The following is a 139,660-nucleotide window of genomic DNA, read 5'->3' as shown; positions in this document are numbered from 1 at the left end:
ACCATCTCTTCTTGAAAGGTGGCTTAATTCCTGCTAAGAGTAGACAGCCTCTCAACAGGACAGTTGGCTTCTTGTGGCCAGACTCTAATTATAGCTTGGGGTGTTGGATGGTAGAGTCCTGCCAGCATCTCCATGCTAAGGAAGCTGTAGTGGCAGAGGGAAAGTCACACTGCCCTTCTCCTGCCCTTCCCCCTGTGTTAGTGTCCTTAAGAGGCACCTGAGCTACCAGTCTCCTCCAAGAGCATCACTGCTCCCAAGTGCTGTGTCCCTCGGCAGCACTGGCATCACACGTTGCTCTGTCACTGCTGGAGGGGAAGCAGGCAGCAACGATGCTGGGCAGAGTAAACTTGGCAGAGTACATCTCTCCCTGCCTGGCAGTGCCAGGCTGGCAGCTCTGGGAAGAGGATGGATTCAAGTGAGAAGATATTCTATGCTCTAGTCAAAACCAGTCCAAACAAGGCAGTATGATCCAAGGAGTGAGGGAAAGACCCTCTGTCTGGAGAGAACAACCTTTATTGGCATACAAAGGCCCTCTTCACTGACCTAGAAACAAGAGCAGTGTGTGCAGCAGGCATTGAAACTAGGACTGGGGACAATAGCACTGTGAGTCCTCCGCAGACAGAAAGGCCTTTGTGAATCAGCCACCACTGATCAGTTTCTCCACTCTCTGCAGTCTATGACTGCTACTATGCTGTCCCCTTGACACAGTGTGGCCCAAGCCATGAAGCTCAATTCCATTGGAGCCAGGTCATGTCAGACTCTGTCAACCAAGGTTTACCTGGAGGTTGCAATGTTTGATAGGTGCTGGGGGTACTGACTCACCTCCTGTGGGCCACTCAGCACTGTTTGGTCTTGCGGATGGCATCCTGAGGCTGAGGTGCCTGGACCGGGCTGCTTTTGAATCTTTTCTGTATCCCCAAATCTCTGTATCCCCAAATTTCTGTATCCCAAAAGCTCTGCTCCACCCCATCTCTCTATCCCTTGAAAATTTATGTCAATCACACCTCATTGCCACATAAACTGTACACTGGAAGAGCCTCCCCATCCCACAGCCAGCCTGACACCTCCAAGCAGTGTGTGATGGCTGGGAAAAGTAGCACCAATGGAGTCACACCAGCTGCGAGCAGCACATACCTCCCCACCCTGGCAGGCAGACTCAGGCCTGCTTGACTCCCTGAGGATTCAGATCCCCAGGCTGGGAGCACCTTTGGGTCTGATTAGCTCCTGAGAGATGGTGTGGGAGGTTCCTCCACTGTGCTACCCAGCAGTGTGCTGGGCCAGACATCACAGCTCCCATGCTAAAGGTTAGTGATGTGAGCTAGGCAAGCAGACTGCTTGTTGATCAACGTGCCACAGGAGGCTGCAGCTCACTCACCATGTTGATCCAAACTTTGCTCGCTGTACCCTGCAGTGCAGGAGAGCTAGTGCTGCAGCATTTCTTCAGGCAGATTTGCCAATATGGTCCTGTTATCTTGCCAATATGGTCCTGTTATGGATCTGTTATGGTCCAGCCAAACTGGCTCCTATCTGGTCTGGCAGCAGAAAAATCTGCTGAAGGGGATGGGAGGATCTGGAAAGCTTTCCACTCATGCAAACTCTGGTGCTCATGAGGACTCCCAAAGCTGTTGCCTCAGGAGTATTTGCACCCTGCCAGCATGCAGGGCCAGAATGGCTCTGGGATGGGAGCCCTGTACAGGATGGGTCCTGATCTATCACGTCTCCCTGTTACTTCTCTCTTTCCACCGTCTGAAAGGTGGGCTGCATTAACGGATTTTTTCCCAGCCCCAAAGATGCCCAAATGCCAAATCTCATGAGTTACAAGAGGAGGTCACCACTGAATCCCTGAACCCCAGTAGAGCATGGAACATGAAGGGCAGTACAGTGAAACTGAGGGTACTAGACCCAGGTCTCCCTCCCTGGGGAATTCAAGAGCAAAACACAAGCAGCTTTTCAGAGTGGGACAGAAAGCAGTTGCTGAGGGGATGCCAGCATGGACAGACATTCTGAATCATCAGCCACATGTCGCACATCCTGTGAATCCTGGGGACTAAGCTTGGTGCTCCTCTCTGCATCCATGCTGGGCATGCAAGCAGCAACTACCAGGCACTCAGGCAACAGCCTTGCTGGACACCATTGAACCCAGTAACTGGTATGTGCAATGCGAGCTCCTGGAGCAAGCCCTCACCTAAGTCCAAACCCTTCACAGAAGAGGGCTGCAGGCAGGCTGCCAGATACAGGGAGCAGGTAGGCAGCCCTGCCTCACTCTTCCCTGGGCCCAGAGCGTGCAGGCTGGAGGAAGTCATATTAGCATGTCAGTTAAGCTCCTGTTTGCAAACAGTACAGTATGTGCCTGGGGACATGCATAGCACTACAACTGAGCCAACACTGTCTGCATGCAAAGCCAGAGTCTCACCCCTCTGGGCAGACTGACGCCAGGCCAGGCAGGGCTGCTCATGCACAAACCATGGTGCAGGCGTCACCACCCAAGGAAAGAGGCTTTGAATGTGACTACAGAGGAACCAGACTGCCAGGTCCCCCCCTGGCCTGGTGGCTGGCAGGGTGGAGGGAGGCTGGAACACAGCATAGGCCTTTACCAATATGATACAAAGACTGCCTGCCAAGACAGAGCCAGAGAAAGCACCCTCATCACCACTCTGAGTCCCAGCTGGCTCCTTTTAACAGGAAAGTGAGCATCTGTGTATCTCTGTGGCTCCAGAGGGCCACCTTAGCCCAGTGATACTGCCAGACTGGCTTAGGAAACTGCCAGCATTGCAATCCCAAGAAAAACCTAGAGAACAGGCCCCAGCAAGATACTTGGAGGGCATTGAAATGGATTTGAACTGGCTCTGTTTGCCCTGAGCTGCACAAACTGAGCCAGACTGGTTAGCTCTCCATGCAGGAGTAAGTAGGGGTGGTGATTCACCCACCACCCTCCATAAATCCCCTCCGGACACAACCAAGTTTGGTTGGGAGAACTTACTGGCAGCCTCTGGTTAAAAGAGTTTGCTAGGGCTTAGGGAATGACCTAAGGGAGCACCACCAGGTGCATTTCCTAGGGCTGTTTTCTTGCCCTGGGCATAAACTCCTCAAGCTCCAGGGAGAGCAGGACTGCTTATGCAATCTTTCAGAGCCTCAGGAGTTTTGACTGGCAAGAAGTGGCTCACAGTGCCATACCAAAGCAATTCAGTGCAACCAAAGTAGGATTCCCCTGGCCTGCCCCTCACATCTCCCTGCCCAGATCCATGGGGCAACAACCTCTTTCTACTACTGCCAAGCTCCTACAAAAGCCTCTGAGATGCTCCAACTGCACTGCTCTATGGGATCTCCTGTACTGCTGGTGCCTTGCCTCAGCCCTGTCTCCTAGGAAGACTGAGGGGAGACAGAGATGTGGCTATTGCAGTCAAACCATTGGGATGCACAGAAAAAAATACCTGCCCTTGCCTCCAGCATTGTTGGAAACAAAGCTAGACTGGTGTCTCCTCCATCACTTTAATGACCTTGCTTCCACAGCTATGAAAGTCTGGCACTGCCTACCTTCCTGCCAGTCACTGAGGGCTTGGCACCTACTTCAGGAGCTCCTCATCCTGCTCAAATCTGTGCCCAGCAGCAGGAGCTAGCATTTACATGGGCTGAAGTGGCAGCAGAGCATGCCACTGTATTGCATAAACTCTGTGTGTATGCAGTCGCAGGGCCATGATCTCATTGCAGTCACAGAGACATGGTGGGATAGCTCGCATGACTGGAATGCGGTCATGGATGGCTATGTGCTTTTTAGGAAAGACAGGCCAGGAAGGCGAGGCGGTGGAGTTACTTTTTATGTGTGAGTGCAACTAGAATGCATCGAGCTCTTCCCAGGGGTGGAGGAGGAGCCAGTCGAGAGCTTATGGGTGAAGATCAAAGGGCAGGCTAACATGGGGGACACTGTTGTGGGTGTCTACTACAGACCAGCTGACCAGGAAGAGGAAGTCAACAAGGCCTTCTACAGACAGCTGGAAGTAGCTTCACGGTCACAGGCCCTGGTTCTCACGGGAGATTTCAACCACTCTGATATCCGCTGGAAGACAACACAGCAAGGCACAAACAGTCCAGAAGGTTCCTGTAGTGCATCGATGATAACTTGTTGTCACTGGTGGTGGAGGAGCCTACGAGAAAGGGTGTCCTGCTGGACCTTGTCCTAACCAACAAAGAAGGACTGGTTGGACATGTGAAGGTTGGGGGCAGCCTTGGCTGCAGTGACCATGAGATGGTGGAGTTCAGGTTGACGTTCACAAATCCATGGGCCCTGATGGTGTGCACCCATGGGTACTGAGGGAGCTGGCAGATGTTGTTACCCGGCCACATCTTCGAAAGGTCGTCTTTGAAAGGTCATGGAGAACTGGAGAGGTGCCTGAGGACTGGAAGAAAGCCAATGTCATTCCAGTCTTCAAAAAGGGCAAGAAAGAGGACCCAGGCAACTATAGGCCGGTCAGCCTCACCTCCATCCCTGGAAAGGTGATGGAACAGCTCGTTCTGGATGTCATCTCCAGACATGTGGAGGAAAAGAAGGTGATCAGGAGTAATCAGCATGGATTCACCAAGGGGAAATCCTGCTTAAACAATCTGATAGCCTTCTCTGATGGAATGACTGGCTGGGTAGATGAGGGGAGAGCAGTGGACGTTGTGTACCTTGACTTCAGCAAGGCTTTTGCAACTGTCTCCCGTAACATAATCCTAGATAAGCTCAGGAAGTGTGGGCTACATGAGTGGACAGTGAGGCTGATTGAGAACTGGCTGAATGGCAGAGCTGAGAGGGTTGTGATCAGTGGCGTGGAGTCTAGTTGGAGGCCTGTGGCTTGTGGAGTCTCCCAGGGCTCAGTACTGGGTCCCATCCTGTTCAACTGATTCATCAATGACCTGGATGAGGGGACAGAGTGCCTCCTCAGCAAGTCTGCTGATGATACGAAGCTGGGAGGAGTGGCTGACACACCTGAGGGCTGTGCTACCATTCAGAGAGACCTGGACAGGCTGGAGAGCTGGGCAGAGAGGAACCTCATGAGGTTCAACAAGGGCAAGTGCAGAGGTACCTGAAAAAGCCAAGCCTGGATGTTGGTCTGTGCTCCAGAGGCGTCGTAGGGTGGACATGCTCTCCAGCCAACAACCAGGGCCAAACACCTTGTTTTCAACTTTATGTAAGTAGGGAACCCAATCCTGCTCCAGGACATGGTGAAATTAGAGCCATACGGAAATAATTAGAAAGGAGAGGGATAGGGAGGAAGCTTTGTCTTCCTGGCACAATTCTCTGCCCAAGGAAGAAAACAGAGCCCACAAGCCAGTCCAGATATGTTTGTGCTGGGAGAAAATAACTAGTGAGTGAAAGAAAGACATGGAGCTGAGTCTCCTCCAGCCAAGGAGGTTAGATCTCCAAGGCAGCTCATCCCACACCCTGGCCTTCCTGGGAGTGCTTCACAATGGACTGCATGCATGGAGGAAAGGGGAGAGTGCAAGTACAGCAGGTTCTGTCACATCAGGTGGGGGGGCTTTCAAGGAGACAGCCTCTCCCCAAGGAAGCTTCTCTCACCAAATCAACAACAAATTGCCCTAAGCCAATGCCAGAACAGTCACACAATGACTGTACAACATCTGCTAGACCCCCTCCCCCCCCCCCTCCCGCAGGGACCACCCATAAGCCCTCACATAACCCCAAGCAACTGTCATTTAGCCTCCCAGGGAAGCAGTTCCCATTGCAAAATGCATCCAGGGTACCCAGGGAAGACCAATGTGGCACAGGGTTGACCAGCACTGAGAGCCCTGAGACCCAACCCAGTGCTCCAGAGCCAGTGCCACCCACACAGACAGGAGGAGGTCATCTCTTCCCTAGAGAAAGTGCTCTCTCAGTGGGACAGAGAAGAGGACAAATGCTTAACACATGGGATCTGTACCCCAATGCATTTCTGGATTATGTTAAATACCCCACCATGCATGGTCCTGGCTCACAATCGGCCTTGCAGCACAGTTTGGCATATGCCAAAGCAATAATCCCTCCAGTCTCCTTGCATAACCCAAGCCAAATGGGACTGCTGGAAAAAAACAGATTAGTGTGCCAGGCCTTCTCGTTTCTCCTTTTCCCTGCTCTTGTCAAGCCTCATCCCTACCAAAGAGTCAAGACAAGTGCTCTGGTCAGCATGGTGCTCTGTGGCTTGTGTGGCATCTTCTCACGCTGCAAGGAGATTTGTGTAACATTCAGGTCAGCACGTCATGTTGGGAGAAGGCTGGTGGGAGGGCACAGCTGGACCTCCAGGTCACAGGCATGCAAAGAGCCCAGCACAACGGTGCTCTCAGGTTGTCTGCACACCCGATGCACTCCTGGCCACTCAGCAAACCGCCAATAGTCTCTGCTTCACTTTAGGAGATGTTTTATAACTGCAGGGCCTGTCGATAGGGAAAGCTTGCCACCAGAGCTGCTTCAGAAGCACGCAGTCTGGACATGTCATGTTCAAAAAAAAAAAAAGTGATTCTATTCCCAAATCATGAGTCAGCTTACAAAGCAGAGTCTGGAAGAGTGTGTCCAGGGGTGATTTCAGGATTACAACACTGAAGTGGGAGAGTTTCACCCTCTGCTTTCATCCATGGTAGATAAACACTTGGTCAACAGCAAGAAGGTGCGAAAAGTATGTGGATAGGTGTCCACATGGGCATGTGTGCTAGTGCTCGTAATGCAAGGTGTTGCCTTTGCCTGCAAAACAGAACCTGTCAGACCCACAAGGACTTACTGGCTCCCTTGTTGGCTCCAGAGTCCTCTCCTCTTGCTCACCCCCTATCCTTCCAGCTGCATGTCCTGCATCAGAGCTAGGCCAAAACTCATCTGCACTCACTGATTCTCCAGGGTATGCAGATGTTGAAGAGGATGAGAGAAAATGATCTGGTCTTAAGGTGGCCTGTGCAGATGTCCCACATTCTCCAGCTCCCCTCCAGGTCTTCCCAAGTAGACTAGAGCCAGAGCAGCTCCCCCTGTCTCTTTTTGGAAAGGGAAGCAGATCCGTGACACAAATGAGAGCATTGTGGAGCATAGGGTGCTGGCCATGCCTTTCAGCATGGTGAAACCTGGAAGCCTGATATAAAGACACAGATAACTTGCTCTGCTGGCAACTTGGACTGTGTCTTTCATCAGCCAAATGCCTCTTTCAAGTCTGTGTTTTTCATCAGCAAAGTGCTTTGGAGTGGGAGTTCCACTGAGTAAATAACTGGAATGTGCTAAGGAACAGCTAATATTGGGTCTCTACTGAACCACTTTAGTCCTATTAACAAACACGTCATCTACCATTGTCATTTGATAGCTCTGTGAAACTGAGCACACAGTACTCAGGACTGTCAGTGCTGTCCCTGACTCAGAGTTGTTCTCAGCATGAACCAAGCAGGGTAGGAAGTGATATGGGGGTAGGGGGAGCTGAGACCTGCCAGACCTACTGAGCGCAGATGACACCTGTAAGAAGACAAAGAGATGGGTTTAGACTGAGCCCCATCAAATATGAATGGGCTTAAGCCAGCATGTGAGGTTGGGACCCAGTAGCCACAGGGCAAAGACTCAAATTCGAAGGTACCTAGAGCAGGCTCAAACTGTCCAAGGTGATGGCATGAAGTATGACCTGGTACCCAAATGAAGAGGTATGCCCATGCCTGATGTGGTTTTCCTCTATGTGGTCAGCAACTAGTGATGCTGGAGCCACAGACTGACTCTTCCTCACCTTGGGACTTCAAGCCCTGCACGTCTCAGCTCAGAACTCTTTATGACCTGGTTGCACACTAATGAACTATTCCAAAGTGCCCTAAAATACACTAACACATCTCCATGGCACCAGCATGCCAGCCCTTGGTTTTCATGGAGTGACTGGAGAGATCACCCATCCCAAGCCAGCAGCTCCAGTTGAGCAGCCAGGATCCAGAACACATGTGATCAATTCTGCTTTTTCAGGTGGTTGTTTTCATTTATTTCCTCTGAGTGTGGATTGTTTTTGGGTAGGAAATGATGGATCTCTTCTTTTCTTCCAAAGCTGAATATTGCTTTCTTATGTATGTCTTTTGTTTTTGGTTTTTGTTTTTCTGAGCATGGTAAATTCCCAGCGTTTGCCTGTCCTGGCATCTGGGTGGGGAAGTGAAAGTGAACACTGTGTTCAGCTGAAACCAAGGAGGCTGAAGGAGCTGGAAACTTTAAGCACAGACTAAAACCAAGCACTTTCCACATCCTGCAGCCAGCCTTTGGCTGAGCCTTCTGCAATGACCTGGTGTCTTTGTGCCATGTCTTAGTTCCTCATTCTCAGCTCACTATTTCCTATTAGCTCCAGAAATTTCAGCCCAGACTAGAGCTATCTCAGTCTAGTCTGGCCTTATATGACCTAAACGTGGTCCAGAGAGAGAGCAGAAAGCAACCCTGTGCTACCAACGGCATGCAGCTCTCATCCACACAGGCCCATGCACCTCTTACAGGTAGCTGGCCGGCCGTCTGCTCCTCAGTGGCGTACAAAGAAGTCCAGGGCTCCTTCTCCAGCTTACAGCTGCTGATGTCGATTCCCTCTCAGCCAATTTTTCTTGACACCTGGCCGGCAGCCAGCAGCAGGTGACAATCTTCAAACTCATGTTGGTCCTTCCCTCTCTGCATTGTCTTGCCACCAAACTAGCACTTCTGTAATACCAATCAAAGTACAGAAAGTACTTTGGAGTCACCCACTCTGAAATAACTGGGCACCATAGCCCAAGACGCCAAGATGCCCAAGGCAGAGGTGAGGTGCCAAAGCTGTCAGGCAGCTCACAAGCTGCGTGGGGGCTTGGTAGCTGCAGGGCTTGCTCACCAGTACTCAGCAAATGCTTCCACCTAGAGATGCTAAGCACCTTCACGGACATAGTGACTTTTAGGATGCATCCTGAAGTACCTTTGGCACAAAGTTTATGAAGGCCAAAATCCAGTAAATTCTCTAGTGTCTAATTTGTCCACTGAAACACACCAGGGTGTTGGATCCCCTTATTGCAATGGAGATAGTAACTGTCTTAAAATGACAAACTCTTGGAGGAATTTGGCCTTGTGCAGATGGCACGAGATGGAGCTGCCTAAGTATTTGGTCTATCTAGGGACAGTATAACCTGGCTCTGAATCAGAGAGTCCATCTGTAGCATCTGAGTAGGCAGGGTGTGTAGGCCCCACTGTCCCTGGGGAGTTCCTCCCATGAGGCTCTTTTTAACTAACCAGAAGTGATTTTCTGTTTTCACTCAAAATATCTAACAACTCTCTTTGTTGCACCCAAGGCCTGGAGGAGAATCACTTCTTTCTTCACTGTATTTCAGTGAAGAGAGGACATAGGATTTTTGGTGCTTCCCTCTCATTTCCCCAGCAGGCACCTGCCAGGAGCACTGGGGGTGAGGAACTTCCCTGGGAACAGGAATAGATGGATTCCCAGGAGAGATCAAAATGATAAAAATGCAAACAAAAAAGGAATGCAGAAGCAGGTGTCTTCTCCTCGTACCATCCTTTCACAAACGGTGACTATTTTGGAATGGGAAACAATGTTTAAGACCAGTCTTGGTCCAGTCAGGTGTTAACTGATAGGCCTGTGCCATCCAGTCCCATGAGGAATGAGTCTTCAGTTCTCTCTGTGGGGACAATTTCTTCTATGAAGTCTCTATTTCTTTTTTAGGGGGTCTCTCCATTGCCTGTTGCAGAGAGAGCATGTTGCGGGCCATATCTTCCTCCCCAGTAGAGAAGTACAGCCTGCCTGGGCCAATGGATGCCTGCTCCCTGGCTGGCCAGGATCTGGATGAGCTCTGAGCCGATCTGCCCCACAGCTTTGCCCATCGCAGCTGGGAGCTCAGGCAAGCTCTGCTGCTCACCATCTCCAGATAATTATAGCTCAGCTGTTTATATACCCTCAGCCCCAGGCGGCAGCAGGAAGGAAGGCTAGAGGATTCACTTTACGTAACAAGAGTTCTCCACCCCTTTCCCACTTCCCCCTCCCACCCTCAGCCCCCTCCCACCCCCGCATGTGAATTCTGCACTTGTGACAAGACACTGCAATACAACCTTGTTTTTCAGAGCCTGGGTACAAGCCACAGCTTCCCTTTTCTGCTGCCAACTGGGGCTGGGAGGGCTGTCCTGCTGAGATCATGCTCCAGGCTCTCCCCAGCCACCCAGGTCTGGGCACAGCTTCCACTTCTGCACCAGACTAGCCCCTTTGCAGTGTGGTATAGGTATACAAAACACACAAGATTGGCGGTCATTTCCTGCCCATCTCCTGGGCCAAATGCTTCAAGTCGGCAGCTCTTTGGCAGCATAGCTCATCTGTGCAACAGCCAGGCTCATCCCCCTCCCCCTGCACAGCTGAACCAAGCACGTCTTGCTCAGGCTGTGGGCTCCAGGCTGAGCTACATACACAGCCCTGCTCTGCCCCTGCATAAGGGGGAAGCACAGGCACCAGAGTTCAAGCACTAGAACCCTGCAGAGTCATGACCCTTGGAAAGCCCAAATATCTTCACAGGTAACATTCCAGGAGCTTCCAAGATCATCTCTCTGGTAACCAGCAAGCCCATGCTATGCCAATGGATGCCAGCTAGGATATGTCCCACTAACACAGGAGCTATGGCTGCAGATGCAATCAATTACCCAGCAGTGGTGGATCTGAGCTTTCCTCCTTTGCACAGTCTTCTGGTCACGGCATATGCACGCACCACGTATTGCACCCTGCTAGTTACTTTCTGATATGCAGGGATTAGCTTGGCAACCCAGAGGTATTCACCAGTAGCCAAGCTCATGTTGCAATCATGTTTGAGGGCAAGCCGATAAGGACCAAGTAGAGTACAGGGGAAACCCTCCCAAGCCATAGTGATTATTCCTGTCTGCAGGGATAGTGGAGTTTTTAAAGTGACCCCTAGTCATCACTGCGCAGCCACAGAGCCATCAGGACATCTGTTCCACCACAGAGAGGGGCTCCCCAGCCTCACAACAGGCTCCATGGACCTAGAGTTAATCTGAGAGAGCAGAATAGAACCAAAGAGAGTCTCAGCTTGGCAGGGATCAGGATCAGCTGGGGGTCTGCACTTTCCCTTCTTAGCCCCATATGCATTGCAACTGGGAGAAGGGCAGCGATTCAAAGGTTTCTTACAGAATCCTTGCTGTATGGATGGGATACAATGGGCAATGCTAGGTCTGGGTGGCAGGGGCTGCAGACTGGCAAGGAGCCTAGGAGGAGGTGGAGAGGGGAAATCCAGGAGCCTGTCTGTTGTGATGGCACTGTGCCAAGTGCAGTTTTCAATGGAGCTGGAGCTGGGGAATAGGGGAGCAAAGCCCTTCACTTACCCCATGGGACCTGCTGCAAGTGATGACCCTGCACTGCAAGCTCAGCACAGCTGCAGAAATGGGACAGGCTGTACCTGCCCTGCACTGGCTGGGCTGGGCCAGTCAGCTGCTGCCAAAGCAGTGTTTTCTGTGTTTGTTTGGGCTGTTAGATAACTTCAAAAGCAGAAGCTCAAAGGGCTGGCAGCCAAACAGTTTGTTCTTTCTGACTTTTGCATACTGCTGCTGCCTCAAACCACAATTCCTCACAGGGCTTGCTGGTGAAATGCTTAGAGCAGAGCCCAGCTGTGCCTGCTTGGAGAGCCTCCATACTGAGAGCCTCTCTGCATGTGCCCTGGGATCCCCTGTGTCTTCCTCCCACAGTGCACCACTGAAACCCTGTCCAGGGCATCTGCCCTGACCTGGCTTGCTCCATGACCCAGAGTGCCAGCTGCGCTATAGGGAGTTCTGCCTTCTTGTTCCTGTACCCTCCTTGCTGTCAGGGAAGGGGGAAGCAAGCGTTGAGCAGGGCAGAAAGGTAGGATTACTTGCTTGAGGGGATATCAGCCCTGTGCCTCAGCCCTTGAATCACAGTGAGGGGCTGCTGCCATCTCCTGGCCAGGCTCTCAGCCCTGCGGTAGACCCAGGAGGGCTTGCTGGGCATGCAGTGCCAAGGGCTGAAACAGGCAAGGGCTGCGCTGCTGTTGCTCAGACTAGGGCGCTGCTTCTGGGACACTCCATACATGGAGTGATGATAGCATCACTAGGGAAGAAGCAAGGCTTAAACATCAACTTTGTAGCATGTCCTCCTCCTGAGCAAGGTGTAGAGCCCTTATCTTCCCTACATGTGGCTGGCAATCTGGGGAAGAGAGCACTGGAGGGCAGCAAGGCCACAGGGTGAAGCTGAAGGCAAGGTGTGCCCTGGGGAACATACAGGCACTGTTTTGCCAAGGAGCAGGCGATGGGATGTGAGTCTGGGTTACCTTTAGGTGGTGCAGGCGTTACCCACAGAGAAAAAGCAGCCTAGTTTTCACAGCCAAAGAGATAGCTTTGGGATGTAGTGCTTCAGCTGTCACTGGCTCAGGGGACCAGGGGGGTCTGCACCATGCATGAGCCAGAAGAGCAATAGATTTCACTTCCCAGATCTGCATTGTGTTGGGCCTCTGTTTCCCAGCCATAAAAAGGTACAGATGCAAGGTGTGGAGAGCTCCCTGCAAATGAAGGGAAAATTAGCAATCCTGAGAGACCCTCAGCTGGGTAGCACTTCAAAAGTGCCATGCACATCTTGTCAGCAGTGTCCTTTCTCATCTCAGGCCTGAGTATGGGGAGGAATTTCTTCACTGTGAGAGTGACAGAGCACTGGAACAGATTGCCTAGAGAGATTGTGTGATCTCCTTCTCTGGAGATGTTCAAAACCCGCCTGGATGCAACTCTGTCTAACATGTTCTAGGTGACTCTGCTTGAGCGGGGAGGTTGGACTACATGATCTCCAGAGGTCCCACCCAACCTCAAACATTCTATGATCCTATAATTCGTCCTCCTCTGACTGGAGGAATAAGAATAGACAGTAAGACTGACCCCTGGGGCAGCCCTATAAACCGTACATCAGTGCCCCCAAGCTCTGGCCAGCACTGCTCCCTAGTCTCATTGCTGTGCTGTGCCAATGGAGGGCACTGACACCAGACAATCTCCATTGCTCTGCCCACACAGCTCCCTGACACCGAATTGAAGCCATTCTCCTAGAACCAGGCCAGCAGGGCTCCCAGGGAGGTTGAAAGCACAAGTAAGCCTTGCCACCCACCTGCGTCCCTCCTGGGATTAATTTGCTCTGGTCAAGCTGTGTGCCATAGTAGCCAGGGTGACATGAGAAAGTGCTGGGCATTGGGGCTGAAAAGCCACGTGAGATAGGGTGGCTGCCACAGCATGACCAGACATCATGCATTGACTCAGGCTGTGGTCACTGAGCATGAGGTAGGATGGGGAAGGGATAATAACCAAGGCAGGAGACACACAATGGCAGGCAGTGTGCTTGATCCAGATGCTCTGCGAGCGACATGGAGAGTTTACAGCCTAGCAAGAGGCAATCCAGTGGATCCCAGAAAAGTGATGTGCTTTGCAAGCTCTCCTCATTCCTCCAGCGCTCACCAACCTGTGAAATCACTGTCCTGAAAACTGCCCCCATTGCTGGCCCAAAGCCAGCTCTCAGCATCCAGCTAGTGAGCCACCATATTCTTCATATTCCAGCAATGGCCAGCATCTTCTGCATCCACCCTGCTGGCAACAAACCTCTCCCATTGACAAGGGCTGAGGAAACCCACTAAGGAAGACCAATGAGGTTGGATTGCTCAGGCAACATAAGGAATGGGGTGGGATGCATCCTAGCAGAGTTTTAAAGGTGAGGGATGGCTCCGAGGAAGCCAGTGTGGTTTGCCTTTATCTAGGATGAGGTGTCCTAGAAAACTGCCTAGGGTATGTCTAATATCTGGCACTACCTCAACAGTTCCATGTCAACTAAGACGAGGAACAGGCAAGATCAGAGACAGTAGAAAAGCTACAAACTTGTGCACTTTCATATGGTCTCAGAACAGGCATGTTTTCAATCTGCCTAAAATGTGGACAGGTTCATACATCAGCTCTGGGGCCAAACACAGGCTCCAACTCTGTTTTGCATTCTCCTGTGCCCAGAACACATCATCTGTTCTTGCATGCTCCTGACCCAGCATGGCAGAAACTGCATGATGCTATCTGCTTGCTTGTGACTTCCACTAGCTCCTCAGGAGTCTCTAGCAAGGGAATAAGAGAAAAGGACAAGAGGCTGAAGCAGTATCAGTCAGTGATGAAAACCCAGCCCATAGGATTTAAAGCCACTGAGCTTAGTCTCCTGTGAAGTCTATTTCTTCAGCCTGGAGTTCTCTTCACTGTTTTTGTTCCTAGCTGTAAGGTTCCATTGAAGAGTGACCACCTACAGTGGTGCCTGGGAAGCTGTTGGGTTCCAGGCTCATCTGAAGTGGACATGAACAGTGCTGCAGATGTTGTTGCTGTGGGAAAGGGAGAGTCACCCAGATTTCTGCCTGCAGGCTCAGAAAGAGCTGCTCATGTGAGCTATGAACTACTTGACTCAGTGTTGAAGTGAAGAAAAACACTGGAACTCAACACAACAAAGTTTTCCCCAGTTCTCTGCTCCCTTGGCCATGCCGTGGTGTTTTCTGCCTCTACTGCCCTGATGTAAAAATAGTTAAATCAGAATTACAGCCCTATCCTGCTGGATGCAATCACACTTGTGCCTGGGGGTTAAGGAACACAGACCTGAGGCCTGTGCAGCCAGCTGCTAACAGAGGGCAAGGTTTGTCCCGAGTCACACAGCCACATCCTGTGGTGTTGGCTGGCAGTGCTGATGTTAGTATGGCCCACAGGGCTCCCAGCATACCCAGGAGAGAATCTGAAGGTAGCACAGCAGTGAGGCAGGAATGAGGGTGTTTGAACCACGCTACTCTCTGCACAAGAGGCACAGAGGCATGGGCAGCTCTCCCCATAAGGATGGAAAGTGTCCGGCTGACACTTGGATGGGTCTCCCCATCACCATGTTGTCCCAGATGGGAGCTCAGCAGGGTTTATTATTCAGATATTGTGTAGGAGTGCAGTTCTCACGAGTGCGATCTCTCCACAGACGCATGCTGCCTGCAGAAGAGCTGGGAACTCAGTGGCCTGGGCTGGCTCCCTGAGAGCAGCTGTTATTTTTAACCAACAGTTCCCCTCTCATTTTTGTCAGACAGCAACTGGTTATGCTCTTTGCTGAGTGATAGAGTCACTTTTTTCCTCCGCTTTAGGCTATTTTTAGCCTATTCTAGGCAGATCTTTGCTGCAGACACTTTTAAAGGACTGGTGCAAGTAGTCTGCTCTGGGGTTCATGTGCCCAGATGAAGAGGAAGAATCAATCTATAGGGCTGGAAGTGCCAAGAACGAGAAGGGTGGATGTGAAGATGTCTGGATATCCAGCGGAGGGACTTCCTGAGCTAGACAGGAAAAGCACGTGCCTTTTAACACAGCTGCCCTGTACTGCATGCAAGAACAAGCCCTTCTTCTCGCATGCTCACCCTGGCTGTGGCCTTTGAGGGTGGACTACCTCCTGAAGCAGATGCAAGGCCCACAACCTCCCCACCATACTAACTACAGCATTTCAACCAGGGCCCAAGTAAAGAAACAGCCAGGACCCAAGCAAAGAAAAATGCTCCACAAAGCATGAGACAGGGTCTTATACCGGTCTGAGACAGCCTGGGCAAGCCAGGAATTCAGAGGCACAGACAGCAATGTTTGCTGTAGAGAAGCTGATGGGGCAGGACCCTGGGAGAGGAAGCTCAGCTCAACAAGCTCAGAAAGAGCCAGAACCTCCTGCAGGACATAAACTCACTTCAGAGGCCAGCTTAAATCTTCCAGGCTGTTGCACAGAGCTTAAGCCCAATTGCTGGAGCTCTGCAGGGACTTGGCTTGCACAAATATGAATCTTTTCCCTTGCCACATCACAAAACCCAAATAGTCCTCTGTCCAGAAGCTGGGGGGGTTTGTTATATCAGAATCTTGCTGAGATATGCTGTGTTCTTGGTGAGCGGGTCATGTTTGTGCAGTGGTTTGTAAACGTAAGTCATTATGTAAGCACTTGAGGTTATTCCAAAGTCTTGGTTGGCCATGCTTCACCAGTGTGTACATGTGCATGATGCTCTGCCTGTCTTTTTGTGAGACACTGTTGTTTGGATAACAAGCACCCAGATCTGTGTGTCCATGGGAGTGCTGTTATCTAGCTAGTTCTCTATGGAGGTACTCGTTGTATGCATGCATGTATGTGCACATGAACAATTGCAGCTGCATCTGTGTGGAGATAGCTGCTTGAAGGTGTGAAGGGCTACAGAGTCTGCCGTGTGACCAGGAGGATGTACATGGGGATGCCAGTACACTAGGCATGGGTTCCTGGGCAGTGCTTGCTTTACACCCTGCCATGTGTGTCCAGCAGCAATGTTTACTCCGTTCTTGCTCCTGATGAAGCGTTCTTCACGCTGTTGCCAAGAATACCTGAGCTTGCTCCAGTAACCCAGCTCCTGAAGGTCGCTGATGCTAGAGACCGGGCTTGCTTCCAGACTGCCTGTTTTTATTATTGATTATCCTTATCATTGCTTGAAAAGAACACCGTGTCCCAAGTATCAGGGGGCAGGACTAGGCCTGCTGCCTCTTACATTGCTTTCTGCCCATGCTCTGTCTATCTCCAGTGGAGAATCCACAGACACTGAGTACCTCCAGCCTGTTCCAGTTGCCTGCTCTTTTCTGTGCCTGCATACATGACGCACAGCATGCACTGATCCAGCACCCATCAGTTTACCAGGACTTGGGAAGGTCTCCACATTAGCCTCTGAAACAGTTTCCCAAGAGAACAGCCAGGAATCCTGTCACTTAGGTTCCTTCAAACCAAGCTGTCCAAAGCACTGGAAATATATTGCAGGAATGTTCCAAAGGCAGGCTTTGGGGACATGGGAAGGAGAACCCAGCACTGCTTTGGGGCTTGCTGTTATACTGGGCACAGGGCATCTCAGCTGTCTTGGGTTCATGTGTGTTCCACTATCAGTAACTTTCCATAAAGCCTTGTTTATCTCTGGCCAGAGGATGTGGGGAGAAAAGCTTTCTTTACAAAGGGATCAAGTTCTACCAGAGTTCAGCAGCTGCTAAATTAAAAATATTGCCCCAGATAATCCCATTTCTCTGCTGCCCAGTCAGTGGTGGATCCCATAATTGTTCATGGCTGTTGGCTGGGAAATGTAGGCCTTCCAACTGCTCTCTAAATTCAGCACGGTTCAGGCTTCACGGAGGCACTTTTTTGAAGGCCATGTGTGATGTCATGGTTCAAAACAAGTACCTTCTCTGCAGGTCCTGGGACCATGGGGTGGGCCAGCCCCAGGCCTGTTGTAGCCATGCATGCAAAGTGGCAGTGCACACTGCGTTGCAGTAGAGAAGGAGTGTTTTCTAGGGATATGTATTGCACCATGTCCTTGTGCACCAGATATATATACATCATGTGGCATGATCATCCCCTGCAATGGGCAGCCTTTCTCACTGTTCCCACAGACTAGGCATGGATCTCCTTTTGCAGCCAGTTTGCACAATTTGCACGATTAGTCTCATTTGTCTCACCACATGTCAGGGAAAGGAAAGGCAGACCAGAAAGCTGTGTCCAGCACTGGGGAAAGGACAAAGTCCTTAACTTCCCATCCCCAGCGCCAAACCAGCCCTGGAGAAAACTCAGTCATCATTTAACTAGAGCTTTATATCCAGTGCCCTGCTGGCACTCAGAGAAATAAACATCTGTTGAACACACTGGGATTGCAGGGCAGACAAGGAAAGCTACATCTCTGTAATGTTAGCTAGCCAAATTAAATTGGGATTTAGCATGTTAATTACCATAAATTAGCCAGCATGTGATGGAGCACACCCTCTTCATGCTACAAATGCCCCACAGTGCTCTGAATGGTGGTAACTCACTTCCTGAGACATCTTTCCTCCAAAGAAAAGCAAAGCTTAAACCAAGGCCAAGTCTAGACCTGTGAGAACTAAACTTTTCAAGCAGAGTCACAGGAGTTCAGAGGAAAAAGGCACCTGTCAGTCTTTCAGGTGTTTCCAACATGCCAGAGATCATGGCAGAAATGGGGAGGCAGAACTGACCCAGACAGCTTGGACGACCCTGGAGGAGTAACCTAGCACCTACCTGCTCCAGGATGCATAAGAATAGGAGCAACATCTGTTAAAAGGTACATTCTTGGGGCAGGGACTGGTCCAGTGCAGGTCTGGCCCTGATTTTGCCCATGTGTCTGGAAAGCAAAGGCTATGGGGCAGTTCACTGCCAGGACACAAATATGGCCCTTTTGGATAAGGCTGAATACGGGTGCAGCTATGCCCCAGGTGACCCAGCCACCCCTTGCTCTGACCCGTGCCCAGGGGCAGCCCTACACAGTCAAGATTTATAGCCCTAGGCAGTCCCAGACAGGGACAGTTGGGAACCTTGCAAATGAGTCTTTATTTTGGAGGAGAGCTGGGGAAGTCCTCCAGTTGGGTGAGACACACTTACAGGAGCAGAGTGGAAAATTCCTCTCATCAGGCCAGGTGCTCTCTCCAGCCTGAGTGCATCAGTTGTCATCTTGTGCGACTTGGCATGCCCTGCAGTATTTATCAACACTGTTTAGCAAGGGCCATAGTACACAACTTGGAGGGGGCACAAAAGCCACTTGGGTAAAACCAGCTCTGCCAAAAGCCAGTGCTCTTGGGAAACAGGCCTCCAGCCTTCCCTGTGCAATGAGTCATGATAAGGCAGCAAACTTACAGTGCCAGGCCATTGTCACCTGAATGGCCATCAGCATTGACTCATTTCTGGACTCCAGAATTCAAGACACTTCAAGACACAATTCAAGAGTTTGCCCATTTCAGTTCTTCCCCCACGCTGCAAGGCTGGCTAACCCAGCCCAGTCTATTGTAGGTACCTACCATCTGATTACCAGCCAGAAGACCAATAGCTTGGCACTAATCCCTCCAGTTTCTTCCAGCTTCCCTCCGTGTCCTCCCCTAGATGTGTTATTTGGGCTGTTTAACTCTGCACACTGGTATGCTTCATCTCATGCTACTCTCTCAGCACACCCTTGGCATGTACATTAATACTAGATAATGCCAGTTTCTAAGATGTTACTCAACTGTTGGGCCCATGGAGCAGTTCCAAGCTCCGGTATCCCTCCCCAAATCCTATCTGTGTCCAGAGCACCCCATAAGCCTCCAGACACCTTTTCTTGGGTTTGGTTTCAGGTGGCAGTGTGACAAATGAGCTCAATATGATGGTCCTCCTTCCCCAAGGCATGCTACTCCTTTCTCATAGGGGAAATGGCTTGGGGAGGAGTTACCTCACTCTCTCAGAGGGGCTAGCAAGAATGGCAGCATGAACACAATGCCTGGCACATCTGGCTGAGGATTGCTAGGCAGGCATGGACTGAGTGGCTACACACTGCTTAAAAGATGACACAGTCCAGTGGGACCAGCATGTCCTCGCTTAAATTCAAAAGAGCAAAACTGACACAAACAAACCCCTTCGTCAGGGAAGGAAATGGGCACATTCCAGGCAACACCAACTGGGATGCGAGACATGCCAGACAACATAGAGGTTGCGATGGAGAGCAGCAAATAAGCTAGCCCTAGAAAGTGGTGCTAGCCTTGACAATGCCCTGGGGGAGCTGTGCTCTGTGGCAAGCAGGGCTGTGAGTTCTGGAGCTGGCCCATCCCGCCCTACGGTGCTGCACATGGCTGCGATGAGCTGGTAATCCCCAGGAGGGGGTTTAGAAGGATCAGTGGCTGGAGCAGTGACCTGGGGTTCTTGAGAAACTCTAGAGTCCATGAAAGCGATTTCTGAGCTGTTTCTGAAGCATTGAGATCCATCCCAAATCCGTGCTTGGGAGGACAGTTAGGAAAAGGGTAGAAGGTTTGTGGGCTGGGTGTCAGCCCTTCTATGGCAAAAAAAGCAAACTGTGGCTCCCAGCATCCCCTCAAAGGGACCAGAAGCTCCCCTAGGCACTAAAGCTCTCCTGACCAGGGGTTACAGGGCAGCTGCCTCCCCAGGCAGCCATATTGACAGAGGGGGTTGAGTGGGGTACAAGGAGTGGGGAGGCAACCAGGCTCCTAAAATTAGCATTACACAGGCCCTTCCTGAGACCTCCTGCCAGCTGGAGCTCACACCCTGGTGCAGCTGGAACTGCTGAGAAGAGCAGGCTTTGTGCAAGCCGGCCAAGATGTTAGTTGGAGCAAAGGCATGCATAAACATTTTATTTAATAAAGGACTCTGGGTGAACACAGTGTACTCTGGCTCTATACAGCAGAAACAGCTGTGACCCTGTGAAACCAGGCCCAGGGACATCAACTTGTGGAAGCAGAGCGACCCCACGTGGCAGCCCAACAGCCCTGAGCTATCCACACTACTCATGGCCTTAGGCATTCTCCACCATCCCTCAGTAGGCAGCTGGCCAAAGGAGCATGAAAACATCTGCCCCGCCCCCCCCCCCCCAAGTTTCCAGCTCACTCTAGAGAGAGGCTGTTCTTCTGCTTCCAGCAGCTCCAGCCAGATCCTAGAGGGCAATTATGCAGGCGCCACAGCAAGTTAGCTGCATAGCACAAAACAACTCTGACTTTATTTAGACCAGACCTTTTGCAGTCATGCTGGGATGGAAGCTCAATCACAAAAGCTTTCAGGGTCATGGCCCTATCACACCCCAGGTGTGCTTGTGGAAGGCACAGAGTCTGCAAAAATCATAGTTGCTCTGGAATAATTTTGTGGGTCTGTGGTGGTGGTCCCATACTTGTGTTTTATCCAGGCCACTGCAGCACCAGATTACTCTTAGATGATCATCTGTACAAAGAAGACATACACAGCAGGCAGGGAATGACACTGCTGCCACTCTGCCCCATAGCAGCAGTTTGCCTCACAACAAGGCAGATCTGCACTCATTCAAGGCCTCAACCAAATGTTGACGAGGAGATGCTAGCTAGTCATGCCTGGCAAAGACTGCTGGAGCCAAATTGCACTAACCTTGTGGGTTGTTGAGGGGTTTCCCTGTAGGAACCACATCATCTGTGCACAGCTGGGAGACTTGCCGTGACATGTTGGAACAGCAAGCCAGGGAGCCTGGCAACTAGCCATCACCTCTGGCTGGGCTGCTGTGTGTCACAAGAAGCTGTATGAACACCACAGAAGACAGGGAGGAACTCCAGACTTCTACAGCTTAGCCTAACAATTCATTTAACACTGAGGTGCTCTGCAGCAGGACAACCTTCCTCCATAAAGAAAACCCCATGTCTGACTTTTCCTCAGGAATGGCCAGCTCTTCTGCTCTCCCAGCTTGACTGAGAGATGATGAGAGTTGTAAGTGAAGCGCATGCCTCCTGCATGTCATGCAACTGAGTTGCTTGCTCCTGCTTGGTCCTATGGGATCTCTCTGCATCTGTGCTCTCAGGGAGCATGCATCATCATTTGGACCAATGTAATACCTCGGCCATCCGGTCTGTTCTCCTACGCACAGGTTGAATCTCCTGAGAACCAGCTTGTCCACAGCATGGCATGAATGACTCCCATTTCTCAGCTTATGGCTGCTCTGAGCTGATGGAAGCTGATTTGTTATTAGTTATTCCATCCCTGTCTCTCCACCAGCAATACTTGTGGTACCCCAAATCGGTTATACCCTAAGGCAAGAGACAAAGCTGAGCTAACACCTCCCTGATGTAGCTAAGGAGGAAAAACAACCATTTTGAGGAAGAGTGAGGCCTGAGCATCAGGCAGGCAGGGAGCTAGGTTGCCAGGCTTTGGGTGCAGTGGGAACAAGATGATAGCTCACACTGCTTGGCGGAATCCCAGAGAAACAATCTGTCATAGGGAAAAAAAAGAGTTTTTCTAAAGTCTAGGTGCTTCCCAGGGACCCAGTAGTTTCTGAATGACTCTTCAGTGGGAAAAGGGACAAATCAGCCCAGCTCTGGGGCTTTGTTCTGGTAATGGGAAAGTATTTCAGAATCACTGCAAGGCACCGGGGGTTGGGGCGGAACAGGAATGGTGTGGGAAGAAGTATAGGAAGGTCCCCCACAAGATCCACAGGAAAGGTGTTGCCTGGCTGCTCTTTGCACAGCTGTGGGTCCCAGCTGTGCAGCAGGAGAGCAAATCCCCATGGAGCAGGGCAGAGCAGGATTGGGGTAGTCAGGGAACTGGAAACCTGCTGAGAAGGAATTAAAAGCACCTGCTGGGATGCTTTCTGTTCCCTGTATCCCTCACACACTGCTGGTGAGCCACAGTGCCTTGAGCTGCTGTGCCAAGCCCTGGCAGTGACTGTGTGTCCCTTGTCTTGTGTAGCCCTCTACAGTAGGTGTAATTGCTTGATAACAAGCCTAAAGGCTGCTGTGTCAGGGTGGCAAGTTACAGCTTACAGGGTCACAGTTGGAATAGAGCAGTGCAGAAATAGAGCTGCACTGCTCCTACCACCTGTCGCAGGCACTCAGTGATAAGCAGCGTTTCTATGCAGCCATGAGGTAGGAGCAGGACTTGAACTAGTCCAAGGGCCCTGGGGTGAGATGCCCAGCAAATTCTGCACCTGCGGACAAGCTGGGGAAGGCTGGAGGCATTTACTATTTTTTGGAGCTGACATCATCGCTGCAGAGAGCATGGTTGTCACGGAGGTGAGTGAAACAAGGATCTCTCGCAATGCTACAGCTGCAGGCTGCAGGCTGGTCAGATGGGGAAGGCTAAAATCAAACCTTGCATCGAGGAGTTCCTTGGGAAGGGAGCACACCTACGTATTTACATCAACAGTCATTTAACAGAAGAAAGCATCAGGCCTGTGGGCTATCCCCCTGTAGGCAGGTTGGACATGGGGCAAATGGTGTGGGAGCTAGGCCTTTATTTCCAAGCTGAGAGCATAGCCACAGATATGTAATCTCATTTGTTTGCAAACCCAGGTCATGCTGCTAGCCTGTGCTCCCTGCAGCACTGAGCTGGGTCAATTCTCTCCAGTGCCCCCTTAGGATATTGAATGGCCTTTACTCTGAGAGCATCCAGGCTCTTCACGGGAAGGAACAACTTAAACCTCCCTGTTTCTCAAGAGGCAGGGAAATATTACAACCCATCTGCATGGGTCTGCTTCCAGTCCCAACAGGAGCAAGAAACTCACCCTTGCCATTGGGAGTGCATTCTGGGGCTGCGTTTGGCAGATAGAGTAGAAGAGTTGCCAGTCATGTGTCAGCTGTACCAGAGTTGGCAGAAAACTCGAGTGTCTGCCCTCCTGCATCCAATCATGCAACAATCAGTTTTTTTCTGTGCTACTTCCTGCATCAGTGTGCTTTCTTTCCCCCTCCAGAACTTGCCCACCCAATGCAGTTGTCTGCTGGATCACAAATGAGGCCAGGCAGCCAACTACAGGGTTGCAGAACAGAGAAGGTGGACTGATGCACAGGCTCCTAGTAATGTCTGATCCAGAAGTCTGTGCAGCGGGAATTATCTGATGCCTCATTATCGTGGTCCTACTTCTTCTTCCTGCCCCAGCACATGCAGAAGACTGGGCAGCAGGTTTGAGCTCCATGCCAGCCAGCTGTGCTCAGGTAGCAAACACAACACACTAGCAGTTTGGAAACAAGCACAACAGTGCACTGGCAGAGAAAGACACATTACCAGCCTGATCACAGGCTGACCTTGGGGAGCATAATCTTCTGCAGCTGAACCCCACACCAGGGCACCACTCTCTTCAGCAGCATAGCCTGTTGCGAGCAAAACAATCTTGATGTGGGGAATGTCACTTAATTTAATTTTTGGCCAATTAACAGAAACTTTTAATTCTTGATTTGAGCATTGAGGACAAGAAAAGAAAAGTTCCCCTGAGGGTTCTCCCCTCAGAGACATATTTCCTCTGGCATGGAGCACCTCCTTGTGAGAGTGCATCTCCAGCCATGTCCCTAACACCGTCCCCTTCCCTGTGTCTCCTCTGCTTCCTTCTCCATTTTTTCCAAAATTATGCCTCTTCACACTCCTCCTCACTTGTCCTGTCTTGTGTGTCCTCCTGTATTTTCTCCTGCATCTCCTTTCTGTATCTTTCTTTGAGGAGATATGTGTCATGTATCTCCTCATCTATGTCCTTTTGTATCTGTTGCTCCTTGCAGCTACTGCAGTTTCTTAAATATGCCTGAGCAGGGGCCATGTGTGCCTCTGATCGCTTCAAGTTTTGGTGATCAATGGGATGTTGCCATCCATTTCATAGCTCACTGGATCTGGCTGTGACTGCAATAGAGTGGTCCATGACCTCCTCCCACACTGAGCACCCTGCACCCCCTGCTACCAAAGCCCTATCATTTATGCCCAATACATAGTCTGAACTTTACCTTTTTCTTCCAACCTGTGGCTGGCAAAGAGCAGGGAAGTATGAGAAAATCCTAAGCATCATCTGGGAAGCAAGCACAGAGCTCTTACTAGTGAGGACAAAGGAACTGTTTGCCCTGAAATAGTTCAAGACAGATCCCAGCAAGAAACAAGGAGGCAGTACTCCAAGAGATGGTCACCCTGAGGAAGCTCCAGCACCCAGATATGAGCACATGCCATGAGCCTTTCCTTAGCCCATAGGAGGAATATAAGTTGATCATGCAGGAGTACTGTGATGGGGAGGTCCCTGGACAAGTGCATCCAGGTGAGGAAGGACAGGCTATTTTCTGAGAGCACAGTCCAACTAACAAAGACCATTCATTAAATGATGCTGCAATGAGATATCAAAGCCTCCAACATATTCCACAGTAACTGAGGAATGCTCAGATCATGGTACTTTGGGATCTCAAAGTTAATGGCATGCACCGAAGAGATGGCCAGTGATTTGCTAGGCACACCCTTCTCTCCGAGCCCAGAGCTTCGTGAGGTCTGGCTGTACAACTCTCAGGCTGACACATGGCCCTGGCACGCATCCTCTGAGATCTCTGCGCTGAAGCCACTCTTTTATGGCATAAAACTCAATAGCTTGTTTTGTAAGATTGTCAGATGGTAGTATGGCAATGTGCCCGAGGGCTAATCCAAGACTCTCCATTCCTTGATCAGAGCTCTACTAGCAAAAAGCCCAGCAGACAAATGCAGCTTTAGCATCATCCTCAATTTCACATTTATCCAGTAAAATCTCAGCTCTTTCTGCCAAGCTACCAGGAAGACTGTTTTTTCCAGTAGCATGCAGAGATAGGAAAGCAAAGGACAGGCTCCACATCTTGGCCACCAGACTCAGAAACCAGAAACAGTCAGCCCCACAAGGGACAGAAGACTGCAGAGCTAAGAGTGCTCTAGTGGCACAAGCAGCCCTCAGCGCACAGAGCGTGGTGCCTGAAGCACTTGGAAAGCAGCAAATACTACGCCGATGCCTTTGAGAAGGACAGCTGTCACTTCCTGATGACAGCTGAGAAGAAGGGGAGCCATGTCCACCTCTGACCATGCAGCTACTGGGAGACACCACAGAGAAGGGCTGTGTCATGGGGTAGGGCAGATCTCTGGCTTCTGTTCCGCTCTGCTTCCAAGTTCTAGCCAAAGCTCAGCTGCAATATTCAGGAAATAACAGCACGTCCCCAGGAGCAGTGCGAGGCAGGAGCGGCATAACCCGAGGTACCCAAGAAGCCAGAAGCAAGGAGACAGGAGGGATACAGTCCTGCCGAGTCTCCCCATGACTGTCATGGTCCTTTGAGCATGCTGCATGGCAAATTGGGGAGATGCTTTATTGTTCAGCAAAAATCCAGGCCACAGCAGGCACAAATGTGTGCAGAAGACGCATTTGTACAGCTTTTTGTACGGCTGTGGCTCCCTTGCCCCTTCCCTCTGGGCCACCTTCCCTGGGGGAAACCCTTGAACAAGACCACGTGGAGTGACACAGGGGCCAGCAGCACCCCCAGTGAGGATCTGGGTCAAAGCCATAGCAGGAGAGCAGGAAGCTCCTCCTTTCCGGAGGAGCAGAGCTGGGAGGGGGAAGGCAGGGGTCAGGGCTCAGGGTGGGCCGGGGGCTGGTGTGTGAGGCACACCTGCCCTTGCCACCTCCAGAGCATGAGGCAACTGGGACTAAGTCCTGCCGGAGCTGGTGACAGAACACAGAAATATGTGTCATCAGGATACCCCAGGGACGCGAGGCTGCGGAAAGCGGGATGCTTTCCGTAGAGATGACAATCATGTCTGTGCCCGTTGGTCTTATCAGAAGTCTCTTGGCACAGGAAATCCCCCAAAGGGAAGGGAACAGCATCCGCCCCCGAGGCTGGGCAGTGAGTTCTGCGGTGGGAGACACGGCCCAGCCCACCGAGCGCGCTGAGGATGAACCAGCCGGAGGGGCCTGCCCAGGGACTGCGAGGGGCTTCGGAGGCAGGGAGGCAAGGAGAGGAGCCGCCGCCGCGAGGCACGGGGCAGCGCAGAGCTGGGGGCGCGAAGCCTCCTCCTGCTGCCCAGGCCCCAGCTCCCGGGGGGCTCGGGACGCGGAGCCACCCGCAGCGACGCAGCGGAGCCAGAGCTCGGCCTCGTCCCCCCGGAGGGACAGCCTGCCTCCACTCCCCCACCCAGAGAGCTCGCGGCACCCCGAGGACGGCAGCGCAAAGGTACGGAGCCGCCCAGACCCGCGGGCAGAGCCGCTTCCCCACTGCCCGGAGCTGCCGAGAAGCCGGCGGCAGGTGCCGGGAGGCGACAGCGGGTCCCTGTCCCCCGGCAGGCCGACCGCCGCCTCGGCGCGGCGCTGCCAGGGCTCGGCACTGGGCTCTCCGGGGGCACTGCCTTCGCCTCTCCCTTGCCCAGCAGCGACCAGCCCCCTCCCCAGGTGCCGGCTGGGAGCAGGGCGGCGGCCGCCCGCCCGCGGGGCTGAGCGCTGCCACTGGGGCTCCCAGCAGGGAGGTTTGCCAGCCGGGAAGCAGGGAGGGTGCGGGAGGACTCCCCACCCACGGTAACTGGGCCTTTCTCCTGGGCTTCTGTTGCAGACGGGCAGCGTGGAGCACGGGGAGGCTCTGCCCCGCAGCAGTTCCTCAGGAGCAGAGCTGCCACCTCTGCCATCCTTGCCGCCTCTCCCCGCCAAGGTGGCAACCCAGGCAGACGCGTCCCTGCGCATGGGCAGAGGTCAAACGGCAGCGTCTACAAGCCAAGTCAAGCTGCCCCCTCTGCCAGCGTCATCGGGATGCTCTGCCAGAGGCAGGCCCAAGGCACTGCAATGGCCTGCTGACAACTCTGCAGAAGATGACTCCAGGGAACACCTCCCACCCGGCAGTGGTGCTTCCCTTCCATTCCCCCAGCAGGATGCTTCTGCTCTCACTGGGGCAAGGGAAGAGGGTTTCCCTGCCATGCCAGAGGCCAGGCCTAGCACGAGTGCATCAGCCCTGGCAACACCAAGGCCATTGCAGAGCCATGGCAGCAGGATCATCCTTCCTCCAATCAGCCGCCAACCTTCAGGTTGCTTCTCTTTTCTCTGGGCAACCCAGAGCACTGCTGAAGGCACAAGCCAAGGTGGCCCAGCATCCATGGAGTGGGACAAGCCTTGGCCAAGCTCCCCCATGCTGCCAAGCCTGCCACAGGTCCCGAGCACAAGGGCGCACAGCCACGACGCAGTGCCAACTGAGTCCTCAGCATCACAAAGTGGAGAGAGCAGCAGCAGTGACATCACACCGGAGGCTGGATTCACCGGCAGCGAGAGCCCCAGCCCCTCTGCCACTGCAGTAGCCCACAGCTCTGCAGAAGACAGCGCTGCCAGGCCCCATGGGGAAATGGCCCAGGACGACTCCTCATCACCTTCCCTGCCTGATTTTGCTGGCTTTGGCGAGGTCCTTCAAGACATGGACGTCGCAGAGGGGGCTGAGGGCCCAGGTCCTGCCCCGCGCAGCCCCTCACCATCCGCCGCCTCCCTGGAGCATGCCGCCGACCTGCTCGTCTTGGCACCCTTGCAGCCGGCTGCGGACGTGAGCAGGAGAGCCCTCCAAAACAACCCCAGGCGGATGATGCTGCGGAGGAGCTCAGCGTGGCTGCGCCGCAGGGGCCGTTGGCACACGTGCTCAGTTCAACGCCCCTGCCAACCAGAGACCAGCAGCAAACGGCGCCACGTGCCGAAGGTGCAGCCGCGGCGCCTCAGCAAGGACCTGCTCCCCCTGCTCATGGCGGCGAGCGTGCCAGCTTTCCTGGGCAGGCACAGAAGGCCAGGGCTAGGACGGCCACCACAACAACAGTTCTTAAATGAGTGGGAGGAAGCAGCAGGGAGCAGGGCTGTGGCAGCACTGCAGGAAGCACAGGAGGAAGCAGGGCAGCAGGAGGTGGACAGAGACCTGCCAGAACAGCAGCAGCTGGAGGAATCTGCCTCTGTCCACATGATCTGGGTCCGGCCAAGCTTCCAGAGGCTCGTGCCACGGAGACACCTGCGCGACAGCGAGGCCACAGATGGTGACAGAGAGGCAGATGGTAACCTGCAGAGCGCGCCTCTCCCCCAGGCAGTGGCCGCAGGAGCCGAGGCAGAAGATCCACCCTTGGCCAGAGGCTCTCAGCAAGAGGGGACCAGCATGCTCCTCCTCATGTCAGGCTCCTCAGAAGGAGGACCAGCAGCTTCGCCCTCGCATGGAGGCTGTCCACACCAGGTGAGCAAGGAGCAGGTGGCTGGCACTGACCATCAAAGGGACTCAGGGCCATTTGCAGCATCCCCACACTGTGTACTATTTTCCCCTGTTGACACCTCATTAGGGGATGGCACTCACCTGTGGGATTTTGCTCTCCCCCTGCATGTTCCCTCTGAGCACAAAGACGAGGCAAATTCCTCCTCCTCCAGAGACTCCCCAGAGGGTGACCCAGGTACGTACGTGAGTCGAGAGCTGTTCTGGGGGCAGAAGACCCAGCCCGGCCCTGCAAGGGGCACTGAGGTCGGCAGCACTAAGCCATGACCTCTCGGGAAAGCCCTTGGTGGGGGGGGCAGCAGGTGCTCGCCCTGTGCTCGCGCAGCCCCTCACCCACAGCTCTCCTTCCCCCCACAGCCACCGCCGCCCTCCCACACCCACCGGCTCCCAGGCCCTCGCTCCTCCAGACGCTGCTTCGGGCTCTGCGCAGAGCCTTCACCTGCAGCTGTCTCACGGGGCAGCGAGAGCCACGGGGCCGGGAGGCGAGTGCCGGGCCACTCCGCTGACATCGCGGCTGGTCCTGTGGATATGGAGCATAAAGAGGGAGAGCAACGCAGACGCTCGCCACCGCGCCGGACGAGTTCCCCTCACCCCGCAGCGTGTGCCGCTTCCTGCTCTGCTCACGGCACAGAAGGAGGACCTGTCGGCCGAGACGGGCAGCCAGAGCCACGCTCTGTCCTGGAGGCGACGCAAACGCTGCCCCAGAGCATTGCTGCCATTCGGGAGACCCCATAATGCTGCCAGACACAGGGGTCTTCAAGGACAAAGTCCTACACACCTGCAACCCCCACGCTTGTCAGGCTACAGCCACTTCCTCCTTGCAATAAAGCTTGGGAGCTTGTTACTTGGTGTCAGTGACCTCTTCAGCGCCAGATGAATGCAGGCAATGCCCCTGAAGCCAGGCAGAGCTGGTGAGAAGCCCCTTTGCTGAGCGACAGAAACACAGAGCCGGGGGGGGGGGGGGGGGGACGACGACACACTTCTGGCCAGCTCTGCTCCGCGCTCCTGCTGCCAGGTCAGTTTTCCCTGGGCCTGGCGCCATCAAGGTGCGACTGTCCACAAGCCCTTATCACTCTGGGGCTGTGTTCCAGCGTTGCACCGTCCTTGTGCTGTGTAGTTTCTTCCCGCCTCTGATGGTAATTTCCACTGATGTAACTTGTGCTACTGCATCCTATCCTGTCCCCTGGAAGCCCTACCAGGGGTCTAGCTTCATCCTCTCTCCATCCTGCTCTTTGCCACTTGCAGGCAGCAGTAACATCCCCTGCAATTTCTTCTCCAAATTCCTAGCATGGCTCTTCCTACCACCTGTGCTCCAGCGCCCAGCTATATTGGAGGAGCCTCTGCTGGGCTCACTCCAGTATGTCCGTATCTGTCAGAGACAGCAGAGTGGTCTTTCCCATGCTGAGCCTAGGGGTGGAACCTAAGTAAATGATCTGGACAGTTTTGCATCCACCTCCTTGTCACCTATCCAGACCATCTCTCACCTCTTTGGGCTCTAAAGTGAAGGAGAATCCAGGAAACTGCAGGCCTGTCAGCCTCAGCTCAATCCTGGGGAAGGTTATGGAGCGAGAAAACCTGGCTACTGCTTCCAGGCACGTGAAGGACAGGAAGGTTTTGGGGCCTAATCAGCATGGATTCACCAAGGGGAAATCATGCTTAACCAATCTGATACCCTTCTACAATGAGATGAGTGGCTTGGTGGAAGAGGGGAGAGCAGTACATGCTGTTTATCTTGACTTTAGGAAGGCTGTTGACACAGTGTCCGATAACCTCCTCATAGCCAGCTGATGAAGTGCAGGCTAGGTAAGTGGTCAGTGAGGTGAATGAAAAACTAGCCGGACTGCTCTTCTCAGAGGGATGTGATAAACAACACACCCCGCTGGGGGCTAGCCTGTAATAGTCTCCCTCAGTGGTTGATACTTGGGCTAAAACTGTTTAACACCTTCATTAATGATCTGGATGATGGCACTTAATGTACTTCAGCAAGTTCGCTGATGACAGCACTGGCACCAGAGGGTTGTGCTGTTAGTCAGAGGGATTTCAACAGGCTGGAGAAACTAGTAGACAGGAACCTCATAAAGTTAAACAAAGGGAAGTGCAGAGTCCTGCACTTAAGGAGAAATAACCCCAGGCACCAGTACAGACCAGAGGCCAACAAGCTCAATAGTAGCTTGGTAGAGAAGGACTGGAGATACTGCTGGACAGGAAGCTTCCAAATGCAAGAAAGTTTTTGTTCTGAGGGTGATTGAACACTGGAACAGGTTGCCCAGAGATTTAGTGGAGACTCCATCCTTGGAGATATTCAGAACTCAACTGAACACAGTTCTGGGCAACCTGCTCTTGGTGACTCTGCTTAAGCAGGGGATTGGATCAGATGATCCCCAGGGGTCCCCTCCAACCACAACTCTTCTGTGATAAGGAGACTGCTCTGGAAAGCTTGCAAAAGATGAGATGTGAAACATCCACCACTTTCCTCTCACCCCCACAGCCCAGCTCGGTGATCAGAGAAGGCTTCAGGATCTGCCTGGTATCACTTGCTCTCAGTAAATCCCTGCTGGTTCTTTCCAAGCCTGTTCTTGGCCACCATTTCTCTGGAGACAGCTTCCAGGAGGATTTGCTCCATCACCTTCTCAGGAAGTGATGTCAGACTGAGCAGTATCTAGTTCCTCCATCTTCCTTCTTGCCCTTCTGGAAGATGTCTGTGACATTTGTCTCTCCCCAGTCCTGAAAAACCTCCTTGGATCATCAGGACCTTTCAGAGATCACACTTAAGCGACCTTGCAGTGACATTAGCCAGCTCCCCATGCATCTTCACCTGCATCCCACCTGATCTCATCCCACCTGCAACCTCCAGTTGCAATGCTTCTCACCTTGATCTTCCTTTACCAGGGCCAATGCCTCACTGCCTGCAGGCCTGAGGAAGAACATCTTGGAGATCACAGTCCTAGTCCCCTTCAGGGCCAAATTCTGCTTTCAGGCATCCAGGCCTGCAAGTCTGCACTCCACCTTGCTCCTCACTTCTCACAGGATTCCTCCCAGCACTTCTGGATTTCCATCTCTCCAGGTAAGCTGCAAGCTAAGAAATCCCCCAGCAAAGCTCAGGATCAGTCTAGTTCAATGTTCTTGACAGCCCACAGTAAGAAGGACTCCCCCTATCCCCAGCAACAATGGACAAAAATGCATCAAGTGCTTTGTCCCTTTGGGCTCACAATATGTGACACTCCCCTTTGTTCCCCTCTTCTGCTGCCTGCCATATGAGGTCTAAGACCCTTCCATAGCTTTAGCCCCTTGGTTCTGCCCACAGGCAGAGGCAGCAATGCAGCAGCAGGGCAAATAGGGTTTCTGCCACCACCTGAGCAGGGTGGGTTACACCTCCTGGTATTTTTTCCCCACTGGGGCCCAGGACTCATACAGAAGCAGACAGTCATTCCCAAATAAATCTTTTTTTTCTGGAAGGCACAGACTTTCTGCAGAAAATCATAGCACTGCCAACATGTCTTTCCAGGCAGCATCCATGTTTGGGACTGTAACTGATGGATCACAAGCCTCCAGAACTCAACAGGAGGGAAAGGGTCTGTCCCTGGAGGCCAGCAGCATAGTCAGCTCTCAGACCTAGACTGAACAAGACTCAGTGCAGAGGAAGGACAACAGCTACAAACTTCAGTTTGGTAAACAGTTTAATTGACAAACTGAAAGATCTGCTGCTCTGCCTAAGCTGGAGTTACCCACTGCTCTGTTTGGCTGCCAGTCTCTTGTCTCTCTCTTCCGCAATGGTCAGGCGTATCCCCTTTCCACGGGGCAGGGAGATCCATGGCTTGTTGCCCTGAAGCAAGGAAGAAGATAACACGTCACACCAAGAAATGCTGAGAAGAACCAGCCTGACCTCCTAGGGAGAAAAGGGAGCAAAATTCTGATCCTCCTGGAGCCTGGCCAGAAATAGCCACATCATTTGTCCAACAGAAGCCTACTGAGGAGCTGCCATGTAAACACCTACTGTTGCTTTATTTACATCTCTGAGGAAGACAATTTAGCTAAAACCGAAATAGCCCTTTCAGAGCCTGAACAAGAGAGGCCACAAAGGGAAACTACAGAAAAAGTCTTAGGAAAAGGTTTCTCAGGGCTCTCGGTCCAAGTCATTGCCAAGACTGTACCTGAAAGGCACACTTCCAAACTTTAATATGCTCTAAAAACCCACGTAGCTTTTTCTTGAAAATATTACTACCTCTTCTAAATTTACAGCAACTTCCCCTTCCCAGATCCAGCAGCCTGTAGAAGATAGAACCACAGAGCAACAGAGCCAGGACTGATGCCACAACTGGAGCTTCACTCCACAGGCATCAAGGGTGAAAAGGCATTTGCCTGCAGAAGACAGGAACAACTCCCATCTTCAGCCAGCAGCCCCCCAACAAGAGGAGGGGACCAATCCTCCTTTTGTTTGTGCACACTTACTTTGCCAATAACAAAGATGTTTGAGAGCCTGGTGGCAAAGCTATTGCCATTGGCGTCCTTCACATGAACCACATCAAATGAGCCAGGATGTCTCTCTCTGTTGGTGATCACACCAATACGGCCCAAGTTGGCACCACCAGTCACCATGCACAGGTTACCTAAGGCATAGAAAAGGCTGGTGAGACAGGAGTTTGCACAAGGTGCCGAGATGAACCACTTCCACGTGGGTCCTTCAGGAGCGTGGCCGCAGAAGAACAGTGTGGGGAGAGCAGCACCGCAAGAATACGTGGGCCCAACTTTTAATGTCTGCATCCTGTAGGAACTTTGGCACACCCCAAAGAAGCCCCAAGGCTTATAAAAAAAACCATTCCTATCACTTGGTCACTTGCATCAGCACCAAGGAAAGGCCTTTTTTACTACTGGGCAAGTAGCTTGACAGATCATCATTCCAACAGGAATCCAAAGTGCAGTTATAGCTGGAGACGCCTCACAAAAACAAAGCCATTCAGAAGGCTGCCACCATCCCCATCTCCGTTTCAAAGAGAAGATGCCCAGGAGCTGTAGTTAACATCTACACTGCTCTCCCACCAGTAACACCTCTGGAAAACAGAGTATCTTACAGACAGAGATGAGACCTACCTGTGTCAAACTTGATGAAGTCTGTGATTTTGCCTGTCTCCAGGTCAATCTGGATAGTATCATTCACCTTGATGAGGGGGTCTGGATAGCGGATGGTGCGAGCATCATGAGTGACCAGATGAGGGATTCCTTTGGTGCCCACAAAGATCTTCCTCACCTTGCACAACTTGTACTGCAAACAAAAGCCAACTGCACTCAGCTGAGGCAGAGCGCTGTACCACAGCCCAGGGCATTCTTGCACACATGCCCCTTCTTCAAAGGGCCCACCAGTCACTGCAGGCCTCAGTCCCCAAGCAAAACATTCAGACAGATTTGAGGATTTGGGAATCCCAGAGAAGACCAGTAGCAACTCACAGCTGTGTTTTGGGAACAGCTTTCCATAGGTACCCAGGAACTCGTACCAGTACCAGCACACAATCTGATATTGCAAACAAATGCTAAACCTTCTGATGCCTCCTGCTCAGGTCTCTCTTCAGATCCTGGATATATTTTCCTACAAAAGCATACGCAAAAGTAGAGTTTCCTCATTTTGCCTTGAAAGCCCTGCTGGTCACGCAGGGGAGGCAGAGGCTGCCTTTCCAGAGGGTCTACAAGAATCTGTACCCCTTCTCAAAGGCAGTCTGCTTTCCCTGCAGCCTTTAACCTGAACTTCTTCATATCCACACTAGAACTCATGCTGCAACACTGATCAGTAGCCAGAGAAAAGAAAGAGAAAAGAACAAATCGCAGGGCCACAAACACATGCCAGAGCCACCTCCAGCACAGCCAGAGAGAGCACAGCAACCCATCAGACAGCTCATTCCTCAGCATCACTGTGTGTCTGCACAGCCTTCCATCTGGGTCACACGAACCAGAAAGGCTTAGAAACAGCAATACACCTGGGCTGAGGTACAAAGAAGTCACTTGTAGACGCAAAGGGCTAGCAGGCAGTTTTGTAAATACCTTCCTGTGTCTGTTCTAGAAGAGTTCAAGAACAGTTCTCCATACCAAAGCCAGTCCAGAAGTTCACAAGCAAGCTTTGAAAAACACTGCCAAACCAAAGCCCTCACAACTAATACTGCTTCAACCTGTTCAACTTGAGGCCCTTTCTGCCGCTGAATGACCATAAAGGGGACAAAGTCTGTGTGTGCACACAGCCCCTCAGAGCTTCAACCAGAAAGCTAACTGCACAACACTTGTTGTTACTGCTTGATCAACAAGACTCCAGGCATCAAGCAACTGCCTCTGGAAACCAGCTCCAGTCTGGGGACAAGCTTGTTTCCAGAATTACCTTATTTCTGTCTCTGAGCAGCTGATGCCTATGGAGCCTTTTATGCTGGATACTCCACTTCCAGCTGCTCACAAGCAGGAGCTTTGCTTCTGTTGTATCAAAGTGGTCCTAGGATTCAAATGCTTTTGTCCAATGCAAGATCTAATCCTTTGCTTGCAAGGATACTAAAGCAGCAACATACGCGAAGGTGTGATAAAGAAAGGCCCCCACTGTGCAGCTGGAGGCAGAGCCAGGACAGCACTTCCACTATCACCAGACCCTCCCGGGGCTCACAAGGCAAAGCTTCAGTTATGAGGGTCTGGCTTTTGCACCATGGGCACTGCAGCAGCAACAAGATTTGTACAGCTGCTGATCAGTTAGCTTGTGCTGCTCTACATTAAGGTTTGTTAAACCACAGTAAAGCCCATCAACCTAAAAAGGGCTTACTGAAAGCTACCTGTAGAGAGACTCCAACCCATACCACAGCAGTCACTCAAAAACCAAACACCCCTACACAGAAAGCTGTAAGCTGCCCTCACATCACCTACAGACCTCCTCCCCTTGAAGACTCCATACCCTCACCGAGAAAAGAGATGTATTCAATCTCCTAAAAGATGTCAGACTGAGCTCTCAGGAAGAAAGAAAACAGATCCTATTCAGGAGATACCAGACATAAGACACTGCCCCAGCAAAACCCAGCTTGGTCCATGCTTACACCAAGATCAAGCCCCTCACCTTGGCCTCTTCAGCTGTGATGCGGTGAACAGCAAAACGGCCCTTGGTATCATACACCAAGCGGAAATGCTCGCCTGTCTTCTCAATGCTGATGACATCTGATTTCAGAGACAGAAATAAGTTAACACTTAAGTATTCATACATACACTTGATATTCATAGCAGAACGCAATTATAACTGAAATTTTAACTGCTTATGCACTTGCTTCTCAGCTGAGCTTAGAAAGCATCTTTCCTCCACATCTTGCCAGCCTCGCAAAATATTCCCCACAGTGTACAAGAACAGCCCTCTGAGATACCTGTAGTTTACCAACCTACTACAGTAAAGGAAAAACACAGCAATAAACAGGTCAAGAGAGAGAAGCTAACAGCCAAGTTACCTGTCATGCCACAAGAATCTGGAGCAGTAGCTTCATGCAATTTGTTTAAAAAGTTCTAAAACTAGGATGTATTTGTAGAAGCACTCTCCCCACTGGTGATCCAGTCAGAGAACTGGAAGTAAAACCGTTAATAGTCTCCTAAGGAGAGGTTGTGGCAGTCACACAACAGAGAATACATCAGTACTTCTTTTGCAGAGCAGATGCCTTCCACATGTCTCTGTGGGAAGAGCTTCTAAATATGAAAACAAATAAAAATGCTGAGTTGGGGACAAAAACTCAGCATTGTTTCCTCCACAGGTCGCAATCCCTTCAGGAGTGTAGCTGCTCCAGCATGGATCTTCCACAACTGCTCACCAAATTTAGTATCTGCCCCAACCCTCCTCACTAACCCATAAAGCCAGCAGGATAGGTGATGTCTGTGCGAACTTTGCCATCTATCTTGATGAACCTCTGCATGCAGATCTTCTTGACTTCATCTCCTGTCAAGGCATACTTCAGTCTGTTCCTTAGGAAGATGATGAGCGGGAGGCACTCCCTCAGCTTGTGAGGGCCTGTGGACGGACGGGGTGCCTGAAAACAAAAAAATCTTATTCTGGTTGCTCAAATACACCAGCAGCTATCAACTGTTGCTTTTCAAGGAAACAGAAACACTCCAACACCTCTCAGGACATCAGATGACTGCTACAGAGAGCTCAGGCCTTGCTACATGACTGCTTTACTCCTTATGAGAAAGGGGAAACAAAAAAGCTACTCACAGAGTATCTGATGGCAAATAACCTCTTCCCCATTTCACCGCCAAACTACCTCAGTTCACTACCACCACCCTAAATGCACATTCGAGCAAACACATGGGATCCCTCAGGCAAAGCAGGGCCCACCCATCCTTTGGGGCTGTAAAGTCGTGCAGGACAAAGCAGTGCAGAGCTACAAGACAACTGAGCAGAACTTCAGAAAGACAAATACCATCCGCCCTTCCCAGCGAATGCTTCAGATGGGGCTTCTCTCCGCTCACCTAGCAAGAAGCTCCTCTGCAGAAACCCACACGGAAAAGCAACAGGAAAGGAAAAACAAGCAGCACGGGGAGCGGGGGATGCAGCAGGGCTCAGCAGCGCGCACCCCCCCGCTCCCTCCTCAGGCCGCCGGGGGCTGCCTTCGAGTCCGCCTCAGCGTGGCGGCTGCCCGCCCGCTCCCAGCGGCGCTGCTCCACCGCAGCCCCCCGGCGCCCCCCGCACTTACGAAAACGCCCGTCAGCTTGTCCAGCATCCAGTGCTTCGGCGCCGCCACGCGCTTCAGGTGCTTCTTGGGGCCGCGGGCCTAGAGGAGGGCACACGTTACGGACCGCAGCGGCCCCGGCCCCCCGCCCCGGCCCCCGCCCCCCCCCGCCAGCGGGCTCCTGCCCTCCCGCTGCCTGCCGCGAGGCGCAGCCGCGGCGCCCGGCGGATGGCGGCGGATGGCGGCGCGGGAGCGGCGGCGCGGCGCCCTCACCATGGCTGCGCTCCCTCGGCGAAAGGGCCGCCGCTTCCGGCGCGCCGCGGATATCCGCGCGCGCCACGACGGCGGCCGCCCGGGGCCAAGCGCGGGCGGGCGGGCGGCGCCCCCTGCCGGCCGGCGGCCTGCAGCGCCGCCCGCAGCGCCGCTCCCCCCCCCGCCCCGGCAGCGCCGGGCCCCGCGGCAGCGCCCTGGCCCTGCCGCGGCGCAGCTCCAGCACCAAACACATGAGAACCTCCTCGACCACGACGGCAGGGCCGCGGGTGCCAACCGAGGGTGCCGGAGTCCCCGGGGCCAGGGGCTGAGCCCCGAAGGCCCAGGCGGGCCGCGAGCCGGGCTCGGCTGGGGGCCCCGCCGTGGCGTGGTGCTGCCCCCAGCTCGGGGCAGTTCCCAGGGCCGGACGGCCGGGCAGGGAGCCTGTCCCACCTGGGACGTGCCACAGACCGGTGCCTGTGACCACACCAACAGCTGCAGCTGGGAGCCCGCATCCACCACTCCCCCCACCCCTGGGTGGACAAGGGGGACGTGGGGACACGGTCGGGCAGGGCAAGGGGCTCTCCACGTCCACAGCGTGCAGACTTGATCCCTCCTGCCGCTCCGTGGCTGGGGGGCAGCCCCCATCCTCCACCTCGCTTTCAACCTCTGTGGTGCCTGTCATTTGGGAATGGGGTATCGGGGGGGTCAGACATCACCCCGATGGAGGTGCCAAAGGACTTGGAGACTTTGGCTTATCCTAAAGCCCTTCAGCCGTCTCACCAGTCTCAGCCTGGTGAGCCCGGTAGCCGCATGGGGCTCGCTCAGCAGGATGCTGCCCTGAGGGCTCACGCTGAGCGGCGTGGTCTCATCTGCGCCAGAACTGTCGGAGCCACGGCACTGTGCAGGACCTCTGCCCTCCCCGCTGCTGCCCGCCGTTAGACAGGGAGGCTTCCTCGCCTGCAGCATCGGCATCTGTCCGGGTGTTTCAGCTACAGCCACAGGATGGAGCTGAGATCCCGTTGGCCTCACTTGACTCCTCAAACCCGACTCAAACCTCACTCAGGGCCTGAGCATCAGCTCTGGGAAGCAGGTTGCAAAGCCAGCGGTCCCCCACAGCCCATCGGATCTCCCTGGGGAGGCCAGCATCCCCCTGCTCAGTGCAATGGGGCTCTTGGTACAGGCAGCAGCACTGTAGTGGTACCCTCGTTCCCAGGAAGAGAACTAAGCAGAGCAGCTCCTCTGTGGAGCAGGTTGGAGCCAGGCACCCTGTGACAGGAGGCTGCAGCCCCAGAGCGTGATGTTCCTGGCTGCAAGACCTTGGTGGGGCCCCACAGCATCTTCCTCATGCAGGGATGCAGCAGGACAAGATGGGGAAGCTGCCTCCTCCTTGCAGGCAGTGCAGGGTGGCGGGATGGGTACAGCAAGCATGGGTACAGTTTGGGAACTTTCCCAAACTAGCCACAGCCTGGCCCGTAAGAGCCCAGGGTGGGAAACAGGTGGGAAGAAGGCACAGGCTGTGCCTGCCAGCTCTCCTCCCACTCCTTGCTTGCTCCCAAAGGCCTGCCACCCCCCAGAACCTCCCTGGCAGGGAGGAGGATGGGGCTCCAGCACACACACACCCCCCTTGCAGAGAACAGGACAGGGACCTGCCACCCCCCAACACCCGGTGCTGAGCACAGCAGGGAGAGAGCACTGCCAGGCAGGACAAGTCCTTTAGGATTTTATTAAACAGCTGCTTGAGACCTCCACCAGTCTGGCCACAGCAAACCAGCCCCTCCACTGCTCAAACCATCATCCAGCCCTGAGGGCAGCCCCTTCCCAAGCTCCTCTTGCACCAGTCTGACTCTGTGCATGCACAGGGCTCCCTTCCTGCCTCTGGCCCCATCCCTTGTCCCTGCCCGCAGGCAGGGCAGCCCCAGCAGCTGGGCACATTAGCACACCCAGTACATCTCAGCAGCACAAAGCTGCCTGCAGGGACCCGGCCACTGCAGGGGTTGGGCGGCCAGCAAGCTGAGCACTCCCATGGCAACCAGCCCTGGCGTTCCCAGTCCAGGCGCCTCCCGACCTCAGTAGCCAGCTGGGAAGTCCGCAGTGAAGTCAAACTCATTCTGCCCGAGCCACAGCTCTGGCAGCTCGTTGGCCCTGTCGAGGCCCAGCTCCACCACCAAAGACATAAGAACTTCCTCGTCCACAGGGTCTGAGTCAATGATGCCAGGGCCGTGGGTGCCAGCTGAGGGTGCCAGAGCCCCCGGACCCAGGGGCTGAGCCCCGAAGCCCCAGGCGGGCCGCGAGCTGGGCTCAGCTGGGGGCCCTGGCCCCGCCATGGTGTGGTACTGGCTGTTGAGTTTCTGGAGGTGCATGCTGGCCAGGAGATGGGGGCCCGTCTGCAGGGTGAAGGAGGACGCCTTCACAGGTGCCGGGGCGGCCGAGGCTGGCACCGCCGCCACGCCAGCCAAGCGCGGCCCGCCGCTGGCCTTGCTGCCGTTCATGCCCACGCCGGGGTAATGCAGGATGGTCACAACCTTGTGGTCCTTCATAGCCAGCAGGGAGCTCATCTCCGGGGCCTGCGGGGGACACGGCAGGGCTCAGCGGGGCCCGGCAGCCTGCACAGCCCATGCGGGGCGCCAGCAGCCCCCCGTGCCCCGCTGCCGCGGCCGCGCTTACCTGGGCAGCGGCGGGGCCGCTCCGCTCTGCTCCTCTGCCGCCGCCGCTGCCGCCGCCGCCGCTGCCGCCCGGCTTTATAGCGGCCGCGGCGCGGCGGGGCCGCGGGGAAACGCGAAGCGGAGCGGGGCCGACGGACGGGACGGCACGGGACGGCGCGGGGAGGGCTGCCACGGACGGGACGGGACAGGACGGCCCCTGGGGCGGCGCCGGCAGCGCCTGTCTCCTCCGGCCCCCGAGCGGCCCCCGGCCGGGCTGAGGCCCTCCTTGTCCTCCTTGCCCTGCCTTAGCATCCCCACATGTCCCCGCCATCCAGACTGCGATACCCTTTGTCCCCTGCCTGCCTCGCAGCCCCCCTGTACCCTTAGTCCAGCCTGGGTCCCTCCTTGAGCCCTCTACCCATCTGGGAACCCCAGTGTTTCCTCCCTGCCCTGGGCTGAGCCCCCCCCCCCAATGCTCTCCCCATGCAGGCTGGGGGCAGAAGGGGGAGGGGGAAGTTGGTACCAGGGCTGGGGAGGGTGACATGGGCCTTGACCAGCCAGCTGGAGGGGGGACATCGGACTGGGGAGGTCAGTGGAGAGAACTGGGGTACCCACTCCCCAGTGGGTCTCACTCTGCGCTTCTCTCACTTCGCACCAAGCTGAGCCTGAACGCCCCTCAGCACCCAGGGACCTGGACACAAATAGCAGATGAGTCGCCTTCTCCAGCTGCCTCCAGGCAGGTGACCCTGTCATATTTGGGTACCGTATCTCTACACATGGCTCCATCCAGCCCTCTGAGTGCAGCTCTCTCTGCGATCCCTCACCTAATGCTATTTAAAGTCCTATCTGTTTGATGCTAGGGGGTTTCCTCTTTGTTTGTTTTTCCAGTTTTTGGTACATTTAAGTCTTGGCCCTTTTTTTTTCCAAGGAGGAGCTGGGAAAGGGGAGGCTGGACCAGAGCAAAAAGCACATGGGGCTTCCTGCAGGAGTGTGTGGGCTGCCTGGGACTGTGGGGCATGAGCATCTCATCCCTATGGCCAGTTTGCAGCACTGATACCCAGCTGTGCGCTGGTACAGGGATGGCAAGAGGAAACTGAGAGTGTGGTCTGGCTGGGGATGGGGAGCAGGATTTTCCCATGGAAAATGGCTATGGAGATAGCAAGATAGTGGCCAGGTTCAGCTCTGCTCCTGCTGTCCCTAACATGTACTTCCCATCTGGCTCTGGCCAGTGGACATGGGCATTCCTGGCTGCGGACTACACTGCTCCTGCCATGCTCTGAATCATAGAATCATAGAATCAGTAAGGTTGGAAGGGACCTCTGGAGATCATCTAGTCCAACCTCCCCACTCAGCAGGGTCACCTAGAGCATCTTAGACAGGGTTGCATCCAGGCGGGCCTTGAAGATCTCCAGAGAAGGAGACTCCACAACCTCTCTGGGCAACCTGTGCCAGTGCTCTGTCACTCTCACAGGGAAGAAATTCCTCCTCATGTTCAGGCAGAACTTCCCGTGGTTCAGTTTCTGCCCATTGCCTCTTGCCCTGTCACATGGGACAACTGAAAAGAGTTTGTCCCCATCCCCTTGACACCCTCCCTTCAGTTGCTTGTACACATTGATAAGATCCCCCCTCAGTCTTCTCTTCCCCAGGCTGAAGAGGCCCAGCTCTCGCAGCTGTTCCTCATAGGGCAGATGCTCCAGCCCTCTGATCACCTTCGTAGCCGTGCGCTGGACTTTCCCCAGTAGCTTCATGTCTCTCTTGTACTGGGGAGCCCGGAACTGGACACAGTACTCAAGATGAGGCCTCCCCAGGGCTGAGTAGAGGGGCAGGATCACCTCCCTCCACCTGCTGGCAATGCTCTTCCCAATGCACCCCAGGAGACCACTGGCATTCCTGGCCACAAGGGCACATTGCTGGCTTATGGTCAACTTGTCATCCACCAGCACTCCCAGGTCCTTCTCTGCAGAGCTGCTTTCCAGCAGGTCAGCCCCCAGTTTGTACTGGTGCCTAGGGTTATTTTTCCCTAGGTGCAGGACTCTGCACTTGCCCTGGTTGAACCTCGTGAGGTTCCTCTCCTTCCAGCTCTCCAGCCTGTCCAGGTCTCTCTGAATGGCAGCACAGCCCTCAGGTGTGTCAGCCACTCCTCCCAGCTTGGTATCATCTGCAAACTTGTGGAGGAGGCACTCTGTCCCCTCATCCAGGTTACTGATAAAGAAGCTGAACAGGATGGGACCCAATATTGAGCCCTGGGAGACTCCACTAGCCACAGGCCTCCAACTAGACTCTGTGCCACTGATCACAACCCTCTGGATGTGGCTCAGGGCATCCTTGGGAAAGGGGAATGCGTTTCTGCAGTCTTTCAGGACCAACCTGCCCGCTTCCCAGAAGCTGAGCACATACTGCAGCAGGCTGGCTGCTCCCACCAAGAGCTCACCTCCACCAGTCTCTTTCCTGGGGTTGGAGGTCCCAAAGCAGCTCCCACAGCTCTCAGAGTTATTTTGTGCAAGACCGCAGAGCAGAGCACACAGGGTTCAGAGACGAGTGCAGGAGGGGTGGCAGGACACCTTACCTGCTCTTTCATGTGCCACTTTCTTCTTGTCTAAATGACTCATGGGACTGACAGACAGCTGACAGCTCTGGGTGTGGAGATGCTTTGGCCAGGTGAGCTGCGCTGATGGCTATCTGAGCCTCCTGCCACCGACCTGTGCACATGATCCCATGTCCTGAGTGCCCAGTCTCCCCTTCAGCACTACTGCAGGCAGGGAAAGCTAGGCCTGGCTGAGCTTCTGAGTTTGGGGGCGGAGAGCAGAGGGAGAGGCAGCTCACCCTCCCTGAGTTGTCCTCCTGGATTGCCAGTGGACTCCGGCAGATAGCACAGTTGCTTCCCTTGGTTTGTCTGTGGGAAGGTTTTGGGCAAGACCTGCAGGGTCGGTGTGGGTCAGAGCCTCCCCTACCTGAAATCACAGGTGCCAAACACCACCATGCCTAGTGCCAGGCTGAAAAGCAGGAGGTGTCAGAGCAGCTGTGATCTCTGAGCATGGGGCAGAGGAGGGACAGCCCACGGAGCTCCTTCACCCACCCCCTGCTGTGCCACAACTGCAGACCTGCAAGGCTGGTGCCTAAGCTTGGGCCCTATTTGTCCCACCCAGGAAGGAACGGGGTGTGATGAGCTCTGTGATGAGAGCGCAGGACACAGCCAGAGTCTCTCCACCCTGCAGCCCCGCAGAAATCCAGCCACCCCGGGCGGTCACATCTAGGCCTTGCCAGGGCCTGTCTCCCAGCAAGAAGACCTCGGCGTGGCCCAGCCCTCCATCACTGCACTGATGTGCCTACACGGTCCTATGCACAGGGGCTTCCTGCAGCTACTGCCAGGCTCTGAGTAAAATCTGCCAAACCACAAGGGGGAAAATGGCCAAGCAAGGGCCCCGCTTTAAGCCAGATCCAATTTTTCTCTGTTAAAGGACCAAAGCTCCCAGAGGAGTGATGGGCCACCTCCAGCACCGAGAAGCCAGCTCGGCCCCAGAGTCAGCATCTTGCAGGGAGGCAGAAAGAGGCCGAGGGTCACCAGTCAGTCTGCAGGGACACATGCAGCTGAACTCCATCTATGCTGGATTTCCTGTTGTTTGCCTCAGAAACGAAAAACAAGAGATCAAAACAAAGCCAGGCCAGGCTGGGAGTCCCCTCGTCTTGCTATTTATTCCAGTACAATCTAATTAAAGCAACAGGAAATTTGCTTTCCCACATCAGCTAGACATCTTTAAAAAGAAAGGATACAAATAAAAGCCCTGCGGACCAGGTGAACGAGGGGACAAGGCCAGCAGAGGCTATAGTTCCTGGCCTGCCCCATTGGCAGGGTGCCGGGCCAGGTACCAGGAGGAATCTGCCCCAGTGCCAGCCTACTTGCCCCCTGCATGGAGGCTCTGAGTAACAGCCATCAAGGGGGGACCGGGGCATCCAGAGGGTCAAATGCTTCCCCTAAGCCTCTGTCACATGTGAGATCTCCCAGGACACCAACTGCCAAGCTGCTCTGCATCTCTTTCCCTGACACCCTAGACAACATCCTTCAGGCCTGGCCCCTCTGCATAGGATTTTGGGAGCCCACCTGTCACCATGAATGGTGGTCTGTGCTGCCTTACACTGGTGGAGCTGGAAGGGACAGTCACAAATCCAAAGGCAGCTCTCCCGATTTGAGGGTCTGCAGCCAGGGGTACCTTGCTGGGCTCATCACAGCAACCTCAGCCATGGGGGTGTGGAGTGTTGCCATCACCCCAAGATGAGCCTGGTTCCCAAGTGGCTTCAGCACTGGGGGCTTATATGCAACCAGGGGCTGCTGCAAGGACAGATGTTACTGGGGGACCCCTACTCCAGCTCTTGGTGATCACAAAGTAACTGTCCAGTGGAGAAGGGGAAGCAGGAGCAAGCTTTTATCTAATACCCCATAGGTACAGCTCCACGAGAGGCCTGCAACTGGTGTGAGGCTATGAGACAAGCTGGACCAGGCTGGGGGAGGAGGGGAGCTAGATCCTGGCCTTAATGGGCTGTGGGGAAGGACACAGTAGAAAGGGCTCCCCTCTTTGGGTTGACCTCGCATCTTCTCATTTCCGGAGAGACTGTGGGACCTTGACAGAATGCCCCATGGTAGGTGCTGTACAAGAGAGCACTGGCTCCCCAGAGACAGGGTGGACACGAGAAGAAAAGAAAGGGTAGCGGTATTTCAAGTACTTTATTTATAAAAACGCCCAACTGTATAAAACCCAATGGCTGTGATTTTCTGCAGGTAACAGGCACAGCCAGTGTCCTGGGTCCTGGCTGGCCTTCAGCACCTCTGCCTGGGTGGGCGTCTCAGAGGCTGCACATGAAGGCCATGGTCCTGCCAGGAAGGCAACATGGTAAAAGCTGGTGCTGGTGCCCAGTTGTGGAGGGGTTTGCAGCCCCTCTCTTAAAAACCATTAAAATCAGCCGAGAGAATAAACTCTGTGTTGTTAAAAAAGGAAAGAGAAGGGAGCAAGTGAGGCTCTGTTGGCACGGGAAGGCTGGAGCCACAAGGCCCACGTGCTCCTGCCCAGGGAGGGCCATGGTGTCCGTGATGCTCGACAACTTTTCTTTTTTAAAGAGAAACAAATCAATCAACCAACAAATCGAAAGGAATTTCTGTCGAACTTCCCCTGCAGCCACACTCTCCACCAGCCTGCTCACATAAACACGCTGTCTTCGACAAGGGAAACACTCCTGTAGACGCTTGACCTTTCCTTTGCTGCTAAACGACATGCTTCAGATTCCCTGCAGGCAAAAGAAGGCAGAAAAGATGTTTCCACTGAGACTAACTTTAACCATGATGGGTTAGCTCAACCTGGGCAGGTGAAGTTTTCGCTGGCTATACAGGCCTCTGCAGTGGGTTTTCTCTCCTAGCAACTCCCCCTCTCCCTCCTTGTGCGTACCCCAGGAGGGTGCGTATTCCTGCAGTGCTGAACGCTGCTACCTCTGCGAGGGGGACTCTGCCTCCTCCCTCTCCGCCAGCAGGCCTGAGAAATTGGGAAGCAATACAGGAAACCCGACCTCCACACAGACCCGGCTGGCCAGCCAACATCTTGTTCCCTTCACAGAGGCTTTCACCCTCTTTCAAATTATATTTGGGGATCTGCCAAAGGGAGACTCTGCCACTATTTCCATTAAGAGTTTTTCCTGTAGACTAGTTACTGGATTGGAAGTTTTTGGTCAGTAGCGGATGGGAACACTCATTTCCTGCTGCCCTGTCCACCTCCCCTGGGACAGATATGCTGCCAGCACTGTACAAACTAGATCCAACTCTTCCAGCTTAGAAATGATGCTGCAGCATGACATGGAGGATAAGTGAGTTATGCCCATGCATATCCTATCAATCCTCCCTGGGAATATCACCCCACTGTGAAGGATAGGGAAAGACCTTCAACTTGGAGGCACCCAAGGGACGGATCCGAGCCTTGCAACCAAAAAGCCAAACAGTGGCAGATCGCATCAACTCTAAATCACTAAGGTTGGTGCTGGAAGGCATGGATCTGAGGGGACACACAGAGCTGGCAGTGCTCAGACACCCTGCCCAGAACTGCACAGAGATGCTCTCAATGAGAGCAGCACATCTCTCTCTCCTCCCAGGAGAGCACCTTTGCACACAAGAGCAAGTTGAGCCCAAAGGTCTAACCCTTCTCTCCAAGGTTTCTGATGTTCTGCAGACCATCTGGACAGCTCTGCCCTTCCTCCTCTGCCGGACACAACAGAGCTGCCTATCAGCAGGGCAGACGTGTCCTCCCTGGGTCTGGCCTGTGGTTGAGAACAAAAGTTCCTGGGTACCCAGAGCCATGGCATCTCCCAATCCACCTCTTCTTACTCTAACACTGACACATCACAACATGCACCTAGAATGAAAAATCGCTGCAAAGCCCTGTGTTCCTGCCTCTGGCTCCTCCTGTGCAGGTTGATGGGACAGACAGAGACAGACAGGCAGAGACAGACAGGAACAGGCACCACACAAAGCTGCAAGGCTCAGACAGCTACCAGTCCTGGGCTCCAGAAGCTTTCAGGCTCACTGCTGCCAGCAGGGCTCGAGGACAGTCCCAACTCCTGACAACATCTAGGAAAAATTTTTTTTTTTTTTTTTTTTTTTTTTTTTTTTTTTTTTGTCTTTTAAGCCTTGTTTCCTCCAGCACACCTGATGCAGAGAATCCTGCTGAGGGGTGGACAGTGTCTCCCCTCTAGGAAGCACCAGGCCGCATGACTGCTGCAGTCCACAGCCTGCTAGTACTGCCTGGCTCACATTTAACAGTGACTTTCACGTAGCATGAGATACCCCTGTCCCCTCTTCTCACCCGGAGAGTGGCAGAGACAGCAGGGAGAGCAAAGCTGAGGAGAGCAAAGCATCTCTGGCTCTGCCCCAAGGGACAACACAAAGACACCAGTGCAGTGCGAGCTGGCCCCAGGGACATTATACATGTTTCTGCCAACTGCAGCCCAGGGCTTCTCTTTAAGCTCGAAACAAGAAAGAGTAGCTAGGACTTTGAAGGACCCGGGCAAAGCATCTGGCAGTCGACACTCAGTTACCTTCAACTATGTAATAGCTAAGCTCGCTAAAGAGAGCCTGCAGGCTTGGGCTGGCAGTCCCTGTCTCCCCCCTGACTGCCTCACAATTAACAATTTCCCTTTAGACATGCTGTTTCACATCCCAAGCAGATCATAAAGCCTTTTACTGCAGGCCATGGGACTGAATGCACCGCACTCATATTAACTGCTCTGCACAGCAGGTGGGGTGGTGACTGCTGGAGCAGCTTGGGATGGAAAGCCCAGCGCAGCCAAGCAGGCAGCAAAGTGATGCTGAGAATTAACAGCAGTGCAGTGCAGCTGCGCAGTGGCAAGGCCATTTTTGCAGGCAAGGGAGCTGAGGAAGAGAGCTTGGGGACAGAGGAGAGCTGTCTTGCCTGCCTCGACAGCAGCCCAGGCACCTGCTGACTGAAACACAACCAGCAGCATGGTAGGGCAACAGCATCCTCTAGAGCCTCTTCCCAGTGGCTGCGCAGTGAGGAAAGGGGTTTCTCTGTTCTCCTCACTGTGAGGAGCAAAATGCAAAATGTGCCACAACTGTGCCACAGTTGTACATTTTGCTTTCATCAGGTGGCACGACAGAGAGAATCCCCAATTCTACCACCCACAGCCTCCTGCTCTGTTTTACCCTTGTGCAACACCAGCTGGGAAGCCTTTCAGTCTTGACCAACAGCCCCAGATTATCCAAGAGATCTGGCTTTGCTAGGAAGGCTTCCTGCAGCCCAGCCACCACGGAGGAAAACACGGCAAGGCCTGGGGCACATGGTGCCTAAGAAGCAGGACTAGTCAAACACCAATGAGGGCCTCTCTTGGCCAACCTCTTGCGTGGACCAAGACTCAGCATCTCAGACCCCATCCCAAGCAGACAAACAGTTTGGCTCTGCTAAGCTTCCTTTGCCTCACTGTTGATTTCACTAGCTGATTTATATTCATTAAATAATTCAAACAAAAGCTATAATGAAAAGAGAGAGTAAAGAAAAACAAGCAAGGACTGGGGAGTGGGATACTTTGGTCTCTGTTACATCCCCATGTTTCCCCAGCTTAATGGTTTGGGGGCTAGGCCTCTGCTCCCACTTACTGTGTGCTTTTGGCAGTGTCAAGGAACTGTTTTATTTTCTATTCTTTGGGGAGCCTGTCAAGCTTGTCAAGCATTTTGGATCACTGCTGCTTGGCCCGGCATGTGTTTCAGCCAGCCAGCCTCTGAGCACCACGACCACGCTGGGCCAACCAGCAGGCATACAGCTCATTCCTGCACGGGGGCTGCAGGCTTTCAAAAGACTGGGCAGAAACTTCTTTTCCAGAGAGGACTCCTCTGAGGTCAGGCTGAATGGGAGTTGTGCAGAGGCCAAAGGCATGTCAAACCTCTTCAGGTTTTCTTGATCTCTGTTGACAGGAGAGGGTGTTAAAGATTGGGTGCCAGCCATGGCTGTCCACATCTAGCACAGGGTTGACACTTGTGGGGGAAGATCCCCGATACACACAACCAGCTCTGACCTGCTTTGCTGCAGTCCTCTGACTGTGTTTTGACCTGTGACACCAATGTTGACTATGAAAACAACAGTCTGTGAAGTGCCGGGTCTGCAGCCAGCCCTTTGAGCCATTCTGAAACACACAGCTCGCCCATAGACAAAAAGAACAGGGCGCGAGGGGAAAGTCCTCCTGAAAAGGATTTCAAAAGAACCAGGAACAGGGATCAGATCAGGCTAAAATCCCTGTGATTTTAGCATTGATGAGAGAGAAGGCAGCCTTTAGTCATGGGAGCCTTAAGCCACAGGGGACCTCCACAGACCCTCACACAGTCAGATGATGATGAGGCAGGAGAAGCCCTCACCAATAGGACAGACAGGATGGGGCCCAGAACACACTTGCTCCAGCTAAGGACACACTTGGCTCCTTAAAAAGGTGCAAGCAGGGAATACAGATGTCTGCCTCTCCTACAAATCCACAACCACTAAATCCATTTCCTTCTACAAACACCGAATCCTCCTTCAAAACACATATCCCATCAAATCAAGCACGTGCAGTGGCCGTGCTGCTGCAGCATTTTCAGAAATGCACTTGGTTCCCAGGGGAACCATCTGTGAGCTGTATTGGAAACGTTCACTGAGGATACAGAGAGGTACCATCCAGCACAGCGTACCCCCAAGGGCCCTGCTTCCCTTCCCTTCCCTGTTTCCAATGATCAGAGGCCCTGGTCCTCTTCTCAGATCTGATGCTGAAGAAGGGCCATTCAGGAGGGAGGGCATGATCTCCAAGAATCTTGGTTCTGGGCAGTTATATTCTTCATGTCTTCATGAGCCTCTACACCTTCCTGCTTCTGAGGCAGTCTGATAAGCAGCTTTTCTGAGACCAGAAGGGAGGGCTCCAGACCTGCAGTTCCCTTAACAGCCCACAGGCCAAGTGGTAGGGAACAGGATTTATAAACAAGCATCTCATGCTCCAAGTAGCAGTTTGGCAGATGACAGTAAGAAGGGAGGACTAATCTTTTGTGACAATACTAGGAGGAAGCAAAAATTATCATTTATAGGGAACAAAAGGATTGGGGGAACTGTAAATAACGGAGTGCAGTTTCTCCGTGCAGAGCAGCTGTGATCATGGGGTGGACTGGACAGGCCCAAAGAAACATTTTGGCAGATCCACATCAAAGTCACCTCCCTCCAAAGGATGAGTGCAAACCAGTCCTGAAGATCTGAGATTCTTCCCTAGGCAGTAGTGCCTCACAGAGGACAGTGCACAGCTGGCTGAACATGAACCAGGTGAGGTTGGTAGTGTTCCTTGTTTACAAGCCCACTTCAGCAAGCATGGAATCTAACACTCTGCCTTTTATTTTTCTGTCTGTAAGACACAAGACGACATGGCTGCTTTTTGACTTGCTTTGATCTAATTAAGAGCACCACTGCTCTCTGTGCATCAAAGGACGGGAACTTTGCTCTAGGGCAAAGCACTGCCTTGGAGAAAAGACCTGTGCTACAGCTGACAGTATGTGTCAGTGATGTTTTTGCTCTGCAGGGTTCACTGTGATGTGGACAGAAGTACTGTGTAACTGAGAAGCTCCAGTTGAACTTGGATGTAGGAGGAGCATGTGAGCTTATGGCATTAACATGCAGAATTTGGACTTTCTGATGAAAACAAGCGATGATTTAAACCAGGGAGGTAGAGGAAGGTAAAGCGTTCTATGTCAGGCTTGCAAAAGGTGAGGAACACGCACGTGGTTACTGCAGCTTAGTTGACAAATGAATACCACCAAGCCGTGGTAACGTTATTATCTGCAACTGGGAAGTGCATCTGGAAGGCAAAACTAGACTGGGGAACAGAGAAGAGGTTCTCTCAGAAAGCTAGACAGGGTGCAGCAGAGGAGCTAAATATGCTGAACTCTCTTCTCTCCTGAACTCAGACAGCTGTGGTACTAGAAGGAATGAAAAATATGCACAATAAGCAGCTGGAACACTTCCCTTCAAAGCATCTGCTTTTCATTTGGCACTGTGCAGCCTCAAGGTCCTTCTGCACCTAAACTTTAACTCTCAGCTCCAGGCAGTGCACTAAGAGATTTCTCTCTTCCTTACAGGGTAATTGGCACAGTAGCTGCCCTACAAACAGGCTGAAACTTGCTCTAGGTGCACACACATGGCTTTTTCTGTTTGGATGTGACTAGCTGCCCCACTCTATAGGAATTCCCTGTGCGGGCATGTATGTCTGAGTCTGATGATACATGCAATCATACTCAGCAAATAATTCATCTTGCATCACAGTTGTTTATTTGTAGTGATGCCACTTATTTACAAACCTCATTTTACTTAAAAAAAAAAAAAAATCTTCCTGACAAGCCAACAGAAACATAACCCAAGTCACTACCAGACACTGTGGGCAGCAGTCCCTATGCTGGGAAGATTTCAATAAAAACTGGCTTTAATTTAGGCTGTCTGTGAGCCCAGGTCTTAAAAGAGTTTGGGCATGTGGCTCCTATTAAACTGGTCCATTCCCAAGGACTCATCCTGTAAAGTACAAAGCATGGCATACAGGACAGTCTAGGCCTGCCAGAACAGTCCATTTGATCTGAGTCCACTCACTGCCCGTTGCTTTCTCAAGAGCCGCCCAGATGTGGCCAGGCAGAGTGAGGGCTTTCAGATATCTTTTTCTTCTTACCTGCCATCTTTTCTGTAACCTCCTGCCTTCCTCAACAGGCTTCATGAGCTGGTGCTGGCAGAGGAGATGAACAGAACTGCCAAAGTAGCTCCAAGTCCTCTTCTTTCCTCAGGGCTGTCCCCGAGGAGTTTTAATACCAAAGCACTGACCACAAGCCACAAATTGGGAGATCTCCGAACTCCAAGGCATTCCTAATCTTGAGGGCTGTGTAGTGACAGGATAGAGGGGATGATCATCTGCTCCTCAAGCTGGTGTCACAGTGAGCCTCTTAGTTCCTCTTCTTCCCCAACACAATGGATTTCTAGAGCAGCAGCTGTCCCCAGGACAGTGATCTGCTGAGCTGACTTTTCAGAGGCCTCTTTCTCATGAAATGCTCTCAGCGCTCCTAAGACAGTAGGCCCTGAAGCCTCTTCTCGAGGCACGGTGCAGATGTGTCCCCAGTGCTCTGTACAAATGTGTGTTCACTGGATACTGCCATTGTTCCAGTCTGTTCCACCACCTCTTGCAAACTATGCGTGAGATGATGAAAATAGGTCCCCTGTAAAAATCTAATCAGCTTCAATTGACTTTTACCACCTTTGTTCTTTGTCTCTTTTCTCAAAGTCAGTGGATGCAAAAGTCTTGTTGACCATGTGACACATGGCACTTATACATTTCCAGCTAGGCCTGAGAAGGTTCATGGTACTTTGTGTAAAGCTATTATAAACTAGGCACTTTTGCTCTTAAAAAATAATGAAACAGAAACTCCCATTTTTTCTCCTACAAGGAGATAGGACATCTTTCTAATTTCTACACTATCTCTGAACAGCAATATCCCTTCAGAACTTGAACAGCCTTTGAAATCAACAGCAGCATTTTCTTATGCCCCTGGGCAAAGAAAGGAACAGATATGGCCCAAACTGTTTCAGTTAGGATCACAGAGTAGTCCTGCATCTTTAGGAACTGCAGCAAGCTCTGTGGGTTTAAATAACTGCTGCTGGGCCCAGTTAGTCCAAGATGAAGATGGGCTGCTTATAGAGATGGAACAAACCGAGATTCTTCAGCTTGGAAAAGAGATGGTGGTGGAAGTGCGGGATGGGTCTAAGAAATCACAGATTGGCATTGGGAAAGTGAACAGGAATTAGTTACTTCCTGTTTCTCACTATATAAGAACAAGACGACATCCAGTGAAATTACCCAGCACCAAGGTTTACACAAAAGAAAGTACTTCTGTACACTCCAGCCACAACGCTTGCTTCTACACTATATGTTAGCACCCAAAGTATAAATGAGTCTGGAAGATGAATAGAGGAATTAATGGAGGTCAGGTTCCTTGTTGGATCTCCAACACGCACCTGACACCTATCCTTGGCTTAAGAAGCCCCAAAACCACCGAATCCTAGAAACTGGATAAAGATACCAGGAAAAGGATAAGTAAATCCGTCCCCTGCTTTTTCCCCAAATCAGATGTTTTGTTTCTGTTAGAAATGAAGATTGACAGACACTTGTAGTGTGCATTCACAGATGCACTTACTTAACCTACCTTGCTACAAAGAGGTACGTATCCTTCTGACTTTAGTAATCACACTTGTGTCCACTGACATTTTTATTAAACACTGAGAAGTTAATAAGCAGGCCTCATGTTCCTTCCCTGCCCATGGACTGCCCTAATAGAGGAAAGGCAATGGCACCTTTTGCTAAGAGAGACCCACAGCACTCAGAATCCCAAGTTAAGCAGGAGACAGATGACACTGTATGAGCGTTCAAGCAAACAGGGTTCAGCTTTCCAGTCAGCAAGAAAGACTCCAATGAGCTTCTCTTAAGTGCTTTTTGAAAGGATCAGGAAGTCATTGGCCTTCCCTTGAACCAGCAGAGCTAACTTAGGGTGGACAACTCACCTTTGATAGAATTGAGGATTTCTTGAATTCTCTGTGGCTCATTGCGATCTGGTCTGCAGCTTGGTGTGATCTCCAACACGTAATCAGGACCATACTCTGTGAAAAACTGCAGAAAGAGGAGAGTCAAAAGAAAGATCTCTGGCTGGTGATGCTGCAGGATGGCTCCCCATGGGTACCTGTTTGTAAAAACGGAAAACATATTTTCTCCTTCTGAGGGGTGCATGTAGTTCAACTACATCAGACGTGCTTCTGCAGTACCTCTGCCTACTTGCAGTCAGCAACTATTAATAATTCGAGTTCTTGGGAAGCAGAGCTTAATGCTGAAGCCATGAGCAATATCGTGTCTGTTCCCCCACCTTACCTGGGAAAGCCACTGACACCTAATAAACACACGGTTACCTGCAGATCTGATCTTTTTACGAACAAAATTGAAATGCTGCCTATCCTTCCTTTTAGTTGCCCACTCCAACTTGCATAGTCCAAATGCTGTGCTGGTGTATCTTCCAGCACCTGAAAGATGTAAAATCAGGGCACTTCAACATTAATAACGTACCTCTCCCAACTGACTGCTGGAATTGTGCAGCTAAGTCTGGATGAGAAGATCTACAGCACCTTTGCATGATCATGTAGAATACTATAAATTATTACTAGAAGTCTTATTTCACAAGCATGCAGCACTGAGCAAAGAAGCAGATGTGCCAGGGTTAAAAATTCAGCTGTAAAGTTGCCTCACACTTAGATGGAAAGGGGTATCCTCTATATTCCACTCCATAATTCCATCCCTTGGAGAGCTAGTCTAGATTTAATTTATCAAAGAAAGGAAAACTCAAGGCATTGTAGTCCCCCAAGGTGATTCAGTGATGCACAGGGTCGGGGTTTTCTTTAAAGGTCACCTGGAAGGTGGCAGATCTAGCAACACAAGACTGACATCTGCACTGGCAGAGGTAAAAGCCTCTCCAAGTGGCTCTCATACTACGTCAGTACCGCCAAGGAAAATGAAAATGGCTCCTGAATGCTACAGGTTACAACCCAGTATTTTGAAGCTGAAATCATGCTGGCTTTACAAGGCCATGAATCAGTGCTAAGGAGGTGCTCTGGAAGTAGATCAGCTCTTTGTGCAGAGTGGGCAAGGCAGCCAAGTCAGGGCAGGAAACTTGCTGCCTGTCCCTATGACTGCCAGACTTTTCTGTGGGATAACCCAATACCCTGTTGAAAAAAGGAGTAAAAGGCAGATTTTTGACAGATACACAGGTTCATTTGCACAATGCTTGGTCACGTAAACCCAGCCAGCTGATTAAAAAAAGTGCAATATTTCCTTTTTAGTGAGTCATTAATTTCATCTATGTTTTCAGCACTATCAGAATGAGATTCCGTCTGTCCCTCAGACCTGTGCAAGGCAGCAGGAAGCTGCATTACATTCTGATTGCTCTTAGCTGATTAAAGAATTACAGGGACTATTCAATTCAGAGTTGGACCCAGGGCTAGTCTGAATGGGAGGCTTACCTGGCTGTATCATACTGCATGGGAACGAACACTTAGCTAATTAGCGGACTAACTTTCCTTTTTCCACGCTGCTCCACAGGCAGTCCAGGGACTGACATATTTTTCAAGTAGACTATTTCCACAGTTTTCTTAAAACAGTCACGCATTTTTCTTCCTTCATCTCTGTCGATAAATCATTTGGGGAAATGAAAAAATATATGCTGAAATATTGATATCAGAGAACACGGAACATTTTTTCAGCTTAAAAAGACTGAAAATGGCTACAGCAGAAGTAATTATGTTTTTGGGGAAGTCCTCACTGAGAGCTAGAGCACTAGTCTGGTTTCAGTTTGCTCATGTAGTGTGTGCGGGCAACAGCTACTCCAAACGCATACAGGCTCTGCTGGCAAAGCTCACAGACTCTACAAACCACATAAGTTGTCTTATTTGAAAGAGAAAAGGAAATACATATAAAATCTTGACTGCAGCTTTCGTGAAACAGCATGCTAAAAATGCAAAAGCTTTAGATTTAACAGTAACTGGTCTCAGCTGCACAAGTTGCTGGTTACACAGGCAGTGGCACAGCAGCCTGTGTTTTTGGTTTACTTCAAACCTGAGGCATAGTTAATTCTGATGAAGGCATCATTTAGCATCTCCCTGTGATTTCAGTGGCATCAAGTTAAATAGAACAAAACTACAGCTTCAGGTAACTGGCTTCCAAGATCTATATTAAAGGACAAAAGTCCCTGGGGCTACGTAGCTTTTACATTGATGTGGTTTGTTGCAGTTGAGAAGATTTTGGTATCAAATAACTAATATCCTGAAGAACAGCTACATGTGCTGAGCTACCCAACATGGGTTGAAGGGGACAGTAATGCAGAAGAGCATGAGAAGCTGGCTGGGTTTTACCCCATTCACCACAAAGCAGGTCAACAGGGCAAATTTGGGCAATCTTGAAATGACTTATCCCAGGAGTTTGATGCACATGCTCTGAAGCAAACAGGTGCAGCTGTTTAACATGTTCCTGCCTCTCTGCCTGAGACTACTCTCCACATGGCAGAAGAAAATGCATGTCCAATCATCTAGGTCACAGACCAAGCACAAGCTCAAGTGCACTGAAAATCAGGTCGAGACACAAGCCTGCAGGGCACAGACACAAACGCAGGAGCCCCTGCCCACTTCTGCTCCCATGCCCTGGTGGCAAGAAGTTCTGCCCACGGGACAAGCGGGTATCTGAGGACAAGACCACCTCTGACAGTTGTAGGGGAGGTGCTGCTTGTCCCTGAGAGAGCACCAACAAAAGTAATCCTCTTGGCCACGCATCAGTGGAGAAAAGCAAAAGTAGCATCTGGGATTTCACTTGTTTTGATCAGCCATAGGGACTCAGAGTAGAAAATCCTCCAAACCAAACTAGTAACTTTCATTCATTTCAAGGAGCAAGGCTTAGGCCTTAGTACTTCTGAAGCTATTGCAAAAGAGGTACAAGAACCTTGGATCCACTCCCTTGCGTCCTGGAAGGGATTCAAGAGGAGGTTTTCAGTGCTCCAGAAAAAGACTCGTTTTAATTCTTCATTTGGCAGAACAAGGAGGATGTAACAAGTAGAAAAGCCCACACTTCTCCAGTGACAAAACCAGGTGTCTGTCCTTCTTACCCAACCATTTAGTTATCACAGGGGAAAATATATTATTCTCAGTGCTGAAAAAAATGTTGATTTTCAGAGACGAAAAAACAGCAATGAAAGCCAAGACTGAAAAGGAAAGCTAAAAATTCCTGCCAGAATCAGCAGCTCACCTGGAAACTCACAACCTCTTCCTTTTAAAACTTACACATTCTGAAAGAGCAGACCAGAGGAGCAGAAGTGTCTGATGTGCAATTCGAAAGCCCTGAACAGACCAGATGGACCTGAAGTTTAAACTAGGGGGATGCATACCTGGGACTGGAAATGTCTTCCCTCCCATCAGCAGGGTGTCCCGGAGAAAGAAGCAATGCCCAGTGTGGTTGCATGACTGCTGATTGTTTTGATGGTCCGAAAGAGGGTGGGAGCAACGGTTCAAGAGATGGGAATGTGGAGGGACTGCAGGGAAAAAAGTGTTGAAGAAAGAAACAAGTAGGCGTAGAGGCCAGGAAAAGAGTGAGAAACAGAAAAGAAAAGGCAAAGAGAAGAAATTTTAAGAAGGGCAGAAGTAATAATGTTTTTAAAGGGGAGGGGTACTTTCTTGTGAATATTGCCAGATCTGACAACTACGCCAACAGCAAATAAAAAAAAAAAAAAAATAGATATCACATAAAAGTCTAAATTCTCTCCTTGATTTCAGTACCAATGGATCAGTGGTACCAGTTGGAGGATGCTACAACTGGAATACAACCCACTACACTGTCAGCACTGGACGTTCAAAGAAATTCTGTGTTGGTCCTTCCAAATACTGGAAGGGTATTTAAACACTATCATACTACTGCTCAGTCAAATGCTTTCCGGAACTCAAGACCACAGTAGTTTTGTTTCCAAGCCTTTCTCCACAAAATCATGAATTAAAAAGGAACCATCCCAAACCCCTCCAAGTTTCCCATCCCTGAATATTGCCTTTCTCTCATAGCGACTTATTTCCAGGACCTGGACTTGTTCAGAAAAAATCCTCAAACTTCCCAATGCTGCGAAAGTAGCAAAGTGCTGAATATAACTGTATGGAATTTGGCCTCTCATCACTGAAAGGACATGCTAAACCTGGCTGATTAGGAAAAAGAAATACATCGAGAGCAAAACAACCTAGCTACTTCACGGCAATGTGCTTCAGCAGTGTTCTGTCCCAGGCCATGAACTTGAAGCAGCTTCCTCTGAAAGGCCAGAAGAGCTCAGGGTTTGTATAGCAGGAAAGCGGTGCCTGGATTGCATTCAAGCTGATCACATTCAGGAACTTTGTGCCGAACGCAAAAAGCTGCCCAGTCTGACAGCTCAATTTCCAGGTTTCACGTTAATCAGAATAGGAATTCCTATTTAAAGCAAAGAAAATACGAAATCAGGAAGTACCAACCTTTGTTTCTGCACATAGGTGTTGACAAGCTATTAAATCATTAGCAATTCCTTGCCAGAAGCAGCAAAATAAACCTGGGAATCTGACAAATGGACATCAGCTCTGTGCGCGTAAAAACATACACGTATATATACACGCACACACAGAAAGTACATACTGTTTCCCTTCAGGTTATCTCATAGCCGTCTAAGTATTTCATCTGACATGCCCATTAGACTCCCAGCCAATTTCCCACCATCAGGATGTTTTTTTTTTTTTTTTTTTTTTTTTTTTTTCAAATCTGCTTTAACCAGTGTACCATATATATGCTAACTTATCCCTACAGCACAATGCAGGCAACCTGGATTATTTCAGGGAAAGATTACAGAGGGCAAAAAATGTACAGCTCAGAAGGACTCCCAAAACATGCAAAACCTGTCAGCTGTAGCTACTCTGGAAGTTTTTCTCTGGAGGCTCTGCAAAGTTCATGCAAGACAATAACCTCTCATTCTCAATTGCAAAACAGCAAGAAACAGGCAGCCCCTCAAAGCACTAGCATAAAACTTGCAATAAGTGTAAGGTGAGGAATACATTATCTTCAGCTAGTATCTTCTAAGGGGGGGAAAGAAAGTCTGTTCTGAATACAGTAAGCCAAGCAGCAACTGAAGGTAAGAGAAGGACTTCCATCAGAGTGAGTGCCACACTTGCTAGGAGTTAAACAAATACATGGTAAGACACAGTCTTCCCTCAGAGACCTAAGGTCTATAAGGTCTAAACTATCCACTTGATACAGACAAAAAAGCTGATGGGAATATCACATTGGAAAGTGCCTTGTCCAGGCACTGCAATAAGGCAATGGCAAAGCACTGCCTAGCTCCTGACTCCCCTCTATCATGTCTGAGGCAAGACCAATCTGCTAGAAAAAGATAAAGTACATATTAAATTCAGTAAATGGCAGAACAAGATGGGCTAGGGCTCCCAAGGATGATGTCAAGCATTCCTCCAAAATCTGTCCTCAAAAACATGCAGTTCCCATCACCCATCTTACTGCCTTTTATCTAATTCTGTTACAACTGCGATCAGCAAAGAACAGTCTCCCAGATAGCTTTGTGGTAATGCAGAGCCGTAAGGAGAAACAAGAGTGCAAAAGTTCCTACATTATTTTAGCTCTCAATTCCCAAGCTGGCTCATCCCTTAGGCAACTTGCAAAGAGTGATTTAACTTTAACAACAAGCTCAAGTCTCCTTGCAAGAAGTGAAGGCACAGAAGACCTGGAAGTTACTTCCCTGCGGGCTCAGAAGGATGGCAGTGTGCGTTCACATCTGTACATGAAGCATCTGGCAGAGAACAACTACTATACTGGCCACCTACTTCCACCCCCTCCATCAGCAAACCTGCCCAGTTCCTTGGAACGTCCTCCTCGGGCAAAAACAGAGAATGGGAGCTTCATCCCAACTTCGTCCCAGCCCTCCACAAGTCAATAGCCATCTTGCAGATGCAGAGTGGGATAAAGTATGGCTTTGTTTTCACTTGGCTTTCCTGGCTTATGTTGTGGCTTTTTAAACAACGATTGAACGCAAACCTTTTAGAATAGGGCACCTATACGCCATTCAGGTTAGAGGCACTCCTCCAATGCACCCTATCATAAAAGGTGCTTATTCACAACAGAGCTGGGCAACCTTCTTTGGCCTGGGAAGAGCAGGGATGGCTTTCAGATTCAGAATCAGTCTGATCCTCATTCAAGGCACACAGGCTTTCCTGTGGAGCAGTAGTGGCTGTGCAGTCTTACGTGCGTGTGAGCTAAGTGCTGAAGCACCTCTCTCCACACTTCAAATGAGGTCAAACAGAGAGCGCACAGCCATGCCCCACATCCAAGCTGAAATGCAGCACCCATGCTGAAATGCAGCCTGGCAGAACGAGGGTCCTGGCCACACTGCGTAATGTGCAGAAACCCTTGAGGGAAAGGGGAGGACACTCATATCTTGGGCATCGAGTTGCTGGATGGAGTTCATCTGCTCCAAACAGCAACCCACTGAACACCTGGACAGGCATTCCCACGGCGTCACAGAGTTAAAAGATCCAAATCAAACCTCCAAACTTCTCCTGTGGAAATCAAGCGTGTGGGTCACATGCTGCCATGCTCATATGCAGCTCTTCATTGCGAAGGGGCAGGAAAACACTGACAGAACAATCCAGGCTGTGGCTGCATTATTCTGCCCTTGAACAGCATAGAGGTCTCAAGAAGCCAGACCTGAGCTCTTCTTCCCATCAGCATCTGCATAGGGAGCTCCCTCACACTGTGCTCTCTGTCAGAATAACCTGATCACCAGACCTGTACACCTGCCTCCGTGCTTCTTGTGGGTGCCTTATTACAGGGGAATCTCCCTCTGCTAAGGACCTATGTGTGTGCGCTGTTGCACATCAACATTTTTGACCATGCTGTGTCCCAAAAGCCAGGGTTCAGCAGCATGCTTCCAGGAGAGATTAGCACCAGTACGTACTTCCAGCTTTCATCAGAAACCAGACCATGCTGCTTTCCTGTTTCAGTGCTCCTGGAAAGCGAGAAGTCCCCAGTCCTGGAGGAACACCTTTTCTGATGGAGAATCACAGCACAAATAGCATCAACATAAGCTGTCCCACACTGGCCCCAGCACAGGTCTTGCACGCTCACTCAGCAGTGAGAGGCTAGTAGATCTTGAACTCCTGCTCTGATGTATAGCAGGACCTGTGCAACCCCCACACCAGAAGACTGAGCAATATGCCAAATAAGTCAAACCATAAAGAAGCCCTGATATGGGGCACCTCCCATGAGTTCCATCAAACACTGGAGATTTCCACGGCAGGGTTGATGAGGCTGGGAAGGGGGCAAGGGCAGGCTGGGACACTTTCTACACTCTCATCACTGCCTGGTACCAGGAAACATAAAAGGCAGAGCAGGAGAGGAGGCAAGCATAACACGAACGAACTTCATCACATCATAGGTGAAAAGGCCAAAATGATCATTTTTTGCCCTCCACTACCCCTACACTTGTTTCCTTTGGCATGAAGACACTATTAGGCATAGATCAATATATCCAAAGGCAGGAATACCACAGAGGTGAAGACCAAAGTTGCTAAGACAGGAGTTGGGAAGGAAAGACGCACTGAACCTCACATCCTCTGAGCTTAAGGGATAGAAAGAGATCTTTCTTTGCCAGCTGCAATGAAGAGATGTACAAGCCAATTTTGAAGCCTGACCAAGAAAAATTGTCCTCCCTCAACTGGTCAGGCTGTACATGCCTTCTGCAAATGAGCAAGCAATAGCATTTTCCCAGCTGGCCCCTACTGGTCTCAGGCCCTAACCGTCACATCCAACACAAGCACCAGCCTTTTCACAACTTCACTCATTTATCAGCCTCAGCTATTAATTTCTTGGTGACAGGTAAACAGCTCCAGCTGGCAAGGTTTGCAGTTGACTGTTCTTCCTCCGTGAATGACAGGCGGATGCATTGGTTCCTGCATTAGCTGAGAAGCTGCAACACAACTGCTGGGAAATAATGCAGAGATGTTTCCTACCGTAAACTTTAGGTTCTGAGGAGGCAAACAAAGCAGCTGCCTGACAATACGTTTGTGCTGGCCTGCAAAGGAGGCAGCTTGCAGCTCTCTGACTGCTGTACCTTCAGGATAGTGCACTTTAAGGCACAAGAAATGTGAAACTCCCAAAGGAATCTTCACTCCCACTGCTCCACATAGGTTTGTGTTTGAAGATAGTGGAATCTGCAGCATCTTAGAAGAGGGTAAGCATTTTTAAAACTACCTGCGAAAGGCTGGAGCTGCCACAGGCACAAGGGGCACTGTGTTGCTGCGTTGTGGGGCCAGCTCTGTCACAGGGTAATTTACTGCACTGCTCTTCCTGAAGCTGAAGGAGAAGGAAAGAATTTCCCTTTGCAGGCTGGGTTTTCTGACATTTATTAGATAGCTGGAAATAGCTGGAGTTTTGGCACTTGGCTAAGCCTGAAATTAGCAGCAGCTTCGATACCCTAGAGAGTCTTCTATTTCTTGAGAAAGCACAGCGATGTACAGAAATGTCACCAAAGGCTGGCAACACTTCCATCGCCAGTGCACGAGGCTGGCCTGCAAAGCCACTCCATATCCAAGCCCTAGTCCCTCTCCTTAAGTCTACCATGCAGATGGAAACAGGATCTTCCTTTTCAAGGTATTTTCAGGTCACGGTATATATAATAATTGCTCAAACATAATTCAGGCCCAAAGGTTGGCCTGTCTAATGTTATGTCAGTTTGAACCAGCCCATACAAATCCACATGGATAAACCTCTCTATATATTTCTTATAATGAGTCTAGGTTTTGTCTCCCAGAGACAGTGCCCTCCTGTTCCCAACCTGATTAAAGGCAAATCTTCTACCTTGACTCAAAGAAAAGTCTTTCAGGCCAGAGTACTTGCACCTTTTCCCCATTTTTACGGCAGTGCACAGAACAGGGTAAAAAGGCTCACGTTAGGGTGACAGACTCCATCAGAGCTCTCAGCTAACTCATCATTATGGCTGAATTCACTCATTTGGATCAATACTCAAGGTTGAACACTTCCACCACTTAACATGAGGATGTGATCAGAGGTGACCAGCTCGCAGATTGCTCTTGCTCTTCCTAGGCCTGAAGGCTTCGGGGGGCACATGCCAGGACCTTGGGTAAGTACGCTTTCCTAGTGAGTAGTACAAGAAATTGTCTCTAGGCAAACAAGGGGAAATGTGAGAAGACCCTGGAGGACCTTGGCAACAAAGAAGAGTTAATGGCTTGAGTAAAGCAGCCACCAGGCTGCAGCCTCAGTTGATCCAGTTAGTTCAAGCTGAAAACCCCTAAGAGCACAATCAGGCAGTTTGGCCTGTATGGAAAGGAGGCAGCTTAGGGAGAACATTCAAATTAAAAGGCGATGCTAACAGCAGTGAGGAATATTGACTGCCAGGGATAAACTGTGGCTTCTGATCTTGTAGAAAACTGGACAAACAGTAAGAAGGATGCTAGCTTAGCTGCAGATTGCCTGCAGCTGTCAGACTGCACCAAGGTTCCTGCCTCCCTGCCGATGGTGGTATCTCAGTGTTTAAAAGGAACTTCCACTTACTTAAGTATCCAAACTTAGACTGAATCGAGAGGGGACATTGTAGCTGAGCTTCAAATGACCTTTCCATTCTTGGAAAACACAACTGCTCTCCTCTTCAGCCTTCTAGGATATGGGGTGGTCTCTGGAAGCCACATCAAAGAAGGTGTTTATTGCTGCTGTAATCTTTCTACCAGACATCCTCAGCCAAACACAGGACTGAATAATCAGAAGTGGTTGCATTTGTCCCTACTTCAGCGTGAGGATAACAGCAACTCCAGCATGGACATCACCAGCACATTTCTATAATGCAGTCTTTCTCCTAACAGAAATTCAGGAACAGACCTAACAAACAATTAAGTGTGAATCAGCTGGAGAAATTACTCATGGTTCTGCTGCACAGCTGCACTGCTTCCCATTTTACTTGAAAGTAGGAAAACAAATTAAGCTATAAACCTGAAGATGCAGTTTCCAACTAAAATGAGGGAAGGCCAGAAAGGTTTTACTGGAGGAGAAAGGATGGCAAGAACCAAATTTATACACTGCAAAAGGAGCTGCTGGAGTCTCAAATCACAAGGTTTAAGACCTGAGAGCTAGGTAGATGCAATCTGAGCTGATGGCACTGGGAATACTGGGACAAAACAAAACTGAGGGAACTAACTGAAAATCTGAGCACTTCCTGTTATGGAAATATTTTTGAAAGAGGAATTTTCCCAAAGGAAGCTGTGGAAGTCCAACTGCTTCCATTATCTAAACCTAGATAAAGCCCTAGAGCATAAACAAAAGGGAACGTTCAGCACTGGGTGCCAGTTTACTTTGGGAGCTTTGTTTCGTATCTTAAAGCAATTATTTTTTTCCATTTCTAGTTTTCATGAGCTTGTTTTTTTTTTAATTCATTTATTTTAAAAATAGAAGTCCTGATAATTGTTGCCAATCCAACATTCACTATTATGGGTATCTTTTAGCAATCCTCCTGCAAAAAATATTTTTTCTCGATATAGTAAAGCTTACATGCTGTAAAGATGGACAGAACTGGCAAAAAATAACCTACCTATGATGGAAAGAACTGGTAAAAATAACCTATCCACAAGTTCCTTAATGTTGAATCATATTCAGCAGGCAAAAAGCTCAGAAGATGCAGGCTGACACTGCTGCATGTATGTAAAATCCATCCATAATATTGGTACAGTTATCTTCATCACTTGAAATCTCAGTGCTACAGATACTATTATTCCAACAGACCTGCCATCCTCATTCATTGAGGAAGATCAACCTGCTCCAGGTAGCTCAAGGTGACGTGGCAAAGAGGGGTCCCATGTAACGCCCCACCTCGTTTACTGTTTCCATCATCAGTTTCCACATGTTTCACAAAACACAGCTTATCCAACAGGAATAGGATATGGCATTGTCCTGAGGGCACAGAGGGGATCTAAGGCATGCACACGTCACCATGCAAAGAATCTGTTATCTTTGTGGTCCACTGGTAGTTTGCAGGGCTTTGTTTATGGACTTCAAATGAGGAATGGGGGGATCAAACCCCCCACCTTTAGTGCCACCCCATGCAGGGTGCATACTGAATCATGTCATGGCATATAACCAGGCAGCCCCACCTCACTCCCCACCAAGGTCTCAACCAATTCAACCCTGAGAAGCACTAGATGGTGAGCAAGGAATTACAGACACCTAAAGGATGGTTTCAAATGTGCTGCCCCAGAGAAGTATGAATTTTCCCCTTGCCTGTGCTAGTGTGTGGCAGGCAGGTCCAATAAAGCATACTGAGCACACGCAGTCACTGGCCTCGCATTTCTTTTTGTCTAGGGTCGAACTTGATTAGGACAGATTTGGAGGACTGTTGAGCATCCAGCACTGGCTTAAACATCTAGGTACTGTAATAACATTGCATCCTCTCACAAACCAAGCCCTACACATTACCAATGAGACAAAAAAGATAATGGATGTGTGGCCGTGTGTCTTAGAACCCATCTGCAAAATGAGGACACCACCATATCCTGTCCCTGTTGGATAAGGCCTGTTTTGCGAAACACCTGGAAACGCCAACAGGGAAAACTCCGGGATAAGCATTCATAACAAATTAAGTAGCAAAGCAGTGGGATCAAAGTAACCACGGAGAGTCTCCATAGAGCGTACAGTTAAGGTGCGGAATGCCTTGCCGAAGGACACCGCGATTACTGAAAGTCTGCACTCAAACAAACAACTGGACAAAATCACAGAAGAAACGCCATGAAGAACTTTTCGATACCGACACAGTAGGATATTTCTTGGCCATAAATCACTGAAAGCCGGAAGAGTATCCTGAGAAACTCTATTTGCCTCGTTCTTTACACTCATCCCCGTGTGTCTCTATTGGCCGCTGTGGCCGAGAGGAGACTAAACCAACGCTTTTCTGGACAGTACTGCTCACTCGACACGGCGAAGGAAGCACAGTCCTCCCCATCCCATGCCCGTACTATTTAAGAGCATCACAATGAACCCGGCAAGCAAAGCCAGCAAGCAAGAGAAACGCAGGCAGCGAACCTAAGCGCGAAACAACCAGTGCTTGCGGTGCGTGCAGAAAGTCACAGACAGTTTTAGTAAGAAAGCTTGCTCAGGCTAGGATGGGGAAACGGCCTTCGCCACCGAGGGCTCCACTCCACTGCCCAATTCTCTTCAGTTTTGCCGAAGAGCTTGTGCTTTCTGAGAAGTGCAGTTCACTGGGCCAGGCGTCTACTCTGCCAGCAGCCGGGGAGACGCGCCTCAACGCACAGACTAGGAACAACAGAAGGGCTACGCTTCCAGCCGGCACTTCGTGATCATGTTTTTTTTTTTTGTTTGTTTGTTTTGTTTTTTTTTTTTGTTTTTTTGTCCTATATGCAAATCATCCTCTACCCTGCCTAGAGCCCTCACATTTTTTCGGAAAGGCCTGGCCTCCTGCTTGCTCACTTCTGGGAGCAGCAGCTCGCGGAGCGGGGAGTGGAGTAGAGGTTATTCAGCAGGTACAAAGTGTTTTTTGTTCCCTAGGCAGGGACAAGCTGCTGCTCCTCCTGCTTCTAATCCTCCCGGGGTCCCTTGGAGAAGGGGCAGGGGCAGTTCAGCAACATGACTGTGTTCAGTCTTTGGTATCTTAGCAAAGCTGCAGCTTGCCTCTTTGATCCCTGCTCATGAAAAGAGCATAAAAAGATTGAATTCAAGACTGAAGACGTGTACAAATAGGCCCAGGGAGACTCTGTCTGCCCCAGGACCTCCTCCCACAGTAGCAGTGCCCTGTATAATCACCACCTCCTGTGCTGGTCACTGGCTGGTGGTCCCTTTCATTTAGATGCTAACATTTTCCTTCCCCCAAAGCATCGTGCTCAAAAAGCACCCTGCAAGCGCTGTTTTGTGGCCCCAAATACTGAACGTGCTGCAGGTTTGCTGCTGCCTGGATACATGCAGTTGGTAGCTAACACAAAACACTTGATTCCTGTGAGCGCAGCCAGAGTACATGATCACATGGAGGTTAAATCTCCCCAGATGGGTGCAAAACGGAGCTATTTTTAACTCTTTTCTGGTAAACAACCTTCATGAGGACAGTATGAAGTAGTACATCAGCCACAAGGCTGCATCTGTAAGCACAGTCCTCTGCTAGATGGGTTGGGGCCCGTCAGGCCTCCTTGCTTACACTGCACACTCTCAGAGCAAGGCTACTTAGCTCTCCGGGTCTTTCTCATTTGGAAAATCCCAGAACACCAAACCTTTCCAAAAGATCCCAGAATCACTTATGAAAGGGTTTCATAATGTTTTACTCTTACAACCAAACACAGATTTGCCTCAACTTAACACTTATTACTTTTACTTTTCCTCTTCTGCTTCTTTATGGGCATGTATATGTGGATTAATACCTCTCTGCAGTTGTTTTCAGGCCTACCTCTCTGCATCTTGTGAACTACCAAGGTCCACAAAGATGCCCAAGGATATCAGCATCATGCTCTGGCATTCTCCCCTCCCTGATCTCCTTTCTCCTTTCCTGCTGGAGTCCATTAGTGTTGCCATCCCTGGCTTGTGAGCTTTTGCGGGGGGCAACTAAACAAGGCTAGTGAGATATTAGAAAAAGTTCCTCAATTGTCTTATTCACCACTCCCAAGAAGACAGAGCACAACCACAAAAAAAAACACTGCGGATTAGTAAAACCATTCAAAGCATACATGCTCCAACTGAATTTGGACAGCAAACAATTAGATGCCAATTCAGTACTGTGTGCTGCAGTGCACCATGTTTATCATCATGCTTTGTGCAGTTACATGAGAGCAAATGCAAGCTGATTTACCTCATGGTTGTTGGGCAAGGCTTCCCAAGCTCAGGGCAAGTTGCAAATATAACCCTTCAATGGGCAAAGTTCAGACATCTCAGTCAGTGCAAATGACCTTGCAGCATCCAACATGAAAACATTAGAGGGACCTTTACTGCTGGCTAAGTAAATACTATGTTCAGCATTACGAAATGATCCAATTTAGGAGGAGAGAGGGGGCAGATAACTGCATCAGAGTTACATTAAAGAAAACAAACACAATCTTCAATGATCTTCTCAAGACAGTTGGTTTCAGAAATTGTTGATCTTGGTTCTAGTTCAAGAGCTAAAACACAGACCATCTCTGATGGGAAGCGGCAAGAAAACAGATTTAAAACTGATAAAAGAAATCCTTTGAAAAATCTATAAGCCTTGGCCTGTGGCTCTGGGCTTCAGGATACTTGTTGATACAAACTACTTAATACATTTCAAAACAGGATTATACATTTATACGAAAAGTAGCATCCAGAGCCATTAGCGAGACTAGAAACGAGGCCTCCTGCCAGAGGACATGAGCCAATGCCCAGCTGGCGAAGACAAAAATTTCACGCTATCCTAAGATACATACCTTCCTTACTATGAAGCAAGGCCACAACGGCCACTTGCAGGCAAAGATATGAGCATGGCAAATGTGTCTTGCCTTGTTCCACTATTGAGGACCTGTGCAAGCCATAGACAACTGCAAGGTATACCACATACATGGAGGAGGTACTACAGCCCAATACCTCTTGCCTTCAGCTGCAAACCAGTACCAGCTCCCAGAAAGCTCAGTAGCAGATAATAACGGAACATGCCCATCCACAAGATACACTCTTCCCAACCCCTTCTAATTAGCAACTCATCAATGCCTCAAACCCAGGGACCGTATATCCATTTGTTCTACTACATAAAGAGCTCAGGCAGAGAGGTAACAAAAGGCTCATTACTGTGACCACCTAAGAACAATAAATGTCCTACACTCTGAGACATTTCTCAACATATGCCTCTGTCTTCACTCCATTTTTTTCTCCCTCTTTATGCAGAAGGTCACCCAAAGCCTGCAGCTGAATCTTCCCGGGATGAAAGAGTCTAAGACTAAATCTGTGCTCCCAAATGAGAGCAGAGCACAGGTTTCCACAGTGGCCTTTTGAAGTTCTGTTCACACGGCCATTTCCACAGAACTGGTCAGAGATGTATGCTAGTGCACCCCAAAGGCCAACAACCCCTGCAACACCTAAGGCTGTGTTTTGGGGTAGTGTACCTTGTACTGCTCAAAAAGAACTTCATTGCTCCTGTTTGGTAAAGGAGAGGCCTTGTCTTTGAGAATCTGAGCCCCACTGCAGTTTGCTTACCCACTTTTTCCAAGTTATGAGAGATGTGGAGATTCCCCACTACAGCGCCTCATGGCAAGCTGCTGCTCCTTACTTAGTTGATATCTGATTCAGAACAGCTCATTTCTCATACCAAGGCTACCTCTTCATTAACAAGGTTACTTTATCACGAAGGTTACATTCTTTAGTACCTTTGGTGAAGGACAAAAACACGGGCTTTAAAATAATCAAATTCTTAATCATGTGCCAATGTCTCCATGCACTCTTTGAGGACCTAAAGTATATTCTAACAGAGCAGGGAAGAATTACCTTTTCTGGTTCAGCTCCAGCAAACTCCATTCACCTAGGAGCTTTCTGGCTGTGCTGAACAGCCACTCCAGCCACTTCATCTGGCATCCAGTAAGTGCTGCAGTCATGTTCTAGAACAGTTTGCAATTTGAGGAGCAGATGGGAAGAAAAGTTGGCTAGTAATGTAACAGTTGGACAAAAATTCACTTGCAGCAAGGTGCCAAGAGCAGGTATTCAGACAGAGGATAGCACAAGAGATAAGACAGAAAGTGAGAGATGAGGCAGATTAAGGCTCTAGACAGAGGAAGATGCTTCTAATATATTATCAAGGCAATCATCCCAGCAGGCTTAGTGTGTTTTGATCATCTGTATATCTCTAAATAGGTCTCTCCATGTTGTCTCTCCTCTGACCTTCACCAGCTAGTTTGTTGGCTAATGCCACCTACCTAGAAACGTTTTGTACTAAATCCTTTCTGTGGTGCTGAAGTCAAGATGCACTTGCTCCAGGCAGGCACTAGGTTTTCTGAGCTTGCCACAAAAATTCTACAGATGCTCAAGTGGGAACAACAGCACCTGGAGACAAGCTTCAGGTAGCGCAGCCTATAGTTCCCCTCCCTCCATCCCATGCCTCTCCAAGTGCTGCACCATAGAGCCAACAGACAGTCTGAGTTGGTCTCCAGAAACATGATCCTACAGGAACGTGAACCCAGAACAGGTCATCCCAGCTCCTACAACAAGCACCGTTCTGCTGCAAGGGGAACCTGATCAGGATGGCTACCATCAGCATCAGAACTCACAGCCAGTTCAGCTCTGCAGGCTAACTGCTGGCCTTCCCCTACAGCAGGCAGGGCACACAGAACCCAATTGCACCTTGTGACCTCCTGCAACCAATTCATTTCAACACTGTGCTTATCCTTCAGGGCAGTCTGTGCAGGGATCGTTAATATGACAAATAAACTGTTAAATCAACAACAAAATGGCCAAGTCTAAACATCTCCTGCAATTAATTCCTACAGAGGGACCCACCCTTTGGACTTCCCACATATACAAAAGATTCCCTGATTCCAGTTTGGATCCTGTTTCTGTTGGTATCTGGTTAAAGGATCATATTTAAGCAGGATACCTCTCAAAAAGTGCCTTGTACCTGTAATCACTGATTTTTATCATGACACACTTCCAGTTTTAATCCACATACATACTTTAATTCCTTATGCATACTGGCCTATGAGATCCTCAGACAAAGGCAAAATATTATTATCCTCTTTAGTCACTATATATTTACACTGCTTTGCATGTGCATGTTTGCTTTGTAGAATCAATAACACAGACCTGTAACCTGGGAAGCAAGGAGCACTAAGAAGACCTTGGGGTCTACAGTTATGAAACTGTAGTTATCCCAACCAAATTCACCCTTGATTATGTCCTTCCAACTGGTCATTCAGCCTTGCTCAAAACTGTAAGAACATCAGTACTGGAACTGAGCCTTTTGGGATAGGTCATATGAGAATGTAAACAGCACTTTGCCTCATGGCCCTTTGGAAGACTTCTGGCCAGTAAAATTTGGAAGTTGCACATGGTACTTTCTGTAAGTTGATGAAAGCAGAGCTTAAATTTAAAGTTTTGAGAAAGGTCTGGCTCTTCCCTTGTAAAAGTATGTACATATCCTAAAGAGCTCTTTGAGCAAACAGGTGACCCCCCTCCTGCGCCATTCCCTCTGTAATTATCTGAGGCTGAAGTTGATTGGCTTCTGAGATGCCTTGCAAAAAGCTGCAGACGGTCTCGGGTTTGGGAAACAAGCATCCACTATGCTGCTGGGACAGTGTGTTATTGTTACAGGAGTGTCTCTCAACAAAACAGTATTGAGAGGCAAGGATGCAGTTCACATTAGGTGGAATGACTCAGTTCTCTTGCAAGGAAAAGGGAGGGTTTGTCAAAGCCTTACCTCATGATCAGGGATCTCAGAGGACAGCGTTCTCCCAAGGATGACCCCAGTCAAGTATGTCCAGCAACGAGCTGTGTTGGCAAGGTTGTAGCCTCCTGTCTCCAGCAAGAATTGAGATTTTGGAAGGGGAAAGATGTGGAAAGGGAAGAGAAGAATGGAAAAGGGAGAGATTTTACTAAAAGGAATAAACTGTGGGGGTAAAACTAGCAGTTCATACGAATAAAGCTTCTTATTTCACATAGTCAGGCCATGCACAATCACTGTATTTTGCTCCTGCTGGCTACAAAAGGCGAAATCCAAATGGTCCTGTACGAAAGGGGCACATCTCCAGAACTGAACCACAGGTCATTCCAGTTATTGCACAGGCCAGTAGTCAGCCTCTTCCAGCCATCTCTTCAGACCTGGCCCCAGCCCTCAGCTTTATGTGCTGGGCTCTCTCCTGGTGATGAGGAGGAGTGTTCACACATAGAAAAAGAGTGCAAGGAGAGCAGTGGAGACTACGGATTACTGTTTTAATGTCGGTCTTTGAACCAAGAAGAACGATGCACAGACTCAACCATTTGTTGGTGGGCTCTCCAGCAACACCATTTGTGAGAAGACAAATATGAAGCTGATTAGTTCAACTTGTGACTGCTTTATCAGTAAATGAAGTCTCACAGTAAGTATGGTAATGGTCAGAACTGGGCATGTCCTCACAAGGAAGAACCTTAGCTTAAAGCAATCCTGTGAGAGACTCTCAAAAGCTTTTTCCAGTAATGAAGACTGAAAGGAGATAGTGACCATATTTTTCAACTTTCCCCTCCCTTTGCTTTTCAGCAAGCACTGACTCCATCTCACAACTGCAACTTCAAATGCCTCTGCAAGCTGCGGTGATGGGAGACTCCTTTGTTGTTTTCACCATAAGAAATAGTTTTCTTTCATTTCTTGGTAAAAGTGTTGGGTTTTTTTTGTTTGTTTGAAAAGTGTCTTCCCCAACACACACAGACAGTCAAAGTAGGACTGAACATCCACAACCTTTCCAAAATAGCCTGCACTAGACACATTAAATTTTACGCTTAACGTACTACATCTGATCTTCTCCCTTCCTGAAAAAGGCAACAACTAGAATTGATGAGGCTTCAAGCACAGAGCTGGGAGGCTCTCCCTGACACAGAGTGCTTCTGACTGTTCTGAAATGCTCTGTTGCAAGAGGCCTGTACTGTGCTCTCCCCACTGGACAAGGAGCTGATAACAGAACATTGCAGAAGCAAGTTAAACTTAGCTTTCACTGGGTATCCGGAGTCCTGCTATAACATGCAAGCAGCTAATCCTTTTCCCAAGCCCCTGCTTGAATTCAGCAGACCATTCATTGCCAGATGCCCAAAGTAAGTTTGGGAACACAGTGCTCATTTTTAAAGAGAAGCCCTGCAGGGCTGATCAGCAGAGCTGGAACTCAAAGATGGCATTGAGAAGCCAGGGTCAGAGATCATTGCAGTTAAAAGACTCTGCTCTCCTCAAGAAGAGCCAAGTAACATTTAACTCAGGAGCTGGGGTCAGGATTGAGATTTGGACCTGTTGATACTGAGGATTTCACATCTGTATAAAAACTGCACTCTACCAGCCGTAAAGTGCCCTCCTCATGATAACCATACAAGCCACTCATCTAAATTCAAGTGAGTTTTGAGCCCAAAGGACACACTCCTGGGGAATGATCACAACCTGTTATTTTATGAACAGCACAACACATGTGCATACTCACCTCCTCCCAGGATGAGTGTTGCCAGTTGCCACTGCAGAACATATTTCAGGCACTTGCCCACTCCCTCAGGTGTCATGTTAAAAGAGCACATGGGATCTCCAGCTATTGTATCTGCCCCAAGCTGTAGCACAACTGCATCTGGATTGAACGCAGCATACACCTCCTTCAGCACACTGCAGGAAGAAGCAGTGGGGTTTATCACAAACACACGTTTCAAAGGGATGCTACTGTAGGCAGCAGCACTGCAGCACTCTGCCATTCTGAGCACTGGACAGATGGAAAGAACCTGCTCGCCTCCCAAAACACCAGGACACAGGTTGTTCTGGGTGTTAAACTGCTGAACATTTCACATGTACTGCACACTGGCAGCTTTAAAAGCCATACAGAAGCACTGAATCCAAGCCAGGGCCTTCCCACACATCCCTGGACCCTAACTGGCCCACAAACTGCCTCCTTGCCAACAGTTACTTTAACAACACCCAAACGTAAAGTGAAAATAATACTTTAAAAAAAAGACCCTGTGGCTTTCTGAGACAAGATCTCAAAGAGATGGGTTTCTGTCACTACACAGAGCTAGGGACTAAGGCTTTAATCAGATGCCGTGAGATCAGGGCTGGGCTAGGGAAGCCTGGTCCTTTCCCTCCAAAGTCCTACTCCCTGAAACTCATTTGACGCCTCTCAAGATTTCCTGAGCATCAGCTTTCTCTATTCCAAACTTGTCACGTCAAACCAAATCCCCCAGAGAGTCTGCCTTCACCTAAACTACCAAATCAAACTACATTTTTCCAGATCCTGGCATAACTGTAGGTTTGATATTTTTCAGAGTCCCCAGTGGAAACCCCTCCGAGGCTGCACAACAGTTTAGGCAAATCTAAGCTGCCCTGACAGACTGTGCCTTCGCTCCCCACTCTTGGCTATATTTTCCCATAGCCTTTATACCAGTCATGCTCCCTCTGCTCCCAGTTAGCCTCTGCTTCCATCACTCTCTATCACTGAATTTAGCCCTTTGAAAGAGCTCATCAGCTTAGCTGTAGCATCAAACGACACATTTTACATCAGCCACTCAGAGCAGAAGGGCTAGAACTCAAGGGCATTCCTCCCTGGAAAAGTCAGAACGAGGAGTGGCGTCTGGTGAAAAAACACTCCTAAATTGTCAAACATCTCTCACAAAGACAGGACAGGACAAACAGAGGAGGACTCTGTCCTAGTTCTCACTCTACGCTCTCCCATATGGCTCTTAAGGCAGAAACTCATTTCCCTAGGGATCTAGCAGATGCCGGAGTGCAGCAGGGATGGCATCCTGTTGATCATCTGTTATTAGAAACATTCTCTCTTGGAGAAGGCAGTTGGGCATGTCATGCATTTGGCTTTACTTCAGGAGATTTTTGGTATTAAGAGGAACACAAAGGGAATAATACTGTTTCCAACACTGCTCCCTATCACAAAACACAGGGCAAATAAGGGAGAAAAAAATGTTCCTTTCTCAACACTGTTTTTATTTTCCTAAAGTAGAAACAGATGTGATCCCTGGAATAAATGCTTCTACCTTGGCTAAGAGAGGAAAACAGAGAATCTAAGTACCTCCAGATCTTACTTGATATGCAATTATAAACCAGTCTGGCTTTAAAACAGAGAGCTGCTTTCCCATGGCAATTTAGCTTACATTTACACAGCGTTCACCCCAGGCAACTTATCGAGTCACTTCGCCCGGACAAGAAACCCACTGAGCATAATGCAATGTGTGAAGGCAGATGACTGCAAGGTTAAGGCCATCAGCTCTATAAGCACCACAAATTAAGGGCTGCCCTAACCATTGATGTAGAGGCATCTCTGGGAAAAACTCAATCCGCATTTAAGAGCATAATGCAACACTGTATAGGCTTCATTTATGGCAACTGTAAGGAACCATAGGAATCATTAGCAGCTGGAGAAGAAACAAATATACTCACATAATGAACTACCAACCAAAGATAGTGTAGGATTATGAAAACAGGTAAATCTCCACTAGGAAGCTGATGTCAGTGTCTGCATACAAGCAAAGGGTGTGTGCTGGGTTTCCCCCTCTGCTCACATAACCCTCCCACCCCAAGGCCCAGGTTGTACTACTCTTTCTTGGAGGACTGACCTGGCTTCCTTCAAGGGCTTCTTGGCACTTCCTGCTGCTGCTGAGGGCTTTCACAGCCTGCAATCAGACCTCTGCAAGCACAGCTAGCTCCCATGGCCTGTCTTTGGGATACTCTTTCCCTGTCTCTCTCTCACGCAGTTATCCACTTTTGCTAAACAGGCATCAAATAGTGGCCAACTCACATAATTTGTTCTTTCCTCAAGATGCTTTACATTTCTCAAAGATTGTCCAGAAAAGGGCAGATGCACATGAAACAGCCTGGACAGTGGAATGTTCACCTCTCAGCTGCAAAGCTCGGGGTGGGGTGGGGGGTCCCATGCTTGTACAGCCCCTTCACTGATGCGGCTGTTGCCTTACTATGCAAGGAGAGCCACTTTCACCAAAATGCAATTGCTAGCATGAGTCCTACAATTATTCTCCAAAAGAAACTCACTTGGACATATACATTTTTTTTCCAGCCACTCTGAACTAAGCCTTGAGCCAAGACTTCCTACTATTTCCCAGCAAGAACAGAGAAGAGTCTTTCAGCACTTCCCTGCAGGTTTGTGTTGGCAGTATGAGGAGTTTTAAACAAAGTTTGCAGCCTCCTAGAGCTTTTTATCTTCAAAGCGCATTGCAGACATTACCTAAATGACAAAAATCTCCCTGACTTGAGAGCATTTGTATGTAATTTATCCTAGCATGATAGCTTAGCTGGCTTCTCACTCCGCACGGCACTCAGGAAGTAACTCTTTCTGGTGTTTTGGGAAATCAGCAGAAGAGTTTTCCTGCAATCTCAGCTCCTCTACAGACACCTACATGCATGCAGGCAACAAGCTTGAGCCAACCATAAAGCTAAACTGATGGTGCATCAGCAGGACAGTCCCTTCCACCCATCCTTCCCATCCCCTTCCTTCTGCTTATGCTTGAACTGCTTTGATCCCACAGTGAGAAGTTTCAGAGAACTGCAGTATTAGAAGGTTGCTCACCATGGTTAGTTTTCTGCTGGGTTGACTCCCTGAACAGGTTCATTGCACGGTCAGCCCAGGAGAATGAGGGTAAAGGACTGGGCAGCCAAGTGCAAGGAGGAAGGAATGGGACTCTTCCCCTCTTCTGTCAGCATCCCTCAGTAAGATCAACTCAGTCATGCTGTCAGAGCTCCATGCCTGTCTGGGAAAACACATTCAAGCATCTGATAAAAGATGTAGTCAGCCTCAGGGTGCAGTTAACAAGCCGTTCTGGGTCTAGCTGTTGCTGGTTCAGCATGGACAAGCTTAGCTGTGTGCTGTTGTCCCTAAAAGCCATGTCATCAGAAAGAACTGAACAGGAAACCCCTGATACGTCTCCAAGCCCTGCAAGGCAAGACTCTAAACCCAGCTAGAACAACTGACATTACATCAAAATGCATCAGGAGTGTTGTAAAAATCTCTCATGGTTTCTCAGCTGTGGGTGCAGTAACCTGTGACAGCTACCTCTGGTGGGGTGGTATGTCCCCTGCCCACTCCCCCTCCATCACTGCCACCAGGGAACTGCAGAAAAGAACTGCGCAACCCAGACTCCTGCGCACCTCAGGCCCATTACAAACACATCTGCTCTTTTAGGAAGCCAAATTACTTCAGCTGCTCTACACACCAGAAGAGGGTCTGTTCACAGCCATCTTAAACCACCAAGTTTGGCAGTGTAACACTGACTGTACTGTAACCAGCTGGTTCAGATCATGACAAAGTGTTTTCAGTTGACACACTTGCAAAATGAATGTTCTGCCTCTAATCTAATAGGAATTAATTCAGGGAAGTCACATGAGCAATGTAGGTGACCTCAGCAGCTCCTTTCTGGCCCAAGCAGGGCAAGTATGCAAAGGCAGGGCTGCATTGCCTGTCCTTGTAGTGGAGATGAACAGATGCTGCCAGTTTCCAGACCTCTCCAAGACTTGTCTTTCACCAGCATCCAATTCACTCCCCCTCCCCCTGGGCCCCCAAGAAAACAGGAAGTGGCTGACAGAGAAGTAGCCTTTTGTTACCCACACAGAGGTCAGAAGAAGGGCTGAAAGACTCAACAGTTGATGGGGAGGATGGAAAAAAGCTTCTGCAATTTCTCAAGCAAACCCAGAATGGCAGACAAAATGTCACAGCCTTAGTAGGACTGCCACTGGAAGACCAGTGCTGCTCAAGGTTTCCTCTCAATGTGAAGAGATGGCTGTCAGCCTGGAAGAATGGGAAAGAGCTCCTCAATTCAAAGATCTTTAAACTACTTGGCTAGATAGGGTGACTTGAGCACTGGCATAAGTTGTCCAGAGAGGCTGTAGGCTTTCCATCCTTGGAGATATTCAAAATCCACCTGGACACGGTCCTGGGCAGCCTGCTTCAGGTGACCCTGCTTGAGCAGAAGATCCCTTCCAACTTCAACTATTCTGTGATTCTATGATTGTGAAATACTCCTCCGACCTCCAAAATGCTGCATCCAATCCCCACCATGTAACTCGCTATACCCACTGTCCCCTTAACACAGACACATGGCCTCGGCTGCTCTGCTTTTCCCCCTCTCTGCAAGCAGACAAGGGCAGAGGGCCCTGCCGCTCTCAAAGTGCCAGAGAGTTCTCTCTATGCCAGCTGACCTCCTGGTTCCCATAAGCCTCCTGCTACCCTGCTGCAGACTGTCTGTGCTTCGTACATGTCCTGGTGAGATCCAGGATACACTAAAGCACATGTGACAGTTGCAGTGGGGAACAATATCGGCCTTCTCTATAAGCTAAAGACATCAGTCATCCTTACTTCCACAACTGGAACGCAGACCGGAGCTGCTGGTTGTGCCTGAACCCACCATATGCATATAGCCTACCAGCACAGGTACGCAAAAAAAGCATGATCCAATGAGTTAAACTGGACGTTTTCACATGGCTTAGACTTGGGAGATGTTCAAAAGAAAGCCTTGATCTGAATTCTCAGCCTAAGTTTCAAAACTTTATCCCAATCCTTGAAAAGCTCAGAATGTGAACTTTCTGCAACACCTATGTTTGTGGGACTATATATATTTTAAACTTTCAGAGCCTGGAAGTGCATTTAGGATCTAAGCTCTACTCCAAGTTGAAAACCAGATCAAGCTAGGGAAGTCCAGACAGTGGGCTACGTCTCTTGCATTCGCTCCCTGTCCCTTGATGCATTCAGCCTTTACAGGATAGGAAGCTGAAGAACTTAAAGTGTCCAAACAGACCCTAAATCCAGTTGTCAGGCCACATTCCTATCCTCACAGCCTCCAAATAACATAGTCATTCTGGGATCTGTACTGCTCAGTGCCTAAACCCAATGGGCAGATCCAGATTTGATCCCATATAATTACAGCATTTACATTCCCATCCCATAGGCACCAATGGTCTCAGTCCACAGCTATTGCTGGTCATGGTCTAAGGTAGATTACTGGAAAAATTAGCATGCTCAGCATTTAAAATAGGCCAAGCATTCATTTGGATGCCACGATATAAGCGAAGAAGCTATGCTGAATCTTTCCCTGAATATTCTTCATAGAAGCAGCAAGGATAGCTCTGGCCTGTTCCCAACATTACTCCCTCAAAAACTGATATACTTTGTTTTTAGTCTCTGAATGGTCTCCAGCTTCCTCTTTTTGCTATTTTATGCATATCCCAGGGAACACACCCAGCACATTGCTGCCGGCTGCCTACCAACCAACTCACAGGGCTCAGGTTTTGCTCTTGCCACCAGCACTCAGAGGTTTCCAGTGCTTTAAGATAACTGGGAACAGGAAATACAGAACAGGCCTGGCCAGTGAAAGGCTAGCGGGGAAAGCAAGCTGGAGGGGCACAAGAGAAAGGTAGCTTTTCACAACGCTGTTGGCTAGTACTGCCTCTGAGACATACAAGACCTATTTTGGAGGCCACAAGGTTTAAGCCTTCTGCACCCTACACCCCAGAGCGAGCAGTCTCTCCCCAGAAGGCTTCATTTATATATCTGTACCATGTGAAAGAGCCCCAGTAGACAGATGACACCGGCACACAGTAATCACATTTTTCCCTGCATTTCATATGCTTTACTTGCACTTGAGTCTCTGACCCCACTTTCCCTGCCACTGATTGCACCAGACGCTCCGCTGGGAAGAGGTTACTTGTCTCTCAGCTGACATCCTCCCTAACATTGACATGTGTGGAAGGACAAGTCAGTAGGCACCTCTGACCTGTCACAGATAGTAACAGGCAGTTAGTGGTACTGTGAAAGGGGTACTGCAGCTTACCTTATTCTAGCCTAATTTCTGCAGGTGGGAAATACATGCTTCAAAAAAAAAAAAAAAAGAAAAAAAGAAAAAAAAGAAAGCCTGGGATTTCCAGTCTGTGACTCATCTACAGGTTTCACAAGAGGCACTAAAAGAAAGTCAGTCAGCCATCTTGCCATCTTTCAAGAGCCTGAAATTGGATCTACAGAGATCCACATTGCCACTAGGACACTCTAGGTGCCTATATACTGACCGAGGTGGAAAGCCCTTGCTTACCTCCTGAAAGAATTTAAAAGAAAGTAATACTTTTCCCCTTCATCAAAAGCGTGCTGAACAGGACATCAGACATCAGTGTGCACATCAGATCAGATAAGGAGGAACTGGCCCTACTAGTCCCACATTGTGCCTCTGAGAGCAACCAGCCTCACTGTGGGCAACAGGACAAGATACCCATTCCATGGTCTTACCACCAGGCAGTCAGTAGGTATCCCAACGAAAGGCAGATCATCTTCAGGAAAAGAGTCCAAAGGAACCAAGACAATTGGCCTCTGCCTGCTGGACATGACAACTTCCAGATAAGCAGATTTTTGTCACACAGATCAGTCTGCCCTAGCTAATGTAGAATCTCCACTACATCCACACCTATGCACACTGTTAACACAGTGGGCATGCATCATTTACAACAACACAAGCAAAAACCACTTAGATTTTTTTTTTTCAAACACTATGGACAGTATTAGAAGAGAAAGAGATGATTAAATATCTCTTTCTCGTTTAATTAAGTGTGACTTTGCAATATAAAGTGCTACAGCAATTTAAAATATCTTAGATTTCTGCTTGTCTTTTGAATACATATGTCTTTCAATGTCTATGGATTATTTCTTCATTTAGTTTTCTGCACTTATAATGCTTCTCACATGCTGCACCTTTCTTTTTTTTTGACTTCAAAAGATTAATATTTAGATTCCAGGTAAATGTACTTACATATTATGAGAATTGATTTGATATATTAATTTGGGAATTTTTGGAAGGTGATCAAACGAGCAAACTATTTTGGATGCTCTTACGATTAGCCAGACCTTCATAACTTTTCTTTTGATGGAGCAGCTATGTGAGCAGCTAGGTTCCCAAAGGGCTATGAGTGGAAACATGCCTTGGATGCCTCTCTGCACAAGTTACGACTATTGCATACTGCAGCAGTTCAGCATCCAGTACTGGTGCTGTCAATCTTACTAAAAAAGAGAAAGTCACACTTTGCCCCTCTTCCACACAGCAGCTATTATTAACAACATATTTTAATTGGAGTCCAAGTCATTCAATTTCCAGAAACAATAGGCAATTATCCATGTACCATACCACCCACAAGCAGGATAGGAGTTTATCTACTCCAACAAAAGCAATCAAACACTGCGTAAGCAAGCAGTGTAATTTATGGAGAGGCAAGTTCAAAGTGCATATGCTCAAAGACTCCAAGAGCAAACTTCCTCTTTATTTATTTATATCATTGTGCTGCAGTGGGTAAGTCTTCAAAGAGACAAGGGAAGCAGTTGTCCCCAAGACACAGGGAAATGCGATGGTTTTGCATGTTTGCCTGGCTTTTTGTTCTGGGAATGCCTGAGGCGGCAGCACCTCCACAAAGAGGAAAGGCCTGACAAGCTGCGCATCTTCTCTCACCAGCAGGGGACACTGAGGAGAAGAATATGAGAAAATGCTCTGCATAGGGTGTAATCTACCTACAGAAATCCAGTCAGAGGAGGTCACCAGCTCCAATTCCAATCCAGCTTTGGAAAGCAGGGGCAATTTGAGCCTGTGATCATCCTCTGACATCAGCTGGATGAGATATCCATGATCATGTATATATGACTATCTCCTGGCCAGAATACAACTCTCCCTGTTTGCCCATGAGATCTCAGAATTTCTTTTTAGATGCTTTGTTGATATGCAGCTTGAAACCTGTGGTAGGTTTTGATGTCCTTCAAATGGAATGTATGCAACAGGCTAGTCCTGACTGGGCTCCTAATTCCCTGTTTGGCCCCTAAAGCTGCCCTGCCTTTTGGAAACACAATCCCCAGCAGGAAGAGGGCTGTCATACCACCAGCAGTGGCAATCAACAAGATAGGAGGCATGACCACAAGTGTGACTGCCCTACCAGGCTATAAACTCTGATGGTGTTAACTCTTAGGTGTTAGAGCTAAGAGATGGATGTGCTACCATGTCCTGCAGCCCTGAACTTAGGTTAGTCTCCCCTAGAAAAGAACAAGCCTAGCAGTTCAGCTTCAGCATAAAAAACAGCTTGCAAGGTATGTCACCCATCCTTGTGATGGAGGGGTCTGCTAGGAGACAGTTCTATTACCAACAGAAATAGCTTCAGCCTTTCATTCTTCTGGGGTAGACAAAAGCTGGTTTGAAAACACTTGCAGCTCAGCCCCGAGCAAGTGTCTCATGGATGTTTAGGGGTTCAGAGCATTTATTTGAAGAAAAAGCGTCCAGCTAAGAGTACAAAATTGTTCAGTCAAGAGTCCAGCTGAAGAGTACATTTCCCTTTTCAAACCCTCCTTAAACATGCAAGGCTGGCCCATGGCAAAGAGACCCTCCTACCCACGACAAAGGCCTCTGTATATTCAGTTTGCCCAAGGATTTGGACAAGACCTTGGAGATGTCTGAAGATAACCTGTGTTCACTGTAATCAAAAACTGTAACAGGGAAAACGGCAATTCTTAATCTACGGGAAAAAATTTAATTAAAAACAGTAAATAAATAAATAATTCTGTGCAGTCTCTGTTCTCTAAAAATCCCTTGAAAACAAACTGTATCAGAGCAAGAAGGCTTACGTTTCACAGATCTGGTAATATTTCTCATCCTGAATGCCATCTTGAATAGGCACATTCACGCTGTAATAGCGACCTTTCCCCAGGCCAACATCTGTCACGTCACCAGTGCCTGAACAACACAAACGTCCAACAGTTAGTTTAGACGGAAAGAGGATCAGCAACAAGAGAAAGAGGTTTGGGGTGTCTCACATGAAAACAGATAACCAGGGCCTGGCATGCCTGTGGAGAAGTCTGCTTACCATCTCCAATAAAGAATGGTTTTGATGCACCTGGTTCTAGCTGTCTGCCCTATCCTGTAACTAAGCTTTCAAGTCCTGCAGGCTCTCACTTTCAAGGGAGTTCCTGATTAATGGCAGAAACTACATCGGCCACAAAAAGTTTGCCATAGAAAATGGATCTGGCACCTGTGGGGAGGTAGAAGGCACCCCAGAAGGGACTCTTGGACTTCTGGGTATGAACCATCAAGCTGGGAGAGTTCAGAGACCATCATCTTTTTAAGAGCAAAAGATGGCAGTATGGTTAAGGGATAGACCAGGACTCAACGTTCAGGCCCTATCTCTGCCTGATCACCTTGGACAAGTCACTTACTCTTAGCTCTGCTTGGTAAAAGGGGGAACACACCTTTTTCTCTCACTTTGTCAGTGTAGCCTCTTGCTGCACCCCAGGGCAGACATACTCTCCCAGTTCACTGGGAAAACCGACGTAAAACCAGTGCCAGTCTCTCACTTCAGCTACTTGACACTACATATTTTCAATAGAAGGTGGCAACCCAGCAGCAGCTCTGCCAGAGATTAGCCCAAACATGCAGTTTCTTCCTGTCTTTCTTTCTCCTGGGTCAACAGGAGAGGCACTTAGTCAGGGAGGCAGTGAGAAATCTTTGCTGAACTGAGAGGATGAAAGTTGCCTTTGCTGGGGCCTTGTCAGTAATGTGTAAACTGAGTTAACACAAACCTTACAAGTTCAACTTGCCTGGAAAAAATCCTGGTGAAAACTTGTGCAGAGAAACAGTCATGACTTTCGAGGTGAAACTAAAGGCATCTTCAACACCTATCAAAAGATGAAAGAGAAAAATCTTTCACGGATCTTTCACATAAGTGGCAGAGTCCAAACACGCAAATGAGCTGCTCAACAAACAAGGGCCAGCAAGTGGAGCAGGAACGGAACTAATGAAACAGAAAAACAGATGTGGCTCAGTAAATCTATCCTTAATAAACAGAAACCTGCATCCAGATGCAGCAAAGGTCACAAATGAAATGAATTTGGCTGGTCTCACGCTAATCATTACTGAATGGATAGCAATACCTCAGGCCAGTGCCCATGTTAGCAGCACTGGGCCGCACTGCTTGGCCTGAAAGGCTGGGGGAGGGAGCCGAGGACGGATGCCTTGGTCAGGCCTTGGCTCTGATTAGAACCAGAGCTACTGGGCTCTTTTGCTCGTTCTCAGCACTGCTGCAATTCAACACGCTCCCCCCAGAAAAGACATATTAAAATAGTGGTGTAAGGAGAGGAAAAGAAATTATAGAAGAACTTAACAGAAACCAAATGTGGGGGGGAAATGGAGCAAAATGAAACACACCATAAAAGTTAGGAAAGCAGGAAATGTTAAATGGTGTTGAAATAATGTCCCTGAAGCAAAGAGCAGCTTCAGCAAGGCCCGCTCTGGCTTTAGTTTTATAGCATCAAGCCTTCTTTTAAAAGCAGCATTTATTACTGACTGCTTCCCTCTTGCAATCCTGCACTGGTGACATTAAACAATTAAACATCATCACTGGCTGTTCTTCTGGGATGGGAGACAAGGGGTTGGGGAGGTCCTCTTGCTGTAAAGTCTCTGATAGAGGGGATTAGGACACATCACTAATGCAGTTTGTCACTTTAGCACAAGACTGCTACCCAGAAGAACCTCATGAGAGGGCAGTGTACTTTAGCAACAGCAAGTCGATGAGTGGCATGATGCAAATCTATAAACCAGGAGAAGGCAAAAATATTTTGAGCGAATATGATTGTACTGAAAGTAGATAAAGCCAGTGCTGCTGCAGCAGATAAACGCTACTGCACCAACAGGCCTTTATCCCTGCAGCTCCTCCCTCATCTTCTGTGCTGCTGTGCTGTTTGCAGCCTGCACTAGACCTTACCATCCCCATGATGCAAATCCAAGTCGATATAAAGGATGCGGTCAAACTTCTGGCGCAGCCGCAGGATTCCCAAGACAGCATCGTTCAGGTAGCAGAAGCCAGAAGCTTCGTCTCTGTGAAAAAATGTCCATGAGACTGAACATCACCATCACAACCACTGCTGATCTCACCCTTCCCACCCACACTTTGCAAGACTCCTCCTTGCAGGGATAGAGAGAAGGATGCACAACCCAGCCAAGGACCAGCAGCCATCAAGAGATGAGCAAAGAGCAGCAAAAATCAGGGCTGGGAAGCATAGAAAACATGACTGCTTGTGCTGATCACTTCTAAGGCCTGGGCTCACCATCAGTTGGCTAAAGCATCAGCCCACTGTGCTGAGAAGAGGCTCGGCAAGGTATCTCTACCCATTTCCCTGTTGCACAGATGAAACTCCAGCTTTATGCAGCTGAAGTATTTTAAAGCAATTCAGAGCCACTGGAAAAGAAGCTGCATCTGCTGCCTACTGTACTTTTCTCGCCTCTCTGTCTCAGTCCCAGTGTGGCAAGAGGACAGACCCCTGTAGATTCCCAGTTGATCATTTTTCTTTGAGACCTGGACAAGCAATTGCAGGATCCTCATCCAGCCCACTAGCCACCCCGTCACTGCTCTGTCTGGGTCACAGCAACTGGGAAGCTCTTGTGAGTGAGAAGCAGGTTCTAGGCAGTGGGAGGAAACAGTGATACTCTGTTCCTCCCTTCCAGAGTGTGTGAATTTTAAGCCTCTCCCAAAACAACATTCTCCTTCCTTCCCAGGAAAATAAAAACACACGACAGCCCCCTGTGAAGCCCTTCACAATATCCATTTTGGGCTCAGCCAGAGGAGAGCCCTCAGCAGCTAAACAGAGGACTAAATGTTATACAGAAACTGTTATCCTTGATTTGCATTGCAGAGGAGCTGTCATATTCCTGGCACCAAAGGAACAAGAAAATTTATTGATCCCTCCTCTGGACTCACTTCTAAGTTAAGTTCCTGGTCATCACATGCCATCAGACCATAAACTTGGTTCAGGCACACAGGGAAAAGACACCCACTCATCACAGCTTTGCAAGCTGTTGCCTCGAAGCCAAGCTCCACACGCATTCTTAGGCCAACCTCAGACAGATGATTTAAGCCTTTTAGTTTGTAACAAGAGGGCCCAAGCTTCTCTCCCCCAGGCTCAAACTGCTCCACAGCCCAAGAAATGCCTCTTAGAAATGGTTCTTGACTTTCAGCTACAGTACTCTGCACAATTCCCTGATGCTCCCATGCCCAGGAAACAGTTGGAGAAAGTGAGGAGCAAGCCCAGGGCAGCACAACCGCACTTTCTGACACTTGCTGCAAATCTCTTTGAGCATGGATTATTTTCAGGAACGCTCTGGCTCTGTTCATCCACAGTGATGCTGAAAATGGTGATGTTAACAAGTATCCTAAAAATCTTCTTTAAGTGTAATTACACTCTATATTCCTCCCTATCCCTCAAGGAAGCAAGGTCACATCCTGGTCCCCTGCAGGGAACAATGTCCTAAGTACAGACAGTGAGCAGACAGGCCGTTCCCAACGGCTTCATCTGCCCCTGGCCTGCCTCAGGTTCATGTTAGCTGCTCAAGTTCATGTTCATCCTGTCCTGGAGCCCAGTTCATCCTTTGATATAGATCAAGGCAAGTCCACTGCAGGTGGGAGCACTGGCAAAGCCCCAGCTGCTAGACTCCGAGTCCTGGGAGGGTCTCTCCCAGCTGGCTGACACATTGGTTAAAATGCTAATGGCTGGCAAAACTCTAGGCCTGCTCTCAAGAGACTGAGGGATCTAACTCCCATTGATACCTCTGTAAACTGAATCTCTCATCTAAGCCACCACTTGCTGCAACCAGGACTAAGAGCAGAAGCTTCTAGGAGACAAAGTTAGTGCAGACCAAGCCAAAGAGATGTAGCTTTGCAAAAAGTAGGGAGAACATCCAGAAAACAATCCAGGAAACATCTGGTTTTGGCATGCAAAACACAGCAGGGAGGCACTGCACATATCCTTTTGGAGTGAGGTTTCCAGAGGTTTTTGCTTGGGGAAAGGAAAGCTGAGAAGTTCCTGCCCACGCCTAAGCAAAGCACTGTGGGGCCCTGTGGCACTCTCTCCACACTGTTACATGTGACCTCTTTTAGACTCAAGGCCAAACAAACTGGGACACCTGCCTGGACAGAGGCTGCCCAGTTTTAGAGCTGCAGCTTTGGGCTAGCACTTGCAATTTCTGCTCCTCGGTTCATGACAGGGACAAGCTTCGAGCATCACTGCCAGCAGGGAGGGCAGTGCCAGACCAATAATAGGCATCAACTCATCATCTTGGCCTCTGCCATGCTAATAAAGTGGGAATTTCCAAAACCCAAGGTGGTAAAAAGGGAGAAGAGGCTCGATGGAGAAGAGGCCAGTGTTGGCCTCCCCCCCCCCCCAACACTGTGAGCTTTGGCAGGATAGGGACCTGGGGAACCAGGACAGAAGAGCTGGGTGCAACTGATCAGAAAAAGGACTTTTCAGCACTAAAGCTCTATTTTAAGCCAGCCTCCATTTCCATCATTTAGGTCATTTCCATCTTTATGACCTTGGGAAGTAATAAAGCCTGCTCTCCCTGCCACCAACAGCACCTCTTTGTTGAGGAAAGGACATGTATTTTGCATGAATGTACCAACTCTGAGTCTTGAATAAGTCCACATGCATAACTGCTCACCTTCAAGCTGCAGAAAGAGAAGCGATTTATAAAAAGGCACTGAGTGATGAAAGACATTTACTCTTTCTCAAAGCAGCAGAGCAGCTCACTGCCTTTAGCAGCCGTGCACCCGATTGCACTCAGCTAACTGCATGCCTCCTGATAACGTGCACCTGCTAGATAAACCGTCTCTCTTTTCACCTCTCCCACAGAAAGATTATAGCCTGGTCAATAAGCTGCTTGTTGCTGGGTCTCAAATTGCCAGGGCCAAACGCAAGACAAAGACGCATTTTCAGTTTGGCAGACTTCTGCGAGTTTCCTAGACTGCTGATGATCTTTGAGGGAAACGAGGAGGTACCAAACCTGGCAACTTGAGGAATGAATGTAATACCATTGCTGAAAGAAAAAGAGGAAAGAACCTCTCTCTGAACAGCCATCCAGCCAACTTGAATTCAAACACTAGGAAGAGGGGAATTACTGTGAGACTAGTGGCTACTGGAGCCAGAAGCATTAAGTAATGCTAAGACTTAACCTTTAGAAAATTCAGACAAACATGATATTTTTATTAAAAAGGGGGGATGGAGGGACCTTTGCATTGGGAACAATTAGATTTTAACCAGTCTGTAAGATACAGTATCTCAGTAGTTTAAGAATTCGCACAGATTTAGACAGAGATGCCACCTGAGAACCAACAAAAATTTGAAACCAAGGGGCAATAACTGTACTTCTTAATGGGCAGGAAGGAAGCGGGGGAAAGATGCAAAGAGACTGCTGACAAGGATCTGCTACTCTTAGCTTTATTAATTGGCCAGGCAGGGAAGTAACAGAAAATTGATGGAAGTTAAAAATAAGCCTGAACTGAAACACACTGCAAACATGAAACTTGCAAAACATAGAAAAGGAAACAAGGGCAGGAAAGTTGAATTCTGCCTGAAATAAAAAATAAAAAAATGTATTTTTAAAAAGGTGGGAAATATTCCTACAGAGTTGATGGCAAGAGAAAAGTGCAAAGTAGTGATGTTGAGTGCCACTGAGACGAGAAAACTGATACAACATTTGAGATATAAATGGCAAAGGGATGGAGAACAGGACATCACATCTCAGTGCCAGATGCCTACAGTCCTTCTGAATGCAACAACTTGTAGAACTTTTCATCTGATGTGGTCCAAAAAATTGTTGGACAGATTGGAAAGGAGTTCAGAGACTACCAGTCACAACATTCAGGGATGGCTGGTTTACAAAAGCAAACTAAACGACTTGGCTAATGCACAACAACAAAAGGAGGAGAAGGGGAATCAAAGGTGGTAACTCCAAGAAGGCAGGGAAAGGAGGAGCCGCTCCTTAGACTGGGGTCACTATTGGTGAAATTAAGAAAGCGGTACGTAACGTAGACATCAGCATCACACTGCTGTTGCAGAGCAGAACTAACTGTGGAAAGGCTTAAAACCTCAGCTGTGGCAAGGTAAGTACCAGGTTGGCCAAGGTACTTAATCATATCCTGCAATAAGCCATCTCTCTGAGTTGGGAATGGGTCAGATTCACACCAGCTTAGATGTTTTCACAAGACTTAACCTGTCAACAACAGGGATGTGCTTTAATATCACTGAATCAGGCTGTACAGCCTCATGTTAAACTTCATATTCAAACACTGTTTTTACATGTTCTTCGTTGCAGCATGGAGATCGAGAACTGGAGCTCATAGCTGCTCAGGGAGTAAAGGGAGCCTGAGCTGTTTTGGAAGCAAGGATTACAGAGCCCACAGCTGAGAAGACACCTCCTGACAGCTAAGCCCTGATGCATAAACTAAAAATGACTTCAAATCTTGGGCCTAACTCATCCAGAACAGCATTTCTTCAGCAGCTGGACTCCAATATCTTCCAAACAAAGTCAAACAACTCAGGATAGGAAAAGAGACTGTTGAGAAGGTGCTTCTTCTTTAACACCTCCCCCCCCAACACTGTGAGCTTTGGCAGGATAGGGACCTGGGGAACCAGGAAAGAGCTGGGTGCAACTGATCAGAAAAAGGACTTTTCAGCACTAAAGCTCTATTTTAAGCCAGCCTCCATTTTCTTTCCATTATTTGATTGCACTGGGCCACTGCACTTCCTTCTCCATATATTCTGCCCAGGATATCAGCAGAACAGTGCCAGGCTCCCCAAGGATAGCACCAGAAGCAGCTTCCTCTGTTATTCTTTACCCTGGTTCTTACTGGAAATGTTTGCATCTGCTGTTCTTTTGGGTGCACAGGGGTAGAAGAATATATAAAAAGATTAACCTGCAACTATAGCCCCATAATACCCAAGATCCTGGAAGACAGGTTTTATGAAAATTCAGCAGAGATCCAACCCCCCTTCCAAATGCTCTAGATTTCTTGGAGTGTGTCAAGCCACAAAAACTCTAAGTGATACTCGTGGAAATTAAGACTGCAGACCACTGACAGCCAGCGAAATTTCTTAAGAACTCATCACCTTAGCTCCTTGGAAACAGGCATCCAATTGCCCAGCCCCTGCCTTGGGACTTTCCCATTCTCATTCAAATGCTATAATACATACCAGAAGAGTTGGAAACTTCAACCTATAAACTTTCTAGAGCCCTGTACATATCTAAACGGCCACCTGAGCTACTAACAGACAACATAAGGACGGGCTGAGACAAGGAAACTTCACGCTGAGTTTGAGACAGTGACTCTTTGCTCTTCTTCAGGATCTTCCACTGCAGAATCTGAGCGCTCTTTCCTAAGGGACAAATTAAACCTCACAGCCTCAGGAGCAGATGTGGAATGGTAAAGGGGAGATAGAAGCATGCTATAATCACAAAGCACCTCAGAGGCGGCTCAAAAGCTTTAACGAAACACTTACACTAGTAGCAAGACATTATGAAAATGGCTAAAGAAATCTCCTCTGAATACAGTCCTACTTGGGAACACAACTTTAAAAAGGAGTAAGACACCCAAGGAGTGTTTCTCAGTGAATTTTGGAGAATGTGCTTGTAGTAAATAGCTAATTTTAGGCTTGATCCTGTAAATTAGCCCTGGGACCTAAGACTCAAGAATCTTTTCCTAAACACCACCACACTGACAAGTCACTCCACGTGTATAGATGGTTTTGCACAGAACTTAATCCGGGTACTGATGCACAAAAATGGCCTGGCATTACCCTGGCATAGCTCAGCAAGGCTCTACAGAACCCACCAGTAACTTCTAGAGAATGTTTTCCGCCTGCTCCCAAAGTGAGAAGCAGCTCACTTGGGCAGATCTTTTTGAGTAACGTGCCCTTTCTCAAAGCCTCTCTCTTCAAAGAGTAGGTTGATTTTTTGCTTTCCAACAAATGCCATGACTTCAGGGAGAAGAGGATAACAACAAGGAAGTTCCACCTGAATGTGAGGAGGAATGTCTTCACTGTGAGAGTGACAGAGCACTGGAATAGGCTGCCCAGAGAGCTTGTGGAGTCTCCTTCTGTGGAGATATTCAAAGCCTGCCTGGATGCAACCCTGTCTAACATGCCCTAGGTGACCCTGCTTGAGCAAGGGGGTTGGACTAGATGATCTCCAGAGGTCCCTTCCAACCTTACCGATTCTAATAGGATTCTATGAACAAGCATCAGACCAAGGTGTGAAGCTGTTTAACACTACAACTGGGAACCTGAAAATAGCCCAGCCAAATTATTTTTTTCCCTGAAAAACCTACTTCTACTTTCGGAGAAGGCAAATTGCTGTACTTGTGTCTTCTCTGCCGCTTCCTCCCTTATCACCGTTGTTCCAAACTGTTTGCCCAACACCCTGAGAGCCCAGTGCAAAAAGGGGATCTTGCAAGATCTCTTCAGTGACTTTTAAAGAGGGCTCCTATCTTTTTATAGCCACTTTATTTCTGCTATTAAAAAGGGGGAAGCGTAAGAAATTTGGAATCATTTAACTTGTGAATTTCACAGCTCCTTATCTACATCTGTGTGGAGATGCCCCCCAGCTCACTCTGCTCTTGATAAAGGCAGACAGTCCACTTCTGTTATAAGCCACACTGAAAGGGTTTGACACTTTTGATTAGATCAAAAGCTAATGAATACAGACAACAGATATGGTGGAATAGAAAGGCTTGGCTGAAGACGACACCTGCAGTAATTCAGACTGCTGTGTCTTGCCAGGTTAGGCCTATCATCTAAGAAGACAGAAAAAACTATGAGAATAGGAGAAACTATAAATGATTTCATGATACCTATCACAAAAGCTAAGCTCTCAAACCATAAAACCCAGAAATATTAGAAAAAATACAATCAAGCTTTTAACTTTGATGATGGAAAAATCTGACAAGCACAGCTAACCTCTGCTGTCTTCTCAGACTCAGCTCCACTCACAGGCCAGAACAGGGCAAGCCAGGCCTTGCTAGTGCTGAGTTGGACTACATCTCACAGGGCAATCTTCTCACATCTACAGGGTTACACACAAATCTAGTGGAGTTACTCACCAAATACTCTGCATGGCCCTGAAAATAAAGCTAAAATGGTACAACCAGAATTTATTGGAGTCTACGTGAAAAAAAAATCTAATTTCTGATGATGCACCTGATAAACAGTGTGACCTAAGGACTGTCCTTTTAGATGTCCTTCTCTGAAGCACATCAGCCATTTTTTGGCTTCCTCACTGTTTATAAAAGTCACTTCAGCAAGTGAGAAAATACCCTTATAAGGCAAACAGACTGAAAACTGACAAATGGCTTTCCTAACCTTTTCCCTGTGCAATCAGCTTGGTGTGACTTACAGTTCAGGCAGCATCAGACACAGGACAAATCATTCCTGCACAAATCTCAAGGTTTAATCCTGGGCTCCTCTGGGCAGAAACTTGCCACCACAGAGCAAGATCTCTGTGCAGCACATCATGTTCACCCACCGAAACCTACCCTGAGGCCCAACTGGCTTCTGCACACCTATGCTTCCTCCTGTGCAGTGGCGACTAGCAAAAGTGATTGACAGCTGTCCTGCAACACTGCACTGTAGGCTGAACAATGTTATGGAGAAAGAGCCATCAAGCAAAGTGCTTATATTTAAGTCCATGTTCATATTATTCACAACTGCAATGAGTAAAAGTTGCCTTCTGCTGGCAGCCTCACTGTACAACACTAGCATAACTCACAGAAGGGATGAACCACACCTGCAGCACAGGCTTATGCCAACATTTCCTACCAAAAAGGCACTGCAAGGACAGACCATTTGTTCCCAATCCTGAGAGGGGGACGGGGCGGATAACAAATACTCAGCCTCAAGCCTCCCTGCTTTCACCAGGAAGGCGCACGGTGGCACAACCGGCCCAGGAGAGCACAGAAGCACAGTACAAACCGCTTGGCTGTGGGTGAGAAGGAAGTATTAAAAGTTTCTCAGCATGAGCTAACGTGTAATGTTGGCATTACCCTGTTTTACAAACAGGCTTTTGTACACAACTTGACTAGGTAAGAAATAAAAGCATAGCAAGTTTGCATCCCTTGAGAAATCAGTAGGAAACGGAGCCTATAAATATCCGTAACTCCTAAAACTTCCCAAAGCTAGGGCTGAAGTGATGGTCCAGCCAAGAGTAAGGCAAATACCAACATCCCTCATACACCCCACTCGAGGCTATGGCCATCATGGAATGAGAACAGAGCAGTTCACGACAGGTTCTTGGCCCATCTCATCAGAGGGAATCTCACCCAGCACAACACAGAGTCCTGTCTGTGCCAAGTCAGACTTTTGAAAGGCTTTGCCAATAAATGCAAACTCTGGGGACACTGGTATGAATAAAAATAGTTCACAGCATGCTTCAAACAACTCCTGAACAAGGCATAGGGCTCTTCAACCTAGAAGAGAGATGATTCATGATGGATATCACAAAGGTCTGAAAAATCACGAACAGTACAGAGAAGGCACATAGGGGGCAATTATGTATTCTGTCTCATCATATGAGAAGTAGGAGGCATGAAATTAAGCTAGCAGCTGACAGGTCGAAAATAAATGAAGGGGAATATAACGCTAAATGCCACCACAGGACTCTGTGCCACAAGATGTCAGGGGTGTAATGATTTTGTACGGGACCTAGAGGCAATTAAATAAATCAGTGGAAGAAACGCTTAAGCAGCAGGTTCCCAGGAGAGCAACACCACAGATTGAGACCACTCGCTAGAATTTGTTCAGCATTATTATATTTATTTGTACAGCATTACTGTATTTCCACAGAGTTTCTCTGCCAGGTCAGAAAAGCTTCTGCTGCAAGAAGGGAAGCCTGCATACTCATGTAGAAGGAGCTAGGTTAAGTCTGTGACTCTCTAACTGCTGGGGTTCCTCAAGGAAACAGGGTGAAACCACATCCGCCTTCAAACACAGAGCCCACAAAGCAGCAGGCCTGCAGCCAGTGGAGGTTACTAGCACATAGCATAGAAAAGACGAGCAGTCAGTCCACTCTGGCATGGAAAATTCTGTTATTTGGGGACAGAGTAGGATACTTTCTTATCTGTACTTGCAGACAGGCCTCATGGTTTGGAAGGCAGAGACGTTCAAGTTAAAATAAAATACACACTCCATGGGCCACAGAAACAAGTGATTTTAGCACTGAAGAACCACAGTACTCATAGAGAAAATTTCTACTTCCTCTCCCACTGTTCTGGAGGACTACTATTGACAGTAGAGTTCAAGCAAACAGCCACTCTCAGAGCATGGAAGAAAACAGAGGTCAGTGCTGCACTATTTCCCTCCTCTGCTTATTAAGAAATTCTAAAAAGTCACAAAAGACAATTTGGACAATGTATTGCCACATTGCTTCAAACTTGGAAGAGAATGGCAATGACAATCGTTTGCTTTTCCACAACCCTCCTCTATGGACCACAATGTGCTTTGCAAAAATCAATTCTCACTGGGCCCCCAGGCAATAAGAAAGTATCGCTGGACGAAAGGCTCGAGAAACTTTGAACACAACTGCCTGAAACCCACGATGCAGCCCGTGATAGGATCAGGACTGGGCAGAAATCAGCCTGCTCTCAGGCCTCTGCCCTGCACACTGATCTTTACTATCTACCTGCTGTTTTCCCTAGCCCACTCTCACACTTTATTCTTTCTTCTAGCCACTACTGGATCTTCTCACCCTAAGGGTTCACAGGGAAGCTGGGAGCTAGAAGGCTATGTTCAGACACCAGATGAAAAAATACAAGGGAAGAGATTGTTTTCTTACTTCTTTGCATGATGCCACCCTCCAGGCCAGTTAATTGCTACCTTGCACTTGCCGTCCAGCAGACACTGGGCTGCAGTGATGGTGGCTCCTCCCACAGCTGCTGCATAGTCAAAGATCCCTTCTGTAGCTGGACAGTCATAACCTACAGACAAGAACCGGAGCATCAGACATGGCAGTCCATTTCCTCTGGAAGAAGCACATCCTCTTTGCTCTGAGCTATTGGTCTTCAAGCATAGCTCTAACTTTCTGTTCTGAGCACTCTGAAAAAAACATGGTGCAAGATCCTCACGGCAGGTACCACATTCGGACACACACAGCAGATCTAAGTGCCGTAAGTAGTAAAAAGAAATATGTCAAAAATCAAAACACTTTCTTGTATTCAAATCATTCACGGAAGGGTCTTGAGCTGACATCTAAAACGTGAGCCTGGCCTGCTTGTCCTCCTGGTCCCCAACACTAACCTCGCAAAAGCACTCTCAGTTCTTTGGCTAGTCCACCAGGAAAGCCCTGACACAGCGAGTGAGGTACCTTACTTCTCTAGAAACAGAGGTGTCCACAAGGAAGACAAGCCTAGATAATCCATAGAATACGATCTTCTCTCATCCTTACAGCAGCCATTTTGGAACCATTCCCCAGCTCAGCTGAAGCCCAGGGCTGCTCCTCCTCAGAGCACAGACAGCGCAGCTTCAAAAATTCAAAGGGCAGATGGAGACAAAGGCAGTACCCACAGATACTTCATTTGCTTTAACTACTACCACATTGCTCAAACTTTGCTCAAGCTTAGGCAGAAAGAATCCGCTGCTTGAGACACTGGCAAAGCCACCAGGCCATTCTGGCTCCTGGCTGTGCATACAAGCCAGCCTCAGGCTGTTTTGCATGAGTGTCCCCTGCTACAGCAGCCTTGCAGGCTCAGGCAGCCAGTCCTCAGCTATCTTCCAAGGGCAGTATGTTAGGACCTTGTGTCCTACTCAATATGCCCAAAGCAGCACCCAGGTAGCAGCACAAGGCTCTGGCTCCTGGAAGCTCCGGGCACTGCGGAGCTGCGCCAAGCAGCACTGTGAGGATGACAGTACCCTCTACTGGCCACACCGAAAACGCCAACTCGAAGGCAGGGGGCTTAGCAGCACTGTATCAGGCCTGGATCAGGCTGATCCTCCTCGGCACACAACCAAGTCCTTACAGTTTTAAGCTTATAGCTCTTGAGCAGATATTCCTGAAAAGCCAGACAAAGTCTATGTCAAACTTGTTTAAACATAGCAATCAAAATTCAACTCAGCCATGAAATGCAAACTTTTCATCTGCCTATTCAGAACTCCTGCGTTCTCTCAGTGTATTCAGCTCATGAGTGAATCCACATTCTTCTCCTAGACACCAACCCTGCAATCTCACCCACATAACCCAACAGCCAGCTTGAGTGCGCTCTCTGCCTCACATCAGCTCCAGCAAAAAAGACCTTGGACCTAATACTCAGCTGATCTCCTGCTGAAGATACATGAGGCAAAACAGAATTCAGCTGGCTGTCCAGAGAGCTGCGCTGGTTCTGCAGGCTCAGGAGGAGTGATTTTAGTCAGTAGGAAGTGATAAAGCACCTTGCTCAGGCAATTAATGCACACTGAAAGAAAACAGCAAACAGTTCTTGAAGCAAAAAGGCACTAAACTGAATCAAGAAACATTGAAGAGAAGCTTGCTCTCTCCGGCCAACACACAAAGCTTCAGGCTGGAAATGAACTGAGCACCTTCCATTCCTCCATCCCCAAAGGCTCCTTACCAAGTCCATACTCCACAGACTCCGGATGGTCATCGTCTCCCTCCTCACTGACCTTCTGCAGGTGCTGCAGGTAAGCGTCTGTGTGGAAACTTGCCATCTCCTCCATGGAAGCCACTTTTGGCTTGACTATCCTAGCCAGAGAGGGGGAAGGGAGAGAGTCAGTACAGGAAGCACCAGGGTATTGTGGGGATGCCCAATTTTAATCTCCTCAGACTAGGAATCTTTTTTTCAGTAGTTAGTATTAAAAACCAACTCCCCCTACCACAGTAGGCTCATCAGCAGATACAATATTTTGATTATACTTAGAATTACAGAATCAAAACCTTAAGGCCCTGTGCAGTGCTCTTGTAGGATGCTGATCTGCTGAGGCAAGATCCAAAGAGCGACTCTCCTATGCTCTCAACTCTGCCTGTACTCAAACTGGAAACAATTTCTGTCCTTAGGAACTTGCACACGTCTTTGCTGGGCTTGGGTGCTTTGCAATCCATCTGCTTAAACCCCGCAGCATGTTGAGGCCCTCTTCAGCCCCCAGCCTTTTGGAGCACACACACTGTACAGCTCCACTGCTACTGGAAGAATGCAAGAAGTGACCAGCTCCAGCCAGCCCCAGGGGCGGGGACCGTCTCTTCCCATTCCAAGGACAACATGTTGCTCCCCAGGTCTGTCTCTGTAACTCTGTGTGTAACCTTTTCCCAAAGAGACTCTGCCAAAACAACCAGAATCAAAAAAAAGTCCATAGGAACTGTCTGGCCATACTGAACAGCAGTCTGGGATTTTTTAGGACGTTATGACAGACTATGCAACAGAAGCTAAGCTAGGCCTTTTTTTCCCCTTCCCAATCCTAATCTCAAGAGCCTACTGGAAGACAAGAAGTTCTTACTCTTCTATCTCAAACTTCAATTTCAATGTCATCTCTCTTGAACAGCCTCAAGAGCTTGCCAAAAGTCTTCCAAATTGCAATGCAGCAAAACAACACGATCTCTCTCAATTTCAGCACTGTCCAGTGGTTTCAGAGCAACACCAACAAGGATGGTTCCTATGCCATCACTTCTGCTCAGGGCTGTGAGAGGAGCTGGGGGCAGAGTGCTGTACTGAGAAAGCACAGGTACCCCATCAGACCAGGAAAGGTAATCATATACCACATTTGCCTTGATTACTATAATCTCGTCCACTTAGCAGAACAAACAGACTCTTCTTAGATCCTAGAAATACAAAATACATATGCTTCTATAACCACGCCACCAGCGGGGACAGCATAAGACTAGTAATTACTTGGTATCTTCCAAACCTTAGCAGAGAAGATAATCTCCTCACAGAAAATGGAGCCACTTACTTCATCTGGTCGAGTAACGAGTATGCTTCAATCAATGAATGTACCATACTGGCCTAAAAAAACAAGAAGGTAAGAGCAGCTCTAACATAGAGGACAACAGAGGAACAGTTACATAGCTAAACTGGCACCAAAGTAAAGCCACAGCGATTGCACGAAGGATCCTGGGACAGGGCCTCTCTCGCTGAGTGTGTGCAACATGTAGCACAACGAGGCCTTGCTCTGGGGAGGAACTCCCCAGCGCTGCAGGAAACACCACACACCAGCACACAACCACACTCCAGCCACCCCCAATCCTAGCCCGTGTGTGCGAGCGCACTCCGCCCCCCAGGGCCGCGGGCACCTCGACCCCACAGCCCCTCTGCGCCGAGCTCTCCTTCCCTAAAGTCCTCTGCCCCCCAGCAACACCCTCGCCAGTCCCAGCTGCCAGCAGCATCGCCAGAGCACCCTCAGCCCCTGTCCCCGCTGGGGCTCAGCACCTTTCCCGCGGGCCCTGGCCACCTCGCTCCCAACCCCCGTCCCCAGGGGCCCACCGAGCGCCAGCGCCCTACCAGGCCCCTTCCCCTGGTCCCCCCCCCCGAGCCCGCAGGCCTCCCGGGCCGCAGTCCGCCCCCTGCCCAACACACACACACCCCGGGCCCCCAGGTGCGACGCTGACCCGCTTGGGCACTTTGCAGAGGGAGTCGCAGAGGGCCACGTACTCGGCGCTGTACACATACACCGGCGGGGGCGCCGCCATGAGGCCCGCGAGTGACGGGACACCGAGAGCCCCGCCCCGCGGCATGCCGGGACGGGTAGTTCCGCCCCGCGCGCAGAGCACGCCGGGACGGGTAGTTCTTTTCCCCGGGCAGGGCATGCCGGGACGGGTAGTTCTTTCCCCCGGGCAGGGCATGCCGGAACGGGTACTTCTGACATGCGCGCAGCGCCCCCAAACAGATAGTTCCGTCCCTCTCGCCCAGGGTATGCCGGGACGGGTAGTTCCACCCCCAATCCCAACGCAGGGCATGCCGGGACGGGTAGTTCCGTTCCCCCCCTCCCGGCGCAGAGCATGCCGGGGCGCGTAGGCCGCAGGCGTGGCCTGGAGTGCCCGGGGAGCTGCCGGCGCGGCCCCAACGCAGCAGCACGCTGCACGCTTGTGATGATGAACCCTTTTACTGCAGGCTCCCATCACTGTCAAAAATCTGGGTGGATGTTTTTTATAACATGTTTTTTATTACAAAAGGAAACAAAAACCAAAGTCCGCATGCATCGCCTACGCGCGCCGAACGACTCTTGCGAGTTGCCTCCCTCTTACAGCCGCAGCCGGGCAGAGAGGCGAAGGTGCGACTGCTCTAGTCGCTGCGGGTGAACAGGGTGGGGGGGCCTCATTGGCGCTGCCCTCCCCCCCAACAAGCCCCCCTCCCCCCCAAAAAAAATACTCAGCACTCTTCCAAAAGGTATTTTAAAAACTCCACACACCTGGGGGCACCCACACGCGGTTCCCAATCTTCCCCGACCGCTGCCACCCCGAAGCAGCCACAATAGCCCCCCACCCCCACGCAGATGCTCTTCAGCTGAGGAGGGCCCTGTTGTCCAGCAATTCACGGCGAGCAGCGCTTTCTAACGCTCTGAACGCCCTGCCCTGGGCTTGGCAAAGAGCCCCGGCAGCTCTAATCCCAGTGCCTGATCTTCTCAAGAGCGAGAGAGCTAGCAGGCAATGGTGGAAGGTCTCTCCCTGCCTCCTCCTCCTCTCCACGGCTCTGATCCATGGCAAGGGTTAGCATGCATGGATGAAGCCCATGGGAGGAGGTGCTTTCTAGCACTTCAGCTGCTCCCGAGGTCCCCTCTTTCACTTCACTCTTCCTTGCGTTGCCAGCAACACCCTCAAATGCCCAGTGGGCTGAGAGATGGTGCATTGGTAACACTTGGCAGAAGGGGAAGTTAAAGAAGATGGGTTTGGAGGATCAGTGCTCACTGATAACAGTGTAACTGCTACAGGCAGGAAACTCTCCTGAAAGCAACCCAAGAAATCTTCTCAGCCCTAAGGCCTAATAAAGCTGGAGATCAGACAATGCACACAAAACCCATCTTCCCCCCCAGCCAGCGTGCTGTGGGGGAGAAGGGATGCAGGGAGGATCTGCTGTGGGAATCCATGGTGTGCCTGACCTCTATCAGTCTAACAGCAATATCCTACGTGGGTTTCAAGCTGTGAGCACCTGTGAGATAGAGCAGGGCACTGATCCACTCAAGTCACTGCCATCCTCCAGTCTCAGGCTGTGAGAGCTGAGGATGAGAGCAGAGGCAAGAGCTGAGTGAGTATTAAGCTGGTGTGTGCAGCTAATGCCAAACCAAGCAGCCCATTTAGAGCTGCTTCGCAGGGAGAGTCCAAATTTTCCACCAGCAGCAGAGGAGTAAGGGCTTCGGGTTACCTTATTATAAACCCTGCAAGTCTGGAGCAAAAAGCACCACAGAACAGGTAAAAAAACCCCTCAAATCTGCTGCAGGTAGGGGTAGCATCAGCTGGACTGGGCATGCTGCAGTGCAGAGTGCACACACCAGGTTAGGGGTGTCCTCTTGCAGTCTCCCACAAACATCATCCCGCCCAGGGGGTGACAGCCCAAGAAGCCATGCAAACAGACACTTCTAACATAAGCAGACTTTAAAGTCCAGCGTTTCTGCGCCAGCTCCTGCTCTGCAGTCTGTACATTGACACAGGTCAATGTGGACACACAACTCCTGCAAAGCCCCTCTGGAGAGCTGCTCTTGGTGGGAGAGCGGCAGCAAGGCCAGGGCTGGGAGGTGAGATAACTATGCAGGCTGCTTGCAAACTAGCTTAAGACCTGACTTGAAAAGCTGTACAAAACAATCCTCACAAGTAGTCTGCAAACTAGGGAGAGGAGCTCCAAGCTCCAACTACTGCATGGAACAACCTTCGTTGGGCAGGAAGTCGTACAGATATATTGCCACTGATTTGGACAGGTAGGTCATGGTGCCGAACCTACCGCTGGGTGCGCTGTCATACAGGAGGCTGCAAATGCCGGTGCTGGGATCCTTCTCCAGCATGTGATCATCAGCACCCAGGGCCTTCTGAATTTTGGACATGAAAGGAGAAAGGTAGCATTAGGAACAGGGGCAGCACCCCTGCCAGCCTCCACCAGTCCCCCAACATCCTCTGTTGCACCAGCAGAGTGATGCACTGATGGCAGCAGTAACAGGAGGGCACTGTATCTTTGCTGTGCCCCACACAAACACAAGGAAGAGGAACAGACTGGACCCTCCAGCTGGGTGAACTCTGCATAGCTTTCAGAAACACAGCTAGCTGCCCAGGGTGCAAGCTGCATCCACCCCACATAAGGACTGGCTCCGTACCTGCTCCTCGTAGAACAGGTCGTTGGCAATGTGCAAGATCTTTTCCACAGCAATGATGCCACCAATACTGTGGACCTCCATGTCCACCAACATGGTGAGCACTAAGATAGCTTCCACAAGCAGCTGCCTGTACTCTGGCTGGGGCACGCGGTTGAGAACTGACTCCACATGCACTGCAAACTTTATTTCCCCTGGGGTCATCTGCAAGGAGGGAGAGGAAGAAACTTGCCTAGAGCACGGTATCACCAGTAAAAGCCACGATGGCCATTTGCCAGCGTCAACCCATCCACCCTGTTTCCCTCACATAAACCTCTTACCTCTCTGGTTGTTGAAGAAGGGAGAACAAAGCCCTCCACAGAGAGGCCATGGCACTGCAGAACAAGAGGGTTAGTGGTTACAGCTCTGAGAAGTACTGTGCTGAGATGCGCAGGTTCAGTGCACCCACTCATTCCCATCTGAAAGGCTGTATACGCTGCCCATACACCTCAGCTACACCTCATGATTTTCCTTGCAGCACTCAGATCAGCATAATGTCATAGAATCATAGAACCAGTAAAGTTGGAAGGGACCTCTGGAGGTCATCTAGCCCAACCTCCCTGCTCAGCAGGGTCACCTAGAGCATCTTAGACAGGGTTGCATCCAGGCAGGCCTTGAATATCTCCAGAGAAGGAGACTCCACAACCTCTCTGGGCAACCTCTTCCAGTGCTCTGTCACTCTCACAGGGAAGAAATTCCCCCTCATGTGCAGGTGGAACTTCCTGTGCTGCAATTTCTGCCCATTGCCTCTTGTCCTGTCACACAGGACAATTGAAAAGAGCTTGTCCCCATCCCCTTGACATGCTCCCTTCAGGTACTTAGACACATTGATAAGATCCCCCCTCTCAGTCTTCTCTCCTCCAGCCTAAACAGGCCCAGCTCTCGCAGCTGTTCCTCATAGTGCAGATGCTCCAGCCTTCTGATCACCTTCGTAGCCGTGCGCTGGACTTTCCCCAGTAGCTCCATGTCTCTCTTGTACTGGGGAGCCCAGAACTGGACACAGTACTCGAGATGAGAATGACTGATGTCATCCCTTTTCCCATCATCTGTGCTCCAAAGGTGTCGGCTGGAGTCCTCCCACACAGAGCATGGAGCTCTGCTCCCTGACTTACAGTGGGCAGGCAGCACCCTGAAGCTGCTTCAGTTGTGCCTCCAGCACTGGGCTCCAACAGCTTACAGTTTTGCTCCTGGCCTGACCTGGTTAATGTGTGAAGCACCTGAGCAGACGTAGCCTCATCTGCAAGGGTTAGCATAAAATGATGAAGCAGGTCCTGCATGCCTCCAAGGCAGCTCCAGCTGGAGAGCCATCCAACTTTTCCCCAGCTTTCCAGGGCCAGTGGCAGGCCTCAGCTACAAAGCATGCATCTACACAGCCTTGACAACCATCTCTAGGCGACCAAGTCCCCTGTGAAGGCCAGTGCCAGGGACTAAAGGCTCACATGCATGGAGAGGAGCCAGACTTTCAATTCACCTTCTGCAGGATCTTCCAGACCTTCTGGTAGAAGCCCACAGGGACACGATTGAGGGCCCCATCCAGCCGCCGTCTCCTCTTCCACTGGCCTTGGCGGCTATCCTTAGCACCCCGGTCTTCTGGCAAGCTTGTGACAGAGCCCTTGCCCAGCAGCTCCAAGTGCTGGGCAGACAAAACAAAGACCACAGAGACCACTACAGAGTTAAACACCCCACAAGAGTGCATCCTGCAGCTGCCTGAGGGCTTGTGCTTGCCCAGGGCAAAGGAGCATTGACTCTGGCCCCAAGCAGAGAGACACACCACTCTGTTCCCCTGCCCTCCTCTACTTCTGCTAGCCACAAAGGAGCAGAGTGGGCCACTGCTTGGACAAGAGGCCAACAAATAGTGTCTGTTGTGGATGAGAGCCAGCATCTGACCCAAAGACCGCATCCTCAGGAGCCCTGTGCAGGCTATCAGCACACTGCACTGCTGTTTGTCACTGCAAGAGTGACTAGAGCCCCCTCCAAATGGCCACATGGAGACATCAGGCCAGGCTCCAGGGGCAGTTCTCCACTGCTAGCACCGGCCTTGCACTCTGTGGCCCCCTGTGACAGTGAGCACTCTTCCCTCCAAGACAGCACAGAACGAAACTCCCTTCCTCTGAGCACAGCTGCCTTCTGCAGCCACAAACAGGACAGACACCACACATGTAGCCAACAAATGCACATTACCAGAGAGGACTTCAGATCTGCTTCTTCGGATTGCACATCGATGGTCTAAAGAAGAAAGTGAGAGAGAAAGAAATCAAACCTCGATAGCGCAGAGCAGGTACTATGGTGAGCAGAGCAGCAGCAACAGCAGCACAGACCAAGCTCAGATCATGGGGTGATTATCCCAGGAGTTGTGGTTAGCTGGAGACTGAGAGGCAGTTTTGAAAGTTGAGCTGCAGAAAGTCTCACATTAGTGTCAGAGGAGAAGCAATCCACAAGGGCATGGAGCAGCTGCAGAGCCTCCACGTGCCAGTGCCGTGACAGTGGCATGCGCCTGCTGGCTGGCAGACAGCAATAGGGCTGCTAGTCCTCCACTGGCAGCTAGCACAGGCAAAGAGGATTTAGTTTCAGCTAGATTTGAAGGCCTGCGGCAGGTTGCTGCACATAGTTGATCCTTCTCGCCACGTGCATTGGTTCTCTGTGACGCTGGGCTCCACACTGCAGCAGGTTGACCATACACGGAGAGGCCTGTTGGGCCCCACAGGTCATGTCACTATGAGGAGAGGACTCCCTCATCCCCACCCTCACCCCACAGGCCTCAGGACCTCCCGGACACAGACCAAGCACAAGAGGTGGTCCCTCATCATCTGTAACTGGGTAAAAGTCTCTTTTCTCTACAAGGAAACAGCCTTGGGAAGTTACAGGCAGGCTCCAAAAGTAATATGTTTGCCAGTGAAGTTCTCAGCAGGTCCACAGTTGATCATAGCACTGGAGACATCATGCCATCCTGCTCAGCACATTTTTTGGGGGGTATAATGAGTCTAGCTGTAGCAGCTACAGAGCACAACTCCCACCTGGCTCAAATGTGACAGGCGCCATTCTGAAAGGGGAGCTCCCCAAAAGGGAGGGTGTTGGCCCCATACTTCCCCAGCAAGTTTAGCTATGCTGCCCTCTTCCTGGGAAGCCAATCTCCTTCCTCAGTGGTGAACAGAGCAACTCTGAGCCCAGAGCCTGCCAAGAGGGGAAGCCAGCTTACTGCTGCAGCAGCTCGCTCAGCAGGGTCATTTAGGAAAGCTCGTTAGTTCACACGTGCATGGAAGCTGCCCTCGTGTGTGGTGTTAGGGATAAAAGCTGAGGCTGTAGGGGGACCAGCGTGGGATCACCTTACTCCTAGACAGAGACTGCCTACGTTTATCCAGTTGCTGAAAGAGAAGAAGGAAATGAAGTTTCTGCTGCTGGAAGAGGCCCACCAAGATACCATCCACACCCGTGACACTGTTGAGATCCTTCCCCCCCCCCCCCGCACTTCTTCAAGCACCCTGTGTTCCCCCCTTACTATACTGCCAGAGCAACCCTCTCCCCCACAAGCCTCCACCTCCCACCCCCAATAGATTTACCCCTGGTGCAGGCCTGGAGCTGGAAGGAGGTCCTCGAGGCAACTGTAAGCTCTCTAAAGCCCAAGACCTGACTCTGTCCTGGTCTCTCATCAACCTCATCCGTCCTGGAGCTGCTTGTCTCCCACACATCTCCAAGGGAGCTGCTGGCACCACAAGCCCTTACCTGTTTGATCTCACTTTTCAGACGGACGATGCCAGCACGCTCAGGCTTAGTGGCCCCAACAGCCTCCACTTCGCAGATGGAGATAGCGGTGGTGACTGACGAGTCAACTGATCGCACTGGTGGAGAAGAGAGGTTGGAAATCAGTACCATAACTCAGAGGATGTCTCTCATTGCTGCTTAGATGCTGGCCTTGTGCTGAGGCCTGTACCCAGCTCTGCCCTCTATCCCAACCAGCACCACAAAGAGACTCGTGAGCACAAAGCTGCCTTGATTCAGGCCTAGCTCAGACTACACTGCTGAACTAAGAAAAGCCCAGATAGCCAGGCCTACAGAACCGGGACTCAATCTCAGCAAGTCTGCTCAGCACCACCCTGCTGAAGAGCATGGCTTCTTGCTGGACCATTGCAGTGCAGAACAAACCGGTCAAGCCTGTGTGCTGAACACGCAGGAGGACAGGGGTGTATCCCATGCATCACAGGTTGGAGTTGGCTGTGCTCCTCACTGAGGAGCCTCACCGAGGAACATCACTGAGGTTCAGTTTTGTCCAGAGATGCTCTCAAAGCTCTGTGAGGAGACTCACCACTCTTTTCCACCCCAAACTCCTTTCCAGAGAGAATGTGGAAAAGAAGATTCTTCACATCCGATGGGCTGAGATTCATCAGATTCTCAGTGGCTTCTTCAGCTAGAGAGAACAGAGAGAGTTGGGATACTGTTTCCTCTCCACAGCCCCACTGGGTAATTTCTAACCTACACACCAGCCTGCTTGTTAGCAGTACTGGTACAGGAGCTCATCTTCCAAAGAAGCACGTTAACTCCAAACGTGTTGTCTATAACAGGAACTCTTTCTCATGCCAGCCCAGTAGGCCTGAACAGAGAGAGCAGTGAAATTGCCTGCCTGTGCTGCCAGAGAACAGTCCCAGCTGAAGACTCTGCCACTTTCATGCAAGGTTCTGGCCTGGTGCTGAGAGCTGACCATTTTTAATGGCAATTCTCTTCCCTGGCTGATAAATCCCCAACCACTATAGTAGCAATATCCTTACCCAGCTGGTGTACCAGTCTCACCACACGTACCCGAGCAGTGCAGGGAGTGTGCCAGCTCCGTTGCCATCACCTGGATAATGAGTCCAATACGGATGCGGAACATCTCAGCGAAGAGCGAGGGCTGAGTGCGCATGTACATGGACAAGTACACCATGATCTCCTGGTGGGGAAGGGACAGGTCACCCCACAGCTGCTCACCAGAGCAAATAGCCAGCCTCCAGCCTCAGCAATGGGATTTCCCTGCTGCCCAGCCCCCTCACCTGGGTCAGGATGGAGACACTAAGGTTCTTGTCACTGGCTTCATCGATGAGGCGAACAAGCTCCTCATAGGGGATCGGGCTAGGGATGCGATGACAGGACAGGTTAGATGCTGCAGTCTCAGGAGCACAGAGACCCCCATGTTTCTGCTGGTCTGTTCAGCTGAGGGACAGAGCGCCCCATCCCTGCAGTCCTGGAAAGCTCATGCCACAAAGGCCAGACAAGAAGGATGCAGGCTGCAGGCAGCCATCCAGAACCAGCTGCACCCACGAATCCCAGACATAGCAAGGGACTCGCATCTGGCCCCAGCCCAGCACACATAAGGAGGGAGAACTGCCATACTCACGCAGAGATGGTCTTCTCACGTGGCTCTGGGGGTAACCCTACTGTCAGGTGCTTCTGGTGAGACAAGAGGTCAGTGCAGGCCTGGGGAGGGAAAGAGATACCTCAGACGTTACCCCTACAGCTCAGCCACAGGACACACACTGTACAGATTCTGGGGCCTTGGCATGAGTCACAGTCTGGATGTCCCATGAGCTGATGCAGCCAAGGTTCACCTGCCCTCTTTGCTGCATCTTGCCCCACAGATCTCACCCTCATGCCCTGGAGCTTGGCAGCAGGGTTTTACCTCATCCAGAGCTTCCACCTTCTTCTTGAGAATGCTGGAGATGTAACGAATCAGGGCCCACTGGCGTGTAGCCCCCACCCGCACATACAGCTCGGTGAGGAGCTCCTTGACGGTGGGCCCAGGCTGGCTCTCAAGCCCAGTGTGCCACTCAGGCCCCCTACAATAAAGAAGATGCCAGGTTATATCCAGCCATTCACCCCAGGGCAACTCCCAACAGAACATGGTTGCTGGAGGTCACGAGACATGCTTGGCAGCCCTAGCTCTGAAGGGTGGCTCTGCTCAGTGGACAAGCTCTGGGTTATCTGACCACACATTGCTGTGGAGAGAGGTGTGAGCAGACCTGCCACAGGGAGAGATGATCTGCTTTGAGTCACAGGCTTGACTATAAGCCCAGGGCTGACCACTGGATGTTCAAGCCCAGGTCCAAGGGCTGGAGTGGGGGAAACATGGTCCCCTCAGCAGATAAGCTGCCCAAAGAAGTGTGATCGAGACACAGGTGGCAATGCAAGGGAAGGAGCACTAGGACTCAGCGCTTGTACTTGAGGATGTGGAGCATGTAGAGGATGTCTGCTTGCTCCTGCAGCGTGGGACAGATGCGTAGCTGGTCCACCAGTGCCTTGCAGTCCACGTTGCCAGCCTCATCTCTGGGTAGGTTCATCTCTGCATGGAGCACGTAGCTCTGAGGGAGGGGAGAATCATGGTCCTGGTTAGCACTCCCAGCACCCCGCACTCAGAGTGCAGTCAGGTTGCAGAGCCAAGGCCGCTCATCCACAGGCATCCCCAAGAAATGTCAGGCTTGCCCAAAGCAGCCCCACAAGGACCCTCCTGCTCCAGACGAAGGGACTGCACTCCTCAGCCAGACTTCTGCAGGACTTGCCCTCCCATGCAAAGAAGGGACAGGCTTACCTTGCCATCTACGTCATGCTGGGGAGGAGAGCTTAGCAAGTTGACAGACTGCTGGGATGCCTGGAAGATCTTGCTGGGGATGTACATTCCAACATCTGAAAGAAACCTGGGGTTGATGCGGACACCTTTCAATCCCAACTCCTGTCACCAAGTGATGAAGCAGCTCAGAGGAATTCTAATACTCCTCCTGTGGAGGAGTCAGCAGTGGTAGCCACTGTCCACAAAGCCACAGAGGAATGGCATGGGGAGCTGGCAGCTCACAACCCACTCTTGCTCAGGAGTTTCCATGAGGACTGGGCAGACACTGGCCCTGAGATACTCTATGACCAAAGCTAACATCATGAGCTTTAAAGTGTTTTTTCCTCAGGCAAAGGCTGGGTTGCTCTGCAGTCTCCAGACAGTCCTACAGGATCACATCACAGAGAAAGAAGCTAAGAGGTTAATAGTCTGCCCTTTAAGCATGACTTTGATTTTCACCAAAACACTGGTCTGCTGTTTTCAATGACTTTGTCCCCACTGTAAATTTAGTCATGTTGGGCACAGAACCGAAGCATGTTCAGGGAAGATGGATAGAGCTCTGCTGAGCTGTCTCACACAACAGCTCACAGCAGCCCTGCTTTCTTGCAAGACTGTCATCTGCTGACAGAGGTGCAGCTGCCTTTGTCTGCACTTCCTGAGGCCGAAGCAGACAGCTGGCACAGCCTGGGCTGATTCATCACACCTAGCCATTGGCAATTGCCTGCCTTTAGAACCAGGGAAGCAATCAAGTTTGAACAGACAGACCCAGGCAGAACAAGCCAGTGGCTGGAGCAGAGCTGGAGGCACTCACAGCCTGAGGGACCAGTCTGGTCCCAGAACTGGCCTGGGCTGGGGGAGAGAGGGTTCCACTAGCACATTAGCCCCATGAACTCCAGCTCCTCAGGGCTATGATATGGTTGCTGCTGACATGTTCCATGCTGGCAGGCCTTCCTGACAGCAGATGAACAGACGGAATGAGAAACACAGGTAGGACAGGGATCTGAGCACAAGGGATGCCCCAATAAGCAGCTGCCCATGTTAGTAACACAACAGCTAAGGAGACAAAACAGGTGCTGCCCCAGATATCCCCCAGGATAGCTGGGAGGGCGACACAGACATGCTAGACTCTGGATGCTAGCACAGAGGCACGAGATCCATGAAGCACTGGGCTGCTTTGCAATGTTGCCTTGTGCCAGAAACCACCTCAGTGACAGATTGATAAAGTTTTGGGAGATGGGGCATGAGAAACATCTTGGTCCCTCCTGCTGCTCCAAGTCTGCCCAGTCACCTTTGCTGTGCACCACATGCAAGAGTGCATCACCACCAAAGCCAGCAGCAAATCCCCACAGCTCGTAGGGGGTCACACAGGGTCACAGACTCCTAGGAAAGCTCTCAAAGGCACCTCTGCCTCTCACAGCACCACGGTCCAGCCTGAACTCAGATCTGAAGGGTGCCAAGCACACCAAGCCCAAAAGGATGGAGGGGGGTGTTACTCACTCTGGACGTGAAGGTCTTTAGCCTTGGATACTAGGGACATGAGATCACGGGTGGTGTGTACGGCAGCTCTGAAGCGATTCAGCCCTCCTGGTTGGGCAGTAGGAGGAAGGTTGGACCGGGGAGCCGTGCGCTGCAACAGGTGATCTAAGTACTGAGCAACTTCATCAAAGGTGTCAGCTGGAAGAGCAGACAGAAGAAAGGGCTTTAGTCACTCTGCACCTTGGCACCCTCCCCCCAGATTTAGGGCAGAGCTCCCCAGCTGCACCCCAGCATGGGCGAAGCTCTGCTTGCTGCACAAAGCAACAGCACAGGGCTAGCGCCAGCAGCCAGATGCGCAGAGGGACAGTGTTGGCAGTAGGACTCATGAAGCTCAGCAGCTGTGACACCCCTGTTCCTACACTGTCTCTGCTTCCTGGGACACCAGCTACCAGCTCCAGCCAAGCTTGCACTCCCTCCGAGTCCTGCCTGGAAATTCTGCCTCCAGACCAGGACCAGGGAAGTCATCCAGCTGAAGAACTTGTCTCTTCTAAGCTAACTGTCCCAGCTCCTTCTGGGGACTGAAGGGTTGACTCCGCTCTGCATCTCTGGCAGTGCCGTGAGGTTCCTGCCCCTCAGGGTAACCACTCTGTGCATGTGCTCCAGTGTGCACAAAGACATCAAGGTTTGCTTGAACTCCCCAGTGAAACCCTTGCGCTCCGTCCCTCCAGGGATGAATAGGAAAGCATTCTGCTGGGGAGAGCCCATGCAAGAAGAGACCACTTGGCAACACACCAGTGCAGAAGGAGCCTCAACCAAGCATAGGAGCAAAGAGAGTTTGTGTTGCAACAATTATTTCTAAATAGAAATTAACAGCAATTAGAGAACTCCACCTCACAGGAGGGAAGCCTGTTTCCCTTCATTAGCCAATGGCTCCTGTCTTGCTCTCTGCTCTGCTTCTAACAGTTCCCATTGCTTCCAACATCCAGGTGGAACAGGAGTGCCAGAGCCACTACATGCAGCACGGAGGGTGGTGTTCAAAAGCTACATCTCCGCTCACCCAGGAGAACACAGACAGTACTGCGCAACAGCGAAGAGGATGGCCCAGGGCAGGAGATACCCCTGCACAGGGCTGATATTAGCACACGAGCTGTCAGGCAATGCAACACAATGGTGAGCTGTCAGTGTATGCTTCCAGCCAGCAGGCCAGGGGCATGCCAGTCTTGTAAGACTCCCTCAGACACTGTGCGGTTCATTGCTGCCCTACCCCAGGGACGTGGGCTGCCTGGTTCAGAGAGCCAAGGCACAGCCGTATTAGGACACAGGATAAGCTGCAGCCTTCTGTGCAGACTTGGATCGCCTCTTCAGATAGTGGACAAGGTCTGTGGCACTCCAACAGGTGAGCTGCAGATGATCTCCGAGGCCAACATAGCACAACATCCCCCTTCGGCATCTGGTGGGGATGCTCTGTGCTAGCACTTGGAGGCTCTGTCAGGCAGAGCAGCCACTCAGGTATGCTATGCAGGGGACTCTGCTGAGGCTGACATGCTAGAGAAGCCCCGCAAGACATCAAGCTTGAGGATATCCTCACATTTGTATGTCTGGATGTAGAATCTGGCCATAGGAAAAACTTAAAATGGAGTGTCTTTTAGCTGCTATAGAGAGGTAAATGTGGTCACACTGGCCCTGTCTCCCATTGAGGCTGGGGATGCAGACACCTTGGACAAGCCTAGCCAGGGCCTGCAAAAGGCCTACAGGCTGCGGCAGAGCCAAAGAGCGTAGACAGAGAGAGAGGAGGACAGTTAGGCGAGAGAACGTTAGCCCAGTATTCAGAGTCTCAGTGGCAGAAATGCTGGCTACAGGCGCACTGAAGGAGCTGCGCAGAGCAGATGGATGGGAAGGCTGGGAAGGGGATCATCATCAAGTCGCGCAAGAGTTGGATGCGTCTAGGCCTGCTTGCAAGGGGAGCAGCATAACCTGCACCCCTCCATGGTCTCACGGCAGTATCAGCCTACCACAATATGACTATGGACCAGGATCCCAGTAGGAGGTCTGTGTGTGACAGCAAGGCCTTGATTCAGCACACACTGGAGCAACTGCCCAACAGCTCTGACCAGGAAGGGCTAAAGGCCTTGGGAAAACAACATCCAGAGACTGCTCAAAGACATGGAAACTGTTGGCTCTTCCCTGTCATCTCAGGCAAGGAGAACTGTGGTCTGGTTCTGCGTCTTCTGTGCCAACATCACTTTCTGAGGCACACTTGTAGTGACCACATCAAAAAACTTGAAGCAAAACCTCAAGCAGATCTGGCATGAAAGGCTGAGATCTCCTTTCTCCCTATCAAACGGTCTACAGAGGTTTGGGAGGTTCATTCAAGAACATCGCCTGTGCTCTCCAAAGCCACGTCTACCCACCTCAGCAACATCCAGCTGGGGAACACCTCTGGCAAGGGGGCTACAACAGCCACATCAAATCACTCAGCCCCTCTGCCCTGCTAATGTCACTGTAAATGTCACACAGACAAGGTTAATTGATGGAGGGTCAGATGAAAACGAACACATGGTGGAAATCCAAGTGTATTAAGGACATGATGGCAGGCCTTGGCGGAAAGGCCTGGAGTTAGGGGTTTACTGGTGAGTTTAGCATTCTCCAGGTCAGAGAAGCAACTGGTCTGTTCCCCCTTACCATCATCTGCTAACTGCAAGCCATGCAGCCATTCCTCAGGGTCTAGCTCCTCAAAGTTGTCAATGCTGAGCTCGTAATCGTTGGCAAAGACCTTACCCTCCGGCCCGGGGTCCATGAAGCTGAGGTGTGTTCGGCATGATGTTGTCAGGAATTCAGACAACTTACCCGTCTGGATCCTGGGCAAGAGGAGGGGAAGTCATGGAGAGAGGAATGGGGAGGCAGTGCACCCTTGGGCTCACCTCCTAGATTTAGGGCAGGCCCCTTCAGTGGGGACAGAGACTCTTGCCAGGGAGTGCACATAAACATCCCAGTGCCTGCTCCAGCTGTTTGCAGTGTCCCCAGTCAGATGTAGGTATCAAGAGAGCACAAGATGTGGGGCACTGAAAGGGCTGTCCAAAGTGGAAGGGAATCCTACAGCCATGGATTTAGCTGCATGAAGAGACATCTCCTCTCTTGCACCTCCTCCTTTGGGACTGTAGCCCCAGGGTGTACCCATGGCACAGTGCAGCCCAGCACATCCTGCCTAGCCCCAGAACAACTGCTGCTCAGCTCCAGTGCTCAGGCTTGGCTGGCACCTAACCCACCAGGCTCTCAGGGGATACCTGCCTTTTCCTCTCCTGCACCCTGGGAAGCTGCACTCACCTTGCACCACCAAAATACCCGTCCTGCAGCTTCCGCAGCGTTGCCAGAACTGTGTGGTGCACGCTGCTGCCAGTTTCATCTGTTGGGGACAGAGAAATGGGCAATCAGGTCCTCTTGCTCAAACAGGCTCCCGGTAACACAGGTAGGCAGGTAGGCAGTCAGATATGCACAACACCACAGCTGGGCCAGATTCTTCTTCTGGGTTGCATGGCCAGGCTGTGGTACCAACAGCATCTCCCAAAGATGGAAACTCAGGACTCTGTCTAGCCTAGATTCCCAGCAAAGCCAAGACAAAACACACTCCAAGGCCCTGGGATTTCATCCTGAGGTGAAGCCTACAGCATCACACTGCAGGACCCAAACAGCCTCTCCCTCCTTCCCTAGGTCTCTATGCCTCAGTAGATGGTGAGCTGACGGGGAAGGGAGAGAAGGGGGGAGTAGAGGGATCACAGCTAAGAGCACGTTTGAGACATTTAAGGGGATTTCAAGCACACAAGGAGAACTGAAATGGCCTGAAAGTAGAAGGGAGACCCTTCACTGCACAGGGCTTGCTGGGAACTGAGAGCACTATTCCAGGAAAGCCAGTTTTGCTCTGAGCCATTGCAGAGCTTTCTGTTCCTTCCAGTTTGCTATTTTCTCCTCCTTGTCCTCTAGGAAAAGCCTTTAACAGACAATCTTGGTGAAGAGTCAAACCAGGATGCAGGAACAGCCCCAAGAACATTTTCACAGGGGGATTATTTTCTTAGCCTAAAAAAATCTCTGCCTTGTTCCCATAAGACTTCCCAAAAGGCCTAGCTGTTTGCAGACCAAACACCACTGTGCCAGGGAACATCCTTTGAGCTGTGTGTACTAATGCTTGGCGGGCAGCCCTGCTAGCTACCAGCACAGCTGCCATCTCAGCAGGATTCCTTTGAGTAGTGAGCACTTTACAGGATGCTGCTGGCTGGACCACCCCTGCCATGTCCCTATCACCTAGATGGCCCCACATCCATCTACCCTTCCTCCTGCAGAGGCTGCTTTCTGGGGCTATTTTAGCCAAACGCCCTGTGAGGCCGGAGGATCTGTACCAAGCATGGTCTGAGAGACAGGGAAGGTGATGGTTGGCCGCCCAGTCATCCTCCAGCGGCTGCAGAGGTACGAAAGGTCTGTCCGCAGCATCTCCACTATCATCGTGTTGTCAAGAGCCAGGTAGAATTGCTGCTGGTCTATGAACTGCAAAGAGAGCAGGAGACATAAGCAGCCCTTTCCGCAACCACTAGCCCCCTTTTCAGCTGCACACATTTTTTGATAGGCACTCAGCCATGCCGGTACAGCCCTGTGGGAGACACACATTGGCACTGACAGCTCATTCCATGTTACCTGGAAGGTGCCAATATGGTCCAGCAAGGGAACCCCAATAGGTGCCTGCCCCAGAGCAGCTACTGGCCACTAACATTAACAGCTGTGAGAGTGTAGCACAGCGGATCAACACCAGCTGTGTCTGCCTCCTAGGCCACATGGATCCAGTCTGTGCTGTGTCTGTCCCAAGAGAACACACATCTCCCACAGTGCCAGTCACACACCTGCCTTGTTGCCATGCTAGGCTGGACCCATGAAATGGAGGAATCCTTGTCTTGTCATCAGCCTCCTCCTGGTGCCCTTGTCAGATGGAGCAAAGAGATTTTCCCCTTCCACCCAATGAACTGAACCTCAGAAGACAATAAAACCATTTCCTCTCACCACACTTACAGCCAAGGGCACCAACTCTGCTGCTTTAAGTAGCAGGCAGACAGCATAGCAATAGAGCTGGGGCTGCTCCGTTCTCCCAGGAACGCAGGCTGTTCAGGGAGCATTGTGCCATCCCAGACAGTAACTTGAGAGCTCAGCCAGTAGTTCAGGGAAGAAACATCCACACTAGTAGCACTCCACCTCCACTGCTCCATCACCTGGGAGCACAGAATAAATGCTTCCTTTCCCTGGTACACCCCCGAGCACTACTGTGGGATGGCAGCTATTCCCAAAATAGCACCTTGGCAGGTTAGGAGAGGTACCACGTGGCAGTCCCCCAGCTGCAGCCCCCCTTTGCCAGAATAGAGCAAGCACTCTGCATCCTGAACACCTTTGCCCAGCTCAACCCAGTTGTGTGACAGCCAAGAACAAGCCCTATCTGCCCTGCAGAGCCACCCACCTGTGGGGTAAAAGTGAAGATGTTCTTCCTGATGTTATAGAGCTTGGAGGTTCCAAGAACACCCATGCGCCGGAAGGGGCGTCCTGTGAGGCACATCTGCTTGTTGCGGCCTGTGAGGAAAAAATTTTAAGACATTTCCCCCAAGCTACCTCGCAAAAGGGCACGTGGAAGCAAGTATCAAACAGGACACTATGCTACCAGCCAGCAAGAATAGCCTAGTTTACAGTTGGAGTATCCCAAGGCCCAGGATCCCATTGGTATAGCTCTAAGGGACAATAACGCCCTGGCCCCCAAGCCCTCCCCAGGGACTCTTGCTGGAGCACAGACATAGAGCTAGTCCTGACCTCGACAACATGCCACACTTCCAGGCCTTTGTAGATGTCAGATGCCAGGGCAGGGCCAGGGATTTCTCCACCACACATGGCTGTCTGACACTGGGAAGCTGCCTGCCACCCTAAAGCTGACACCTGGTTCAGCATCCCAGGCTCCTGGATGGCTCCCAGAGTCCAGGTCAGTGCAGCAAGTCCATGAAGAGATGCTCTGGGAGCTGCCAGGCAGCACCTGCCTCCATCCCTGCACACAGTTCTCCTACTCTCCTGCCCCATTTGCCAATGTCACACTTGGCCTTTTGGTGGCTTAAATTAGCCAGTGTTTGCAGCCTGTCACAGATTGGGTTTCTCCTTTGGCCCAGGCTGGATCTCCAGCTCCTGCAAGACAAGTTCCATGTCTAAGGAGTTGCAGTGTCAGTGAATAAGTGTGGAAAGCTCTCAACACATCCATCCCCTCATGCTCTCACTGCCTACTGTTTCAACCACATCCCAGCAAGGCTACAGACTCTCTTCTGCTGGAAACTGCCAGGGGACTCTTTCCTGGTGTCTGACTTGCCCTCAACATTGTGATTTGGGTGCAGAAACAAGAGCTGGCTCCTGCTCATACCAGGTCCGTCCCAAAGGCCACTGCTCAGAGTGGCCTATCCCTGGGGCAATTCTGAAATCGCAACACCAGAGCTTCACCCCTCCAGAAATCCCCTAAAGAGCACTAGCTGCCACCTTTTTCCCCCTTTTGGCAGGGGCAGTGTTACCAGACCCAGGAATGTATGGCAGAGTCCTGATTAGCTGCGCAGGGAGCAACAGGGCAGGATACCAGCCATCTATAAGCAAAAGCACCAGGGGATGGGACAGTACCTACTTTGTTTCAGAAGCCCACAGCCCAGCTTACCCAGGCGGGCATAGATGTGGCTGAGGATGCGGGCAGGTTGGACTCTGATGGGGTACACATCAGCCACAGTCTCCACATTGATGCCTTCCTTCCTCAGGATGGCTTTGATCTCATCTGTCTCTGCCAGGATGCACACTGTGGAGTAAGTAGAGCAGGCTCAGTGCAGGCAAGAGCACAAGGGTGTGACAGTGCTGCTCCAGTGCCTTGGGTACACAAGGTGCCACATCATGTAGAGAGAGCTGCCTGGGGTCCAACAGCCCTTCAGGAAAAAGTTCCCACTACAGAGAAGGCCTGCCTTGCTCCCTCTTCCACTAAGTTACTAAACCCAATCCTCCCTGCTGAGCAGCTAGAGGACAGGACAGTTTTCAAACTGTCCCTGGGACAACATAGGGTCTGCAAGAAGAACTTACACCGCATTTTATCCCCTCTTGCATCCTCCAAATCCCAAAGGACTTCATGGGAATTAAACACATCCCCATCTCCTTTCAGCTGCAGCCCAGATGCAGTCACTTTTGTGTACAAGCCTATAGTTAGCCAGAGGCAGAAAAATACTTTAAAACAGGGCCCTGGCTTGCCAGAGCTGAGATCTGGCTGCACTTGTGGCTACCCATAGAGCAGAGCCATCCACATGAATTTGGCATGGGCAGAGCCCCCAGTCCTCCTCGGTACAGAACCGGTCTGTTCCCCTCACCTTGGACCACCACGTCGGGTTTGGGGACAGTCGCAAACCTGCGGTTGAGGGGATCGATTTCGCCGGGAGCTAGAAACCCCTAGGGAAAGAACAAGCATGAGGAGACGAACATCTCATGGGCAAGCAGAGCAAGTGATGCCCACTGAAAATCCAAACACAGTCATCTTTAAGAAGTCCTGGGGGATGGAGGCAACAACTTCCCTCTGCCCACATGGCGTGGTAGGTGGCTCAGGGTGGCTACCTTTGCCCATTTGGGGCTCAGAGCCTAGCCTACACCAGTGCTCCCCAGAACCAGTGGTGAGCATACCTCAGCCATCAGGCAGCCCAGGATGTAGAGAGATTGGCCCCACATAAGCGGTAGCTTGCCCATAGGTATCCTGTCCACAGTGTGGGGGTTCCTGTACTCTTCATCCACCTGGAAGACAAGCCAGGAGGTCAGAGATGAATCCCACAGATAAAGGGTGGTTAAGGAAATATTATTATTGCATTTTAGAGTCCAGCAATTTCAGGCCTAAAACAAGAGCCTACAAAGCATTTGCCACAGAGGGTTGAAAATACCCTCGCTACATTCCTCCCCTCTTTTTGCAGTCCCACCAAACATCCACTTAAAGCAACATACTCAGCTGGCTGAAACTTTGGTTTCCCAGCATGGCCCATCTCACAGGAACAACTGATGTGTTCCAGAAATATTGAGGCAATGCTCTCGGATGCTGGCCGGGACGGCATTGCACTTGTACCACTTGGGGAACAGGAGACCAATGCTTTCAGCCCAGGCACACACAAACACTCCCCTGACACTGAATGGGAGTTTAGTAGCCTATCCTCAGTGCTGGACTGCTTGTCCTGAGGTCTCAGAGGACTCCAGAACAATGGACTGGGTCACCAAAGCACTCCCTTCTAAGATGGCAATACATGTTTTGGATGTTTATCTATCCAACATATTTAAGATGGTTTTAATGACTCCAAGCCATACTTAATTATTGCTTCTACATGGGGCTTCTACACAGAACATTTACTGTTTAACTACTGATTTGGGTTAATCAGCTAGTAAAATCTTAATTGTCTGGTAATGAGACAGTTATTATTCTGTTACAGAAGATCCCCACCATAGACTAGGGCAGCTCACCTTATCCGGTGGGACACTGTACAGCTCTGGCAGCAGGCGCACACCGTTCTTCCCCTTGATGAGGACCCCTTCAAGGGCTTCCCGGTACTCCTGCACCTGGGAAGAGAACAGAGGGGAATCAACCGCCAGGTAGGGCTCCATGCATCCTTCCCCCTCACATCCCACTTGCTAGGGACTCCCTTCCCCTGCTTGACACATGCTGCCTCCATTACCTGCTCCACATTGCCGCTGAAAATCCCATCAATGATCAAGTATGTCCAGAACAGAGGCCACTCGCACTCGATGTTCTCAAAGAGCTGCAGCTCAGCAGGCTCATAGTAGAGGCGGTTGGGGTCCTGCAGAGAGGGTATGACAGCAGGAGAGGCTCAGCCACCTTACAGGGTCCCCTCAAACTGATGGGCTTCCTGCCTCCCCAGAAACACCAGCATCAAATGCCATCACAGTTCATTCTCTGTGAATGACGGCTGATGACACAGTCAAGAAGCAGTTTCACCTCCAAGCCATATACTTTCTATCAGCCATCCCCTCCTGGGGCTCCTGCACAAATGCGGGAGGAACTCATTTCTTCCGGGTAGCAGGAGCCTACGCAGTCTCCAGAAGAGCACCCCAGAGCCCTGTACAACAGCACAACATCCTCTGCTCCACTGGTGACACCTGTGTCACATCACCTTGCCTGCTCTGCCCCAGCACCTCAGTGTCCGCCTCTGACACTGCAGGGCTGGCCCCAACAGGAAGGCTAGCTATATGAGAGAGCTTGCTGCCGATCGTATATGGCCAGAGAGCAGGGTCCCTTCCCCTGTCCTGTTTGACTGCGAGACTGACACGAGAGAGGTGATTGGGATGGAGAGATGCCTTTCCTGAATCCTCCCGCTCCAGACACATGCAGCATAGAGTGCTCCAACAACCTACACCCTCCACCAACTGTTTTAACTCTGTGTGCAGCACAGAAGGAGCAGAATTAGCCTTAGCAAACAGCCAGGCCAAAGGCACAGCTGTCCCCACAGGGACTCAGGGAACAGAGGTCTTCTGCAGTGCCTGTACGCTGGCAATGAGCTCCCAAACTCCCAGCTGACTCCAGGCAGCTGCGGTGCTCCTGTAGGCAAGCAGTGCTGCTGTTCCCGTGCTAAAGAGGCACAGCTCCTCAGAAAGATCTCTGGCAAAGCTCACAAGTGCTGGGGAAAATAAGACTGGAGATGCTGCTGCTCTTCTCTGGCTCTGGAGAGCCCTACAGATGTACACTGCTTATTATGGTCAGGTTTGAAGAGACACAAAAGAGGAGAAGCTTTAGAGGCACTCAAGTTGATGTTACAGCCAAAAGAGCCCCAGTCAGGGTAAACACCCACAGGAGCCCCATCAGGTTAAGGGCTCAAGAGCTGGTGACTTATAAAGAGCCTCCAAGTACCATTTCCTGATTCTGTGACTATTAAATGCCTGTTGCTTATGAAAAACTTCCTGTTTTTCCTCTCTAAAGTAGCAAGTTTCCCCTCGCTCTGCATAGCCAAGTATGGCAGAACACAAGCTGCACACAGATACAGCTCTGCGGCCCAAGGGATGCTTGAAACCAGAGGCTGTTGGAAAGGAGTACTGCAAAGTCCCCTCCATGTACTTCTGGGCCTTGCTCAAGCTTCATGTCACCCTGGGACTCTCATATGGGGCAACAGTCTCATTTCCCCTCAAACCTGAGAGATATGCAACAACCCCAAGTTCCGGGATGTGAGCAGAGACAGCCTTTGCCTGTCCCCTGCAGGCATGGGTGGGATGTACCATCTCAGAAACAGGCCTTTGGCACCTCCTGGGGCTTTAGGGATGTCAGAGCCACTCAGGGCTCTGATCTCCACAGTGCTCCCTGCCACAGCCTTTATATTGCATCGTGAGGGCTGCAAACACAACCTCGGGCAGTCATTACTCAGCACTCAAAGCCTGTCCTAGTAGGTGCTAGGGCTTTGGGCAGTTACCTCTTTGGGGGTCCTGTATCCATCGCGGAGAAAACGGCAGCAGCCATAGCGCCCCTGGAAGGGAGGTAGAGAGGTACTGAGCAGGAGGCATAGCGTGGAATACTTTGTGCCTTCATTGCAGAAGCATGAAGCCTCCCCGAGACAAGAGGAGAACACTGCCACACCAGAACCAGCCTCACACCCCATCTGGGGGCTCCTCTGGCCAAACACCCCCTCACTCATGCACCTAGCTCTCAGCCACCATGCTCACAACCTCGGACCACACAGTGAGAGTGCACTCAAGATCATCTCCTTGCACACTCTAGCCACAGGTGCAATGACTGGAAGAGGACAGGTCCTGGTGACTCTTCCTAGCATGCGTTTTGGGGACCACAGAGTTTGGGCTCTGGTTCTGTGGTTGTTTCCCAGGAAGGGTGAGACAAGGGCACAGCTGCTCACCTGCAGCTTCGTGATGATCTCTTGCTTGGTGATTTCCACCAGCTCGCTATCCTCCACAGCAAACGCCGGATAGGAGATGACAGAGAGCACGCTGGCATCCACCTCCTTGGATGTGGAGGCTCTCGGCAGCATTGAATGGAGGATGGACTGGGCAGAGAGGAAGGAGGGTTGTTTAGAGTGCCAGGTCTGGCACTGGAAGGTCCAGTGCACACCAGTGATAGGCTTGTTCATGCTGTAACCCCACCAGATCTCAGTTAATCCTGTGATGACGTTACCTATGTGAAAGAATCAAGGTACATGTGTGGGCAAGGAACAGAGGGCTGAGCTGTGAGACAAGACCCATATACTTGTATGACCATCGCTAACACAAGCAGAGAACCAGCACCCACTCTCCAGGGAGTGGTTTGCTGTGGCATAAACACAGCTTATGAAATAGGCTGATCCCAGCCCTAGAGAGACACCAGGGCATTCTAGACTGCCCCACACAAGGCTCTTCCTTGAAGACACAGGTGCTTCAGGCATCCTATGCTCTGCTGAGCCAGCACACGCAGTGTTTGCCCAGGCAGGGTTTGTGGAGGTCTAGAGCACTGGGAGGCAGCCAGGACTCACCTGGCAGTGCTGCACTTCATCTGATAGTACTCGTATCACAGACTGTGGGCCTCCCTTCGCTCCAAAGAGGTCCAGCTCATCCAGCGCCTCCAGGGCAGCCTGCAAACAGGGAGAGACCCAAGGCAGTGAGTCCTCCACCAGGTTGCTCTTCCATAAGAGCTCACTCCCAGGCCAGTCCCTCTTCATAAAGTGCTACCCAACTTTAAACAGGGAGAGAGATGCAAATACCCACCATATCCTGCTAAGGCTACCAAGCACTCCTGGTCAAGAGACGTATCACATCTCCAAAGTCATAAGCAGCCAGCCACCAACACAACTCTGGATGGGAACAGCTGTTCCTGCTGCACAACCCAATTCATTCTTTGCTTCCAGTAAAAGCAAAGCTCAGGTGAGAGGCGCATGGTTTTACCCCAGTGCACCAGTAGAAAGGGTTTTCTGCCCAGGAACTGATCACTAAACAGCAGGGCTCCATGCTCAGCACCCTTAGCTCCAATATTTAAACAAGTTCAGCCTCCCTTGTATATCCTCTGAGTGGCAAGAGGCCACTGGTTATCCAAACTCACTGCTACCCACAGCTTTGGCATCCCCACACAACCCTCTTTTCCCTGGCCTCCCAGCACCTCTGTCCAGCTCACCTTTGCCATGCCAACAGAGCTAGCATTCAACTCGGTGATGCCTTGGTTTGTCTTGTCTCCACGCTCCCATATCCCAAAGTCCTGCACAGGGACAGCAGCATGTTGGCGCAGGCAGTGGTTCATGGCACACATGGGAAACCTTTGAATCTCAGAGCCCTGACCCCAGAGAACCTGGCTCCCTGCACACTGCTGTGATGCACAGCCCGCTCGAGAGCTTTCCTCAGCCCCTTGCCTGGCCATGCAGCTGACAGCACCCATCAGAGGTGCTCGCAGCAGGTGTCACAGGACTTCACACGACTCCAGCTCATGGGAGACTTGTAAGCTGCCCCAGGCACCAACTGGCTATCTCCACCCCCAGGGAAGCCAGGCACAATCTCTTTCCCCAGCCAAGGCCTGCTGGCCCATGAGACTACTCACTGCAGTTTTGTAGGCTGCTTCGATGTAGAACACAAGGTTCTGGATGAAGTTGACCTCATCCAGGCTGTGAATTATGTGAAGGCCTGAAGCAGAGGGAAGAATTCACTTTAGTCCCTTTAAGTCCACAAGCCGCTAGGAAGGTAACCCAGATTCATCTCCTCATTGCATACCTGATCAATGGCAACCTTGTCCTGGCAGGCCCCTTTCCCCAGAACTCCCACCCCCATGCAGCAGCTCTGGGGTTTCAGAGAAATGGTGCCTTTTAGAGAGCTGGGCATTGAAAGACCCCAATCTGCCTCAGAGGTTGTGAGTATAAGATAACAGTGAGGTTGGGGTGGTGACTCCAGCAGCCAGCGTCAAAGGAAGCTTCACACAGACAAGCAGAGAACCTGGAGAGCCCAGGAGATCAGTACGCTCAAGCCTTCCTCCTTCCTTCATGGAGGGGCCTGCTCAAACGGCAGCTGCCCTGGGGTGTTTGGGCTGCTACACACAGGCAGCAGAAAGCCTTTCCCCTCTGAGACACATAGTTCAAAATGGCATCCCTCCAACAGCATCACCTGAGGCAGTCATTTGCGCCAACATGAGCAAGTAGAGGGAAGTGGCATCCATCTGTAGGTGACCCCACTCGTGGTCCCCCACCACAGTGGCACAGGTGCAGGTGTTGTATTTGGCATGCAGGCAGTCCCTGGTGCTCTGGCTGTACTTGAATGCCTCTACCTTGTCCACCTTGAGAAGGGCAAAAAGATGCAGAGGTCAGCCAAACCCAAGCTCCAGGGAGGTCCTGCAACCCCATAGCTGTGGGCTGTCCCATGTGGAGCCATGGCAGGTGAAATAGCAATCTCACAGCTTCTCTGACTGAGTCACAGGTCTGAGCCCCTGGAAGCACTGAGGCAGCAGGTCTGAACTCAAATACCACCCTCAGCACCCTGCTGCAGCAAGGTTGTAAGCCATGGAGAAAACACATTTGCATTTGCACCATGCAGACAGAAAAGGGTGGCCCCAAAATCCCTAAGGGAGAGGAGCTACCCAGTGCCAGAGTGGGCCAGGCCACAAGGGAGGGAGCAGCTGGCAAAGGCTCTACTGGACGCTGGCCAACAGCACTAGGACGCCCATTATACCAGGAAGAGAGCTCAGCAGCAGGACAGATGCCAAGCTGGCTTATTTTAAGACTTCTTGAAAGGTGGCCATTCCTCCACTCATCAGGGACAGTTTGGGAGACCCAGCATGGCTAGCTCTGACTGCCCTGGTGACACATCTCAGTTGGGCTCCAATGAGATCACGTGACTCACAGAGGTGATCTCTGGCCCCTACCTGTCTCATCATGCACTGGAGCAATCCCCGCATCAGCTTCACCACACTCTGCAGGAACAAGGAAAACAGGCTTGTTAAACCCTGTCTGGGGACGAGAAACCCTGACTCAGGACCAGCTGGTCCCTGACCTTTGCAGGACTCCATGTCAGTAACCAGAGCCTCTGCTCACATTTCCATAGCTCTTGCTCTCTAGGCAAGTGGCAGAGGGAAAAACAGCTTTTAGGGCCTGTCAGCAAGGCCAAGCTGCTGTGCTGGGAGAGGGAGACAAGCTTGCAGGACATAGCTCCGTAGTCTCTGGGAGATGGGACCGAGTCCCTAGATCATCCCAGAACCAGAGCTGACTCTCTGGTTGGATTTCAGCTCTAGCTCCAGAACGATCTGTGAAGAGCAGACTCCAGGATGCTCTCCTACTGCCACTGCAGCTAGGGCTTCCCCAGTACCTGGGGGCAGCTCTATCCCCATGTCTTCACTGTACAGCTTTTTATGGTCTTTCAATCCTTGAGCTGGGCTGTGCAAAGAGCAAATCAGTCAGGAGGTCACAACTAGTTCCCTGGGATGAGTCCTTTCTCCTACAAGGTTCCTCCTACCTGCTCTAGCTCGTAAGCCTTTGCCTTGTCCTCATCACGGTCAGCGTTCTTGCGGTATGCCAAACCCAGGCCCCACACGGCCATGATGCTGTAGACATTGTCCCGGACCCAGGCATCTTTGTGATCCTCACTGGCGGGAAGCAAGCCTGTCACCGCGTCCTGTGGCGGAAGGAAACGAGGCCACTATAGGGAATACAGGAATTTGGTCCTCACTGGCAGCCACACTGGTCCTGGCATCAGCTCTCCACCTGGGCTGCTGAATCTGCCTTCACGCTCCCCTTTCTTCTGCCCGCACCAGCCCACCTTGCTCACGTATGTGCCCAGGGCAGGGGTAAACCCTTTCTCCTGGACTGTCCTCACCCCGCAGGCCTTGGCACAGCCTCGTTGATCAGAATGGCCGCCCACCTGCCGACACTACTTAGGGGCTGGCAGCCCAACACCCAGCAGCGTCAGAGACACAGCAGAAGGGCCGCTCACCCCCAGGACGGCGCGTACCACAGTCCCCCCACCCCGCGCAGCACCTCGTCTGCAGGGAGTGGGGGGACGTCGTGGCCAGCGGCTCAGAAACCACCAGAACAGCGAGACCCGCAGCAAGCTCCTCACCCGCCCGCTCTCCCCCGTCGCCGGTGCCTGGGCCAGTCACCCCAGCGCACGGCTCCGGCGCGGGCTCCACAGAGGCAAGGGAAGCCCCAAGCCTGACTCCAGCCTCTCCCACGACCCCGTGCGAAGAAGCCCCCTGTTTTCCCATTGCTCCCAGTAACTGAGTCCCCAGGGGATGGCGGGGGGGGGGGGGACCCGTCAGCGCCCCCAGCCCGGTGCCGGCAGACCCGCGGCGCTGCGTGCAGCCCCGGCACCGCCCGGGCCGCGGGCCCGCTCCGTCCGGCCGCCCGCCAGGGAGCCGCGGCTGCCCCGCAGCCGCGCAGGGCCCACCTGGTGCCGGAGGATGGTCTGCTGCACCAGGCGGCCGTAGCCGTCCAGCCGCACGCCCGAGTTGCTCCGGCTGCGCATGGCGATGGCGGCGGCGGCGGCGAGGCCGGGGTGACCCGGGGACAGCGCAGCCCCCCCCGCCCCGCCCCGCCGGCGGCGCCCCGGCCGCCGCAGGTCCTGGCAGCGACCCCGAGGCCCGGCGCCTGGCGCCGGCTGCCGCGCCTGGCGCCGCGCCCGCGGCCCATCGCCCGGCCTCGAGCCCGCGGACGGCCTGAGGGCCGCTTCTCGCCGCCCCAGCCCCGGGGGCGCCGCGCGGAGCCGCCCCGGCCCGGCCGCTAACTACGGAGCTGACAGGACGCGGCGCGGCCTGGCCGGAGCGGAGCGGGCGGCGGGCAGCGCCCCCTGCCGGCGCGGGCACGCGGGCACGCGCAGGCCCCTGCCCGCGCTCGCGCGCCCGGACGTACACGGGCACATGCGTGCACGCGCACGCACACAAACGTGCACATGCATGCACATAGATGTACATGCACAGAAGCATGCACCTGCAGGTAAGTACATACATGTGAACACATACATGCACACACGCATCCCCATATATGCACACCCATGCGTGTGAATACACACACGCACACGTGCACAGACACATTCATACATGCACAGGCATGCACTAGCACCCACACACATGTTCACATGTACAAAGGCATACATGCATATGCATGTACATGCGCACATACATGTGTATGCTTATAGAGACATACACTTACACACATGCATACATACACGTGTAAACTCACACAAAGATACACAAATTCATACACATACAGACATGTATGCATGCATACACATATGCACATACACATGCACACATGCAAACATTTTTGTGGTGCTGCCCCGTCCATGACACTGCCCCAGCCTGGCGCTGCTGGCACGCAGGGCTTGGCTTGGTGCCAGACAGCCCACTCCTGTTCCTGCCCCTGGGCCCATGTCAGGTCCAGGGAAACACCTGCTTCCAGGTGCTGGGGTGCATTCAGGTGCAATGACATGAGTATCCGAGGAGCAGCTTGGACGGGGAACCAGTTCTTCCCAGTGCCCCCCTCCCTGCGCTGGCAGAGTCCCGGTGGTGTGGGGTATGCTTCCATGCAGGTGACTACCAGGAGGAGCTGGGGGATGTCCCGTTTCCATCACCCCTGGAGAGGACTGGGGGTGCTCCAGCACTGGGGACACTCCAGCATCAACTGCAAAAAAAGCAGCTGGAGGTCCAGCCCGGAGAGTGCCCGGACCGAAGGGCGCGCGAGCCCCGCTCACACCCGCGCCTTGCCCGGCTGCCCCCGGTGGGAAGGAGAGGCCCCAGAAGAGCCGCCGGCATGCAAGGAGGTTTATTGCCCGCATGAACCATCCCATCCAGCTGATGTCCTTCCTGTGCAGGGCCACCTTTGGCTGCCACGGTGTTGCTCCACAGGCCTCTTGGGAAGCCGGTGTCCCCTCTACCCCCCCCCCCAAGCCTGAGGCAGCTCTAGGCACATCCCGTGGGGTGCAGGGGGCTGCAGAGCAGTCCTCGCCCCTGCAAAAGAGGCACGACATGCCCAGCTTTCCGCTGGCGGAGAGGTTGGTGTTCCTGGGGCGTCCGGGGCCGTCAGCACTCGTACTGCGGCGTGGTGCAGCGCCCGGCCCTGCGGGGCAAAGCACTGGGAGTCTCTGTGCCGGTGTCACCCGGGGCTGGAGACACTGGGCCGGGAGGCATCCCTGGGCTGGCATGGGACGAGGAGGGGTCCTGAACTGGGCATGCTGGTGGGGTTGGGCTGCATGGGCATCCCAAAGCTGGGAACACTGGGAATGGGATGGGGGGGGACAAAATGAGGATGCTGGTGGGGTCCAGGGCTGGGGGCACCAGGGCTAGGATAGAGGGGGGATCCCAACCTAGGGGCACTGCTGGGGCTGGGTGCACTGGGGAGACTGGGGTCTGTGTGAGTTGGCCGGGCTGCAGACACTGGTGGGGCTCGGTACACGCAGGGTGCCAGGGCTGGGGACAGGCTAGCAAAGGGACGCCTCCCGGTGGGACTGGCGGTGGGTTTCCGCTCACCTGCAGGCCTTGGTGACGCACTCGAGGCCGTGCCGACAGTGGGCACCCAGTGGTTTGCTGCCCACCGTTCTCCAGAAGGGCGTCGTGCGGGCCAGCCGTGGGGCTGAGTGTCCCACCTCGGCTGGCCCCATCCCGGGAGGCACCCGGAGGTCCTGCCTCGCCTGCACCACCAGGAGAGGGAGACAGGGCTGAGAATGGGGTGCCAAGCTCCCCTGTGCCCAGCTCCAGCCCTCCATTCAGGGAGCCATAGGGGGCAGGAGATGTGCCCCCACCGCGGCCCTGCCACACTGGTGGGAGCCCGCTGCCACCCCAGCCACTCCCGGGCAGCCCCGAGTCCCCGCTGGACCCACCTGGATAGAGCTGGTCAGAAGCAAGAGGATGGAGAAGAGCAGCGCCAGGCGGGTGCCCACTCCATCGGGGCTGGAGAGGGGCCAGCCGGCCCCATCGCCTCTGCCCAAGCCCCCGGGGACAGGAGCTGTCATGGTGCTGCTGGTTCAGGGCCTCCTGCACCTCTGGCTCGGCGCTGCTCCTCCCCGGTCATGGCCCTGCACAAATATTTGAGCAGTCCTGGCCAGTGGGCCACCCCCCGGCCACCGCCTTCCGTCTGCCCCCTGCATGCAGACTGGGCCCTCCCCTGGGCCAGGGGTGAGGCAGAGCCAGTGGGGCAGCTGTGGGGCACCCGCAGTACTCCCACCTCTGCCATGGCCCACCTGGGCATCACCACCTCCTCCCAGCAAAGGCCACCAGCCAGGACTGGGCCCCGCAACAGTGTCCTGAGCCCTGGACCAGAGCTGTTCTGGGGCTCTGGCAGTCTGTCTCCTGCTCAGCATGTGGGGCGGGGGCACGGGCTGCCCCCCGAGCAAAGGCAGTAGCACCCATGCGCCCAGCCTGTGCTAACAGCTCCCAGTCAGCGCCGGAGAGCCACGCACCTCCCTGCCCAGCTCTGCGCCTGGCAGTCCCAGCACCAGCACAGCACCGGGGTCAGCCCAGGACAGCAGCTCTTTCCAGGAGGCAGTTTTGCTCTGTGCCTCTGGTGGCATGAGCCCTGCTGCCAAAGCCACCACGGGCGGTCCCCGTGCGCCTGCGTGTCCCCCCGGGTGAGATCCCACCAACACAGAATGCCCCTGTGTGCCCCCCAGGACAGGAGGGGGTACATTTCCCACCCCCGTCCCTCCTGGAGGGTGGTGGCAAGCGTTGAGCCTCCTGCGGCCACCACGGCAGGCTAGGGGGGCGGTATCTGGGGCTGGGAACGCACCCAACTTGCCTTGTTTTTACCACCCCCTGCCCAGATGAGTTAATGTAGCATGTCTAATGATTGACCAGTGAAATCTTCCCAGGTGGGTCAGGTCTGTTTACCACCAAGGGCTCTGCAAGGTGTTTAAAAAATACATGTATTTCTCCTCCATGGCCCGAGCTGGCCACAGCGTGGCTGGCTGAGGGCAAGAGGGGAGTCTGAAGGGTCTGGGGCTCTGCCAGCAACCTTCCACCCTGCCAGCCTAGCAGGAGAGGGACAAAAACCTGGGGTTGTTGGGTGCTGGGAGGGGCCTGAATGGGTCTCAGGGTTGGGACAAGACCTTACAAATGCCTGCAAGGAGAAAGATGTGATGAAGCATCTCTGTGGAGCATGAGCCGGCAACAACAGATCAGACTGGAGGCCGTGTAAGAGATGAGACCCCTGGTGATAGCCTTAAGTTGAGGACTTGAAGGCCCTGGCAATGCCTGGCCAGGATGCTGAGAGGTGGGACTGTCTCCAAGCACAGGAGACACTCTGCAGTCTTCTGCAGGTCCTAGATACCAACCTTTCCCTGCTCAGGGAGAGGGGACTTTGCCCGGGGTTTACAGACACAGGGCATCGTGCCTGGGAACAGATGAGTTTGCCTTATAGACACTTTCCCAAAATAGCCCAGGTGGCTGAATGCCCAGGTCAACACCTTTACGGTCTGCCAGAGGAGACTCAGTGCAGCCACTGGGCATAGAAACAGCCCCCACAGAGCTGGCATCAACCACCCGGCTCCCAGGCTCCATGCATCTATCCCCACAGCTGCATATGCACCAAGCTCATTTGCAGACTTACAGAAAGGTTCTTCTGGCCACAGCCAGGACTCTTGGGTCCCCCTGAGACAGCGAAGCTGGCTCAGTCCCAACAGCAGGTTGCCCCCAAAACACAGGGCCATGGGACCTCTCCTGCACCCAACCCAACAGCACCAGGGCAGCTGCCTACAGCTACCCCAGGTCCCCACCTCTCCAGGTGGGATCTCTGCTCTGGTGGGACCTCTTCCCCCAGCGCATGCTCCTGCTCAAAATCAATAGGGATTTACTTACCACACTCCCCTGGGAGCATCTCTGCCCATTGGTGGTGGCTGTGCAGCGAGATGGTCCCAGAATGGCTGGGCAAGTCCAGGTCTGGCCAGCAGCACCCCATCAGCCCTGTCCCATGCCAGGTATCATTAGGGGGCACCCACTACATACCATGGATGGAGAAAAAGCATGCCCAGATGGTCTTTAGCAAAATCTATCAGTTTATTTATTTACACAGCAATAAATAGAGGAAAGCCAGGCTACAAGAGTCCTGGAAGTGAAATGGATACATCCAGAGATAGGAACAGTCCTGGAGCCAAGCAGAGCCCAACCCACATGGGACAGCAAGGGTGTAGGAAGACAGGAGGAGACTGTGACGAGGGTCCAAACCCCTCAGCCAGGGGCAGACCCAAGCTCTGCCACAAAGGGCAAGCCAAAGAGGGGGAAGGATGGGGGCTGCAGAGAAAGTAGAGGGCAAAGCCCAACACAGGCAGCCACCTGGTCCCCAACATCTGGAGCAGAGCCAGCAGCTCAGGGCACACCTTCACCAGGTCCCTCCAGTTTCTGCAGCCCCCGAAGTGGAACCACAGGGGAGAAGAGGGCTTTCCCACCCCACTCCCCCACAACCTCAGCCCCATCCCAAGCCCAGTGAGGTCCGGCCACAGCCAGGACTAGACATTTTGAGGTACAGGTGAGCTAGGAAGGAGCACCACTGGCATCAGCAGCCAGCAGGGCAGGAAGGGACTGTGGGCAGATAGCGCTGGAGATTGCCAACGTCAGCTTGAGGACAAGCATGGGGACACGCTGAAGGGACATGGGAGAGCACAGCCCACCCAGAGAGCTCTCCCTCCCTGCTCCAGCTCCATCAGGAGAGGCCCAGCCGCCTCAGAGAGCTTCACGCTCTGGTCCCGGGACCCAGCTCTTCTCCAAAAGCATCAGGCTGGGACCCTTGGCCGATGCTGGTGCCCTCCCCGTAGCAGGCAGCAGCTGCGAGGCCCCAGGAAGGAGAGATGCCATGGGGCAATTGCCCTGGCACAGGGCCCAGCAGGCTCCTGCCTTTAAAAACTTACAATTCACATAAAAAGCTACTGTAAAACTTTCCCGCCAAGTGCCGCACCAACACGGGGGGAAACGAGACAGACCAGCCCGCGAAAAAGCGAGAGGAACTCCTCTAAAAGTCAGGATCCGGTGGGCGCGTGGGTCTGGCACTGGGTGGCCATGGGCACGGAGAGCCGGCTCCTGTCAGCAGGGTCCCCGCAGGCGTTACCGGCACGTGCAGGACTCTGCGATCATGTTCTCGTACTCCTTGTAGAGGATGCCGCCGTTGTGCTCGATCATGAGGACGCTGATGGGGCTGTAGCGGTAGGGGACGCAGGAGGGCCGGGGCACGCTGGCGTCCACCAGCTGGTGGACAAAGTTCTGCACCACGGCGTGGTTGGGCGCGTGGTAGTCGTAGCGGAGCAGGCGGGGACAGGCGCCCTTGCAGTACCGGGGGTTGTAGCGGTGCGGCGCGATGATCCAGTGGTCCCAGCCCAGCTGGGCAAAGCTGACGGGGAAGGAGCGCAGGGAGCAGTCGCTCTTCTCGGCCCCCTGGTCCCGCAGGTAGCCGGGGAGGTCCTGGGCCAGGTTGGGCGCCTCGCGGGCCCGGCGCCGCAGCAGGGGCCCGGGCCCCCCTGCCTGCGGCTGGGGCCCGGCCCGCGTGTCGTTCAAGTAGAGCAGGAGGAAGGGCTCGCCGGGGACAGCGGTGGTGTCGTTGGGGCCGCTGGCCCAGCCCGCCCGGACGCACACGTGCCGCAGGCGGAGGGCCGGGGCCGCCACGCTGCCATTGCCTGCTGTCAGGTACGGGGTGACATCTGCTTCGGCCCAGCCCCGGGGCCCGCGGCGGCGCGGAGCCCCGGGCCCGAGCGGCGCCTCGCCAGCCGCCGGCTCCAGGGCGCACAGGAGGTGGCCGCGGGCCAGCGCCAGGCTTTGCGGGTACACCACCACGGCGCGCAGCAGGCGCTCGGCTGCCGGCTGGCTCTCCAGGCGGTAGGCGAGGGGCTGCACGTACCAGCGACCTGCAGGGAAGCAGCAGTCAGCGCCGAGGCGGCGGCGGCGCGGCCCCCCGCCCGGGCACCACCGGCCCCCCCACCCGGCCCGGGCCCCCTGCTGCCACCTCACCTGCCCAGGGCTGGCGCCCGGAGGAGCTGGCCCGCACCAGGCGGACGGTGTTGGTGCCCAGGCCGCCACGGCGGCGCCGGGGCCGCCCTTGGCGGTCGGCAGCGCGCCGGTACAGGTCCAGCATGTAGCGCAGGGGCTGCCCGCCGGCCGGCGGCGCCCGCCAGCCCCGGCCGCCCGGTGCCCGCTCCTGCAGGGCCCGCAGCAGGGGCAGGGCGGCGGGCAGGGGGCCGGCAGCTGGCGGCGCCCGCTGGGCGGCCGGCTCCCGGGAAAGCAGCACGGCGAGGAAGAGCAGGCTGGCGAGGGGGCCGAGGGAGGCCATGGCGGGCGGCGGGGCGAGCGAGGGCTGGTCAGCGGCGGGACCTACAGGATGCCTGCTGTCATGCTCCTCTTCCCTGGAGAGGCAGAGCTGGTCACGGCCACCAGGAAAAGGGGACCCTGGGGGGGGCTCCCAGCCGCTCTCAGGCTGCTGTGCCCATGTGAACCTCTTCAGCTTGCCCCCCTCCCCCCCCCCCCAAAAAAAAGGGGGAAAACACCTGGAAAGGGAAGGCTTCTCTCTCTCTGCAGAAAGGAGCACAAATTCAGGACTAAACCCCAGCCCCCAGGCTAGGGGCAAAGCCAGCTGGACAGGAGCCTGGCTCAGGGGGCCTTAAAAGTACCAGGGAAGGGAGACACCGGGGGCAGGGGTGGGGTGGGGTGGGGTGGGGAGGGGAAGGACCAGCTTGCTCGGCCCACCTGCTCCTCGCCAGCCTGATCCAGCAGGGTAGAGGAGCCTGGGCCTCCCCGGCCCATTTTAAAGGCATGGTCCCAATCAGGGTTTAAAGGGCCAGGAGCGCTTTGCTTCCCCACGGAAGGCTAGGTCTGGAGCCCTGTGGGATGCTCACGCCAGACTGAGAGCGGCATCCAACTCCTCCCTGCCCTGTGCCGGCTCTGCCGCGGCTCTGGAAGGGGTCAGGTTGGAGGAGGAGTGTGTGGGCCCCTGGGCATGGGCAGGGCGGGTGGCTTGTCTCTCCTCCTTCTTCCCAATCCTCCCCTCGGGATAAGGGGCTCAGCACATCCCTCCACATCCTATGAACCTGAGGGTCTGTATCCACTGCCCAGAGTGGGTGCAGAGCATGCGGGTCTGCACCCAAACTGTCTCTGGGACACCCACAGGCCAGGCACAGCCAGGCTGCCCCGTGCCTCAGTTTCCCCATGTGGGAGATGAGCACCAAGCCCCAGGAATGGGGAGGGACAGAGTAGCCTGGTAGAGGAAGCTGGGGGGTTCTCAGGGCTTAGATGGTAGCGGCAGCGTCACCTTGGATGGGGAAACTGAGGCAGACAGGCCCCAGGTAGCCTCCCACCCACTGCTGCTGAGAAGAAAGCCTGGTTCAGCAGATTCCTCGGCTCCTGCTCCACCGTCTAGGCAGAGCTGCCCTCTCCCCTCCAACAGCTCCTTCCTCCTGCGGCACTGGGGTCCCCCCAGCTCCTGCCGATCTGGACACTGGGACCAGATGGCAAGAAGAGTCGGGAGGATGGAGGAAAGATTGCCCCATCCTCCTCCTCACTGGCCTGGCGTGCCCCTCATCTTTCCTGGATCTGCAGGCAGCAGTACCAATGCTTGCAGTGTGCCTCACCAGGCACAGGCCGGGGGCACTGCCAGGCCCAAGGCTTCCCCCAGCTTGAGGAACTCCCCTCTGGGGTCTTTCTGCCACCCGCTGCCTGAGGCTGAGGGAGAGGGATTGCTACGATGGTGCCCACTGCTTCCTTGGTGTTGGAGGGCTGGCGGCTCCAGAGAGGTACCACTGGTGCCAGCACTGGTGGAGCGGGGGGCGGGGGGGAGTGCATTGGTGCCAGGCTTGCCCCGCGTGCCGCCCAGCCTCTGCTGTGCAGGGGGCACGTAGGGAGGGCGCAGCACGAACGGCAGCCGGGGTTTTGTGAGCTGGGCTGGGGTGGCGAGGGTGGCGCAGTGTGTAATGGGGCTGTGGGTGCACGTGAGGTGCCAGGGCACAGAGCCTGCACACTTGGCTGGGCAGCCCTGGTTACTCATTTGGGGAAGGGCACTTGGGGCAGCGGGGCCGCCGAGCCCAGCGAAACGTGGGGAAAGTCCAGGTACAGGCAGGACTCAGCCCGGTGCCGGAGCATGCGGAGGAGGGGTGGCGGGGCTGGAGGTGGCAGCTGAGCATTTTGGCGTTGTCCAAACAGCACCCGTTTTGGAGGGGCACGAGTGCATCTCTCACGAGCAGGATCCGGAGCTGCAGATCCCGCGGCGATCTACTCAGCCCTGCTTCCGAGGGACTCCAGCAGCCGGTCCTGTCTGCACCCCGTGCGAATGGAGCAGAGCGCGCGGCATCGCTGAGCTAGCCGGGGAACTGGAAACCCCTCGGCTTTCTCGGCCACGTGAAAGGCAAATGATCAAAACTAAACGGGGCAAAAGGAGGGAGAAGATATTTCCCAGGGCCCAAATCGCGATAGGCTGAGCAGAGAGCAGCTGCCAGCAGACCCCTCCTGGGGAGGTGCTGAGCCTTTTGCCGGGAGCTCCGGCTGGGATCCCAGCACCTTCTGCCGTGGGCTTGGGGAAGGCTCATTTTCCGCAGCTCCATGAGCCGCCTGGAAAAGGGGAAATGAAAAAGCCCTTCCCAAAGCTGACATATGAAACAGGCTGCCGCATTTTTCAGGCGCAACAGGAGCAGCCTGTTTCAGATGTTGATCATGGGGGGAGACCCATTACGCCCAAGATAGGCCTGTCCTTTCCCTTAGCCAAGCAGGCGAGCCTGCGCTGCCGACGCCTGTGGCAATCAGGGTGCATCCCGCACCCAGTGGTCACTGCGTGCCACTGCCTGGCTCCTGCATTAGCTCCCCTGTGGCTGCCACGAGTGCAGAATTGGCACCTGGGCTTGGGCCCAAGGCTGCTCCCTTCGCAGTTCTGTGCCCACTGGGGTCACAGCCAGGCGATGCACCAGGGCCATGGGTTGCGCTGGCTTCCACAGCTGCACCTGGGGCCTATCATGCCCTGACGCCATGGGGACAGGCAGCAGCGAGCCCCTGAGGCTCGGCTGTGACCAGAGCTGCAGGGTATGGGCTGCCACAAGAAAACCCAGGGATCCTTCCTGTGCAGGCGCTGAGCATTCCCAAAGGCTGCCTACTGGCTCAGGAAGATGAGCACGCTGTGACCTTGCACCCTGCGAAGCTCCTCCAGCATCTTGTCTGGGGAGCTGATGATTGCTCCCCTGGTCAAAGCCAGCTGCCAAGGTGAGGGTCCTGGGCGGGCATGGAGAGGCCAGCACCTCCTGAGGAAGGTACCACGGTCTGCCCAGCACCATGCTTAGTCCTTGCTCTAGAGCTGGGGCTTCCCCACCTTCCTGGGTGCCTTGCGGCCCTGGCGGTGGGCTGGAGCTGGCTGGGACGCCCCCGCAGACCCGGGATCCCGGGAGGCTCTCCTGGCAGAGGAGCGCTTTCCAGGCAGGGCTATTTAGTCTGGGAAGGAGATGAGTAAGAGCGCCGGGCGGCAGCAGGAAGGGGTGGAGCAGGACTCCAGGGCTGCCTTTGGGAACCAGCCGCTGATTCACTCGCCTGGCCTGGAGCAACCAGCCTCCCCCTCGCTGCCACTTCCTTCCTCTGCCTCCCTTTCCCCGAAGGGCCGTAGGAACGGGGCCAGCGCAGCCCCAGCGCGCACGGCAGGGAAAAGTCCCATGCCCCAGGGCACCCATCCGCCCTCCAGGCGTGGGGACGGGGGCTTGACTCCCATGTCGGCTAAGAGGCAAACGTGGCAGATGATGGCCGTGGCCCAGCCGCTTGCAGGCACTCTGTGGCCCACGGTGGTGGCAGGCGGCAGCCCAGGACAGACAGGGTGGGGGCTGGAGGGGAGCAGGCCAGACGGGAACCGGGACAGGCAGCTGCAGCAGGGCTCCGGGCACCAGCACGCTTGCTGGGGCCGGGTGCTCCAGGGCACCCTTCTGCCCCCGGGCAGCTCCAGCTGCTGTCGCATCGCCCACCTGAGTGCACTCCAACCAGGCCGGGCTGGCCAGTACCGGCACCGCGACTCTGCTGAGCTGGGCCGAGCCAAGCCGCACCAAAGCATGCTAAACTGAACCGGGCTGAAGTGGTCTAAAGGGTGCTGGCTCCCTGGCGCTGGAGGCGAACCATATCGGAGCCCCGCCGTGCCGTGCCGTGCCGCGCCGGCCGACACGCTCTGCCGGGCTGAGCTGATCCCGGCTGATCCGTGCCCAGCCGGGCTGAACCCCCGAGGGGCAAAAGTCAGGCCGGGCCGGACGGGGCGGGCGGAGCGTAGATCCCCCCGCCAACCCCCCAGTCTCCACCCCGCCCCTCATTGGCCGCGCCGGGGCGGCCCCGGTGCCGGGCTGGGCCCGGGCCGTCGCGCTCCGCCCCGCGGCGCCCGGGCGGGCCGGGCCGGGCCGGGCCGTGTGTGTGTGTGTGTGTGTGTGGGGTGGGGGGGTCACTTCCTCGGCGGGGCCCGGCGGCCCTGGGGCGGTAGCGGCCATGGAGCGGGCCGAGGGCCGGCCCGGCGCCGCGCAGTACGTGCATGTGGAGCTGCAGGGCGGCGCGCCCTGGGGCTTCACGCTGCGCGGCGGGCTGGAGCACGGCGAGCCCCTCATCGTCTCCAAGGTAGGGCGGCCGGCGGGGCGGGGGAGGGCCGGGGCAGCCTGCAGGGGGCGCCCTCCGGCCCCGCCGCCCCCCCGCCCCGACGGGGCGCCCGCCGGCCTCTTTGTTCGGCGACTCCCTCGGCGGGGGGCGGCGGGGCGGGGCGACCCCCGGGTTGGGGGGGGGACTCGGGGCCGGCTGCTCCCCCCCGCCGGGGCGGCCCCCGAGTTGGGGTGTGTGAGTGTGGGGGGCCCGGGGCTGGCTGTCCCCCCTCCCCGCCGGGGCGGTCCCCGGGTTGGGGTGTGTGTGTGGGGGGGGAGGGGGCTCGGGGCTGGCTGCCCCCCCTCCCCGCCGGGGCGGTCCCCGGGTTGGGAGTGTGGGGGGGGGGAGCTCGGGGCTGACTGCCCCCCCGCCCGGAGCGGCCCCCGGGTTGGGGTGTGTGTGTGGAGGGGGGGAGCTCGGGACAGGCTGTGACCCCCCCCGCCCCGCCGGGGCGGTCGCCGGGTTGGGAGGGCGCGTCGAGGCTGGCTGCCCCCAGGACGGAGGCTCTGCGGGGGGGTGGGGGCGGCGCTGCTGGGGGTTTTCTTGTTTCAAAGGGTGCGTTTGGTTGGGACCCTGGTGCCAGCCCGGCCCCGCTGGCGTGCTGGGTCCCCGGGTGGGCAAAGTGCCCCGGCCCCCGTCGCGCCGCGGCGCTGCCTGGAGCCCAGCGGGCCCCTGCGGCGAGAGGCCAGCGCTGCACAACCCGCTGCCTGGGTGCCGGCACGTGGGGTCCTGCTCCGTGGTGCACCCCAGGGTGGCGCGCCCGGGGTCTGCCGGCGTGCTTGGCAGCGCCCTGCCGGGTGCCGCCAGGGCCCGGCTCCCTGTGCCCGCTCTTGCACCGAGGCGTGGGGAGCGGCGGGGTGGCTCGCCCTGCCTCTGCCCTCCCCCTCCCCCAGTTTGGGTGCCAGCCCCCGTGTGACTCGCAGGGCTCTGGGTGCCCAGCGACTTCGTGGGGGCGGCAGTGCTTGGCGGCGGCTTTGCAGCACCGCCCGTGCCCGCCGAGGATGGTCCCGTGGCACACGAGGAGTGGGATTCGGGGTCTCCGGGATGAGGTCCACCCCCGCATCCCCCCAGCTTTGCCGGGCCACCCTGCTCCGGCCGCCGCTAGCACGGGCGCAGCCTCATCAACCAACTTGGTGGGGGGGGGTAGGCACTGCGGGGCACGGCGGAGGCGAGGGGCGCTGGCGGGGCGGCCGAGGCCGTGTGCGAGGGGCCCGGCTCGGCCGACACGGACCAAGGCGGAGCAGAGGGACGGCTGCAGGAAGAAACTCCGCCAGCACATCCGTTAGGCCGGCGTGGGGGGCGGCTGGCCCCCGTGGCCTGGGCGCCTGCTGGGCACGGCGCGGGGGGCAGCCGCCGCCTGGCTCCCGCCTGCCTGACGCTGCTCTGGCCTCGGCTGCGCCCCGCGTCCCCGTTTGGCTTGGGTGCGGCGCTGGCAGAAGGGAGGAGCCGGGCCCGAACGCCTGGGCCCTTTCTGCCCCCATCCCAGCGGGGCGGTTGTTGCGGGGGCCGGAGGGGGGGGTGCCGGGCCGGGGGGCCGCTCCTGCCGCGTGTGCCGCTGCAGACAAAGGGGGCTTGTTCGAGCACTCTGCGCGTTCGGGGCAGGGTCCCCCAGGGCAGCCGGCCCCGCCGCCCGGCAGAGGTGCGTGCGTGCGTGCCGGCGCGCGTGGGGAGGGGGGCAGCCCCTGCCCACAGCCTGGCGGGGTGTATGTGTGGAGGGAACTGGGCCCCCGAGCCGGAAAGAAGTGGGGGGGGGGGGGGGGAGCTGCGTCTGGAGGCTCAGAGAGCGAGCTCGGTTTTCCGCCCCGCTCCGGCTTGGAGCCCTTCCTCCGAGCGGGGCGGTGGCGAGGGCCCTCTGCGGGCACCGGTGCTCCCCTGGCCTGGCATGGTGCGGGGAGGGAGGTTTGCACTGCGGGCGCAGCTTGGGCACCCGTGTACCTGCCCTCCCTACCCCCCACCCCCCACTCTCCGGGCAGGCAGCTGCTCCTGTCGGCCTGCCGATGCCCATCCTGCCTGGTGCCCAGAGCTGGAGGGCTGGCGTGCCCGCTGGCAGCATGACAGGGCTGCGGCCACTCGGCTCGATTCACATGCTCAGCCCTGCCCTTGGCAGTGCCCGAATTGGTGGGCAAAGGACTGAGATAAAGCAGCAGCTGAGGTTGCTTCCAGTCCCTTTCCATGTGCCCCTGTGCCCTGGCAGCACTGCGCGTGGCTCGGCCAGGTGCCTGCAGGCATCCTGGGGAGAGGAGTATGGCTGTGCCAACATTAGGGCCCAGTGTGAACACCAAGGGGCAGTGTCAGGGGAAATGCCCCAGAGCAGGGCTACCCAGGCGAGGTCCAGCAGGCAGCAAGGCTTGACTGCCAGGGCTGAGTTCATCGGTGGTGGAGGCAGAACAAGGAGTTGTTTGTGCCAGATTTAGTTCCTGGCCGGAGATGCCAGCTCTGCGCCCTGCCTGCCTGTCGCGGCGCGCGCAGCGTCCCAGACACCGCTCCAGCCCTGGCTGGGTCCCGCCGCCAGACACCCTGTCACCCAACGACTCAGCCCCATTACTGCGACGGGTGGACTGGGGTGGGTGCTTCCCCCCTGCCAGACGTGGCCTGGCTCCGGGGCGCAGAAACGGGGGTGAAGCAACGCTCTGCCCTGCCCAGCCTCGGGCTCTGCACCCCCACGGTCACTGCGCCAGCCTTCCCGGGCATGGCCAGGTCTGAGGGGCTGGCACTGCAAACCTGCTGTCCCTGCCCATGCCAGGAGACACAGCTCCGTGCCAGCACTGGTCTGCTGCCGGCTCTGGGGATGGGGGTGCTGCCTGCAGGGACAAAACAAGGGTTGCCTCAGTGTAGAGGAGAGGGAGCTGGGGGCAGCTTGGCAGTTCCAGGGAAGCCTTGACCCACACCAGCAGCCGGGGCATCGCCAAACCCTGCTCTCTGCCACATGCCCCTGTGCCAGCGGCTGGGGGGCACTGAGCAGGGGTGCCTGGCACTTGGGAGGTCTCCTGCCCAGTTGCCCTACGATGCCCTTTCCCAACTCCTCCAGGTGCCAGCTCTGCCCACGAGAAAGGGGGCAATGCGCCTGCATCCTGCTGTGCACTGGGGCTGGAAACAGGCACCCCGGGACACGTGCAGTGTGGCCAGGCTGCTTGGGAGCCGCGGCTGCCCCAGGCCCTGGGGCCTGGCTGCTGCCCAGGCTGCAGGTGTGGCGACAAGGCTGCGGGTGCTGCAGGCAGAGCTTGTTTCTCCGCTGGGCCAAGCGTGTCAGGACAGCCTGGGGGAGCCCAAAGGTGAGATGAACGCAGGGGCCTTGGCACAGGGTCCTACCGGATTTGCCTACCACCCTGGGGGTGGCTTTAGGATCCAGCCAGGTCCGGGTCCCATAGCTGGGCAGGACGTGGAGGGAGCTGGCGGAGTCCCTGGGCACTGTGCCCCAGGAATGCCCGTGCCCGGGGGCTGCTGCTGGTGGTGCAAATCCCAATAGGCAGCTGCCAGACGTGCCCTGGCTGGGGGTGCCAGATGCACGTGTGTTCCCTGAGGCGGTGAGTTTAGGGGTCTGGGCAGCGCCTGGTGCCCCTGTGCCCCAGCAGTGGGCTTGGGGCAGATGGCAGGGGCTCTGTGCCATGCTGGGGCTGCCTGCTCTGGGCTTTTGCCCTGCCCTGTTGGCCCAGCGGAGCAGGCAGATGGCCTCGGACCACATCCTGGGTGGACTGTGCCCGGCAGGCAGCTGAGCTTGGCCTGGCACTGAGAGCAGGCTAGCCTGGCCCCTGGGCTCCTCTTTGCTTTGGGGGTGTTCGGTGATGCCAGCACTTCCCTGGACCCGGCATCCCCCCTCTGTGCCAAGGGCATGAGGGAAGCCCTGTGCTGCCCCATGCCCTCTGCTCGTGCTGGGAAGCGCTCTGTCTCCTGCTTCTGGAGTTGGCACTGGCCAGAGGCTAAGGCATGCCCAGCTCCATGCTGCCTGGTTGTATTACCACCCCACAGCCTGGCAGCAAGCTACGGGGTGCAAGGGCCTGGGCACCAGGATTCCTGGTGCTGCCAAAGCAGCAGATTTGACCAAAATAACAAAAATGCGTGCCAAGCCGCAGCAACAGGTTGCCCGTCCTCCCTCCCTCGGGCGGCTGCTGTGCCAGGGCTGCCCACAGCCGCACCTACCTGGCAGCCTCCGCTGGGGTGCAAAGCGCCCCATGCACGACTTGACGGCATCCCGGCAGTCCCGCTGGAAGAGCCTGAGCTCGAAATGCCCACTTGCCTGGCTCCTGCCGGCGTGCCTGGCGGTGGCGAGCGGGGGGCTCGGCGTGCCGGCCCAGGGGGGGCTGGCATCTGTGCCTGACAAAGGGCCCTTGTACCGCCTGCGCCTGCGGGGGAATCTGCTGGGAAGGGACATTTTTCTTCTTCCCCCAATGTCCTTTCTTTGCTCAGAAATTCATGTGACCGGGCTGGGGAGGGGAGCCCAGCAGGCCGCTCGGCAGCGGCAGATCCGCCGGGCTCTGCACAGCGGCGGCGGGCTACCCGGAGCGGAGGTGGGGGGGGGGCGCCCCGTTTTCAGAGCCTCGCCAACCTCTCCTGCGCCGTGGGGCTTTTCCCCTGGGAAGGTGCTGTGGCTGGGGGGGGGGGCATGATGCTTCCCAACCTGTGGATGCCCTGGCTGCCCTGTCCGAGGCTGTGCCCCCGGCTGACGCCCGTCTCCGTCACCCAGGTGGAGGACGGTGGGAAGGCAGCCCTGTCCCGCAAGCTGCAGCCGGGCGATGAGCTGGTGAACATCAGCGGGACCCCGCTGTACGGCTCCCGCCAGGAGGCCCTCATCCTCATCAAGGGCTCCTACCGCACCCTGAAGATGATCGTCCGCAGGTTGGCAGGGTCGCGGGCGGGTGCCAGGGGCGGGGGGCAGTGCGCGTTGCGGGCAGGAAAGCGGCCAAGGGCAGGGGGCATTGCCTGCTGTGGGTTGAGCCCCCAGGTGGACTCCAGATGCCCTCAGTGCCCGTCTGCGGTCTGAGCTGAAGGTGCCTTGTGCCAGGGAGGGGGCCAGGCTGGGTGCTGGTTGCAATAGATCCCCGTTCCCCCTGGCTGGGGCAGAGGGAGGGCACGGCACCCCGCGCCGTGG

General features: G+C 52.6%; 6 protein-coding genes across 17 annotated transcripts in view; 1 reads left to right on the top strand and 5 right to left on the bottom strand.

The window, feature by feature from the left end:
• Positions 1–32,133: 32,133 nt before the first annotated feature.
• RPS4X (ribosomal protein S4 X-linked) lies at positions 32,134–37,470 on the bottom strand. Its single transcript, XM_062584696.1, has 7 exons — positions 37,411–37,470; positions 37,162–37,239; positions 36,315–36,495; positions 35,547–35,644; positions 33,563–33,734; positions 32,924–33,081; positions 32,134–32,297 (listed from the first exon to the last, which is right to left on the bottom strand). Exons 1-7 carry the CDS (start codon positions 37,411–37,413, stop codon positions 32,196–32,198), a joined length of 792 nt encoding a protein of 263 aa, XP_062440680.1. The 5' UTR covers positions 37,414–37,470; the 3' UTR covers positions 32,134–32,195.
• A 1,623-nt stretch (positions 37,471–39,093) lies between these two features.
• Positions 39,094–40,362, bottom strand: CITED1 (Cbp/p300 interacting transactivator with Glu/Asp rich carboxy-terminal domain 1). The gene is made up of 2 exons (XM_062585061.1): positions 40,054–40,362; positions 39,094–39,953 (listed from the first exon to the last, which is right to left on the bottom strand). The coding sequence occupies exons 1-2, from the start codon at positions 40,360–40,362 to the stop codon at positions 39,456–39,458; spliced, it is 807 nt and encodes a 268-aa protein (XP_062441045.1). The 3' UTR covers positions 39,094–39,455.
• A 4,374-nt stretch (positions 40,363–44,736) lies between these two features.
• On the bottom strand, positions 44,737–97,353 carry HDAC8 (histone deacetylase 8). Of its 7 annotated transcripts, XM_062584958.1 has the most exons (13): positions 97,239–97,353; positions 96,584–96,636; positions 95,251–95,381; positions 93,483–93,624; positions 83,593–83,705; positions 82,430–82,507; positions 81,461–81,569; positions 72,305–72,477; positions 70,567–70,661; positions 68,646–68,755; positions 67,006–67,059; positions 53,120–53,225; positions 44,737–45,308 (listed from the first exon to the last, which is right to left on the bottom strand). In XM_062584958.1, exons 1-13 carry the CDS (start codon positions 97,317–97,319, stop codon positions 45,300–45,302), a joined length of 1,254 nt encoding a protein of 417 aa, XP_062440942.1. In that variant the 5' UTR covers positions 97,320–97,353; the 3' UTR covers positions 44,737–45,299. The 7 variants fall into 7 exon arrangements, 4 of the variants coding, with proteins under 4 accessions (XP_062440942.1, XP_062440943.1, XP_062440944.1 ...); XM_062584959.1 differs by lacking the exons at positions 67,006–67,059; positions 68,646–68,755; XR_009959611.1 differs by lacking the exons at positions 44,737–45,308; positions 67,006–67,059; positions 68,646–68,755 and adding an exon at positions 54,623–54,784 and having other exon boundaries at positions 53,155–53,225.
• Positions 97,354–97,770: 417 nt separating this feature from the next.
• PHKA1 (phosphorylase kinase regulatory subunit alpha 1) lies at positions 97,771–123,547 on the bottom strand. Of its 4 annotated transcripts, none has more exons than XM_062584954.1 (33): positions 123,420–123,545; positions 122,490–122,648; positions 121,903–121,950; positions 121,149–121,317; positions 120,592–120,674; positions 120,175–120,255; positions 119,540–119,638; positions 118,931–119,077; positions 118,493–118,546; positions 116,750–116,872; positions 116,538–116,633; positions 115,719–115,826; positions 115,412–115,490; positions 114,721–114,855; positions 113,503–113,612; positions 112,403–112,547; positions 111,336–111,414; positions 110,694–110,869; positions 108,033–108,209; positions 106,518–106,612; positions 106,151–106,290; positions 105,612–105,768; positions 105,330–105,409; positions 104,986–105,064; positions 104,756–104,885; positions 104,265–104,366; positions 103,685–103,800; positions 103,288–103,326; positions 102,146–102,190; positions 101,436–101,597; positions 100,246–100,299; positions 99,929–100,129; positions 97,771–99,646 (listed from the first exon to the last, which is right to left on the bottom strand). In XM_062584954.1, the coding sequence occupies exons 1-33, from the start codon at positions 123,495–123,497 to the stop codon at positions 99,473–99,475; spliced, it is 3,720 nt and encodes a 1,239-aa protein (XP_062440938.1). In that variant the 5' UTR covers positions 123,498–123,545; the 3' UTR covers positions 97,771–99,472. The 4 variants fall into 4 exon arrangements, with proteins under 4 accessions (XP_062440938.1, XP_062440940.1, XP_062440939.1 ...); XM_062584956.1 differs by having other exon boundaries at positions 110,790–110,869; XM_062584955.1 differs by lacking the exon at positions 103,288–103,326 and having other exon boundaries at positions 123,420–123,546.
• A 5,510-nt stretch (positions 123,548–129,057) lies between these two features.
• Positions 129,058–130,273, bottom strand: BMP15 (bone morphogenetic protein 15). The gene is made up of 2 exons (XM_062585016.1): positions 129,955–130,273; positions 129,058–129,851 (listed from the first exon to the last, which is right to left on the bottom strand). The coding sequence occupies exons 1-2, from the start codon at positions 130,271–130,273 to the stop codon at positions 129,058–129,060; spliced, it is 1,113 nt and encodes a 370-aa protein (XP_062441000.1).
• Positions 130,274–134,407: 4,134 nt separating this feature from the next.
• Positions 134,408–139,660, top strand: part of SHROOM4 (shroom family member 4) — a 15,169-nt gene continuing 9,916 nt past the window's right edge. For 2 of the 3 annotated variants that reach the window (XM_062585050.1, XM_062585049.1), the window contains exons 1-2: positions 134,408–134,556; positions 139,256–139,407. In XM_062585050.1, coding sequence (XP_062441034.1) covers positions 134,431–134,556; positions 139,256–139,407 — 278 coding nt within the window. In that variant the 5' untranslated portion in view covers positions 134,408–134,430. Of the gene's footprint in view, positions 134,557–139,255; positions 139,408–139,578 lie in introns of those variants that run through there. The other variant, XM_062585051.1, reaches the window with a different exon arrangement.

The sequence above is a fragment of the Rhea pennata genome, chromosome 11 (genome assembly GCF_028389875.1).
Source record: "Rhea pennata isolate bPtePen1 chromosome 11, bPtePen1.pri, whole genome shotgun sequence".
NCBI lineage: Eukaryota > Metazoa > Chordata > Aves > Rheiformes > Rheidae > Rhea > Rhea pennata.
This window is presented reverse-complemented; position numbering and strand designations above follow the sequence as displayed.

Coding starts and splice junctions, on each gene's coding strand:
- HDAC8 (XM_062584958.1), bottom strand. CDS start 97,319: ATGGCGGCGCCCCCGCCGGTGTATGTGTACAGCGCCGAGTACGTGGCC. Junction 96,637..97,238: donor TCTGCAAAGTGCCCAAGCGG/GTCAGCGTCGCA, acceptor TTGTTTTTTTAG/GCCAGTATGGTACATTCATT. Junction 95,382..96,583: donor TCGTTACTCGACCAGATGAA/GTAAGTGGCTCC, acceptor CTCTCTGGCTAG/GATAGTCAAGCCAAAAGTGG.
- CITED1 (XM_062585061.1), bottom strand. CDS start 40,362: ATGGCGGGGACATGTGGGGATGCTAAGGCAGGGCAAGGAGGACAAGGA. Junction 39,954..40,053: donor GCGGCCCCGCCGCTGCCCAG/GTAAGCGCGGCC, acceptor TGTCCCCCGCAG/GCCCCGGAGATGAGCTCCCT.
- PHKA1 (XM_062584954.1), bottom strand. CDS start 123,497: ATGCGCAGCCGGAGCAACTCGGGCGTGCGGCTGGACGGCTACGGCCGC. Junction 119,639..120,174: donor GCTCTGTTGGCATGGCAAAG/GTGAGCTGGACA, acceptor CCCTGTTTGCAG/GCTGCCCTGGAGGCGCTGGA. Junction 106,291..106,517: donor AGCATGACGTAGATGGCAAG/GTAAGCCTGTCC, acceptor CCCCTCCCTCAG/AGCTACGTGCTCCATGCAGA.
- RPS4X (XM_062584696.1), bottom strand. Junction 33,735..35,546: donor TCACAGCTGAAGAGGCCAAG/GTGAGGGGCTTG, acceptor TTTTGTTTGCAG/TACAAGTTGTGCAAGGTGAG. Junction 33,082..33,562: donor CTTCATCAAGTTTGACACAG/GTAGGTCTCATC, acceptor TCTATGCCTTAG/GTAACCTGTGCATGGTGACT.
- BMP15 (XM_062585016.1), bottom strand. CDS start 130,273: ATGGCCTCCCTCGGCCCCCTCGCCAGCCTGCTCTTCCTCGCCGTGCTG. Junction 129,852..129,954: donor CGGGCGCCAGCCCTGGGCAG/GTGAGGTGGCAG, acceptor GCTTCCCTGCAG/GTCGCTGGTACGTGCAGCCC.